Source organism: Ornithodoros turicata, chromosome 2 (genome assembly GCF_037126465.1).
Source record: "Ornithodoros turicata isolate Travis chromosome 2, ASM3712646v1, whole genome shotgun sequence".
NCBI classification, from domain to species: Eukaryota; Metazoa; Arthropoda; class Arachnida; order Ixodida; family Argasidae; genus Ornithodoros; species Ornithodoros turicata.
Window position 1 is genome coordinate 130,201,652 of NC_088202.1, and position 144,179 is coordinate 130,345,830.

At 45.3% G+C, this 144,179-nt stretch overlaps 3 protein-coding genes and 1 non-coding gene across 8 annotated transcripts; 2 read left to right on the forward strand and 2 right to left on the reverse strand.

The window, feature by feature from the left end:
- Positions 1–434: 434 nt before the first annotated feature.
- LOC135386135 (glycogen synthase kinase-3 beta-like) lies at positions 435–29,796 on the forward strand. Of its 5 annotated transcripts, none has more exons than XM_064615896.1 (10): positions 435–716; positions 5,714–5,770; positions 11,363–11,553; positions 11,643–11,726; positions 13,944–14,054; positions 14,134–14,264; positions 16,150–16,256; positions 21,349–21,542; positions 21,939–22,125; positions 22,223–22,374. In XM_064615896.1, exons 1-10 carry the CDS (start codon positions 659–661, stop codon positions 22,237–22,239), a joined length of 1,137 nt encoding a protein of 378 aa, XP_064471966.1. In that variant the 5' UTR covers positions 435–658; the 3' UTR covers positions 22,240–22,374. The 5 variants fall into 5 exon arrangements, with proteins under 5 accessions (XP_064471966.1, XP_064471962.1, XP_064471964.1 ...); XM_064615892.1 differs by lacking the exon at positions 22,223–22,374 and adding an exon at positions 25,114–29,796 and having other exon boundaries at positions 436–716; XM_064615895.1 differs by lacking the exons at positions 435–716; positions 5,714–5,770; positions 22,223–22,374 and adding exons at positions 4,107–4,563; positions 9,252–9,393; positions 25,114–29,796.
- Trnan-guu (transfer RNA asparagine (anticodon GUU)) lies at positions 2,047–2,120 on the reverse strand. Its single transcript has one exon. It is a non-coding gene; the product is annotated as a tRNA-Asn (tRNA).
- Positions 29,797–31,089: 1,293 nt separating the features above from the next.
- LOC135386136 (leucine-rich repeat-containing protein 58-like) lies at positions 31,090–39,334 on the reverse strand. The gene is made up of 4 exons (XM_064615897.1): positions 38,690–39,334; positions 38,368–38,584; positions 36,764–36,953; positions 31,090–34,510 (listed from the first exon to the last, which is right to left on the reverse strand). The coding sequence occupies exons 1-4, from the start codon at positions 39,238–39,240 to the stop codon at positions 34,311–34,313; spliced, it is 1,158 nt and encodes a 385-aa protein (XP_064471967.1). The 5' UTR covers positions 39,241–39,334; the 3' UTR covers positions 31,090–34,310.
- Positions 39,335–39,600: 266 nt separating this feature from the next.
- LOC135386137 (sortilin-related receptor-like) lies at positions 39,601–109,762 on the forward strand. Its single transcript, XM_064615898.1, has 38 exons — positions 39,601–39,942; positions 43,040–43,276; positions 48,199–48,360; positions 48,915–48,982; positions 49,044–49,221; positions 49,298–49,402; positions 49,474–49,616; positions 54,718–54,928; positions 57,672–57,783; positions 57,880–57,953; positions 60,195–60,292; positions 63,055–63,233; positions 63,317–63,500; positions 64,094–64,299; positions 67,925–68,127; positions 72,345–72,577; positions 72,861–73,107; positions 73,258–73,396; positions 73,730–73,921; positions 74,975–75,094; positions 75,658–75,774; positions 78,859–79,113; positions 80,939–81,103; positions 83,363–83,452; positions 88,031–88,108; positions 88,183–88,314; positions 91,344–91,472; positions 93,170–93,287; positions 94,932–95,107; positions 96,601–96,707; positions 96,928–97,038; positions 98,600–98,855; positions 99,006–99,104; positions 99,658–99,801; positions 99,889–100,151; positions 102,712–102,992; positions 103,668–103,858; positions 106,564–109,762. Exons 1-38 carry the CDS (start codon positions 39,688–39,690, stop codon positions 106,833–106,835), a joined length of 6,330 nt encoding a protein of 2,109 aa, XP_064471968.1. The 5' UTR covers positions 39,601–39,687; the 3' UTR covers positions 106,836–109,762.
- The last annotated feature ends 34,417 nt before the right edge of the window (positions 109,763–144,179 follow it).

Genomic DNA, 144,179 nt, shown 5'->3' on the forward strand with positions numbered 1-144,179 from the left:
AGAAGGGTAGCCGTCGTTCTGACGTCACACACAAGCTAGCAGACGACGATGCGTCGTCTGCTACCAACCGTCCTGTTGACAGACAAGATTGGTAATGTACATTTTCGAAATGTAGGACTGGTTAAAAACTGTCGAGCATTTTAAAAATCTGCTGGAGTGCACGCATCTGCGTTAAGTTGTCTGCCAGCACTTCCACATCGTCTCGCCCGTCAGGCCAGTCCGCCATTTTGAGCGCAGAGTAACTCTAGCCGTTCCAAAATTACGGTCAAAGGTGGCTACACTGGAGTCACGTGATGATAAAGGCTCTGACGTCGTTACCCAACTCCCTGCTACTCGGGTTGAATAAGAAAACGCACCCTATGTGGCCTGGCCCAGAAGAAGAAGAAGAACCCTCTGACGTGCCCCCTTTTGGTCTACTGGTAACCAAACGTGCTGTACTGTCTATATGCTTTCTGCACGCGAATTTTGGAAACGGTGACGGTGCTGTAAACCAGCTGCGCGGTCCCCGCGAAATTTTGACGAATATTGCAAAATCTGTGCTACTCTGCGAGCACCACGAGTGAAGATAAAGTGTGTGCAATACTCTAAATGTTCAGCTGTGATGTCCATCAGTGTGGTGTTTGCACTCAGATCTGACAAAGGTACCTGACATGCTTTAATGGAACCTACTGTCGTATCGCCTTCACAGTATGCGAGATACCCCAACCCAGAATCTGGTAAGTCTGTTTCAGATATGTGGAGTACGTAGCTGTGTAGGTCAACATTTATGAGGTCGTAATTAATGCAAGCACCCGGCACTGGCCTAGAAAATGAACTACATTCAATATTCCAGTGTCAATCCCGTCCCACAAACAGGCACGGATCTACAGGGGGGTGATGTCCTGATCCCCCCTCAATTTCTGTCGTCACATAGTGCTTTAATCGGTGGCCCTATGCAGTGTACATAGCGTGCTATCAAAGACCAGACCCCCCCCCCCCCCCACACACACACACTTCCCCCTTAAAAAACCATGGACCCGCCCCAGCCCAGGTGCTCATGGAAGCTTGCGGGAGGGTGCCGTCCAAAGGCTCCAGCGCCCCACAGTATACGAAAACGTACGTGTTTCTATCGAAGCAGGCACAAAAACAGTATCCGACAGCAGTATCCAACTACTACCCCACTTGAGGACTTCGTTTTTTTTTTTTTTTTTTTTAAATCCCGTGTTAGCGCCGCGAAGCAACTGTGGCTATGAGCGACAGAGGACTTAGTACAAAAACGTAGCGCTACATAGCAAAATCCTGAATGACCTGAGTTGCTGGGTCCCGCACGCAAAGCTTTAGGATGCGGGGTGAAATTCCTGAGCGGTTGTACGGACACGGTTCTGATGATAATAATTTGTGGCCTAATTCGCGAGACAACTATTATCATGAGTGACGCCACCTGCACCCGGGCACACAGTATTTACTGTCCCTCGCTGAAGACAACGTATATAAGCGACTTATATCCTGCCACCAAGTTGCTGGCGGCCCTGACAGGGTCCATTGGAATGGTTGGTCCATTGATCCACCAAACAGAAGCTTATTTAGTGACCCTAGGATGAGTAGACGACCATGATACCAACTGATCCACGAGAGAGCTCTGGAGCAAAAAAGAAAGAAAGAAGAAAAAAAAAGAAACGGAGGGGGGGGGGGGGGGGAAACGAAATCAAGAAAGTACACGCTGCTTTCAATGGATCTGTGAATGTAAGCGCAAGTTAATGGACCAAAACGAAATTAACAGTATTGAAGGGACTATAAACAATGTTGCATGGCCAGTTCCAGAACGAAAAGCCCGAGAGGATGACCAAGAAAGACACAAGCAAACGATGTAACGATAAGAAAGATAGAGAGCAAGCTAGCGAGCTGGTGGCAGATATCCATAACGAAACCCGAGACTAGGGCAAAATAAATAACAAAGGACCTGAAAGGACCTGGTATCGACAAAGACAAAACTTTTCCTTCAAATTGAAAAGAGAATTGTAATGTACTTCTACATAAACGACTTAAAAAAAAAAACATACAAGTGGCCGCCCCCGGGAGGGCTCGAACCTCCAACCTTTCGGTTAACAGCCGAACGCGCTAGCCGATTGCGCCACGGAGGCCACGCGTGTCGGCACCGTTATTGTCGTTCAAAAGGCATATGACCATTTATGAGATTTAGTTGCGTTTTTTTTTTCTTTTTTGCAGCAGTTAATAGTGAGTTTTAGTGTATCGTACGCCGTTCGCTTTGCGTGTGCACGGTGAGATCCTGTACAGACACAAAATAGAGAGAGCACAAGTGTCCCGCTTCCATGCTCTGCCCGCTCCTGTTGCGTGCCCTGACCCTCGCAAGTGCCTGCAAGCTTGCTTTACCACGTGGCCACACGTGACTATGACTCACCTCACGGGTCGCGTTCGTCATCACGTCGTATGATCGGAGGTTTCCCAGCTTCCTTGCTTTCCCTTGGCTTCAACGGCTCAAAATTCACGCAGCTCGTCCGTATTCGTGTTTGTATTTACGTTATGTAACCGTGACAGAAAAATAAATAAATAAATAAAAAGAAAGTGGCAGACATGCATTTTGACATTTTAGTTTTTAATTGAGCATAGGCGGATCTAGGATATTTTTTTCTAAGGAGAGATGGGAGGGGGGGCTGCCTCGAACTGCATTACCTAAAGCCAAACAAAACTCTATGTAACGACGGACCCCCCCCCCCCCCAAAAAAAAAAGGGGGGAAATATTGTGTAATTTAATATTTCTGATCGGGCCAGCGTCTACGTTCCGCCCCCGTGGGGACAAGCGGGAAAGTTGTTCTCCCACATAATTTTTATTTTCTTTCTCTCTACTGTCGTCCTAAAGGCTTCTTCCTGCCCAATTCGGTAAAGTCCCTTGATCGATTAGTGTCTGTTTGGCGATCGTTCAGGCGGGCTTAGGCCTTGGCTGAGAGGTGCTGGCTATTGCCCCCCCCCCCCCCCCCCCCCGTTCAAACGAACCGGATAGGGATGGAAACTCTTCCAAATTGCAGAGCGGCCACGACTTCTTCGGAACGCACACCAACGAACAAAGTTATTTGTATGGTTGATAACGTGTGGTTAGATATATTTCACAAAAATCAATGGTCGGAAACTTTCCTAATGACAGTAATTAAACCTTTGTATGCGATAAGGGGCCAAGTCGACTTACCCCATTTTTAGTATTTTGTGATGCAATGACATCTAAATATCAGTATGTACCTGCAAAAGGAAATTCAAGGCCACCTTGCTGTTCATTCACTCGCTATACATGATGGTATAAGAAACAACTCGTGTAATTTTCCGGCTTTTTTTTTTTTTTGTTCGGTGCTTATATGAACCACGACTTCCACTGGAGAGACACTTTCTACCTGACATGATTGTGTTGGCGAGGTTACTGTGTGTTGTAACCTGAAAAATGTGCGCATTCACGCTAATGTGTCACTATGATGGTCATCTGGGGCATTATTTTCAAGAGTGCACATTGAGCGGGCCAATAAGCCCAATCGTGGTTGCTCCACTACACATGTGATTTGATCCCACATATCCTAGTATCCCCATCGTTGAGCCATCAAGGAATGACTTGAGAAACGCGTTTTTTCTACTCCAAAACCGTAGAATAGAAGTAGAACGAAAGAAATGGAAACGTACCCAAAACCCTGCGCACGCGGTGTTAGGGGAGAAGTCACGCACTCCATGACAACGAGGCCTGAGCTTGGGCACAACAACAAGGACGTAACATAACACAACTCCTAGAAAGTCACACCCCTGTTTTTTTTTGTTTTTTTTTTCTTCTGCTAATTCGCATACCATAAAACAATGCCACGACAAGCTTGTAATTGCTTGTATTACCCAGATTACTTCAAAGAAAATCGCATTTTTGAGAATGTTACACAATTTCCACTTCGAAGTTTGTATTCGATCCGCCCACTGAGAATATATACGCACTCAAAAAATAAGTGCGCCAAAATGTTGCTGCCTTCACCTGCTGTTCCGTACGAAAAAAGACGAAAAGGGAAACGACGCGTCGTCTGCTTTCCCGCGTCCGCGCTATCGCGCAGCGCCTAAAAACGCTCCTGCTGCCTCTCCCGATGGAAAGCAACCGAACGGTGCCAACGGAACGGTCAGGTCTTGATGCACATAGGGGGCCACGGCCTGAGCTGCGCGAATCGTTTGTGGGGACTGCAAGGATTACCGGAAGCTACTTATTAGCCTTTTATGGCACAGTGTTACAGTGGATACCTGTGTTTGGAATTGATTTTCTAGGAGGAATTGAAATGCTGGAGAAGTCTGTGCCTGGAAGTGGTCGTTCATGACTGGAGATGTAGTGAGAGAAGCGCGATTTTTATCAACCAGTGGAAGTTAAGCCTAAATCCACTGCTGTGTGTAGCTCAAGAGCGTGATATAGGATGTAGAAAAAACGGAAACATGTACGCCTTGTGGTAACCCTTCGAGTGAACAGTATAATGAGTGGAAGACCAAGGACGACTTCCTTTGCAGAAGGAAACAAGCAACCTCAACAGCCAAATTTTGTTGCGGGAGTAAAAATAACCAGTAAGTTTCAGAGCCAGTCGCTATTAGGCCTAGTGTCGGCCTGCTGTTGTGCAACATGGCGACTTGCATTCTCAGTGAATGATTTTCTCGAAATATAACCCTGTCACTAAGCTTTCACGACGTATAACTGCGAGGACGACAGCCTATGCCTTTGTCTGACCCGTGTGCCATATATGAGTTTGTCCGCCGTCATTCAATGTTCTCGGGGGGGATGGTCCGACCCTCTGCTTTCGTGGCTCTTCTCGTAGCTCAGTAACGCTTTGCAACTTCTTTTTACACTTAGCTAAGTAGTGAAAGCGACGAATTTGCTTTAGTTCGCCACGAACATGCAGTAGTGTTCTTGCTTGTCGATTTCTGGCAGTGTTTAAATGCTCACATCACCAGTGCACCTCAGCATGCAGCAGTGCTGGTGACGAAAATGCAACGCCAATGGCCTTTAGCTATAAAAGAATATTTGGGGAAATTAGTGAGGATTCGCAGTTTTATGTAAGGGAAGCATATATTACGTTCCAATACACCACATTCGACAGCTCGTGATGTGAACTGCTAGGGGTTGACCCAAACCTCGCGCTCGTATCCGATGTTTAATTTTGTCTGACGAACGTGCAAAGCAGACGGAGTCACGTGCTCCCTCGAATCGGTGTCGCGGGTACATTTTCACCTCATTTGCCTGACCTTGATATCTGGACCTTCTTGACGTTTGAAACTCTAAGCTTGTTGCTGAGAAGTGATCAGGATCGATAATTTGATTAGCCGGGTACTTTGCACTGTCATTGATAAGCACATTGTGTTCGTGGCTAGGGTGAAATCTTGACTGAGCTCAACACTGATGAAGAAGTTAATTTGTGATAATGCAGCAACCATCTGGAAAAGTCACATTATTTCACGTTGGACATTGAAAACCGTATTTTTTTCCCATCGTTTTTAGCGCATCAGTTACTTTGTTACCTCTCTGCAAAAATTGTGCAGTACCCATTGTAATATTTTTGGCTGCACGTTTAGTTGCCACCAGTGCCGTATGCTCGCATGTTATTTCATTTTTGGAAATCCTAGCGTGTTTGCTTACGAACCCAGTGTCCTAACGTAAGGCAGCAAGGATTGCTTGACCGTTTTCACCGTATTTACTACTATTGAAATGCATCGTCCGCAGATTCAAGTGATCTTGAACTCGAAAGCAATATCATAAACGATGTCACCGTGATCCCTGGTAAGTAAGCGCCAGGAGGAAGTGCTGTTAATTGTACGTAAGGCTATAAAATCATGCTAGACGCATGAGGGTAATGTGAGTAGCGTCTAGTAGTAGTCTTCCTGTGCTTGCAAGTGTGTATTGAGGGTATATTTGGCTTTCGAACATGCTGAAGGGTACTTGGAAGTCACAGGTGTACCTGGTGTTGCAGAGAATGACATAAAAAGTTTGAAATCTATGATTGCTCAAAGGGTCATTCTCCACTGGTCACGTAGCTGTCATTAAGGAGCCACACGTGGGGATTAGCATAACTGCAGCACCCCCCTCGCACGAGGCGGGAAATTGTCCGTGTCAAATCTGTTCATTTTCATCTTACCAATTTTTCTGAGTTCCAAAAGTTTTGCCTTGCTTTTGCAGCTGATCAATTGCAGGAAAGCGGAAGCACAAAAAGCCTGCACGCTACATAAAACGAGTTAAACCTGATGGATGTGGACTACATATTACTAGCCTATTGCTGTGTTGCCATTGTGTACCCTGCAATGTCTGTGCAGTATATTTGTAGACAAAGCCCAGTGGACAAAGTCACCACTTTCATATTTTGATTTTTTTGTTTCATTTTCATGTTGATGTACCTCTGAACGTTATTGGGTTTTGTTGGCACATTTGTTAACTCTTCTGTAGGCTGGTATTGAACAAACATTTTCGTCTCCTTTCTTGACGACAATAATAGCGTGCAAAGCTAGTCCATCCAACCGGAACCGCAAGACATCACGTTTCGTGCACTGTAATTGTGCGGATTTCCCATAGTCCCTTAAACGGGTACTACAGTGCAAAAATTTCTCTTAGCTATATGAAAGATTCCGTCATCAGGACAATTAGTGCAAAAAGAACTTGATTCACCCATTGCGCCGTTTGTAATTAAAACTCGAATAAAGGTGCCAATTTGGAGGTTCCTCTTTCCTTCCTCCGAATCGGCGCAGAACGTCAAGGGTACGTCACCCACAGTGCGTCCAGTTGTCAAAGGAAATATGTTGCGGGAATGGCACCTCCCCGCATTTCTTTGCCCAATCAACGAGGTACGAAAGGAGCCCCGACTTGGCTGTGACGCGTAGGGATACACCTCTCCGGGACACGCACGTGTATTCTGTAGTAGTGGAAGCTTTTGCCACTACCGCCATACAAGGTAACGGGAAGAGAATCAGCGCATCAACGTGATTGAACACAAAAATTATAGGCAACGCTAAAAAGAACGATACTTTACGACTACACAGTCAAGGAGAGAAGTCCTACCAAGTGCGAGCGGATCAGCATGGATCAGATGCGACGGTTATAGTAGCGTCGTTATGTGATTATGAAGTTCATCTCTCGTATTCTACGTTCCACAATGCTATTCCAGACAAAAAATACGGTTTCTAGTCAGACAATTCTTGAAAAAAAATCCATACGTTATCTTCATTGGCAGATGGGACATTTCGTCATAGCGACGTATCAATTTGTTATCTTGACGTGAAACTCCTCATTACACACACCTCACAATCAGCGCGCCGCGAAATAACGCGCACTTGTCATTCTTCCTGCATTGCATTGCGAGTGCATTTGAAATAATGAGCGTTGAGTACAGAATATACCTTCTTCCAGTAGCCTATGAGACCCACAAACACCAACCCCTTTTGAGGCCCCCTTTAATGATCCTCGAAGCACTAAAGTCTTACCAGACCTTATGTTGCGTAGAACAAGGTTGCACTGGTAAGGACCTTGTATGCTTAGTTTGGCCGTGCACAAATGTGTTTCGAGCCAGCCTCCTTCGCGAAAATGTAAATTCTCAGAAGATGACATTTGAGTTCTCGTATTCCAAGTTTGTGGATGAAATCTACGAAGAGAACAATTTGAGCTCGGGCAGCGAGCACAAAAAGAAAAACATGGACGAGAGCTCAGCCCAGACTGTTCTTCAATTTCTAGTTGACCTTCCGCAATATGAGGTCTTTACGTGTTTTTCCAAGTTTTAGTTTCATGCTGGACGTTAGAAGCAAAACAATGGTTCAGGTTCGGGGAAGTACGGTACATTCACAAGTTTTAGTTAAGAAGTAACATGGAAAAGTACAAATTTTTGCGATAACTTAATTTCGTGATCAAACTTTTTTCGCATAATTACGGTTCCAGGAAATATAGGTAGCGTGGTTGAAAAAAGTAGGGGCACTGGAATTCGCAACGATGTGAACTCCACAAAGACAAATCGACTTGCTTGACTACCTTTAATTTCACAAATTTGTTCTTGTCAAGCCTTTCTATAATTGAAAGGCCACTTCAACATCAGTAGTTCGTTTGCACACTGTATCATCACTTGGCATTGCAGATACCTGCTTTCACAACCAGCACATATGTCATTATTACAGGATTGGAGTTCATGATAATCCTCTATAAGCCAGCCAGCATGTAGAGGCTTCATGACACTGCCGGCAGTGTCATGAACCCGCAATCTCCCTGACCCCATGATTTCCGCTACCATCTGCTTCCACAGGAACTCGCGAAATTAAGGCCCTGCGAAATATTCCCAAAACATGCTTCCACGTGAATTACTAAGACTGCGAAATCAACCACTTTTACAGTATGTGGCTTATGATATCCTTCTTAATTGACTTCTATGTTTTTATCCATCTTCACTTTCACCTTGAAGCCATCGTAGTGTGTTCGGAGAAACTCACAACATACAAAAGAGAAATGTCCAGCAATCAGTTGCATAATCACAAAACAGGCTGCTTAAATGGCGTGACACGCTTTTATTATTTTCGTAGCGAAATGTTAGTTCATCGTCGGATTCCTGCCCGTGTTGTTGTTGTTGAATGGCACAATGTTAGCTTCGAAGCAGAAGGACTTGTGCTAAAGGCCTCAGACGAAGAAATCAGTGTAGATGTGAACTACATTTCATAAAATTGTACGCTGTGCAGAACTTAAACGCTCTCACAATGTGTCTCTGCGTAGTTCCCAAAGTTATGCATATGCATATGAGGCTTCCGCACATGCAGTGAGGCATCTACATAAAGGTGCACATATCCAGCCAGTAATGTTTGCACATGGCAGTCAGGCACTTTGAAAGTGCAACCTTGTACTACTGTCTATCAGTGACTGACTCATACTTTCATTCATTTTGTTCATTTATTATTTCAAATCTTTCTTTCCCCACCTGCTGGTTTTGTTCGTTCCATCGTTCTTCACTCTATTGTCCGCCACTTATTTTGTATATCAAGTGCAGTTCACGTTGTCAAAAGTTGAGGCTAACCAGCTCTTTCTCTTTTTTGTCTCGTTTCTTCCCTGTTCTTGTTCACCGTCGTTCTTGGCATGCCATCCTTCCTACCTGACTCTCTACGTTTCTCTTCAAAACGTATCTCCCCCGTCTCGGTAAATTTCTTTTGTTCTCCCCCTGTGTTATTCCGTCATTGCCGCCCCCCTCTCCCCCCATTTCTGTTTGCTCCCATTGTTTTGAAAACCTCCAAATGTCATTCAGGGAATTGGTGGTGGTGTTGTGCCACAGTCGAGCGCTAGGATATCTGGGGACAGCAATCTCTGCTCTGCCCAGCCACGGGCTTCAGCGGGCTGCCAGGGCACTGTGATGGATTCTACCATTGCTCCCACACCGTCGGCTCACAGTAAGCGGGTGTCGTTCGTTGTCGTCTGGTGCCTCCCACCCCCAAACCCCCTTCGCACTGTCCATGCACTGTTCTCTCCATTATGGTACACGTATGAGTGCGCTACACGTATGTTACTACTACACGTACTACTACGCTACACGTACTACTGCTGAGTCTGTTATAACGCACGCAGTGTTTGCAACTTGCAGCTGGGCTCATCCAGCTGCCAATTTTTGTAGTCGAGTTAATTTTGAACCAGACATGGAGGTGGGCTTAGTGTCCCAAGTATGGGCGGAAAGAAAAAAGACTGTTTGAGATGTTGATGAGTTGAGAAAATACTGAAAATTTCAACTATGTAGATGATGCTTTTCAGACAGAATTAGCCATATTTTGTAACATTTTATGTGGTAAAAAGAGTACTGTTTATTTATTTTTTATTGAGACCAAGAGGGTACAATAATACACAGTACAGCTTGTTGAAATAGCAAGAAAAAAAATAACGAAAGAATGAAGCGCAAAGTCAGAGTAACTATTTAATACGTGAGCTTTTGGGCAGAGCCTGCCCTTCTGCAGACAAAAGAAGCATTTAAAACATTGCTTATGTAATGAGTGGGATCGGTGAGAGAAGGAACCAAAGAATGAGAGAAGCAAAGCAAGGATGGAATCACAAAGAACAACAACTTTTCATCCTTGTGTTGCTCCTCTCATTCTTTGGTTCCTTCTCCTACCGATCCCACTCCTTATATAAGCAATGTTTTAAATGCTTCTTTTGTCTGCAGAAGGGCAGGGCAGGCTCTGCCCGAAAGCTCACGTATTAAATAGTTTCTCTCTCATTCCTTCGTTATTATTTTTTGTTGAATAAGAAAAGTTTCAGGAATTTACACCTGAGAGTGTACAAAAACTCATTTCTTGGAGGTCACGTGATTACTTACGTGCTGTGTCGCTGTCTGATTGGAAACCTATAAAATGCATGTGTGTTAAAATTTCACGAGTTTATTATCTGCTAGAGGTGACATTGAGGGTCGGGGCTTCAGAAAAAGAAAAGAAAAGCCAAGTAACAACAGTTAAATGCCCGAAAATGACGCACGTGCGGTACCTCAAACCTGAATACCCGAACGAAACATTAATGACGCGCCATCAGAGTACATTTTCCGCTTCTCCAGAACGAAAGCAGCGACACCTATCGAAATGAAACTGGCTTTGTTAACTCATCAACTGTTAAACAGCTCTGACATCATCCACGTTTGAGATGCCAGATGTACGTCTTTGTCCATCACTCAAAGTTGATTAGCCGCACATTAACTACATGAAGGCTTCCGTCAATAGACTGAACCCGAGCTGGAAAACGGGCATCAGTGTGAAGACCTGGAAACAAAAAAATTCTTCACCGCTTCTTTAAGCATTGCAAGTACTTGACCTAATGCATGTATACACAAATAGAGCACATGTGTATTCGGGTAATGTAGAGAGAAAATATGATGGGGGGGGGGGGAATACACATCCATTAAAGTATGTGTATGCATACCTTTGCATAGTCTGAGGGATGCCTTGCTTATTCGCAAACACGTAACCGCAATGGACGTCCCAGAACAAATTTATTTAACGGCGCGTATAAAAATCTTCTACCGTCATATACATGTCAACGTGCCTGTGGCTCCTAAAACTTGGTCAGTCAACCTTCACTATTTTTACATTTGATGTTCCTGGCAGTCTCCAACGCCTTCATTGCATCACAGGCGCTTGTTGGCAGATGTTCAGTGCCCTGTGATTGATCAACAATCATTCTGTAAACAGTCCACATCCAGATGGTTTGAGGCTATTGTTTAGTGCTCATTCTGTTCACTGCTAATTTGAAAGCACTGTGATGAATATCGCCCTGCATTTTTATGGATGAGATCAAGTTGTACCTCCATGGCACGCATGAATGTGCTCGTTGACACTTGGTTGGAACGTGAAAGTGACCCCCTTCGATGTGTTTGTGCCATAGGCAAGGATGGCAGCAAGGTTACGGCGGTGTTGGCAACGCCAGGTCAGGGCCCTGATCGGCCACAAGAGGTGTCTTATGCAGACACCAAGGTGATTGGCAATGGCTCCTTTGGAGTGGTTTACCAGGCGCGCCTCCTCGATACCGGGGAGCTGGTTGCCATTAAAAAAGTGCTGCAGGACAAGCGATTCAAGGTGAGCACCTCACTTGCTGCTGCGTTCTGTATCATATTTTTGTAACATAGTACTTAACAAAACCTCTTTCATCCTGTTCATCTTTTCAGAACCGTGAACTTCAAATCATGAGGAGGCTAGATCATTGTAATATAGTGAAGTTGAAGTACTTCTTTTACTCCAGTGGTGACAAGGCAAGTTGTGTTCTTATTTATGTGTCCTAATTCGTGTTCAGACACGTGCAAGGAGATGATAAGAACTATCTCTGTTGTAAATCCTGAGGTTGTCTAGTATCGGAATAAATCTTTCATACAATCTGCTGCCACATATCTTGAGATGTCAGTGGTTGTGTACAGGCATCCGTACGACACCTCAGATGTGTCAATACTGCCCATACATTATCAAAACTGAGACTTATGCTGTTTACACTGTGAAAAGTTATTTTACATGTTGTATCAAATGCTTTTGTGTGCTGTGTCTAGCAAAATAGACACGCAAAAGATTTGCACTGTAAAAATATCTTGTGAAGGTTCTCTCTGCATATGACATATGTGAAATCCACCAATACTTTACTCTAAAAAATGGTGGTATACTGGTGCCATGATGGCGTCTTGATGTTGAAACGGGTCATGGTTAAGTCATTTTGTGCAGTGGGTGGCCATGCAAAGTGAAAAGTAATTGCCAAACAGTGTTATAACAACCTCACACAGGCAGTTGGGACAATTTCTCGTAGACTGAATATTGAATGGCAAAGCAGGTTCTTGCCACTTGGCAATGATAGTCTCGGCAGAGCATGCATGGATCAAGTTCAGTGTTAGCAAAATCTGGCAACTTGTCACTGCACTTCTCGATTTATGCGCCGACCAGTAGACATACATGAAGCAGCTTTAGTGTGGCTCAAAATGCCCAAAATGTTTGACCCATCTTTGGGGTGGGCTACCACAGGCAACCAACACTGTTTTGTCTCCATCTCACTGATTTCCTGTCTTCTGTCGGTGTTTTCGTATCACAGTAGCTCCTGCAGCTCCTCATACGCTCTGCGGCCAATGGCATTATGATCTTTGTTGTCAATGCGCCATTAAACTCCTAATCATCATCAACATCAGCGGCCAATGGCGATGTTCGTGCCACAGGTGGGGGTAACTCATAAAAAGTAATGGAGAAAATCTGAGACCCAAAGGGGGTGGCTCTCCCTGGATCTGAATAAAATTGCCCTGAGGCAAGGCGTAGATACAGGAGAGCTGTGACACCACGCCAGACTACATGCTTTACGTTGTATTGTTTGTCCGATTCCCCCCCTCCATAGAACACGTACTGCACTTGAGACATTTGCGCTGAATGGCCAAGGGGCTGCCAAATTTATTATTCTGCATAATCTCTCTAAATACGAGGGGCGTTCAAGTCAAACTGGGACTTTTCATTTTTCGCAAAAGTAAGATGATCTCACAGGCGAGAAAGTAGTTTTATTTTTCAACGTAATCTTCAGCTGCACTAATGCACTTGTCCCAGCGTTTCACGAGGCCTTGGATGCCAGCAGCGTAGAAATCCTTACCGACGCGTAGCAGCCATGATCGGACGGTATTCTTGACCTCGTCGTCGCAGCTGAAGTGGCGGCCCCAAAGGAACGCCTTCAGTGGCCTGAACAGATGGAAATCGCTGGGGGTGAGGTCTGGACTGTAAGGGGGATGTGGCAGCAACTCCCAGCCAAGTTCCTGTAAGGTGCGTGTCGTGAGATGCGCGGTATGCAGGCGTGCATTGTCTTGTAGGAGGAGGACTCCTTTGGTGATGAGGCCCAGCTTTCCGAAACTGGAGGTGTTCATGAATGATAGTGTTCAACGTTCCCGCAGAAAGGTCTGTCTTTCGAGCCAGTTCGAGACATGTTATCCGTCGGTCCTTGAGGATCAGGCGCTCCACAAGTTGGATGTTCTCGGGAACTCTGACACTGGGCTCTGAGCCGCCCTGGCCGGGATCGTCCTGCACCGATGTACGACCGTCTCGGAACCGTTTGCACCACTCAAACGCTTTGCTGCGGCTAAGTGTATCGTGGCCATACTGAGCCTGAAGTCATCTGTGAATGTCAGATGACTTTACGCCTTCATTCACGAGAAACTTCATGACAATTCGCTGTTCGATGTGCGCGCTCACCTCGTTGTCGGCCATCTTGTGTAGCACGTGTCTTCTGTTTTGCACAAACTTCGGACCACTGCGTCGTGAATGTGGAGGCCTGTCGCGTGTGAAAATGATGAAAAAGAAGTAGCGGGAGCCATTTGTACACTCAGGAGACTTAGAAAGTCCCGGTTTGACGTGAACACCCCTCGTATGACCGAGGCGAGGAACAGAAGAGAAGTCGCGCCACACTACATGCTTTACATTGTGCTGCCTTCTGAGTAACTTCCGCCTCTCGTTTACAGAAGGACGAAGTCTACCTGAATCTTGTTTTAGAGTTCATCCCGGAGACTGTGTACAGAGTAGCAAGGCATTATAGCAAATCTAAACAGACTATACCAATATCGTTCATAAAGGTGAGTAGTACCTGCATATTTTAAGGTCCGTCAATCGTGCAAGATTTTGCGTGTGTTACCATTTCTCTGCACATTACAGCTGTATATGTATCAACTCTTCCGGAGCCTAGCATACATCCATTCCTTAGGGATTTGTCACAGAGACATAAAACCTCAGAACCTCCTGCTCGACCCTGAGACAGGAGTCCTTAAGCTCTGCGACTTTGGCAGGTACGTAACAAGGTGCCTCAGATGGGCATTATAGTAAAGAAAAACGCTCGATGCCGCCGATATATTAAGCATAGACCCTGAAGTTTTAGGGTTAAACCCGATTTTTCCCCGAATTTGCACCCCGAATCGAGGTTCACCGGTTTGGGGTTTAACCCGATTCCTACCCGCAAAACTGCACCTAAGCTAGGCACCTCACGGCAATGAAATACTAATTTTTCACAAAATACACGGTTGATCTCAACATCTGATACTCTGGATAGGCTGTACAACGAACGTTCGTTCGACAGTAGAGCCCGATTTATCCCCAAATTCAGTCTGATGGTAATTTTACCCCCCGAATTTGGAAAAAAATAAAACCCGAAAACTTCAGGGTCTAATTAAGCAGCACACTGCCCTCATCTCTGGCGCTGTACCTAAAGGGTTTGAGAGGGACGTGTTAGAGGAGGTATCTAGATGGGAATGATCCTAATGGTACCTTCAGCTGGTCTTACCTATCTCTGAGCTGGAGTTGTAAGTACGGCTCTCATCCTAAATCTGTGCCGAAGGGATCTTGCACAAGCAGAACTAGAGCCTTGCGCGGGTTGACTTTTCCGCGCCCAGCCCGACCCGACCCGACCTGGGTGCATTGAAAAATGGACCGGCCCAGGCCCAGGCCTTCACGTTTTTATGTGGCCCAGCCAGGCCAGGTGTCTCGGCGAATAGAGCCCGGCCTAGTATTTCCAGCCATGACGTACACGTTTCTAGCACTTATGAAACAAATTTTCAAGTAAATTTATAAGAATAGAAGACACAGGCACAAACATACAGGAACTCTCGGCATATTAACAACACAACAGCACGAGACCAAATTAAATCCAGAACGCACAAAATCGGACGCACAAAAACGGGCAAAATCGTTATCGTTACACTAGCAAGTTTTTGTGGAGGTAGAGGATGCTGCCGACAAACTCCTCCCAGTCTGGAGCAATGTAAAGTGGCTTTCAGAATGTTATAGAGGGTCGAATCATATGCATAATGCAGTGTCCCTTGCTAGTTTTTACAAATACATGCACAGGAATGACGCAAGCACATGATGATATGAACTAATCGTCCTCCATTGCATAGAATTAGCTGACCCTGTCGAACCTGACTCTCAGAAACATATTTGTCTGCCCGGGCCTGACCTGGCCGGTAGCACATAGCCAATAACAAGCCCGGCCAGGCCCGGTCCCGTGTAGGGCTCTAAGCGGAACACATCAGCCACCTTGGAGCATCGAGATGATGGATGCGTAACTGAACACGACTTCCGGTTTTCCGCCGATGTCCAAATGGAGGAGCTTTATGCAAAGTCAACCATGCTAGTACAAACGCAGGGACTTGGGCTTGACGGAATGTTTAAGTGAATGTGAAGCCAAGGAAAGAACCGCTTATGTTCTCAAAATGTGATGAATCTTAATGCAACACCTGTGTATCTAAGTCTTCTCGGTGGAAGCACCCGCAGTTGTGTGACTGGAGCCCTGCCAAATCTTGGAACTACTCTGACAGGGCAGACGAGCATGCTCTAAGTCAGAGGCAAGTGCTCAAAAAGGACTCGCATAATGTGATTAGAGCACTTTGTTTTCGACGAGCCGGGCACAAAGTGTCTCGCAAGAGCGCTCTAGAGCGATCAGAGGTGACCGGTTAAGGATACCAAAACTCTGGTTCGGAGGATTAAGGTGAACAGCCTTTGTTCTTTTGGGGAGCTCTGTGGGGGGAGGGATGAGTGGGCTACCCTGAAATTGGCAGCATATGTAGATAGAAGAGGATTATAAGGAATAACAACAAAAAATATTACTGTAATCATAGTGTATCGGCTTATTTTTTTGTTTCCTTTTTTTGTAGTAATAGTTTGTGCCTCTTTTTGCAGTGCAAAACTTCTTATAAAGGGGGAACCGAATGTCTCTTACATCTGCTCGAGGTACTACAGGGCCCCAGAGCTCATATTTGGAGCGACTGACTACACCACCATGATTGGTAAGGGATTTAGACTGTCCCGGTTCTGACAAGTGTGCTGGTTACGTAAGTGTATGTGCCGACAGTACATACTAAAAGACAAGTTTTGTGTCAAATCCAGCGCTTGCTTTGTGAACAGGGGGATATAAAGGAATGTTGAATGTAGGGGTAACATTCGGAGATGGACCACTCATAGTAAAACAAGATATGTGATGCAGTTCGAGGGACGTACCCCAAAAAGCAATACAGAATTTTTTTGTTTCTGTGGGGTTTGCAGCCACACTCTTAAAACAGGACTTCACTGCATAGCACACCGACAAGCCAAGCAGCCAACCACCACCCCGAATGACATTGTTCTGTCCCATGACTGGTTAAAAACTGGAGGCGTACGCCTCTTTGTGACACTTATGTAGCTCCGTTAATTGTCACAAAAAGTTGTATGCGCCACACCTTCCACAGATCAGTAGTGACAACGGTATCATTCTTTGTAATCATTGTCCTTCACTATGCTATGTGGTGGAGTGCTGCTTTAGGAGTACAGTAGCCGACCGATTTTTCGGACTTCCATGGGGAATGGTGACCTTCACCATCGGATTTTTCCGGACAGATCGAAGTCCGAATGCTCGATTTTTTTGGACCAAAACACTTGTGGAGAAGCACCAACATCACTATTTTTGGCACTACACGGGCAACTTCAAAACCATCATTTTGGATTGCTCACTTTGATTAGATTGGTAATTGGAATCCTAAGCGAGACTTCTCTAAAACTTCTGAGCCACAGCTCTAGGTGACGAAAGGCTTTCAGCGCCAGCGCTTCTGGGAGCCGTGCGTTAGGACGCTCTCCCGAGTTTCTGTTTGTGCACCCTGTCGCTGTGCGTCAGCTTTCGGGGCACGTCTGTTCGGTAAACTGTGCACTGGGAAAGTGAGTCGAACTCTGCAGGCGATTGCCCTGACCATCCACAACCGTCGACTGCAGGCATGGTGAACGTGTTGTCACTATCGTCAAGTATGCGTGACGGACCTATGACGCTAGCAGAAATGCGTATACAGTAAACTTCGTTTAAGTCGAAAACGGTTTAGTAGAAATTCAATTCTAACTCCAACCAATTCAGATGCACCGTGCACATGCTGTATTACCGCTTGGCAAATAACCTACGCTTTGGTCGAACTCTCATAACTCGAAATGACGCGTACCGCAAACAAAAAGCCGGTCCCGAAGCACATTTTTCATACTTTTAAATCGAAAACGACAGTCCGCCACTGCCATTTTGCATCTGAACCACTCGCATTCGGCTTTGGATCGGATTGGGTCGTAACGCTGCCTTCTGGCCAAAAGAGCCGAAATAATCCAACACGGAGCCAAAGCAAGACAGGGCGAGGCCTGTGGCGGCATTTCAAGAACGGCATGAATGCTAGTTGCAGAGACATGTGCGGGTAGTGTGGATGCAGGAAACTGGACATAGTTGTGTCTGCCTTTAGAAGGCGAAGATGTCAACGCCAATTACAACGCCTGATTATTTTTAAGGTTGTCACACAACTGTTTTGTGAAGCAGTAAGACAAGGCTCAGTTTTGCCTACCATGTCTAGTCATACCGTGTAATATAGGTACAATAAAGCACCGATTTTGTGTTATTTTCTAAAGTCCTTTTACCTCATTCTCAGTTATCTGTTCGAAAAACAGAGATACTGACTGCATATTTGTGCAAGATTGCATAAGTCAAAATACTGCATAAGTCAAAATACTGCATAAGTCAAAATACTGCATAAGTCAAAATACTGCATAAGTCAAAATACTGCATAAGTCAAAATACTGCATAAGTCAAACAGACTGCTCTGGATATTGGAGTTTGAGTTATCAGTAGTTTACTGTATAAATGGTATCGTGATACACAGCGCACAGTTCTTCTTTGGTGCAGCTGTTGTGAAAAAAGGTTGAACTTAGTGATCGTCGGGTTTTTCGGACTGCTCTATTATTGGGACATCTTTCGGGTCACCGTCAAGTCCGAAGAATCGGTCGGCTACTGTACTAAGGTATGCCACTCTATGGGGAAAGTTGCTGCACTGACCCTGCAGCATCTGTGCGGAAGTAGTTTAGTCCTGCTGCCACAGACTTCATTCTCTTAGCCCTTTCCCGAGGTTATTCAAGCGCCACAAAGTAACATCATAGAAGGCTCCTGTCACATTTCTACTTGTGTAGATATATGTCATATTGCGAGCAGAATACTACAGTAAAAACCCTCGTGAACTCGAAGTCTAGACGGCGAAGAAATTTCAAATTAAGCGGGCGTTCGAGTAAGCGAACCTGGGCACATGGTGAAGTAAAATACTGTACAGTGAACCCTCGTTAATATGACCCCCGATAATCTGACATACGCGCTTTACGACCATACTCCTGGGGAACAATGCAGTGAAACCTCTGCAAATCCCCCCCGTTAATATGACAATTCCGCATTATGACCAAAAGTTTCGAGAACGACCATGGTCATAATAACGAGGGTTCACTGTATAGTGGTGAAGAATATTTATTTGCCGAAAAATTCACTTATCTTCGTCTGCCGCTTTCCAAAATTGACATCGCACGTCACTGTTCTATCGAGATGCGATACAAAGTCCATTATATCGCAGTGTGTGCCGTTGGCTTATACAAAATGTTGTACAACATTCTGATCTTGCAACATTCTGATTCCGATCTTGCACTAAGAAAGAATAGGGTTCTTCGTTTTCGGGTTAAACCTGATTTTTCACGATAGTTTCCCCCCGAACAAATTTTCAAGAATTCGGGTAAAACCCGATATCTACCTGAAATCCATGCGGCCCTTCAACTTGTCGTTCTCGGTAAACCGTCGGAAAAGTGAATCATAATATCAGCAAAGAGAGCTATTTATGACAACCTACTTGTCCTCTGTTTATGATCCCCTCCTGCAGGAGTCAAAGACGAGCTTTTGTGGAGCTTGGGCAAGTGTTTGAATCCGCGGTCATTCACTATCCCGGTTCCGAGCGGAAATATAAATATTATTGTTTCTCGTCCCAGTGTCACAGCAGTGGCAGTTTCATATGCCTTTCGTTTCACCCGAAAATTCCCCGGTGAGATATCAAACAGACATCATAGCGCCCGATTTCTTCCCGAATTCTTGTGTAAATAGCACCCGATTTTTCCCTCCCGAATTTGAAAAATCATAAAACCCGAAAACAAAGAACCCTAAGAGAGAAGTTCCGAAAACGACAGCGCACGTGCAGGTTCCTCGCCGCCGTTGTCACCCTGTTCATTTGCGCATGCCGGTTCAGAACGATGAGAGTTGCAGCACAGGCCTGTTCTGTGTCTTCCATCCTAACGTACACTTCAAAAGACGCAAGGCCCCCCTCCGAGCTCGCATCGCCGGCAGGAGCTTACAGCATGTTACAGATCTCGCGGCTGCGATGATCGCCACGTTTTATTTCATCGTCGTTGTCTCATACTTCATCCGCGGGCTGTCTCCACAGCCCAAAAGCAAGAAGTGGACTCAAAAAGTGGATCTCAACAAAAGCGCAAAACGAAAGCAAGCCAAAACGTGGTCTGCGAAATACGTTGGCACAGCTGGGATGTTGGATCTTGCTGGGTGGCAAGGAAGCGCGAGGAGTGAGGAGGTTGTGCCGCTTGATTGGTGGCTCGGAAAGGGAAGTCAGCAAGAGAATAAGCACGTGGTTTTTATGGCAGGTCGTCGTTGCGTGGGTCGGAAGTCGATGGTAGATTATGAAGTTCGGTACTGCAGACCAAGTTGTGGGTCCTAGCAGGTGTGGACAATCTTGAATGACGACTGTTTCCTCAGGCAACCTGTTCCAATCCACCGCTGTGCGTTGCAAAAATGAAAACTTGCGATCGTCGACTTTGATAACTGTACTTCTAGAGACATAGCATGACTCAGTCTCCTGCATCCTGTAACTCGTTGAGTTAAAAACTTTACAATGTCACATTCAAGTTTGTGATGAAGAAGCAAAATGCAAAAATTTGAGCCTTGCCCTTCTACGAAGCACAGCGAGCGTCTCAAACTCACACTTACACAATAAACCATTAACAGAAACATGAAGGGAGTTGCCTCAGGACGAGAGCCGCCGATATTTTGAACAGAGACTGTTCTTCTGGGCAGAGGAAGCCCAGGAGAAGAACAGTCTCTGTTCAAAATATTGGCGGCTCTCGTCCTGAGGCAACTCCCTTCATACTTCCCTACCAGTTTGCTGGATTTCTACCCATCTACATTAACAGAAACAGTCCTTCTGTAAAGAATTAAGCGGGATACCAGTCAGTTTTCCTCAAATTATTGCAACTCGTGAAGATGGAAACGCTGCAAGCCTTCAATTTAACCAGAATTTTGCCTGAAGCGAGATGGAATTAGCGAGGTTCTATCTGTTCTATATGTCTTCTATGCGAGGTTCTATGTGTCTTCTATGCGAGGTTCTATGTGCCTTCTATGCGAGGTTCTATGTGTCCTTTATGCAAGGTTCTATGTGTCTTCTATGCGAGGTTCTATGTGCCTTCTATGCGAGGTTCTATGTGCCCTTTATGCGAGGTTCTATGTGTCTTCTATGCGAGGTTCTATGTGTCCATTTTTTGTATGTCACTTGTTGCACCTTCCTGGATGGAACTTCTGGGGCGGCACTGCGTGATCCACCTCGAAGTGGACCTTTTTCACATACGCATGTTATCCCAGCGGCTCTCCAGCGAACCACACTCAGCAAGCATGAAAACAAATCCACGTGGGTAGCTCGTGGACCGGACCAAAACCGGTCCAGAGTAGGACCGACGCGCTGGGCTCGTTTGCGCAGTCTCCCCACTGGTCCCCACTTCTGTCGTCCCCATACTGTGCCGCCTAGTGAAGACGGAGATAACTCTCTCCAGCGCCTCAAGGTCATGCGCATACACATAGGCCATTGTGGAAAAAGGTCCATTAAGCATCTCACTGGTGATCCAGGTCATGGGGGGAAAGCATTTTCGACTGTGTTTAGATATCTGTTCAGTGAAGCTGGTAATTAATGATGTTTGCAAGACAATTCATTACTCCTTCAACAACAGTGATTGTGCTGAGAGTGCTGATAATGACGCGAATGAGATGAGTATAACACTGACAATTTCTTGCAGATGTGTGGTCAGCTGGGTGTGTGTTGGCAGAACTCTTGCTGGGGCAGCCCATCTTTCCAGGTGACAGTGGGGTGGACCAGCTAGTGGAGATAATCAAAGTGCTGGGCACACCCACCAAGGAGCAGATCCGTGAAATGAACCGAAACTACACAGAGTTCAAGTTCCCACAGATAAAGGCACACCCTTGGCAGAAAGTAAGCTCCCCATCATGAAAGTGAACGCGTAAAATATGCTATACAAGTAGGTCAAGGGACTACTCATCTCTCTAGCTTCCCCCTTTCTCCATTTGCGGAGGCTGTGCTCTCATTGGTTGGGCTTCAGATAAGGGGAACACAAGTCTTAGGTGGACCGCGTGCATTCCCGCATAGTTTCAGCATCAGTGACAAGATGTGGCAACGAGCGATACACCGAAACAACTATGTATTTGATGAATTACTTGGCCAGTCCTCCCTTACACATTGTCATAGCGTACACCCTCTGTCATGCCTACAGCTTTGAACGCACTCCTGCCTAGTGCAGACAGCCCTCAGTGTGTGAGGGTCATTCTTATGGAACTGTCTGTAAAAAGTGGTCACTGCTCACATGTCCAGGTGTTTCGAGCTCGTACACCTCCTGAAGCTATTGACCTGGTTTCTCGGCTACTGGAATACACACCTTCGGCGCGCACCACACCACTGCAGGCATGTGCTCATGCCTTCTTTGATGAGTTGAGAGAACCTGGCACACGGCTGCCAAACGGACGGGATCTGCCACCTCTTTTTAACTTCACTGAGCAGGGTGGGTGAGCTTCTTCAGTCTGTGTGTTTCTAATGAGCCATTAGGTTCATGGCGACATTTTTTTTGACTGGTGTCTTTTAACATTTTTGTACCGTAGAACCTCTACAAGACTAGTCCCTGCATGTGGAGCACTTCAGCAGTATGAATAAATCTGTTCCAAAACCAAATTCCAGTGTGCCAAACAACAAAAGAAGAAAAATTTGCTTTTGATTAAGGCTGTGATAAAGTTTGTTTTCAGTGCAAATACAAGTTTGAATAGTTATTTTTCGAATATATAATACCAAATGGAATACAGTCCATTTTCGTTGTTTACAGTGGAATAGCTGATGAAACAGTCTGATATTGCCGCATATACAACACAGCTATTTTCCGAAAGATATTTTGTCAGTATTCACGTCAGCGGTTGACATTTGTTGTCATATTTCATGCTAAAGAGCTGCGGTGGTGGATCTTACGTGAGCGGGTACAGTGCACATGCGAATACTGTCAATCTTATCCGTGCTCACCTCTAACCATAAACTCACTTTAACTTGTTTACTTCTATTACGGCCTCTCTCTTTTGTGAGTGATGAATCGTCGTTACTTTCGACTTGCAAGACATCGTTCTAGCTCTTTGTGTCTCTCGACGTCATTGCTTGAGGTAATTGCTTTTAGGCTTCCTGGAGTTATGAAGCTCTCTAACTTATAAACACATTACGAAATATGTATACATATTATTATAAAGAGCTTCAGCTATTTTCTCTTTTGCATATCATTTGTAAATATATTATGTCAAAATTACATACATGGCAATGTGGCACATGCAGGATGCAAGACAGTTATTACTGTAAAGGGACAGGAAGGACATGCTCACGATTGTCGACACTGCACTGTGGTGTTGTAAGATGAGTCACTCAAAGTAGCACGGAATTCATTTTTAACACCCTGTTTTCTTCCTATAAAACTGTTAAGGAGGCCAGTAAGATGCACCATGCGAAGTAATTCACAACACAGAGACATAATTATCGCAAAAATTGAATTTAAGATACGCCACAAAAAGTGACCGTGCGCAACGGTGGTGAAGAGCAGTACCAGCCTGTGATCTGCCTGGAACCTCGCGCCGACGCTATAAGGAGAACGCTCGCCGATTGGCCTACAGAAATGTTGTCTGCTACTCGGCAGTTCGGGATTCTGATAAAGCCTTTCTCCTTGCTCGGTAATGCTTCGGCTCCTTCTATCCCCAATTATCCGGGAGAACTGGCAAAACAGGTTTACGGCGGCAAAGGGACAAGGCGCTGACCCCCCACTGACCGGCGAACCGGAACGAGTTCTGCTTATACCGTCATCGGTGACGTGGCATCATTTCTCCATATCCTCGTTATAGCTGGAGTGGTGAGTTAATGGTGAACGCGCGGAGCTATGCTTATTTAATTTTTTTTCTTTCACTCGTGTACCTATGGCCCTTACTGCCCACGAGGAGGGCAGCTTCCTCAGGTTGCCAAACCGTAGGGATTGTACCGGACCTGTGCCTACCTTCGTACATCGCCCCCCCCCCCCCCCTCACCATTTCACTGTGTGTCAAACTGTGTGTCTGTGCGATAAGTTAGACGGATGTGTGTACCCTGCTCGCTTGCGCATTCATAAGGGAAGACCGCAGTCGTGTTCCTCTCTACAACGATAACATTGTGGGTAGATGCTACGAACACGAGTCCCTCCTCTCTTCCTACTCGCACCTTCGTCGCTGTATACTTTTCAGTTAACAGATTTCAGTTCCCGGTGCTCGAAGGCTTGTCACCTTTTGCTGGGCGCATCTCCTGCATCCAGTCCTCCGCCACAGTAAATCAAAATGTAAAACACTCCTCTTCTGGACGAAAATTCGAATCATCCCTTCAGTTCACTCTCAACACATAGCCACATCATCGCTGTCCATGTGTCGTTATCATGACCTGTGCAACTTCACTGACTGGTGCCTCGCACACATATATACGCTGCCATGCTGCTGGAAGGAACTGTCAACGACCCAAACATCATTACGAGCGACCACGAGGTCCTTTTTCATGCCGCCGACACGGACCCGTGTTGTCAGGCGTGCGCTTTTACAGAATGAACTGGAGAGCGCAGAAGGCACGCGCGGCGCTGGGAGAATGAAGACAGTTTAGAAATCGTTTGGGAGATCAAACGGTAGCGTGGAACAGCATCATTTTTGCCCCATGCGCTTACACATACCGCCAACATCTCAAAGTTGCGATAAGTTGATTTCAGTATCACGCATACTTCCGTGGCCTTATCACGTGGCACCATCGTGATGCACTTCCGATTATTGCTCCAGTAGCACTAAGCATTTGAAATCTGTCCTAGCCTCGTTACGCTCAGTTTCCTGGAACCCCCCATACTGGCTGTAGAAAGACGTATTTCACATCAGAAATGAAATCTTGCTGCAAAGGATGCGTAGGGCTCTTCGTTTTCGGGTTTTATGATTTTTTTTCAAATTCGGGAGGTTAAAATCTGGTGCTACTTACAAATGAGAATTCGGGGACAAATCGGGCGCTACAAATCTCTGTTTGATATGTCATCGGGGAATTTTCGGGGTATTGTTACGGAGGGAATTGCTGTGACACTGGGACGAGTGACAAGAATCTTTATATTTCCGCTCGGGACTTGGGCAGTGGGTGACCACGGTATTGAAACACTTGCCAGAGTTTCATAAAAGCTCGTCTTTGACTCCTGCAGGAGGGGATTATGAAAGGAGGACAAATAGGTTGTCACAAATTGCTCTCTTTGCTGATATTACGACTCACTCTTCCTACGGTTTACCTAGAACGACTACTTGAAGGACCGCAAAGATTTCTGGTAGATAATCGGGCTTTACAAGAACTCTCGAAAACTTGTTGGGTTGGGGGGAACTATCGTGAAAAATCGGGTTTAACCCCAAAAACAAAGAACCCTAAGGATGCATCACCCTTGATGATTCCTTTCTTTTACCTCTGCCCCCACCCCCCCCCTGAGCAGAACTGAGCATCCAGCCGCACCTCAACTCGATACTGATCCCTCCACACGCCCGTGCATCCGGCGGTTCGGTGGTTGCAAGCCCAGATGGCTCTTCATCGTCGTCATCGCAGTCGAAGGGTGGAGCCATCGGAGCCGCATCACCACCCGACATCTCATCGAGCAGCATGGCGGGCGCCGAGGCATCGTCGTCGTCTGCGGCAACAGCGTGAGGCTCCCGCTCATGTGAGGCTCTCTGTTGGCAGTGGGGAAAAAAAGAAATATGCAGCAGAACTTTGCAGCACATCCCACTCTGCGTGCGTGTGTGTGCGTGTGTTTGAGATAGTGGGGAGGAAAGACAACAATGGTTTGTATTGTCTTGCCGGAGCAGCAGGTTTATGTGGTGTCATTCTTTGCATACAACTAGAAAGTTTGGACAAATTAATGTGGAAACTTTGGCGGTGATCTCGAGGCTGAATGCAAACTGGGTCAGTGCGTACGTAGCTCAATTGAACAAAGAGATGCCCATATATATATACATATGGAAACAAACGTCCTATTCCGTTTACCTGTCAAGTGGCTCCGTTTGTTTGCATTTAGCCTTGGAATCTTAAGTCTTGCCGTACATTCTGCCGATGGTGTGTAGCTTCGCAAAGGGCCAGGGTTGGGCAGAATTTGGGTAAGACGCAAGCTAATTATAGGGACTTGTGGGGAGAAGGAAGATGTAGGCTAAGCTGGTTGTCCTTCTGTTCTCATCAAAAAGCGGATGACAAGGCCCACGTGCTGCAGGGATTGACAAAGGTGTGCATCAAATGGGCAAGCATACAAGTGTTGAGTACACACCAGACTGCATCATCTTCCTCACCCTGGCACTAGTTTTTGTGCTTCTGAACTCTCAATAAGTAGCAACAGCACATTTATCACGTCCGCAAAGAAAAGGAGGGAAAACTGTGTCCTGTTTCCATGGTGACGCTGTGTAAAGTAGATGGCGCAAATCATTGTGCTATCACCTCATGACTGAGAAGCGAAACAGTTGTAGCTAAATATATTGCTATATAGTTGGTATGTTCAGCAAATGACATGGTTTACTGACTTTTTAAAATTATATAACTGACTGACAAGCACCGGTGCAAGCGTTCTAGTTTATACTCGGTAACCAGATACATCTTGGCAAGCTCTGCCGTCGTTTTCATAAATTTTTTTTTCATGAACCGTGCTCTCTCTTTCTCTCTCTCTGTATGGCAAGATTAACATGGACGTAGCTCTAGATGCCCACTGCTTGTACGAAACGAGCGCTGACGAGACGGTGCCACCATAACGACAGGTGTCTGCAAACACTGCTCTGTTAGGCAGCAAAATTTAAGGCGACTTTCACCATTTCCGTCTGGCTTGAGCCGTAGCGCAACATTTGCCGTACTGTGATACAGATTCTTCATCTCGGTTTCGCTGAGTTTCTCCTGTCCCGTCGCACTAGAGCTGTAGAGAGCAGCTTGTGGGTAGGACAGAAGATGCATCTCTCCACAACAGGCATAAACGTCAGAGTGTGCAATATTGATAATGTGCAGCAGAAGGTGTTCATGGCCATTTTTAGACTGTTCGTGTCGCAGAAATGTTGTGTGGGCATGATGGGTGGGATAAACGGCGCAGGAAGGAAGAGCTGCAGTGTCTCAAATGAATGCCTTGTGACTGAGGCAAAGGAAGGCAGAGCCGTTTTACAGCTTCTCCCATTGTACATGAATGTGTGTGCATATGTTTGCGTGTGGACTTCATTTTTTTTTTTTTTTTCTAGTAGGAACTCTCTTTTTATGCATAGCTAAGCCCAGTCTCTCTTCCGATGACCCCCGCGGCACCGACGCTTTCTTCTCCACTTTTCCTGCCAAACGTCTGTTCAGCTGTTTGTCATGTCACGACGTAATTTTTTTAAGCACACACACACACGTGCACATGCACACACATGCAACCGTAATAAACCCGGAAGTGTTTGTATATACATATATGTATATCTGTGTATATGTACTAGCACATACCCATATGGAATGCAGAAATAGCATATTCATTCAAATACTGGGTGGCAGACTTTTTAAAGTGAAAGTGGAAAATGTTCAGGTTAGGTAGTGCACGTACTGTATCATGGTGGGAGCTATGGTGGTGACGAGAGTGTATGCCCCCTGAAAATCAGTGCCAACTAGGAAGTGGAACAACCTTCACGTTTTCAAGAATCGGGTGTGCAGGAACTAAAAAGGAACCCTGTATTTGAATAAATACGACAAAACCGGACAGCGGGCCTTCAGTAGATCTGGCTTTACCTGTGTAACTTTACACTTTGCATCCAGTTTTCTAACAGTTGCCTAGTATTTGATGGAACACTTTCAAAGTCCCCCGAGATTTGACACGGGGGTCACTGACACGTTGTGGAATTCTTAATGAATCAACGAGCACACCTCTGCTGCAAAAACATCGCAACATGCACTGTGGCGCAAGACTGGGAGAATTTAGCCATGACTGGCTCGATTGACATTTTATCTCTCATGTTTGACCCAGGCTGGCCTTCAGCCATGCGGGTCTATGTACATAAACAAGTGCGCTATTGTAGATCCTTCTCCGAGACAAAAAGCTTCCTCAGGAACCCATACGCATTGGTGTCACCTTTCAGAATGTTTATGAGTAGCCAGCATGGAGTCAGGACCAAATTGTGTTGCTTGGTATGCCACATTCTCTTGCACTCTTCTTTTTTTTTTTCTTGAAGGCTGAGCTGTTGGAAAGCAAATTTTTGGAATGGGACGCTCCTCCCCCCGAGGTTTTATGGTTGTAAGAAGTGCTGTTGTGAACATTTTTGTGTGAACTTTTTTTTCAGACTTTTCACTGTGCTTTTACTAATAAATGCTGTATCTTACAAACCCTGTACCTTGTTGAGGAACGCTTTAGTGGCAGTGCAGTGTCGAAATAAAATAAAGTGCAAAGGTCTTAGAGAGGTAGCTTGCAGAACTTAGTGCTGAACAAAGTTGTCCTTTTGTGATGTGCATTGTCATTTTTCACTCTGTGGTAGCCTGTGCATGGACTGACTGGTTCTGCTTTTGATGCAAATCGCCTCCACACATTCTCCTGTTGTCCCCGGCCTCACACAATTAACTGGCACGACAACCAGAATTCTCATACACTCCCTGTTACACACGATGTAATCTCGATAATCTCGCACACAAAAAAAAAGTATCTCCATTATCCGATTCAAACTTTCAAATCTATAACTAAAATTACGCTAGGTGTACGATAACCTGCAGAATTCAGTGAGTATTTCGCATAGGTCTGGGGGAGCGATTGTGTGCGCTGTACTTCAGGTAACATGTACATAAGCGAGTCTACAACTGTGCTTCTTGGGCTTTCTGAAATCTCATCATTTTTGGGGCATGGTACTGCACGCTGGAGCTGTCGGTGACGGCTTAAATTCTGCTCGTAATGTCCGATTGAGCTTGGAGCACCTCGAGGGAGTGAGAAAATCTCGAGGGCAAAAAAAAAGACGTGTACAGCCGGACAGCTACGAGGTAGGGTTACCCACCTTTTTACGGACGTTAACGCCTTGCACTATTGTAGCAACAAAGAGCAGGACGAATTGAGCTTAGTGTCTGAGAAGGGAAACGGTTGAACATCACACAGCAAGCTTTTGTTTGTATAACACACATTCATGGCCTTACTTTATGCTCTCTCTCGCATGCTGTGTTACAGTGCACGTTACCACCAGCCAAAGTGAAAATGTTTGCACACACCCCTCCCACACACACACATTTACCTTGCTCATTTTTACTTGTTTCCACATAGTCATGTATATTCACACACACACACACACACACACAGCCATGTATGTGTGCGTCAGAGGTACATCAAGCTACGAGAGCGTATAATTGTGCGTTGCGCAGAGCGTGTGTATAAGTGTATTTATTTTGTGGCATTCGAGATGGTTCGATTTTTCTTCTCCTTCTGTGTGTGTCCCCTCTTCGGTGCAGGGCATCTGTCCTGCAGAGGCACTGTTTACTTTTGTTTATGTATATCTTGCTTCTTTGCTCTCCCTCCCCCCCAGAAGGAACTGCTCTGGAACCATAGCATTTTTTCTCTTGTGACGATATTTATTGGAGTTTTCCTCCATTTCACACTCATCTGTCCCCTTTTTGATGTAGAGAGAAGCGGCCTTGGTAGTGTTACAGCTAGCAGCCTTTCTACAAAGTACAGTTTTTGAGGCATCCAGCCGACACGTGCGTGCGTGTGTGTGTATGCATGGGAGCACTCTCTTGTGTGATGCAAACTTAGTCGGCGGTTCCATCGATTTGCCAAGCTGGAATGAAATGCAGCTTGGAAGGACATGCGTGTGCCATGAGTCGGTGTTTTTTTTGGCCACACTTGGAATCCTCTCTGCTCTTTTTTTTTTTTTTTCACCCCCTCTCCTTTATGATCCTTGTTCTATGAATGCGGTGGTTCCCCCCCTTTTCTGCTGGAGGAAGTATGAAAAAAAAAATAGTGTAACCCTTGATTTGTGGCTGTTGTAATGCCTTGCATTAGTACTAGGTATTGTTAGCACAGTCTACTGCAGTCGTGTAGTTAGCCAGCACTGGGAAATAATAAATTGTATGTACACCTTCAGTTTATTGCTTCGCTTATGTGCTTGCAAGACTGCAGTTGAGTGTCTCTTGGAAATAAAGTCTTGATATGGGATGATGAGGATATTTGTAGAAACTTCATTTTCTAGAAAGAGGACTAAGAAGCAATGCTGAAGATGACGCATAATGTAAAACGCAGAGACTGGAACATGAAGGGGCAGACACAACACGAAGTATTCTATGAAGTCTTCGTGTTGTGTCTGTCCCTTCGTGTTCCCTAGTCTTGGTGGTTTTACAGTATGCATCATTTTCTGGTTCTTGTCGGCAAACTTTGCTTTTCCTAACCATGACTTTGTTGGACTGTATGCATGTTGGTAGGCGCACTTTAGTTAAGTGTTAGAGGTTCACAATAAAAATTGAAAATGATCTGCTCTGAGGTAACCAGAAAACGAACTTTGCAGGCAGCTGTTTTGTATCTTTGGGAGGTGAAGACTAAGCCGAGAGAGAGAAAAAAAATATTGCTTACTGATCCAGTGGCATACCCAGAAGCTATAGAATGGGATGAGGAACTTGACAGTGTTTGTGCCAAGTCAACTGGGTAAAAAAAAATTGTTAACTGGCATTGTTACTGTAGTAAGCTAGGACTAGCAGTTTCCCGTTCTTGGGGATTCTTTTCAGCTTACATAATGGTCATTTTCACATAAATGAAGCGAGTGAAGAGGGGCAGCCGCCCTCGCCAGAGAGGGCGCAAGAACGGCAGGCACTGGCTGGTGTGGTTGGACAGGATAAAGCGGGGACGAAGAGTATTTGAATTTACGATCTCGGCAGTGCAAATAAGCGTTTACATTTCTCTGCTTACAGGCCTTCTGACGCCAGTGGGGGGGCGCTTGACATTGGGGGCGGTTCACCGTTAAGGTTCAAGTCGCTCGCGAGGTTCCTCGCTAGGCACCAGACACGTAGATTTGGGCCCCGATCTCGAACTCTGACATAGCAAACGTTCTCGTTATATTTAAAGTTTGCGCACTCCGAAGCCGCTACGGTAGTCTTGCGCAAGAGCTCGTGGAAGATCACGGGGTGAAGTGCTGCATTCAACGCGCGTTATGGGATCTGCAAGTTGAAGATAAGGCTTCGTCTCTAACCTGCTCCGAAAGTCGCCAAATTTGGCGACAAAGTCGCCACGGCAACACTGCCTACAAGCCCATAGATACAGCAGATACGACTGCAACCGATGCTCCGGGCTTGGCACTCCGCACGTGCTCCGCAAGAGCCGGTGAATGCCCGCAGGCGCCTGCGCCTGTTTTCAGGCGCTGTTTCCACGCTCTGTGCACGTGATGCGAGCGGCGGAAGCCTTTCGCGCGGCGCCCGCCCGCGCTGCGCAAGTGTTTTCCGTCTGCTCAGGGGAATACGACACACATCTGAGTGCCAATAATGAATTTATTCACACCAATATACAAATGTATTTTGAAAGACGTTGGTTTCATGAAGAAAATACAGTTTTACGTGATCAGTCATTGTAGAACGTTTTGTTAAGCAGACTGTTAATGTACATTTTTGTACGTTTACCGCAGTCATTACTACGACACTTTCATGCTGCTTTTTCTAACATATAGATGTCAATTATTACTCCGTCCTGTCTTTGCCTTTACCATAGCAACCATATATGTACTCTGCCCCTAATGCACACGCAGCACGCTTTGTTCGTGAAGCCTATCACATATATCAAATGTGTTCACAAACAAGGAATTGTCATACACGCAGTACACACTGTGTACTACCAAAGCAAGAAACTAAACACTTCCCGCTGCTGAAATCCCAAAGAAATGGTGTCAAATCACAAGCAGAGTCTTCTATATAACTCTGCCATGGTGGTTCTGTAGCCAGTTTTCGGTGTCACATCATTATGTCCTCATTCATCATTTAACATCATTATTTCCTCACAGCAGCCAAAGGAGATAAATGGACTGAAACAGTATTTCGTATCTAAATCTTAAAGTAGAAGATTTGCGCTCTAATAAAGACGTATTGTATATAGTCTAACAATGACACACAAATAATTAGCTCCTTGTTCCAGTGTTGGATACTGCAGTAAAACCCAGCAAAATCTAACTTGTTCTTTCGAATATAACACAGTTGTGTAACTTAAAGTTGAAGCGTGAGTATGTGGCATACAACAAATTTCGTAAAGAGATAAAAAGGAAAGGAAGAGCTCTCTGGAATAGTACTTCTAAGATAACTTTGATCAGTCTTCTAAGATGATTATGAAACAATTGCTTACAAAATGGAATAGAAAAGGCCTTACACCTGCTTGTGCATCATGAGGTAAGTGAATCCTGTAAAGCTGAGAAGGCTCTTTTCAATCATAGTTAGTGACCTTAAAGGAACTGTGAAATTGTACCGTAATTTCACGCGTATTAGCCGCGGCTTATGCACGATTTGTTTTCTCACGGGCGCTCTGCGGCTTATCCACCGGTGCGGCTTATCTGATGACGATTATTTCCTGGTATTTTCCCCATACGCCGGTTTTAACGAAATGGCCGACAATGTCTGGAACAGCACTGCCCTGCCGATGCACGAACAGTGCGTAACAAGGACGGGTCCACATTCGAGTAGATTGATCTTCCTGGTGCATTCCCCCGAGCAGCTTTAACGAAAGTGGTGACAGTGATTCAAGTCTTCTGGAAGGTCACTCACTGATCCTTCAATCCATGAAAAACGCCTAACAAGGACACAATCCGATCTTGGTAGAACTCTAGAGCTGACCCCGGAGTATGGACCACAGGGTTTATGTCCTTCTCTATGATCTCCTTTGCCACACAAATCAGTCGTCTCGTATTGCCCGCGGCTTATCTGCTAGAAAAATTTTAAAGCTTTCCTAAAAACGCGTCCTGTGGCTTATCTGCGGTGCTGCTTATACGCGTGAAATTACGGTACTGTTTGATGGATTATGTTAGAAACCTTGTGCTCTGTCCCCTAAACATGCATATCTATGTCTTGCATCAATTGAAGTACATGCCGCTTCATGGGAAGGCATGAGGCATGTCCTTTCCTTCGGTAACTAGCTACTCCTCCCAAGGCAAATTCCCCATTTTGGCATCGCTGCCTGTCTTTTTAAATGCTTCAAAAACAGCATTCCCCGGAGACAAGTAAGACTTTGCATATCGAATACACACGCAAGAACGTTACAAAACGTGCATGAAAGCCACGTGGCTCTTCGACCCCATAACTATTTTGGAATAAGACCCACAATATCACACACACAAAGTCACATACATAGCATCCAAAAGCCCAGTGCTTCTTCACAAGTACAGTGCCAGGGTGTCTACCAAACTATACAGCCTTCAAATTCCCTGACTGTTTCAAGCGAATTCCCTGCCAAAAACAAAAGGGAACTTGGTGCCTGCTCCTATGTTCTGATACAGATTCCTCATAAAACAGACCATTTATTACGTATTAGTGAGGCTATCCTACTTTTCTGCCTCAGAGTGTGTCGTACTGGTGAACTGTTACTTGTGGTAACATTGCTGCGGCTAGGGCTGCCACCTTTCGTAGTGAAAAATACCGGCTGAGGGAGAGGAGGTGGAATAGAGGGAAAGGCTCGTGGAAAAGGGAAAGTGGGTGAGGTGTGGACGAGCACACACACACACATAGAGAGAGAGAGAGAGAGCGTGCTCGCTCAAGATAATACCAGGAAACGTATGTTCCTGTGTGTGGCTGTATCACTGATGCTAGAAATAACAATGATAATAATAATAACAATGAATAATAATAAGAATGATTAACTAAGAAAACTGTTGACTAACTAAGTGTGTTACTAACTAAGGGTGTTGATTAACTAAGAAAAAGGTGACTGCGGAGCTGGGTCTGTGTTCCAGATTTATTCAAGCTGTAGTGGAATGTTGAAGGGAAAAGGCTGCCGGTATCGCCTTCCTACCGGCAGAGCGCCCAAATAACCGGCCGTGCCGGTATAATACCGGCCTGGTGGTAACCCTAGCTGCGCCATCGCCGCTCAACCACCGATCGACACTCGCGATTCGCCGCGCATCATCACAGCACTTGTCTGCGATTTTCCCTCACTTCAGCTGCGTTTTGGCCAAATTCCCTGACAATACCCTGACTTTCCCAGTCACATCAAAATTCCTTGACAATTCCCTGTTTTCCAGGTTGGTAGACACCCTGAACTGTGCTACTGGAAATAGCTATGGCACCTACACATCAAAATGAAACTTTCCATCTGGAAACGTATTATGACTTCATTAGTATTATTCTAAACACAAACAGATTGGCAACATATGCGTAACAAGTAAAATACTATTGCATGATTCTGAACAGGCATTCACTAAAAAATGTGGAGACACACGCATATTTGCAGGGAGAACTGCCAGCTCATCCAAGATACAAATTCGGGAGGACAAAAAAAAGACTAGATGAGAATGTGAAACAAAGGAGAGATCCTGTCCGGGATTTTGAAATGAATAGAAGGCAATTTCTCCCTGCATTTTTGCTATAAAAATATGTAGTAACAACAACAACTATAGGTTATCTCCCATGTGAAAACAAAACAAATAAAACTTATGTGCTCGTGGGGGGTTGTCTACTTCCAAAGGCAGTGATGTTTTAAAGAGTAGCAGCGATGCATTAACCCAGCAGCACTCTGCGAAGACGAGACAAGTCTATGCCATTGCTTTCATCTTCTGATGCTTCCGACTCTGAGCCACCGCCGCAGGACAGCTGAGAGCTGCACTTCGAAGAACACAGATATTGCAGCAGCGGGATCCTGTACTTGCCGCAGAAATCTACAAACTTGATGTGCTCCACTCGTGTATCAAAGTAAACTCCTGCAATAGAACACACACAAAAACATTGAACATTAGCAAAGCAACCTGGTGCATATTTCTTGAAGGCATGGCATGCTGGCTCATGCTCGCAGGAAAGGCCATATGGACCAGAGAGTCTCATGCCCCACTTTCAATGTCATGTTTCATCAAGAGACATTTCCCTCTAACTGTGCCGTTAAGGCTCCTTGTGAGTTTCATTACGTTCTGAATGGCCAGCTAGTTCTAGAGAATATCAGGTGTCCTAGGGCATTAGACATAAAGACACACAATAGGTTTTCTGCATCACAACCTGTGTGCTCAATGATAACACACTTGCCCAAAAATATAGGGCAGGCAATTGGTCAACGTACACAGGGGGGAATAGGGGAATGAGTATAGCTGAGGGAAGTCTCAAACCAATGTCTGAGACTTCCCTCAGACAATTTGTCTAAAATGCTCATTCAAAGGTACAGCAGCTCGTACAATTATTTTGCCTGAGCGTGGGCTGCATGCCGTACGAGTCCGAAGAAACGATCTTGCAACACCTAAAGATTTCAGACAGGATAACACGTGAGCTGTCGATTTTAGACAAGTATGTTGCAAGCAGCGCTCGTACATCTACCAGTCCTTGGCACGTTGACTAACATGCTAGCAAAAGTTGTCCTATTCCAGTTGTCCCCTTTTCTTACTAGGTCATCCTTGTTATCTCTATATTTGTCTGACTGACTAGACGTGCAGTGATACTCCCTTTCCTGTCGAACTGATAAAAAAAAAAGCTTACTCCAGAGAATTCTTCTTAAAACCTTTTTTTTGTAAACCATACAAAAATTTTCAACACAGTTGAGTATGTATGTTTACCATAGGTCAAAACCTCACATTCATGGAGGTTGTGCCACGCTCGTAAGGAGTATGTCGTCTGACATGAAAAAAAGCAAGGCAATAGCTGGGAACACACAGAATACCAACGGAGAAACCGCTGTTCTTATTGGTCACAATGTCCTGCACAATGAGGGCGTTTGAAGCAAAATATTCAATTCTCATTCACCTTCTAGATAGTAAGCCCTGGTTGTGACTCAGTAATGAAGGTGTTTGGGCTTCAATTCTGCATTTGTAGTCCCCTCTCTTTCCATTACAACACCACTTGGTAAAACATTTTTTTTTCTATATCTTATCCCTCTAATCCAGCGCACACGTACATCATCGCCATGTGCCAGGTTTGTGTTTTGCATGACAGCTACTGCAGCGGCAAGCCAAACACGTTATCGTCTCTCACTTGCATTACATGATAACCTTAAGTGTCATGCATGGGGACATTCTGTTTACTGATGTTTAATCTTAGCTCTCGCATCTATAAACTACACACGCAGGTACCTGCAGCTGCTGTGCTTGCAGAGATTAAAAAGAGGAACGATGCCAGATGGCAGCTGTCAGTGATGATATCCGAGTATTTGCACTTTGGATCTTCCGTTTATTTTTGCTCCCACAGAAGGTTAGGAAGTGTTTACCAGGGCAAATGTCTAATAAAGGAGACACCGTGCTACTGTGCAGACATACAAAATTACCTTCTCACTACCAAGTAAAAAAAAAAAAAAAAGTTTCACATATTTCGTTATCAACTCGAAGTATGTGTACAGATGGGGGAGACAGTAGGGATTAAAACCCGGGAGAAAATTACAGCAGCAACATAAACCTTAAATATACAATAATAATACCTGGACATTTTTCTGCAAATGCTTGTAGCTGCACACAACATATCTACTTGTTCTTCTAACTCAGGATGGCAGCGATTGGCATGACATTAAAGTGACAGATCCATGTCACAGCATTTTGAGGAAACAAACAAACAAAGTTTTTCTACGTGTTTCTCATGGCCTCTCTCGAGCTGCCTCACTGGCGGAGTTGTCTGCTGTGACGCTAGAGCTGGAGAGGTTTCAGTATTCACTGTGCCCATCTTCTACGCGTCTGTTACTCCCTTTGCTGCAAAACTTGAAATGCAGGTTCACATTGCTGCAGATAATTGTTTTTCCCATTTATCCGACCTAACTTGCGATTGTAAGTATCGCAACCCCTTTAAACTTGTCAGTTTTTGTAGAGTTTGCATTCTGTGAGTCACTGTAACAGGAATGGACCTGCGCTTTTGATTTGCTGGTTAGAGCTGCTCCTGTACCAATACTTTCAAACTTCAATGGCATGGCACCAGCACTCTCGAGTAACACGAGACAATTATTGCACCGAGATCACCGTTGTATTGGTGGACAAGAAAGAAATCATTACCTTTACACTTGGGGTTGACACAGCGCTGGGCAGAGTTGAGGTAGCAGTATATGTTTGGCGGAAGGTCCTCTCTACAGAAGGGCACCTTGTTAATTTTGACACAGCGGGCAGCAAGCTCCTGCAAGCTAGGTGGATCGTACGTCATGTCCCTTACGAACCGCACCACCAGTGGATTGCCTCTCAGGCTCAGCTGCAAGAACAAGCTCATTTAATGCGCAATAATAATAATAGTAATAATAAGAAAGCAGGCGAGATAAAAACAGTATGACGTGCCCACATGCTACAGAAGCTACGCTCAGTTTCTAACACATTTTCAAAGCCGATCGACATGTTATGAAATACGGCCCCTTCCGTGCATGTAATTTCTCTTTCTCACTGAAAGTGCCTGCCAGTCTTTTGAAATACGCTGAACAGTGCACATTTCTCATTGTCGGTTAACAGCATTGTCACTGTCCCAATCCAAAACAGTGGGAGACCACTACCCTAAAGCAGTTGCTGTCACGAGAGTTCCTGAAAAATTCTACGTTTCGCCCCCTAGACAAATAGGCTACAACGCTTCACGAAAGACCGCTATGCTTGTTGGGATCCTCGAACTACCCTTCACTATCTCATTCATTTTTGTTTTCTCGCAAGCGCTCTGCTTTTGAGACACACATATACAGGGTGTTTGCTCTTAACATGTCCAGAAATTATATTTAAAGCGAGCGATAAAAGAAAAGCAAGTGGTACTGCTTCGCTAGTAGCACCTGTTTCTTAGTCAAGTAGCTGAAAAGTAGCGCTTGTTTCTCTTTTATCGCTCGCTTTAAACAAAATTTCTGGACACGTTAGAGCAAACACCCTGTATACAGCACAGGTGTCCATTTGCTTCCTTTATATTTGATTTTTATCTTCTGCACAATTCAATAGGATGTACCCCAACCAACTAAAAGTACAATGAAGCACTGACGACACTATGGATAGCATTTCAGAGAATATATCCACCCCTTGCATTTTATGCAGTAAGGCTTACAACCCCTCTCTGGCGGGATATAACCTCATGGTAGCAACTGAGTTCATGTTGGTAGCATAACAGATACATTCATTTTGACAATGTCATTAAGGGGCTATTGTTGCAGTGATTTATACAGGTTGATATATGACGACTATGGCAATATTCACTGCAGTGTGTTCTGTGGTGTATTGCAAAACTTCCGTGACAAAAACAATCCCCCTAATCTACAAATTAGTGTGAAAACCCAAGTTCAGTTCTATTATTCATGTTGAAGCTACAGACGCAGGTAAATTTAAAACTCGTGTCTTCAATATGGCTTGACAAGTATATCTTTTCAAACTTTTAACATTTATTCACATTTCATTGGAAAGCCACGTAAGAGATGACGTTCACAATGGTCACTTATTAATTTTTACTTTGCGTGATGCACTCTTCTAACAGTTATCATGGAACTGTATGCAACACCAGATACTCAGAAATCTCATCTGGACTTGTTTCACTTGGCAACAGCAATATCTTTTCCAGAAAAAGTTCTGCTGGCTCTCTGCCCACTTCAAAGGCAATTACTAACTGACTCTGCAGGCTCATACATGCGGTCGTCGTGCAGACTTGCCTCATATAAGTTCTCTAGTCTGATGATAGAGGGTGGCAGTGTAGTCAGAAGATTATCATGAATCGCCAGCGAGCGCAACTTGCGGAGGCACGCCAACGATGATGGCAGAGTAACCAACTTGTTCTTGCTCAATACAAGCGATTGCAGATTTTGCAGTTTACCGACTTCTGCGGGAAGTTCCTGGATCGCGTTTCCTCCCAAATACAGTGTCTCCAATCTGTGACAGAAATAAACAAATGCGATTTTACCGAACAGCCCGTCTCGTTTGTGTCGGACAGCAGGATCCGAGGTGCAGCCACTGAAAGATTAATAAAAATCATACTTCGCTAGCCTCCCGATGTCTTTGGGCACATCTTCAAGCAGGTTGCCGCCAACGTAGAGTCCTCGAAGTGACAATAGGTCGAGTACTTGAGACGGCAGCGTTACGAATTGGTTCCCACTAATGTTTAACACTTCCAACGACGACAGTGCACTCATGTCCTTAGGAAGGGAATCGCCTGTCAACAGGTTGCCTCTCATAAGAAGAACTTTCAGACCACTGATTCGAAGAATGTCGTCAGAAAGGGATCGTAGGCTATTATTGCTCAGGTCAAGGGTGTGAAGGTTGAAAAATGTTCCCAGAGACCTCGGAAACGAAGAAAGTCTATTGTGATGCAGTTCTACCGCTCGCGTTCGGTGGCATCTCCCGTCGTTCCCGAGAGCTTCCAAATTGCTGTCAACGGTTTCAGTGTCCAAGTCCAAATGTGCGAGGTCCAAAATTGCTTCTTCTGGAACGTCCAGGGAGTGGAGGTTTAGGTCTTCCTGATCTATCGCAGAGCTTTGTATCGGTGGTGCCATCTCACACGACGATTCACTGCTGCGAGTGTTGACCATCAAGCCATTCAAGCATGCAAGACACAACCTCCAACACACCTCACATCAGTTGCCATGCAAACTACAAAACTTGCAATCAGGCGCAATGTCCTAGTCCTACATTAACTGCACAGACATAACATAAGTATAAAAAAATGTAAAGGTCTCTAGGTGGCGCAGCCAACAAAATCATTATTTTTGCATCTATCGTATTCATACTTATAGCTCGCGCTAAATTAGTCCATTATTATTAAGCTTATTCTTTGTTCGCAAGTATTTTGTTGTCACCAAGCTAGACTATGTGTGTTCTAGGGTCTAGACGTCGTTTACTCCCGTCTCATTGCCTCGTATGGGGTCAATCAGGCCAATCAGGGCCTCTTCTACTCATTAGCCCAGTTCATATCCATTGCAAGCCATATTTGTTACTGCGTTGGTTTGCGTGATGTGAGGTGTTCGTGTATTTGAACCATGGAAATTACGGGAGGTATCGGCATGATTTTGCGCATCCTGGTAGTGCACTTGCTCGTGAAGGGATCACAAAGCTATGGACAGTCGTCTTCCACATTGCACATAGCAGCAGATGTGAGTTCACTTACTCACACTTTCTACGCCGACAGCAACAACGCAAAAGCTCACCTGAATAGCCCCAGTCATGTTGTTTCACGGACGAGACGGTCAGCGATGACGGCACCTACCCTGAATACTACGGGAATGCTCTCAACGGTAAATAATGCAATGCTCGCTTTTGTCGTCGCTTGTGTTTCACTTCAGCACTTTCTTACGCCTGTCATTCAACGCGCACCGGCACGGCACTTCTGTTGTGTGCCTCTAGTTTTCTAATGTATTTAAATAATTTCGACGTTCCTAAGGCATGACGGAAACAAAGAACAACGGGGTTGTGTTCCAGCCGTTGCAGAGTCAAACGCGGTGAAAAGCACGTAAGGTAGTGAATTCGTTAAGCTGTCATGTGACAAGGCGCAGCCTGTGTGTAAAAGAAAGAGCAACATAGTTGCTGGTTGCTGTTCCCGGTTGGCATGACAAGGCATTTTATTTGTTCTTCGACGCAGGTAAACTGTAAACAGATATTGGAACACCACTACTGCTTGAATAGAATTACCACAGCAGCATCTGTGTCCCAGCATCTTACAGTTTTCTGGTAGCATTGTACACTCCAGATTTACTCCGCAACATATGATTGTAGAGGTCAGAGGAATTGGTGCTGCCCATACAGTTAACAGCTAGTAAAAGCTGTCGTAGTGGGTAATTGGATGCCCATGATGAGTATGGCCTGAGCTTGTGGGCAACAAAGAAACACTACACACAGACGAAAGATCAAAAGCTATTGAGCTCTCGCCTGTGTGCCATGTTTCTTCATAGCCCAAGCGCAGACTATACGCGTCATGGATAGGATTCACCATCTTCCCTGTGTCTATGCTATGTTGTGGAAGTAGTTTGATGCACATTCCCTGAAATTCCACGTTCTTGACTGCTTCCATCTCATATTATTCTTGTATTTCATATTCGTGGTCATCATAATAAATTCTCAGCAATTTAAAAGGGAAACATATCTGTGCATTGAAGCTCTCGAGACACATTTTGGGTCATCTGATTATGCTTATGCTTGCAAACGACTGTAAATCTTGTAGTCAATTTTCTTCCGCTTAGTTTCTCAATTTATGCCCGATGCGTACAAACATCTCAGCATGGAAGGTTTCGATGGTCCTTCAGTAAAAAAGAAAGTATGTGTAGAAGCATGTTTAAGTTTGCTATCAAGTTTCAAACCATGTGTGTGCAAAAATTATTTCCAGGAATTGTACTTTGCATTTCCGTTCGCAGCTCCTGCCTAGAAACATAAAAGTATGAAGTGTGACGTCACGGGGCAGGGAAAGAGATAAGGTGTCGGGTTTCAAGCAGTCTTACACATTTCCTGTTCAATGGATGAGTGAAACCAATATGCAGCCTAGCGGCGTGTCTCCATTTCGCCATCCGTTTTCTAAGACAAACTGCATGCGTCACAAAAACATATGGAAAAAGTAGTGACTGTTGTCAGCACTTTGAAGCCCAATGCTTATCACGTGGTAGTTATTGGCATTGTTAGGTGTCACGCAATAGCATTTGCTCATTGCTATGACTAGAGGCATTGTAGCAAAAGATGTATTATATTGCTGACAAGGATTTCCTTAGAGGACTTCCCTCAGCTTGCATAAGGGGAGCTGCTGTGGCGTACCCTACATATCAGCGATTGGCCCTGCCGAGAAAAAAGTGCTGACAGGCTGTCTCACGTTGGGTGCAATAAAATTGGATAACGCTGTCATAAAAGCCACAGCAGTATCACTTGCCAAAAATATCTGGGATTGCAGGAGAAAAAAAGACACAGTGTGAACAGTTCAAATGGCCAATAATACTGAACGTACATTGAAACAGAAAATGTACAAACTCGTTGAGGACGTAATGTTGTGAAGCACTACGGGATGCTTCGAATATAATTTCACTTTTCATTATGCATTGGTAGTATTGATGTTACTTCAAATAATCGGCCGAGGCCGGGATACTTGCTGTTATGCACACTATAACATGAATTTTCATATTTAAAAACACACATCTACATGGTTTGCTAATTTTTTTCGACTACCTTGCTGAGCCTGTTATAATACTTTTGTCCTTGCATTAACTCACTCACTAACTCAAACAAAGCATTTGAAGAATGGTAGTTTGTTCATTCCACCAAAGTATGCGCAGATTCTAGCGCACATCTTCTACCATATCACTTCAACACTTTAGTATGTTACTTGGCACTGCACTCCTGGCAAAGGTGGTACAAAAAAGGTCAAGGGAGTGCGCTTGTCACATTTGTAACTTCTGAACTTCAGTTTTGTTCTGCTAATAATGTGTATTGTAGAGGAATCATCCCATTCCTTTCAATGCTAGGTTAGCTCCTCACAATAATGTAAGTGCTTTTTCTGCCAGAAATTCATCCCTCTCTACGAGGCATACATATGCAATATGTAAAGTTTTCTGGGTACGTCTTTCTACGCAATTTCTCGAGTGCAACAGCAAAACAGTGTTGGGTAATTGATGTTATGTGACTAGTGAGACAAAATGTTTGGAAACAAAACACTGTATTCGAGTGTGTTCGGACAATCAAATACAGAGTATTTTATTTGCAAATCCAATACTTTGAAAGATTGATATCAATTTGTATCTGAGTACATAAATGTCTATACATTTTTACTTCAAACCCTGTGTATCTAGATGCAGCAATTTCATTGTTTCATAACGTAAACAATCCTTTTGTTTTGTGTCTGCATATATCATAAATGCGTAATAAATTTATTGTGTTATTGAGGTACCTATAAATATTGCAAGCAAGAATCGTCATCTTCATCTTCGAGCTGACTCAACGCGAGCCTTCCATTAAAGCCTTTGTTACCCTTGGCTTTATTACAATATAGATCAGTTTCCGCGGGTGACGTCACAAGGTACGGTGTGGGCAAAACAAATTAACTGAGAGTCCGGGACAGTGAGAATAATGTGACACAGTTTGCCAGAAATTACCATTCGACAACACCTGAATCAATCTGCAATTACATACGGCAATCAGGAGTCGCGTTCTTGTGGTTGCCCACACAACAATGGCGTCTTTTGTTTGTAAATGGAAGGAGGCCTATATTTTTATTCCAGTTCCACTTTGCTCTAAAGCAGTTTGCATCAGGATCTTTGTGTCACCTAACACTGTGTAGCAGACGGCGCGCCGCTCTGTGACACAAGTGTTGGCTTCGTCTGCCTTGTTACAATTCCTGTGTTCTTTCTTTCTTTCCAGTTTGCACTGAACTCAAGTGCGCAGCAACTGAAAGTGCACTGGGTTGGTGCTGGTAGCCCTGTGGTGGTTTGCCTAGCAAAGGACGTTGTACAGATAAAGAATGGAACCACCATGGTGTATGTTTCTAATGACTACGGTACAACCTTCAAAGAAATCCAAGCCAAGCACATGCGGCTGAAGGACGGGTCACCTTCCGAGATTAGCACGTTTTATATTAGTTCAGTGCTGAACTCTCATGTGAGTATCATATTTTCAGAGTGCTCATTTCGTCTACCCATTGAAAGAAGTCAACAATGAACACTCTGCATATTGGCTTACATGGTACTGAATGTACTGTTGGGGACACGGTTCGCTAAAATCGCCCGTCAGTACTTCGCCGTCCCATATTAGCTCGGTTGCACTTGAAGGTGTTGTGCACGTGTTTTTTACTCGAAAGGAATAGTCTTACAACACCTGGAGATTTGAGATTAGATAAACCAGGGAGTGCTTATTTTAGACAACCATGTCCCCTACAGCACATAGTAAACATGGTGCAAAGTGGACGGATGTGACTAGAACTAAGGCTGAAAAGGAAGTTTAGGGTGGGCAGACTGACTCTCTTGTGGTATAGATATGCACATGGCCATTGGTACATGATAGCTGTCTTTGATTCGTGAAAAAGTACAAGGGGCAGTAATGTAAAGGAGCAGAAATGAAGTGCACGACAGCGTAAATCTCAGATGGTTTATCACAGGCGTTTGCACTGTATCGCAGGTTTATGAGTGATTATTGTAAAAAAAAATTGACTTGAGGTGTAAAAACAGGCCCGTCTTAACAAAAGTGAGTGCCGGTACGCCCCAGATCGACGATGAAACATCGCCAAGAACCACAGCTTCCCTATTCACGTCGTCTGCTACACGATGCATGAAACGTTGGAGAAGGTGCAGCATTTTTGTGGATTTTTTTTTCACGCGACATTCCCCAAGAGCCCCCGAGGGTGGCTGCTGTCACGCTCAGGAGTGATACAAACTTTTTCCAGTGTTATTATTAACTTTGACGGGAGTCGTACCACAATTGCCAGTCTTCACTGTGTTAGGATATTGCATTGCAAATGAGAAACTGGAAAGCATAAATTAAACTCTTACAAAAAAATTTGATGGCAAGCACGTGATGTGAGTCTGTTATACGTAGCGTTTTTGGTTCAGTTGGAGTGAGTGTACACAACACAGTCAAGGAAAAAGATACCCTGAAAATCATTCAACATACACGTTTTGAAACGTTTTGCTTCTCATCCTACTGCAGTATCTCATAAAAGCCGGTGCCTTCTTAGTCACCTTACACTCTACATACCTTTCCACACATAGCGGCATTAATACCAATACATATTTTGCATATGCCTGCCTTCGAATGGGCGGGATACATTCATCTCCCACTCAAGGTGCAGTTTAAGCTAACAACATGATGCAGTGAAATATGAGGATAATTTGTGAGAATTCTCATCGTAATTTAGGGGAACTGTTAAAGCAAATCACCTTGGCTTATTGATTTTGAACATATGCATATCTCTCAATTTCCGGTGCTTGTTCTCTTATGCACATCTGTCTTCCACAGCATCAGTGGATCCTATGCCAAAACATTTCAACACACATTTCGATGTGGGATTTGATAGAGGAAACTGTCAGGAAATTGGAGACAGGCACTGACATAGTTTCCTGTACATGTGATATGCGACATATGAGCTATCAGTAGTAGCAAAGAAAAGGTGGTTGCAACAATGGCTGCGGAACTATGGGCTTGAATGTTAGAGGGAAATTCTTGATTATTCTCTACAGATATTTCATTTGTGCACGAGACGATCTGTCTTCAGGCATGGATGACATGCTGTCCCAGAAGCCTCTTGTAGAACATGATATAGCAGGCATTACATATTGCCCCCCCACAGCAAAATTATTACTACAGTAGATATATTGTTGAGAGGAATAGAAAGGCCTCCCAATGATCAGCAAAAATTCTGACCTTGAGAAAAATGCTTTCTATAGTCTACGATAGTGAGGATCTGGGCTTGTTGGTGACTATTCATGATTAAAAGTAGTAACAACCTTTACAGTGCAGTATGAAGAACATGAAAATGAAGGGGACGAATACAGTTTCACAGAGTTTCAGTGCTGCATTCGTCCCCTTTGTTTTTGTCTGCACTGTAAAGGTTTTTACCGATTTCTATGGTGCATTTGCCACAGAAGCACTTTAAGAAAAAATTGTCACTTTAAGGTTGATTTGAGCAAATATGTTTTTCAAATATCAATACAGAGGTTGGAAAACATCATGAGAAGCATATTTGGCCTTTTTTTACAATTTCAAAGCTTTGAGGGGTCCTGAAATTGTTCACGTCAATGCGTGTCCCTGTGTATTAGCATTTCAGATTTGAGTTTGAAGTTGTATGAAAATGCTTAAAGTGAGCTTATTGTTTTACTGCAAAATTTGTGTAATGTCACGAGTGCTTGTTCTCCTCTTTTTTGTTAATTGAAATTTCAGCTTTCAAAGGGCCTGTATTAATAAGTGCTCATAAGGTTGAACATAGATGGTGCACAGTTGTGTCTTATTCACATGAGGTTGTGTTATGGGCTGGCTAAGGTAACAGAAGCGGAAACGGTATTATACTGGAAATATAGCAGGCAACGGAAACAGAAACGGATATTGCACACTCAGAATGCCTGAGACTGAAACGAAAATAATTTAAAAGAATTTACGTTAATACAGAATTCAAGTACTGCAGGACCTGAATTATAAGAATTCTCTACTGTATCATGTGGATAAACTTATGAAATAAACCTCAATAAAGGGAAATAAAATTAACTGAGGAACTAAATCTAAAATGAACTATCAAATTGGAGCATATACGAGGGTTAATTAAGGGGTGGTAAGTTACATATAAGTTTCCGGCCCGAGGTTGGGCTTTCCAAAACAACCGTTTTTTGCGTCATTGGCGAGGGCCTTCACATGAAAAAGGTCAGTGCGAGATGGGTGCCACGACTTCTCTCGTCAGTTCAAAAGCAACAGCGCGTCGTCTGTGCCAAAGAGTTTTTGGAGCTCTGTCAAGAGAACGAAGAAGAAATATTGAAGTTAATTGTCACAGGGGATGGGACTATGGTGCTCTACTATGATCCCCTTTCGAAAAAGGAGTCGATGGAATGGCGCAAACCAGAAGAAGCACCCACAACAAAAGCCAAGGTCACACAATCCACAAAGAAGATCATGGCAACAAAATTTTGGGATTGTCACGGGATCCTCCTCATCGACTTCAAAGAGAGGAACACCACAGTGAATGCGACTTATTATGCTTCACTCCTGCACCGACTGCGACACGCCATCAAGGAAAAGAGGCGCGGCAGGTTGAGTCGAAGTGTCCGGTTGCTCCAGGACAATGCCCCTGTTCACACGGCTTCTGTTGACAAGGCTGCACTGAAGCAGTGCGGCTTCGAAGAAATCCACCATCCACCCTACAGTCCAGACTTGGCACCGAGTGACTACTTCCTGTTCTCAAACTTGAAGAGGGATCTCAGAGGACGGAGATTTGAAAACGATAGTGAGGTGCAAGAGGCAGTTTTCCAGAATTTTGCGGACAAAATTTCAGACTATTTTTTTAAGGGTATAAGGATGCTGGTTGAAAGGTGTCAAAAGTGCATCGAAGTTAAGGGTGACTATGTAGAAAAGTGACACACTTGTTTCGTCTCTATGACTATTAAAAGTTGGTCGGGCCGGAAACTTATGGAACCACCCTCGTAAGCAGGGGTGGATCAAGGCCCTCGGTTGTGGGGTTCCTTTGTCGGAATGCGTAGTTGTGGGGGGGAGGGAGAGAGAGAGAGAGAGAGAGAGAGAGCGAAATCCGATGTATAAACTGACATTTTGAGGGGGGCGATTGCCCAACAGCTCTCCTCTTGGATCCGCGGCTGCATATAAGTACTAAATAGTGCATGGTAATAGTAGAGGCATAGTTATACACTTATGGTGACCTACAAGCTTCAAGCGTGAGTAACATTCGTGAAAACCATGTTTATATTAGTTGTTCGATGGAACCATGTAGGTATGTTTCTGAACAAACGTTGTGTCTTATGTGCACGTATCTCTAAAGTCCTCAAAAGTAGACTTCATAATATCAATGTACACATACTAAGTTTTAGTCTCGAAGCTTACAAAAGAAGGAAAACAATAGGCGGTGGCTGTGGCGTACCAACAACCGAAACTGAAGCAGAAACAAATATGGGCCGGTAACGGAGGCGGTAGCAGAACAGAAAAAGTATTCTATTATTTTCCCCTGGTTATGTGGACACCTTCACTTGCGTAAGATTTTCGTTTGTACCATATATCCTCTATATTTTTCTCTCATGAATGTGGGAGCTCAGTTTTTGGATTACGGAGTGTGAAATATGGGGAGACATTTTTGTCTCGCTGTTATTGATGAGTACAGCCTGGGCAGCTTGCTCTTTAAAGAACTTCGTTCAAGGATACATTGAGGTGTGTCTGTAACTTGGTTTGAGAACTTTATGCAGAGGCGAATCCAGAATCTTTCGGGGGGGTTGGCATGGGTTCATCCTTGGACAGCACGCTGTATACATGGGGCCTTTTGTTTTAGTGCCAAACCCACTGAAACTTGTTTCCACCCCCAGTTTGCATCATTGCACTTCGGGTGAAGCTCGAAAAACGTCGAAAATTGACTTTCCAATGGGCCACCAATAGTGGCACTGGAAAACGTTATGCACTGCACTTTCAGAACGGCTGTTCCTCACCTTGTGTTCATATACGTAAAATGCAAGAAGCGCCCTTTTCCACCCGTAAAACCTGCTTTTCTACCAGATATCACCCGATTTTACATTGTTTTACAGCTCCTGAAATAAAACCGGATTTTACCCCCCCCTCCTCCCCTCATTTTCAAAAGGCATGAACACAAGGCCCTATATATACACCACCTAGGATGCATTGAAACAGTATGTGATGACAAAAATTGAGAGGGAAGGGGCCAAGATGTCCCACACCAGGCAGTAGGAGGCCAGCTATAGGCATTTCACTACGGTGATCTCCTTGTCTGGACTCAAGGATGTGAAAGTGAATTTCCTTTAACCCTTCCTAACAAGTGATAAAATGTGGTGCCTTCACAATGTTTCATTTCCTCTTTCTCTCACTAGTGGGTCTTCGCGGACGTGACACACAAGTACATCTTCACATCTCGGGACATGGGCCGGACTTTTGATGTCTATTCCATGGAGTTTTCTCCAACCCTCATTGTGATGCATCCTACAAATGTTGAACTAATGCTCGCAATGGACAAAAATGACCGTTTGAACAGGGTAACTACATTTTTCTCTCTGAAAGGTTTTGTGGCACTTTCATAGATGTGGTTTGTCACATCATGCACACATTGTATTGCACACGAGAGCACTGAGGAAAAAAAAGAATTATTTTTCTATGTGTTGCGCTTGGCGAGATATGAACCCTTGAACACTCCTCAGAGCTCCGGCCCTTCCCATTGGTAGTTGTAAGCATGTGACCTTCCTCGCGGTGCCGGTTTCCAACGCGTCTATTACTATGGCCATCCGTCTCTGCCTCTTCCTCTACACCCCCTTTTGCTGTAAAACTTGGGATGTAGGTTCACATTGATGCAAATAATCACATTTTACATTTATCCGGAATAACTTTAGATGAAGTCTCTCAATGCCTCTAAGTCTCAATTCAACTTGCATCATTTAGAGAGCCTTTTTTTTCTGTACTTCACACCCGGTACTTGGATACACCTACACTAAATGCATTATGCCTTTGTCTGTTTGTTTGTTTGTTAAACATTTTGTTGCATGTCACTATCAGCTATATGACTGTCAATTGTATTTGTTTTCGATTCTTGAAGCTCTGGCTTTCTGAGGACTTTGGTGTAAGCTGGGTGGAGATTCAGCGAGAAGTAAAGTCATTTTTTTGGTAAGTGCTTTTAAATCTAGTTCCTTGCTCGGAACTACTTTATTGTCTTCCTTGATCCCAGGGGTGAACCTGAAATCGACCCTGAGAGTAAGCTTTACGTTGGACGGAGTTGGATAGGTGGGACAATGACGGTTTTTTCTTCATCAAACTTGTTCAAGAGTGGCTACCCAGAAGTGCTGATTAGTGGCGTAGAAGATTTTGAAGTCAAGGAAAAGTACATATTTGCATCCAAGCGGCAGGTCTGTCTCACACTCACACGTACACACTCTTCATTTTGTGTGCATTCTCTTTAGCTTTTGTGCATGCCTTCTGTAGCACCTGTTGGGCTCAAAAGAGAAGAATGGAACGTTGATGCTGTGGGTTTCGTATGACAGAGGAGAATTTAGACGAGCCTTATTTCCAAATCACCTGGAACACAATGTAAGCTCACACTCTTGTTACATAGAGCACTCAGGGCATGTGACTGGTGCTAGTAAAACTGCATTATCTAGGACTACTTTATTGCGGAAGCATCGGAAGACCAACTGTTTGCATGTGTAAAACATGGCAATTACAGCAACCTGTACATATCGGACTACAAAGGACATCGTTTTTCGCTCTCTTTAGAAAGAATTCTCTATTTCAAATCCCCAAGGTAAGTGCTCATTATCCTGATACAGTCGAACCTCGTTATCACGAAGTCTCTGGGGAATTACGAATTTGTTAGTTATATCCGAATTTCGTTGTAAGAGAAGAGTCAAAGGAAAACAATAAACAAACGCTTTATTGCGGCACTCGTGCTGACGTCAAAATGCGCTAATGCCCTTACAAACATGTTTACGTAAAAAAATGTTTTTTTTTTTCTGCTGCTTCGTGGCGATCGCATTGGCCATAATGAAATCGCAGACTTCGTTGGCACAGCGGAATGCGTCGCAAATGTCTCCCACTGACGCTGTTTTATGTCGCAACACAAAGTCTTTCAATACTTGCACCATGTTGAGGGCACCTTCGTTCTTCATTCGAGGTGCTGGACGCTTTCGTCTTCATCTTCCTCGTCGTCACTTGGCGTCTCGATTGTCTCGGCGGCACTCGGGGTGACCGCCGCAATGATCTCGTTGACAGGCTCAGGGTGAGCGTTCCGAGGGCGAGGGTGAAGATGAAGGGGTCGGAGCGTGCAGCCAATGGAGTCGTTACAAGTTTGTTGGCCTCGCGCTTTCCGCTTTTGCCCTCTCTCGACCGAGAAACGAATCCCCTGAGCGGCTTTGTTATTTGCTTATCGCATCCTGAATTCTCAGGGTTCTTCGTTTTCGGGTTTTATGATTTTGCAAATTCAGAAGGGAAAAATCGGGGGCTATTTAAACACCAGAATTCAGGGAGAAATCAGGCGCTATGATCTCTGTTTGATATGTCACCGGGAATTTTCGGGTGAAACGAGAGGCATATGAAACAAGCCACTGCTGTGTTGAGAAACAATATTTTGCGCTCGGAACAGGGGCAGTGAATGACCACGGTATTCAAACACTTGCCCGAGCTCCACAAAAGCTCATCTTCGATTCCTGCAGGAGGGAATCATAAAAGGAGGACAAATAGGTTGCCACAAATACCTCTCTTTCCCGATATCAGGATTCACTTTTCCGACGGTTTACCGAGAATGACAAGTTTAAGGATCACAAGGATTTCGGGTAGATATCGGGTTTTACCCGAATACCCGAAAATTTGTTCGGGGGGGAACTATAGTGAAAAATTGGGTGTAACCCGTAAACTAAGAACCCTATGAATTCTTCGCAACGGGATGCGAAGTCACTTCGTTGTAACCGAAGATTCCGAGGACCCTTGGGAAGATGGACTCATTGCAAAAAAGGGATCTCCATAGAAACAAAGCGCGACCAACCAAACTGAAATAGAACTTCATTGAAAGATGAAAGTCGCTGAAAAGGTTAGCCAGCTGTAGGACTCGAACCCACATCTTCTGGATTACCGGTCCAGGGCTCTACCAATTGAGCTAAGCTAACACGCCTCCTCAGCGACTTCCAGGGTGCGTCATCTGAAGGGACAAACCAGCCACTGTCTCTCAATCATCCTCCTTTCACTCTTACATTTTTGCCCACTCATACACACATTCATACGACGGTATCGACGCAGGCTGCAACTGTTGAACATGAAAGAATTGATGTTCTGAGGATGTTCTGATTTGAGGCTTTGTATGTATTTGTCCCTTCTATGTTGCTCCAGCCTCAGAACATCAATTCTTTCATGTAGAACTTCGTAATAAGCAAAAATTCGTAGTATCCCAGTTTGTTGTAACGAGGTTCGACTGTGCTGTAATCACACATAATTCACGCATCCTTGACTACTATGTACTATATCAGCAAAGCTATCAGTAGCAAGCTACTGCACATAACGCCTTGTGGTGACACCAACGTGGCGGCCCCAACTTGTTGACGTCACCCACATCTTCCCCAGTTAAGCTGTCTATGATAATATGAAAATCTATTAATACGTCAGAATGGGAAAAAAAAAAAAAAAAAAAGAAACACACTGTCAAGGAGCCTGTGGTGAGGGAATCAGAAACGTAATATATTAGAGCGCTTTAGGCGCAACTAAGGTTTATTCTAATGTGCACTTTGGTGCAAGAGACTGCACTTCTTCAGGTTACACAAATACACCTGCGATACAGGTGTATGTAACTAGGGGGGTGACTTTTTCGGGTTAAATGCCTTTCTCAGATTCGGGGGGTGAAAATCGGGCGCTATTTTTTAAATCTGATTCGGACAGAAATCGGGCAACAATTGTGCCTTCGGGTGCTATCGGGTGTTTTTGTCTTCTCCTCTTGTCTATTAAGTCCTTTCCTAATCTCTCTTGTTTTTTTTTTTGCGGGATCGTGACCTTCCAGCGGTAATCCCCGAAGGCATAGACAGTGTTGACACACGTGGGTGTATTGCTAGGAACATAAGTGACCCATTTTTACATGTGTTACACATGGCGACCTTTGTTCGTCTTCAGTGGAAATGTCACTTGAGGATTTCATAGTGACTGGAATTCGGGGAGAAATTGGGTTTAACCCGAATTGGACGGAGGTCAGTTCGGGGGGAATAACTGGGTGGAATCGGGTTTAACCCGAAAAAGTCACTCCCTATATATAACCAAACAAATGAAGGTGCAATAAAAACAGGTTTCCAGAATCAAGTAAATAGAGAAACCAGACAGGAATACAAAGAACCACATGAGCAATTGCCACATGAAAAGCTAGGAGGACAAATGATGCGGGAAAACGAGACATTTTGGGGAATTGGGGTTCAAAAGGTTCGGTGGTGAAAGTGAGGTCACAGGTGTGTGGCTAGCCGTGTGCGTGGAACACAGAGCTCTTGTTGCATTGCGTGGGAAGACCCAAGTGACCTTAGCGGCTCAAGAGAATATGGAGCCAAGAATGCACACTGGCGGATAAATAATGACAAGCATGGGGAGTTACTAATTGTAGTAGCTTCGAGCTAGATTACAGTAGAACCTCTTTATAGTAACTCCTCTTGTAGTAAATCTCTGCTTATAGTAAACGAGAACTGCGGTCCCGATAGAATTCCATACATTCAATGGCACACCTGATATAATAAAACTCCTGATCTAGTAAAATTTCATCATGGTCCCAGAGAGTTTACTACAAAGGGGTTCTACTGTATAGGTTGAACAACTGCAGGGGACCGCCGTGCACGTTTAATCCCTGTGGTTTTGAAGAAGAAAATTTTGAACCTTATGGAGACTATAGGGGGCGTCAGTAGAGGGCGACGAAGAAGCCACCAGGGAGGGCGCGGTTGCCCAAGGGTGGAAAAGGAGTGACGCGCGAACGGGTAATTGGTGAGCCATACGATCGAGGGGAGTGCTGCTGAGGTAGCTGCCTTAGTTTGGCCAGGTATGAAATAAACCTTTAGATGTTTGACTGACTTGTCTTGTGTTCGTCCACGGGCTGGATGGGGGCGCGCAGCCTAGGGAATGGGAACTGGTTCCCATAATTGGCGCCCAACGGCTCCGGACCCGCACATGGGCTTTCGGTGGTTCGGTGGTCCCAGCCACGCCCACTGGGTTGATAGCCTTTTGAACCCCAATTCTCTGAATGTCTATTTTTCTCGCACCGTTTGTCCTTCTGGCTTTTCGTGTGACGGTTGCTCATCTGGTTCTTTGTATTCCTGTCTGGTTTCTCTATTTACTTGGTTCTGGAAACCTGTTTTAATGCGTTAGCATTAGGAGTGTCAAAATGGAAAAAGCTGTATGTATCTGTGTGTGTCTGTGTGTGAGATGAAGCCTCACCGAGACGGCGGTATAAGTGGACATGCAAAGGGGATATAAGAGGGTAAATGTAAACAGAGGCAAATGATTTGAAATTGAAGTACTCTAGGGTAATTAATAAGAGTAATTAGAGGTAATTAAGACAAGGAAGTTGAGTTTAAAGGTAATGAATGTAAGATATATGTGATTAAGAGAAAGATTAAATGAAATTAAAGAATACCGAAGGTAACTGCATGTTATACCGAAGGTAATGAAATGTAATTAAAGGTAATTAATGTCAAAGGGGAATTGAGAGTAATTAATGCAAGTAAACATACTTATAAATGTAACTAAGGGAATTTAACATTACCTAATTAAATACCCTGTAATTAATTAAAGGTTAAGTACAGGGTAATTGAAAGTAATTGAGGCTAATTAAAGGTCAATGAAATGGACTTACATGTCGTAATTGAAAGTGTCAAACCGGGACTCAAGCATTGACTGGAGGTGGACAACCGGAAGTTGGGTTTAAACCGGAAGTGGATACCCGGAAGTCAAGTATGGACCGGAAAAGGCGGTTAATGCTAACACATTTCTGTCGCATTTACCGCTAAATCGCCAGTTAATTTTTTTATTGTACCTTTGTTTGTTTGGTTATATATACCTTGTGGGAACCAAAGTTCCCACTCTTGGGGCGTAGGCAGTCTGTCTAGCAGCAGAGGAAAATGCAGCACAGCAGAAACAGAACAACAGAAGTAGAACAATAACAAGGTTTATTACCCAAACCAGTTGTGTGTCGCAGTTGCTCCTCAACAGAGAAAGATTCACTGCGTTTGTCGCGTGCCCGCTTTTAAAGCATCAAGTATGTCCCCAGCGCCCTCAGTGTTAGGCAGGTGTTCCGCCAAGTTTGTTTATCAGCAGCTCTATCAGCCCATAACCTGTAGTGCAAATGTATTTGTGTAACCTGAAGAAGTACAGCCTTTTGCATAAAGGTTCTCGTACGAATAAACCTTAGTTGCTCCTACCCGTTTTAATATTAATGTATGAATAACCTTGTGTTTTAAGGTTTTTATGGTTCTGAAACTCAAGTTTTATTTCAGGAGCTGTGAAATAGGGTAAAGTTGGGCAATATCAGATGGAAAACCAGGTTTTCAGGTGCAAAATTTAAAGGAAAGGAAAGGGAAAAAAATGCTTCTCACATTTGAGATTAACACAAGATGATCCCGTGGTTGTGCTGAATGTATGGTGCTAAGTGTTCGCCTGTGCCTGTATTGGTGCGTGAATTAACTTTTGCAAGTTTTGGTGTTTTTCGGATTTTATTCCAAGTAAGGATGATGCAAATCGTGACATTAAAATGACTTTTACTGTACTGTATTGATGTGTCTGGTATTGCATTTTCTTTAACTTCTAATCCATATTTGTCTTTTGGTAACATGTCTCTCCTGCAAAGACAAGATGTACTATGAGACGATTAAATGGCGTACCGTGTGCTTGTTCAGGAAAGATGCTGAGTTGGACTTGCATCGAGTCAAAGGGGTACGTGGTGTATACATTGCAACGCAAGTTCGTCCTGCATCTGGAGCTGATGAGCATCCATTTGGGATGCACGACGACCTAGTCTCGTTGATAACTTTTGATAAAGGTGGATCGTGGCAGCCTATAAAACCCCCTCCGTACCATCATGATGGATCTCCAGTAAAGTGTGAGCTGGTGAGTATCCTTAAATAGCTACCCCGTTACACAGGGAAGAACCCCCAAGACGAGAGCCGCAGAGACTGTTCTTCTGGGCTCGGAAGAACGTGTACTGTAGGGGTAGTAATTTTCGCGGGGACCTATTTTTCGCGAAATTGGCGAACGCCCTTTTCTTTTTCGCGAATTTAAAGTCCCGCGAAATATTCCAGGCAATGACAGAAAAATACGAGGAAGAAATGAAGCCCTGGACGCTGATACATCTTACGTACGGGGTTTATTACGCCCTTATACAGCGCTTTTGAGTTCTGCACGTGACTTCAGGACTTGTCAGGACCTTTCAGGACTTCAGTTGTTGTAGTTGCCACGTCTACGCTTCTGGTTGTGCCGATCAGCGACTTCGAGCGAGAGACACGTTCATTGGCAGCAGGAAAAGTTTGTCGCCTTCCGTACGGAGGACGGCACTCTCAGAGCAGCCCATGCACGTGGTGGCTGGTTGAAGGAGGAGGACGCGGCGACGTTGGCTTCAAGTACCGGAGCAAGAACATGTCGGTAATGAGTTGAAAAATACGAAGCTGTCACGATGCTGGCTGCGTCGATGCAGACACAAGAATGACGGGAGGCACGGAAATTCGGCAATGACCCCTCACTGTAGCGCTCTGAGGCGGAAGGGCTTAAAAGGGACGAAATGGGTTATTGTCCAGGGATGTTGTCCTTTTTTTCAGTTCAAGGTGGAAAGTCGCAAAGACGCCCCGTGCGAGGGCGACGCAGTGCGGTGCCGCAAATTGTAGGTCCCGCGAATAATTGCCTGATCCTGGCTCCTCGCAAATTCGCAAATTATTGAGCCCGCGAATTTAACCACTTGTACAGTATGTTCAGAATATCGGCAGTTCTTGTCCTGGGGCTCTTCCCTTAGAATTTTCCACCGGTTCGCTGGGCTTTCTGTTTTCTACTTCGTTACATAGACCTAGAGGTGGATGTGATATGTAGTGGCAGTGTCGCTCGCCACAAACAGCACTTTCAAGAAACTCGGAAGAAGCAATAAAATACCTTAAATTTTTATGCGTGTACATAGGGTGTTTTCACATGACTTCAAACGAACTCGTTTGGCCACCATGGTGGTGGTCACTTCTTCGGCGCATCTGCCGAGATCTAGCATTTGCTCGAAAACGAAGCCTTGAATGGTGTTTTGAAATCCGGTCGCGTCCGTACCCTTTTTTTATCCCGAAGACACTTCGTCATTGTCGATCTCAGGTTTTCTTTTATGAAAACTATGGTTGTCGGATTGAAAAATTGAGCAGTTTGTCATCTTTCAATGCCGCTCGCACAAAAAGTGACCACCAGTGGGAGGAGCTTACGAGCATTCTACGTCACTTCCACGTCACAATGTGGCGTAGGTGAAAGCTTCCCATAGCTTTAGAGTTAATATGGGGGGGGGGAGGATAACGCTTTGATGAAAGGCACAAGGGGTGCATGGAGCAGAAAAAGTTGAACGTCTGTGATACAAATTTTTAATGCCAGAATGACAACTTGGGAACTTCATTACTTTTCTGTTTTTTCCACTTCTACTTTCTATCCAAAGCTCCTGTTATTTTGACGTCAAAAGAGCATCATGTTGCAAAGGGAAAAAGACTATTTGTGATGTACTGTCTCCGAACGATTTTTCGGACTTGAATTGGCCACAAAATCAGTCCGAATTTATCGTGCGGTGGGAATTTTCAGACATTTCAGACAGAGGCTTAAATCTGCAATATTTAAAAAAAAACTAAATTTGAGCACTTACACACAGGCTTGAAATAACTGTCGACACGAGTTTGCTTCGCCGCGCAGATGGGACGACGCATCGCGGCGAATTTCTGCAAGCGCACCGTTGTCGTGATGCACTTCCATGAGCGTGAGTAACGGCCGTAAGGATTGCAGTGGTTGACGGGGGCGCAACAGAAACCTTTTTGTCGCTGCCACTGTCGTCTGAATCGAGAACCAGGCCGACGATGCCATTATCAGTTAGTTCTGGGCAGAACTTAACGTTGTTGTCCCCATCTGATCATTTTCTGATCATCTTCACTTGATGACATTCCATTGGCTATCCTGAAGTTTTGGAATGCATCTGAAACAGAGAAGCAATGCACACACTACTAAGCTCCACCTTTGTGCACGCATGCGCTGGGTCGGCTTCCCTTCGTGGCGTGGTCTGAAATATCGAGTCCCAAAACACACTCTAATGAGTCTGCAGAACAAATAAGCATGCTTGGAGCAAAATAAGTGTGAAAACCTGGGCAGTCCATCCGAAACGCAGTCCGAAATAAATATAAAACGTGAAAATACATTGGCTCTATGGGGCGTTTGACAGTGCCAAGAGTTTTGTCAGAGAAATTGTCATGTCATAATTTTTGGAGCCAGAAATATCGGTCGGCGACTCTATATGCATAAAACGTGATGTGGTTATTCTAGCAACTAACCTGTCCCCTCACCAGTGGAATGCATGAAGACAGGGACAGAGCTGACGATATCTCTGCCCAAAATGTTAGATAGGTAATCTTGTGCTTAGACAAAGAATGATGTCATGTGATAGGAATTTGGAAGGAACGCTGAACACAAGAAACATTGGAGGAGAGACAGGCCCGCTATTTTCAGCTGTAGTGAACCAGTAATCAGAAACTTGAGAGTGAGAAACTATGGCTGAGTTTACATGTGAAATGTGATACTAGTAGGTAGCATTTCAAGCTCCATTCATCAGACTTGTTGTATGATATTCTCCTCCAAGAATGCTGGATGTTCACTGCACCTGACGCAAAAGTTCAGCATCATGTACTCTGGTTCAAGAAGTATGCCTATCTTGTCAGAGGAATCAGGAGCAGGCCTCGTGTTGGCAATGGGTGAGTTCTAGCTGCATCATTTTGCCAGGTTTCCCGTGCACCGTTATTGTTGCATCTTGTAAGTGTTTTTTTCCTCTCATTTTTCATGATGCCCAGGCGTCATCGGGACATCCTTGAAGGGTCGTCCAAGTCTCTATGTTTCTCATGATGCGGGTGTAACTTGGAGAGAAGTAAGTGCTGTCGTGTTTTTAGAGGCAGATAAGGACAGTTTGAATGCGTAGCATTTATACTGCACACTTGTGTTCTGTATGGAATAATTGGGGTCATATTAGTTTCTATTCGTTGTAACATTTTACTAATTTCTTTTGTTGTTCAGAAGAGAACTGGCAAGGCGCTTCCCCCGATTTTCTTAGAGATTATCGTTGCATTGCAGTAAAATGACTGCAGAATTTAGTGCGCGTGTGTGCGTGCACGCGTGGGCGTAACAAATAGTAAGCAGCAGGAGCTTTAATTTGAAACAAAAGCAAAATGAATAATATTAAAAAAAAAAAAAATGCTTGGATGTTTGAGCATGCTTAGTGTGCACATTGCTTTGTGCACCCAGAAATGCCAAGTGCCTGATCTTCACATGCACCTGTAGTTTGTCATTTCCAAGAGTCTGTAGTGGACCATCTGACCCTGCCACACAGACGACAACTAGACAATTCAGTATGCGACCACACATCATCAGTATGACTCGAACCATAGCCTCAGACAGACATGCGAAACATTCTCTCGCCACTGTTATCATCTCACCTCAAGAATGTTCTAGCTTGCGATCATGTGGCAGGTCCCTCTACTGCTCCTCCGACATGATTGGTGACCCCAGACAAGCAAGACCATGCCATCAAGCCAGCATTACCACTCCGTCATGTCCCCTCCTGACCGGTGACTCTACCCCCGACATTCACTTGACCACCATGACATCCTCCACCCACAGGACATGACAGTGCTAGTAACGTGAATGACTATGAAGCATGAGTTATGCAGTATGCCCCTTCCACCAGGGAACTGTATACTGTGGCAAACAACGCCATCCCTTCAGCACGGTAAACAATCCCAACTACATCCTCCATGGCCGACGCGAGCCACAACCCTAGCGAACCAACACCAAAACCACCAAAAACCCTGACAATGCAACCACAGTGAAGCAGAAAACCTCAACAATGCAGCATTAGTCTTACATAGATGCCTCTGTGATCGGACAGGGGAGCATCCGTGGCGGACCATCTGCCGCACAGATAGGGAGGTAACAATGGAGCATGCAGTCACCCATCGTCAGTTCTGCTTGAAACATCACACGGACGGACGGGATGGCCAAACAGAGTGTTCTATCAATTCCGCTGTTACCATTTGGCCTCAGGAACGTTTAGCTTGCTGTTATGTGGGAGTAATCCCTCTACTGCTCCCCCAACAGGTCATTAGAACTACATGTGCATCACAGGAGGCACAGAAGGAAAATGTGATACATAACAACATTAGTCGTACACTCTTGGACATGCCAAATGCACTGAGTTCTTGCTGATACTATTTTTACTGGGACTCAGACAAAATGGTGTCATTTACAGTGGTGGACAAAAGTTTACGGAACACGCTCGGGCACATTCCATCCTCAGCGTGACACGGTAACAGTGAATAGGACCGTACGGACTTGCGGACATGTGCCTAGGTAACCCAGTCACCTGTTCGTAAGTCCGTACGGTACCGTTCGCTGCTAGCGTATCGCTCTGAGGAAGAAATGTGCCGGAGTGTGTTCCGTAAACTTTTGTCCAGCGCTGTACAAATTTTGTAGAAAGGGTGCTCCTTTCTTCAAAGGGACTGTAAGATTTAACTGTGCTTCTCTGAAAATTTGTAAATTGGACACTTCAGATATTGAAAGAATGGCTAGGAAGCAAGCGAGCTGGTGACTAGAACTTACAATGAAAAAAAAACCCTGAGGCTAGGGGACGTTGTTCGTAGTCTCCCTACTCTAGGGGTTTTTCATCTTGACTTCAGTTATGTAATAGCTCTGGTGTACATTGAGCATTTTTTTAGCAATCTAATTTCATGGATTGCTGTGCCAAGCAAAATTTGCCGACTCGAGATGCGGCAACCCTGACGTGACGTGCACCATCTTTTGAGAACACAAGCAACTAGGCTAGCCATCTGCAATGTTCACTTTGTGGTCGAAGGTTCACGGTTCAAGGTTCAAACCCCCTGAAACGGTACATTTGGTAGTGCATTTGGGAGAGTGAAATGAGTGGAAATCCTTCTCTCCCATGTAAAGTCCCCCCCCCCGAATGTGCATGAAGAGAATGCAGCAGAAACTAGTATTTCAGGATGAGGAACCCCAGCAGGTTGTAGCTTATGTTGTACTTCACATTACAGTGAGGTAACTGTGGCCTCTACTGTGACCAATTTTCCTTACTTTCATGATGCATTTTTTTATGCAGGCCTTATATGGAAACTACTTGTACTCGTTCGCTGACTTTGGTGGTGTGATTGTCGCCACAGAATTTTATGCTGCTGGAGGAGAGACAGCAACCATAAAGTAAGCATTTTTTCTGATTTCAGTGTACACGGTAGTTGTTCATGCTCCGTAGAGCCCTGCACGGGCACGGGCCCCCGACCCGGCCTGTGGGCTGAGCCGGGCTTGTTATTGGCTGTGTGCTCCGGGCCGGGCCGGGTCCGGGCCGTTAAAATACGCCACCAGCGTGGGCCCGGGCCCGGCCCGACAAAAATATTTCCGAGAGTCAGGCCCGGCCAGGCCACGCAGCTAATTCCACACAATGGAGATGCATTAGTTCATATCATCATGCGCTTGTGTCATTCCTGTGCATATTTTGCAAAGACAAGCAAGGGATACTGCAATTGGCATATGATTCGACCCTCTAGAACATTCTGAAAGCCACATTACATTGCTCCTCACTCCTCACGTATTTCACAATCACTTGGCAAAGCTTGGTGAGAGGGGTATGGACTGGGAGAAGGCGTTTGTCGACGGCATCCTCTACCTCCACAAAATCTTGACAGTATAACGATAACGCCCATGCCCGCGTACGTTCTGGACTTAATTTGGTCTGGTGCAGTTATGGTGTTAAACCGCCATCACTTGTATGTTTGTCTTCTCTCCTTATAAATTTACTGACGAATTTGTTTGATAATCGCCAGAAATGCGTACGTCGTGACTGGAAATACTATGCTGGGATCTACTCGCCGGGTCGCCGGGCCGGGCCGGGCTCTATTTGCTTAGATTCGGGGTCGGGCCGGTCTCTAGTCACTGGGTCACCGGGTCGGGTCGGGTCGGGCCGCATAAAAATATGAAGGTCCGGCCCATCAAAAAATGGCCCGGCTTGACCCGGGCCATTTTGGCCCGGTGATCTACACACACAGGGCAAGCGCTAGGGCTCTGTTCTGCACACCTTCGAAAAACCCTTCTCCTCTTGAAAAGAGCGCATTGCAGAACGAGAGGACGTCGTGATGTATGTTACTCGACTCACGTGACCAGTGACGTACGGCGACACAGCTCAAGCATGTATAAGCGGTGCGTGAACTGCGAAGAAAAAAACGAAAAAATAAGGCAAGAAGCATCGTGTCAGCCGTCCGCGGCTGCTTTCTATGATCATTTTTTTTTGCGAATTCGATTGCACAGCTATAACTCGCCACCGAGCGAAAATATTTTGCATGTTGACTTGTGGAGGGCAGATGGGGCAGGATTTCTAGTGATGTTAAATCTCACCTCATTGCTCTTTTAATTAAAAACAATTAAAAACCTCCAGTGCTGGGTAGGACGAGGACAGAGGATAAAAGGACAAGGTCCTCGTCTTACCCAGCACTGGGTTTTTTTAATTGTTTTTAATCCAATATGAACCAACCAGCCCAAACGCTTGCTCTGCTACATGTGCTCTTTTAAATACCATGCTAATGATGAGGATGGTGCTCAGAAGAACAGCCTCTGTTTGAAAGATCGGTGGCTCTCATCCTGATGCACTTCCCTTAGCATTTATTCTACAATGTGATATTCGAAATTGGATTCGATATTCAATTCGGCAATTTTGCAGATTACTCACATTCGGTTCGTGTTTGAAAGTTTTAATCTTCAAGCACCTGTACTTTTGAGTACTACTTGTATATTCACATATTTTCATTTCATTTTTACTTTACACTGAAGAGGGTTACAAACTGGAAAATATGCAGCGAGAGGTCGTGTAAACTAGTATTGGGATGTCAGGTTTCTAATAAATATACATTGCAGCAACTTTGTTTTTAATATAATAAATAATAATTTAGTTCAGTTAATAATATAATATAATAATAATTATATAATTTACCGTATTTTCACGCGTATTAGCCGCGGCTTATGCGAGATTTTTTGTTTTCACGGACGCTCTGCGGCTTATGCGCGGGTGCGGCTTATCTGATGACTATCTTTCCCTGAGTATTTTCCCAATACCCTGGATGAAACGAAAGGGCAGACAGTGCGTCATGTTTCAACAGGACCGCCCTGCCATTGCACGAACAATACCGAACAGGGACGAGTCCATATTCGAGTGGTCTGACCTTCCGGATACATTCCCCCACGCAGCTTTAACAAAAGGGGTGACAGTGAATCATGTCTTCTGGAACATGTCTTAGTGAGCCGCTCTGTAATATTTCTCATGTTAGCCTTTTTTCTGTCGAATAAATGATACCCGTTTTCATAGCGATAAAGTCTCTATTGATTTTGTATGTGCATCACTGGTTTAGCGCACAAAGCAGTCGCGTCGTATTACCCGCGGCTTATCTGCGAGTGCGGCTTATCTGCAAAAAAATTTTCAAAATGTATCTAAAAACGACTCCTGCGGCTTATCTGCGGTGCGGCTAATACGTGTGAAAATACGGTAATATTATTTGTTTTAATTATGATACTCTAGAAGGTGTAATACATACTGAGAGGTCTCAAGTCCTACCTAGGAAATGTCACCTCCAAGCCTGTGTCCCACTAACGTTTGGTCACAAACAGGGCACCTACTATCTGCCTAAAATGAATGGTGATCGAAGAATGACTGTCTCAAGTAGTACAGAAATTGTGTGTTTCTGCTTTCTCGTTTTCGATGACCCACTGTTGAGTATCAGTGCATTACCACTACCAATGTTACTCGCACAATACACAGAAGTATTAGTATTATGCGTTACGATACCTCAGAGTCAAGATATGACTTAATATTATAATGCTGAGTTCTTGCAAGTTATTATGTATTTGTATTACAATACATAATATGGGCCATATTGTTCACTCCCCCCCTTAATTGCAATTGAACCCTTCACTATCAGGTATTCCCTTGACATGGGAGAGCAGTGGTCGGAAATTTCAATGCCGAACAACCAACCGATTCGGGTGTATGGGCTGCTGACTGAGCCAGGGGAAAAGACTGCCGTATTTACACTCTTTGGATCGAAGCCTAATGTGCACGAGTGGCTTCTAATAAAGGTTGACATGCGCAATGCCTTTCGTGAGTTAATTCAATTTTGAAATAATACATTTATTCCAAATGTGATTGGGCTGTCTGTTTCTCACCTTGTATCCTTCCAATAGAGTACGAGTGCACTGCTGACGACTACAAGTCCTGGTCACCTAAGGGCAACAATGGAGCTTGTCTTCTCGGACGCAGGGAAGAATTTGAAGTTCGGATTCCACACTCTCGCTGCTACAATGGTCGAGACTACAAACGTCCTAAGACAGTTCACAACTGTCCTTGTACACGTGCAGACTATGAGTGGTAAGTACTACAAACAGTGTTCTGTGTGTTAGTGTTTCATTTCGAGAAAATATGAAGCATACTGAAAAATGCACCGAAAAGACACGGACAAAGACTAGGCCTAGACTAGACAAGACTAGACTAGACGAGACGAACAGGACGGGCACGTCCTGTTCGTCTCGTCTTTGTCCGTGTCTTTTCAGCACGTTTTTCAGTATGCATCAAATGTACCAACTATAGCCCAACTTCTCACCTTGGTGAAAATATGAAGCACAGGCAGCATGCATGCTGTTTTGTGGCGTTTAACTTAAACCATTGTGGTCTGTCAACAAATGAAGTCTAAGCTATCTCTTTCAAATAAAATGCACTCAGAACTTAAGTTTATATTAATAACGACAGATGCACCATTCTGTTTAACAACTGCTTATTTAAAAGTACATTGAGGAAGTCTAGTGCCTTTGCAAACCTGCAATCACATTTTGCAAGAAAGATCTTGATTACCTTTCAAGGTGTTCTGTGAAGTTTAAGGTATACTTTCTGATGTTAATTGAATCACGGTGATGGCTTGCAAATTATTGTGGTTTCTCATCTTCATAGTTTTGCAATTCTTGCAGTGATTTTGGCTTTATGGAAGACCCGCAGGAACAACACTGTATTCGAGATCCTGACAGCGACATTGATCCCCACAAGGTCCCCAGTGACTGCTCTGAAGGGAAATTTTACAACCACAGCAAAGGTTACCGCAAAGTTTCCGGTAACACCTGTGAGGGTGGAGACCATCTCAAGTATGATGTTGAAGTCATATCTTGTCCCCGAAAGAGTTGAGTTTTAATTTCATCTATTTGTATAGTGTTTGGTTTTGAAGAGCACCTAGGGTGATTATTTAGAACATATTTTTCACTACAAGGTGGAGACAGCTCTGTTTCTTTAGATCTCTGGGGTAAATGATGCAATTTGCACTACTGACATCATAGCTGCATACCTGCCAACTCTCCCGCCAACTGGGGGACTCCCAGATTTAGACTGTTTTGTACAGTTGTATGATCAAGGAACAAGCCTTCCAGTAGATGCAGTTTCCCCTCTGTGTCTGTCGAAACACCTGCTTTCGGTCTGGCCACACAGACGTAAATGTAAATAGAATCTCAGCCCGATTGAGATCAGCATCTACATCACTTTCAGGAAAGTTTCCGTATGTGGAACTATAGTTTCCAGCATGGTTCTTAGTTTCCGGGCGACAAGTGCAGGCTGTGCTACCTTTGCTGTGTTTTGCCTCGCATATCGCCCGTTATGGCTTTGTGTAAGCGAAAAGCTGTATCTACAAGCATTTCCCAAGCAGCACACAGCTGAATTCGGACGCGCAATTGAGTCCAGGAAAGGCGAGCATGATGCATTCTGCACTGTTTCTTCCTGCAATATCAGCATTTCGCATGGAAGGAGCACAGATGTTGTTACCCTTGTTACATCGAGGAAGTACAACAGCCACCTTCAATGCCAAGACAAATACATAGTACCAGCTAGGTCAGTTTTTCCTCAAGCCAGACGACGACTGCGATGTTATCGACGTGGGGTGTCTTTTCACCGGATTTCTACTAGGGCACAGCCTTCCATGGGCCGTTGCTGACCACGGGGCTCCTGCTCCATGTTCCCGACTTCTGACTTTGAAAAGATGATGATGATGGTGCATCAGCTACTTAGGCCACTTTGAAAAGGGGTACGCGTGTGCTCGCTGTGAAAAGCGATATCGGCTCCCGCGGCACAGTGGCTATGGTGATGGCATTCCACACTGAGACTGGAAGGTGACTCGGGTTTGAATCCGGGCGTCAGATCCAGGCACAATTCCCTGTGAAGTTGGCCCCGGACACACAATCCTCCTGAGCAACATGCCGGCAGGCAGGCAGGCTGGTCGTTTAGAAATACCACGCCACCACCACCGTGTGCTCGGACTGAGACGACTGCAATTGCCGGTGAAATTGGAAACTACGCACAAGAGGGCACGGTAAACGCGCTGGAGTCGCTTGTCGGGGAAGTTGCCAAAAAGTAGCTGAAGTCAGAGAAAATCGCAGGCAAGCGATACACAGTGAATGGCGAGTCTTGATTAGTGCGATTTAGCGGCAACGTAGCAGCAACGTTGCTACGAATTCGACAATACAACAGGCTCAGAGGGAGAAAAGTAGGCCGGCCTCGCTAATAAGTAACCTTTAACAAAAAAAGTAGGGGTGTGCGAATCCGAATATTTTAGGTCGAATCGAGTATCGAATCGAAGGGAGGAAAAAATTCCGAATACCGAATCGAATATCGAATATTTGTACAAAATTTACAATATGTGACTTTCGCACTAAGTTTCCATTTTGTAGCCCATGGCTTTAGTGTAATTTTTCTCGCATGAACTCTCACAAGAGAGACCTGCAATTCTTCTGTTTAAAGCCCCTACTCTTTAATTTTACATGAGTGCTTTCTGCTTTTTAGGTGAGCCTACACTTACTGGAGAACTGGAGTGGTTACCTTCATTTCAAAATTTATGTCAGGCAGTAGCATGTTATACGAATGAGGCTGCAATTGTTTTAGACAACCACAGGCCATTTGTGAAACAAACGAATTGGCATCCTGCCTCAGCTTAGCCATGAACACCCTTTAGTTTCTTTGCACTGGCCCTAGGAAGTTGCACTACTGAAATTTTAGACATAAAGGACATCTTTAAGACACCCTTCTTGTTCATGGGCTGGAGTCATTATTCAGGAGTCCTAACTTTTTAAAGGCAACCTCACAGACATCAAATCAAAGTCCTTCGTCGGAACCGCTAAACTGCATGTGGGAGGGGCGCCCCCCCTTCCACAGACGATGTCTACAAAACTAGCTTTGAATAACTTTTTCTTTAACTAAACACTGTCCCGCCTGTGTTGGTCCTACAGCAAGGGCAATTTTGTAAAGGAGGCTTCACCTCATGCACGGAAGCGTCAGGTGAAGCCCACTTTCGTGTTGTGTCGTTCATATTCGTAGAATAGTCGAATATTCGAAAAATCGAATATTGGATATTCGATTTGTGAATCGAATAGTTCGAGCGTTTGATATTCGATTCGAATTCGAGAACTCGAATATTCGCACACCCCTACAAAAAAGACAAGGGTCATAAATGAGGCACAGTACGAGGTCGCCCCACTGCAGGAAAAAAAAATTTGTTCTCTTAATTAAGCAGTTCACACAGGCCAACTTTGTGTTCCAACTTGAACCAATGTCTTACAACAAACTTCGATACGGTGCCGTCTCCGTGTTCACACGAACCAGCTCGGCAGCGCCGCCCATACACAACCTTACGTCAGCTTGTAGGAAGGGAGTTGCCTCAGGACAGAAGCCGCCGATATTTCGAACAGAGACTGTTCTTCTTCTGGGCACCGTCCTCATCATTGGCATGGTATTTAAAGGGTTAGGTGTGACGTGTTTAAAGGTTCATGCGAATTGTGGGTCAACAGCCCGGAGGGAAGAAAAGTTCCGTACGGGTTGTCCCGTTTCGTCCATGTGTTCGTGAACCTTCCATTTCTCTGTAACCGGTCTGTAGCCTAGATCACTACGTTCACATAATCCCCTCCACACTCTAACAAAGCAGCCATTCACTCCGGCCGTAGAAACCCGTATGGAACCTTTCTTCCCTCCGGGCTGTTGACCCACAATTCGCATGAACCTTTAAACACGTCACACCTAACCCTTTAAATACCATGCCAATGATGAGGACGGTGCCCAGAAGAAGAACAGTCTCTGTTCGAAATATCGGCGGCTTCTGTCCTGAGGCAACTCCCTTCCTACATCTCTACCGGTTCGCTGGATTTCTACCCATCTACTTACGTCAGCTTATTTTGCCATGGGAGCAACATTGTCTTAAAAATGCTTATTGGTATGTTTGTGTGGGGCTAGCTTTTCTGAAAAACAATTATTTCTCAGCTATGCAATTTATTAGTGCGAGGTAGTACAGCACGACTCCCACCAAGTGCAAAGTTGGTACGAGTTGGTGCAGAAAGTTGGCCCGTGTGAAAGCTGCCCAAGGATAATCATGTATTTGCATTTGGTTTGTTTAAACTTGATAAGTCATCTGTATTATTTAATTATTCAATAAATGATCTGTTTTATGAGTGACCTGTATCAAAACGTAGGAGCAGGCACCAAGTTCTCTTTTCTCTTGGTCAGGGAATTTGCTTGAAATAGTCAGTGAAAACCTGGATAAGTCAGGCAATTTGAAGGCTACAGATTGGTAACACTCTGGTTGAGGTATACTACTCAACACAGAAACCAAGGATTGGTATACCTACATGTCACTTCACTTCCTTGCTTTTGGTACAATTATACACATACGTACATGCACCCACAATTTGTGTATTTATTCAACTTTTTTCTTGTTTTGTCTTCAGAATTCTTGAAATCTACTTTACTGAATGCACGAAACACTTTTGTTGCAGCTGATACAGAGTTCCTTATTCTTGGAAATCATAGCTTACTCAACAGAGTATTGCTCAGCAAGCCTGCACAAAAAGACTGGGAACCATTGCTCAACGCTGATGTTGCTTGCGACAGTGGCGCTAAAAACATTATCACCTTTGATTATGACTATCACAAAGACTGCATATATTGGGTTTGTGGTGATGACGTCGCAAAGATTAATGTAAGTGCTCCCATGTTTACATGTTTGACTGAACTTTGGTTGTTGAGCGTGCAAGTTGAAAAGGTAGGCAGTGTAGTGTCCACGATGTAATACGAGCGACGACGTTTGTTTCTTCAGAATGAAACGAAGGAACAAGAATTATAATGCCATTAAACACCAAATAATCATCATCATCGTTACAACACTTTAATAGCTCCGATAAGCCTCCTTCCCCGGATTGTCCTCCCGACGTTCTATTGCGCCGGGTTTCGGTTGTGGCTGATCGTGCATTCCACTACTCTTTCGGTATATACATAGACCCTTCTGTACTCTGGTTTTATGTTTTTCCAAAATCTGGGGATGGAAATCTGCTTTTTGTTTCAGGAACTGTAAAATAGGGTAAAATCTGGCTCAATGGGTATAGAGTCAACAGTCAAATTGAAGGATTCATAGATGATTGGAATGAGAAAGGGGATCTGCCTTGTCCCAGAGGGCACTGTTCATAAAGCGAGGGACTTCGTAAATTGAGGGCTGTCTATATATTGGGTGGAAGAGGAAATTTTCAGGTGGCAAATAGCTAGGGAGAGCCTCGCATTTCAGACAAACACGAGATAGCGATCGGCAGTGCTGAATGTCACAGAGCCCTGTGTTTTCGGGTTTTATGTTTCTTGAAATTTGGGGAATGAAAATCTGGTTTTATTTCAGGAGCCGTAAAATGGTAAAATCGGGTGATATCGGGTGGAAATAAAAAAGAGCGCTTTTTGCATTTTTGATGAACACAAGATGCAGAACAGCCGTGTTGAATGGGCAGTGCCAGTGGCGTCGCTAGGGTACGCGTTACCCGGTGCGGGAGCTCTTTCCGTCACCCCCCCCATGTCCCCATTAACGGATACCAGGATTTCCGTAGCAGGCAATTCACGATAAATAAACTTATTCCACCACACTCAGAAAAAAAAAAGTGCCTTGCAGCTCCTCGTGTTGTTTTTGGCGTCATCGTGCCGCAGAGAACGGGAGGAAGCGGCAGTATTGGTGCGGCGCGTCACCCCTTCCATCGCTTCACCCGGTGCGGACCGCACCCCCCACACCCCCCTAGTGACGTCACTGGGCAGTGCATAGCCTTCTGTATAGCTAGCTGAAGTGGCATTTTGCCAAGTTAGTTTTCGGGGGTTTTCGGGTTTTACAGTAAGTGACAATGATGCAAATTGGGGTTTTGGGGGCAAAAAACTGGTTTTACCGGGTTTAACCCTAAAACGCAGGGCCCTATGAATATGCAGAGCTTAGCATTCTCCAGTGGTGGCATTGATGGCTGACTTTGCTGCTTGGCAAGTTCATTTTGGATGTTTTTTGGGTTTTACCCTAGGTGACGATGATGCAAATCGGGCGGTAAAAATGGGTTTTACTGGGTTTAACCCTAAAACACAGGGCCCTATGAATATGCAGTGCTTAGCATTCTCCAGTGCTGGCATTGATGGCTGACTTTGCTGCTTGGCATGTTCATTTTGGACGGTTTTTGGGTTTTACCCTAGGTGACGACGATGCAGATCGGGCGGTCAAAAACGGGTTTTACTGGGCTTAACCCTAAAACACATTGTCTATATACAGGGTGTTTTTTTTAATTCGTTAGATTTTATATACAAAGCTACGAGATCAGCAGGGACGTCATTTTTGCAGTTGAATTATACGGCCAGGTAGACATCCTCCCGCAGAAAGTATGTAACTCCTGGATGACTCATTACCTAAAATTCACTAATGAACTCTTTAATGGCGGGACTTCGGGTAAAAGCGAGCGTTCAGTGTGAGAGACAATCCTCGATAAAGGTCATTCCACCTTCTAAAAACGCTGAAGTGAGCGCGTGCGTTAAAATATCTGTTGCCGAACATTGCTATGCAAATGAGGCGAAAATGATACTGCTTGCCTGAGAAGTGCGTGTCCTTGGCTCTCGCAGCCTTATCTGGGCCGCAAAGCTGTTGATCTCTCCAGCAGATCAGCACCTGCTCCAATCGTCTCCATCGCTCTAAAGCATGTGGCCGTCTGACATGGATTGAACCCTCCTCTTTCATAAAATAAAGCGCATCATAAAAATCAAGCGCATCTGATTTGCGCACTTTCACTTTTGCCTCATTTGCATAGCAATATTCGGCAATGAATATTTCAACGCATGCGCTCGCTTCAGGGTCTTTAGAAGGTGGAATGACTTTCATTGAGGATTGTCTCTCACTCTGAACGCTTGCTTTTACCCTAAGTCCCCAAATTAAAGAGTTAACTAACAAATTTTAGGTAATTAGTCATGTAGTAATCGCATACTGTCTTCAAGAGGACGTCTGCCTTGACGTGTAACTCTATTGCAAAAATGGCATCCCTGCCGATCTCATAGCTTTTTTATAAAAAATCTGTAACGAATAAAAAAAAAAACATCCTGTATATGCAACAAATACAGTAAAGCCCGCGCACAACAATCCCTCGTGCAACGATATATACCCCGTAGAACGATTGTTTTTACTTTTATCGTCAAAATATACATTGTCTCTATGGAGAATGGATCGGCGCATAACGATAAAGTTCACAGTTCTGAGTACTCGTACAGCGATATCTGACGCCCTCACGCTCGTGGACCACCTTTGGCAACGCACTGTCTGGCGTTACACCCTTCCGCGAATTGTAGGACACTAGGGGAACGGAACGTCAGGAGGATGCATGATGCACCCTCACACCTTTTCGGTACAAAAGTCCCACATAGGAATTCAAGATTCCCTTTGGAAACGGTCAGTCGTACTCTGGTGACCTGCCGTTCGTATTTGTTATTGTGAATATTGATCGTCTTGCAATCAATGTAGCATGCAAGCATGTATGCATGTAAAGTGACATATATTTGGAGCATTCATGGCCTTAGCAAGAGTTTCAACATAATGAAAGTAAATTGAAATAAATGTCTTTCTTGCATTTTTTAATCTCATCTCTTATCAGATATACTGTGAAACCCATGCTTCAGTACAAGAGTATGTTCGACAAATTGAGGGTCGCCTGCTTGCAGATTTTTCTTAGAGCATAGGTGACAACCAAGCGTGTTGTTCGGGGTGCTTGTATGGTGGTAGCATTAGACCATTCTTACCTTTTTTTTTCTTTTTTTATATAATAAACATATTCCCCCCCTCTTACAGTCCATGTAAGACAGTCTCAATAAGAATTGTCATTCCTTGGAAAACTAACAGCACAACAGCATTGACTTTTCAATTGAATTCTGCAAATGAAATGAAAAAAGCAAAAGAACAGTATGGCAAGGGACTTAACCATGAGAGTTTGGATGGAGTTTAATTAGAGCCTCGTGTTGTAATGATAAACAAACAAACAAAAAAAAAGTTTCTGCCTCCCGATTTCTATCTTCGTTGGTTAGGGTAAAAACTAAAATTCCTCGCAGATGAACTTTCCAAACCGTAAAACACGCCACCAAATATGAGCACTGGAGGACACTAGTTGCACTGCACATTCAACTCTGCATCTTGTGTTCACCTGAAATGCAACAAGCGAGTTTTTCTATGTTCCACCGGAAATCTGCTGTTCCACATGACATCACCCCATTTTACCCTCCTCTTACCCAGCTTATATAACTAGTGCAGGGTTTAGGGTTAAAACTGTTTGTACACCTGTTTGCATCATTGTCACTTCAGGTAATACCCGAAAAAAGCACAGAACTGACTTGGTAAAGTGCCAGTTCAACCACCAGTAGGGGTACTGGAGAATGCTAAGCACTGCACAATCAGCACAGCTGTTCTGCATCGTGCGATAATAAAAAATGCGAGAAGCGCTCTCTTTTTTATTTTCCACACGAAAATCTGCTTTATCATCTGACTTTACCCTGTTTTATGGTTCCTGAAATAAAACCCCTATTTCTACCCCCGATTTTCAGAAAACATCAAACCCAAAAGCACAAGCCCTAAGTATACCTCTCCACGATGATGCTTCTTGAGTGCTTGAACATTTAGCAGTACAGTGTCGTTCACCTGTTCTTCCATTGAAGTGTTTGTAGATGCAAACGTGTGAATTCTGCTCCCCCAAGGCGTGTGTACAAGAATAAGTCCTGTTTTTCCTTTATCCTGAACCAGGGCAATTAAATGATTTGCCAGATCCTTATTACTTCGCATGCGTCCTGTATTCTGTATACTCCATGTGTTCCTATACATGAAATCCCAAATGTTTCAGATTTGTTAAGTGATAACCCCTTATACCTCGGCTTTTGCAGAAACGATGCCTGAGCTCTGAAGGGGAGACAGAAACTACGGATCTGACAGATCATGGAGCAGTGAAATATTTGGCTGTCGACTGGATTTCCGGATATGTCTACGTCCTGCATGAAAACTCTAGCAGGGTGGGCGTAGTCATGCAGTCATCCAAGTCACGTTGGTACTACAGGACTATCTTCAGCCATGAGCAGGGGGTTGTCCCACTGAGTATTGCTCTGCACCCTGGGAGAGGGTAATGATTGATTTCTTTTGGTGCTTGGGACTGTATAGTTTGTTATGTCTACTCAACTTGCCATATTTTGCAGTGCAGAAACTTGGGTCCTCTGAGTTACTCAAAACTTGAGCATCCTGCGTGCTCTGTAAATAATGCATGCGCTGTAAATATTTTGTGGCATGTTGTTGATTACACAATATTTTTCTGAATTGTGGAAAAGCAAAGAACCAGTTATGTGTGAAAATGCACGTTTAAAGCTGCACATCCTCATTGAAGTTTGTGTGGTTGTGCTTTCTCCTAGGTACATCTTCCAGACATCAAGAACGGGCATTTCAAGATCTCATCTTGATGGTTCAGAATTTAAGGTCTTAATGGAGACCTTAGGCTTGACCATCTCAATCACAGTGGACTTTCATGGCGATCGTATTTTCTGGGCCTCTCCCTTCGAGCATAGCATTATGTCTGCTGACTTTGATGGGAAGAATGTCAAGACTGTAATTGACGGGGCTGCAGTACTGCCTTTTCCATACACGGTAGCCGTGTACAAGGTAAATGCTGAACACTTTTTGTCAAGCGTGTCACACTATGCTCTGTGACAGCTGGCGATAATATTGGCACTACGTATTTATCCCTTTGTGTCTGTCTGTGCTGCTTTTGTTTTTAGTAATATTGCTAATGACTTGGAAACTTTCCTTCAGGAATGGATCTATATTGTAGATGCAATTCGTCATGAGCTGCTTTCAGCAAGCAAGCATGATGGTTCTGGCTTGCACGTGTTGGCAAGGCCACTTTACTCTCGCACGGGGGCTAAGGTTTACAGTTCGAGCCTCCAACAAGGTATGCCGTTGCCTCAGGCACCTTATTATTTGTTTTAGGTTGGATTTTCTCAAATCTGTGGCTCGGAATTCAAAACTGTAGCTTTGTAACTTTGGAAGTGACTTTTTGTTTGTGTGAAGGTCTGGCATTTTCTTGTTAGAGGTCTTGTGTGGAGCATGGCTGGATACTAAAACTTGCATAAAATTTTTATATGATTTGCGATGATGCAATCCTTTTCTTGTGTGTCTCCTATGTCTTTCCATAGACACAGCATATTTTAGTCTCTTTGATAACTGTCCATCTCAGATGTCAAAGCTCAGAAACCAACTTTGTCCTCTTTCACACGATTTTCAGGATGGAATGCTTGCAGTCGTGATGGCAATAACAATTGCAGCCACTTTTGCTTTGCTCGCGGAAGTGATGAATACAGGTGTCTTTGCCCCTCTGGAGAGTCAACCAAGTTGGTTCCTGGCTATGGAGAAAAGTGCCTCTGTGAGAATGGAGAAGAAATGCACAAAGACGAAGACTGCCGAGGGGCCACTGCAGGTCTGTCGTCTCTTTGACACAGTTTTAGGGTACCACTTTCTCAATTTATACACTCTATGCAAGTAGGTCAGCTGTCTGCAGAGTTCCCTAATGTCTATAACCTGTGAAGCAATAACATTGGTCCCTCTACCAAATAGTGTTGGGAATCCTGGGTCATTTTCTCACTCTGGGAACTTCGGGATATTTCCTGAGGAATCCTGGGATCCCGAAACGGCACGCATACACAGCCTTTGAGCAAACTGACATTTTCTGTTTGCATTTTGTCTGTCTCCTCTGCGTTCTGTATCTACATGTCAATCAAAACATTAGTCATAACTTAGCGCTTTCTATTTTTTTATATGTGCGATGTTCTTCATAGAAAAACGGATGAGGTCCTTTTATATTCTCCTCAGATATGGGGGTTAGCTTTATTATAAAAAAAAATCTTGTCTAAATTAAATCTTTCTAAAATCTGTCTTATTAAAAAAAAAGAAAGTCTTTAAAATCTGCAATCGGGTGGCATCCTGGAAATCTGAACAATACGAATACTGACACTTGCATCACTCAAACTGTCAATCAAACTGTCACTCAAAGAATAGGCTGGCGGGGGCCTTCCTCACCCCTTGTGGCAATGACAACAATGAGGAAGGCCCAAAGCGGAGGAAGAGGAAAATGAAGTCGCAAGAATGGTGGGCAGGGGCTCACGTGAAAAGCGCAGTCTGGCACCCGGCACTGCAGCAGAAGGGTCGGATCTGGGAACTTGGCTGTAACACCTGCAGAACAGCTCACCCCCCCCCCCCTTTTTGCCCCCTCTCGTTACACCCCTGTGCGGCTGTGAGGGTAGATCCTGTTTTACAGTTGAACTTCATGATCAGAAGCCGTTCAAGCTGCTCTCTGTTTTGCGCATGCTAGGTTCATACACATACTGACATCAGCCTCTTTCATCCTGCATGACCTTCAGCTTATTTTTTTTTTTATTATTATTTGTTGTAGTAAATCCTGTCTTTACAATCCTCAATATCTGAGCTTTCCCTGCCTATCATTCTGGGTATGAAACTGCCTTACTTTTTGCAGCACCAGCTCCAACATGTCTGCCAAACCAGTTCAAGTGTGATGACAATAGCTGCATTTCCCTGCGCTGGAAGTGTGACAGAGATGCTGACTGTGACGATGGGAGTGATGAAGTGGGTTGTGGTATGTGTAGTGCGCTGTTAAATTTCAAGCATCACATCTTGCTGTCAATTTTGCCACATTCTTCAGTATTTTGCAAGGTTTTCCAACTTTTCGTTTGCGGTGCATCGTTCCATACTGTAGTTTTTCAAATGTTTCTCTTTGCCTTTAGTGCTTGTGACTAAGTCAGAAAGTGTGTTATGTACTTCCATAAACAAAAGTTCCAACAAAAAATGCATTTTGTACATGGTCTTGGGGTCATTCGCATTTTTCTCCCACGTGAACGTATCCAAATGTGCGTACGTCAGGCAAAAAAACTAAAGTAGAGGTAAGATTTTCTGGGGTTTGAGGAACCCTCAAAGCGATGAGGACGACATCATCTTGTGTGTTCCTCTCTCTCTGCAGTATACCAGCTTGCTTGCACCTTTTTAATTTGTTCAACAAAACGAAGTTTAAAGGGTGAAGAGTACAAATTCAGGCACGTTTTTTTTTCTGTCAAACAAGATGCTGGTCTGTGGACTATTGAGATGCATGCTGCTTATATTTATCTGAATTGTATGGCTAACAAATGCCCTTTTTATTCTTAGTCAATGTTACCTGCCCACCTAACCAGTTCCTGTGTGGAAATGACAGATGCATACCAGACCACTGGCGATGTGACTCGGAGGATGACTGTGGTGACAACTCTGATGAAGAAAATTGTGGTAGGTATCCACAACGCCCTCGTTGTTTGGGTTCTAAAAAAAATAACTATAAGAAGCTGCGAATAGTGCGAGAACAAGGCAATGAGTGATCCCTGCCTACATCGCCTCCACTGTGATGAAGTTGCAGCCAGACTTGTACAAAATACTGCGCAAAAGTATTTAAAATAAGATTCTAAATACTCTACAGAAAAAGTATTTAAAATAGAGTACGAAATACTCAAAACTGAAAGTAATTTGAGTAGAGTACTAAATACTCTAAGAAGTATTTAAGATACTATTTAAAGTACTTTAGTATTAGCAGTAAGTGAAACGCGTATTCTGATTGTGGCCTTACAAATGAAAGGAATAAACTTCATCGGCCATGCATATCTTTCATTTGCAACATCTTGGTGTCAAGTAATGTTTGGTGAACTTTGGTGAACCCAAGTAAACTTTGTTGATATGTTCTGACCCAAAACTTCATAATCCCTCCTGTATGTCGGTTCAGGTCTTTCAACCTCTGGCACATGTTTATTGCTTTGATGACCAAGGAAATAAATGCCGTGATTATCTTGTGCCTAATCCCCTGGTGATTCACCTGGCAATGTGAATAGGAACGGTTTTCTGACGAAGCTGGCTATTGAGAAGCAAGGCCAGGCTTGGGACCAGCCTATTGTACAAGAGGATAAATGACAGATTCGCGAATTCCCGAAAAAAAGAAAACGAAGAAAAAAGGGGTTAAATTCCAGTGAGCTGAAAATCTCGGCACGGCGGGAAGTGTGCTGGATATGGCTTGACGAGGAAGGAAAGTATTTTGAGTACCGAGTAGCAAATACCGAAAAAAGTATTTTAAATACATTAAAAATACTTGTTGCAAAAAAGTATTGAGTGGAGTACCAAAATACTGGAAAAAGTATTTAAAATACTGTATTCTGAATACATACTCAAGATACGTACAAGTCTGGGTCGCACATGCTGTGTTTACATGAAGTTATAGTAACTTTAACTTTTCAGTATTGCTCTTTGTTGAGCAGAACAACATGTAGACACGGTGCTGGAAGTTTTTTTATATAATGAGAAAACGACAAGTGCGAAAGTTTTCATATATCGTTGACAATCTCTCCTCACATTATTTTGTAACTCAGGCCATGTGACAAAGTTGTTGATGAAGTTGCCGATCTGTGAATGGAGAATAAAGGTTGAATTGAATCTCAACACTCAGGGTGCACTCAAAGAGTGTCACGAAGAATGGACCCAAACGTGCAGCTGAGAGCGGACACTGACTGGAGAGATATGAAAGACATTGCGCAGGGCCACTGGGAAGTCGGTCTCGTGGAACGGTGTGTGCAAGGGTGTACAACCAGAAATTATTGAGAAATCATTCATGAAGTGCGGGCCATTAGTAATGTTTTGGGTGCTTCCATAGGCGATATGCTATGGGAGGTGGACAACCCTCCCAGGAACACCGAGTCAGTTATGTCGGTATAAGCTCCCTACTATGGGCAGCCTCATTTTGAGAGAAAAAAGGGGGGTCATTAGAACCGAGAAAAACACAGTTAATGTGCTGTCATATTAATGTTAAGAGACGTCACTGAGCAGTGGAGCTGTCATCTTTGATCACACATGCCTCTGCCATCTTGGAGGCAACACTAGCATCTCTGTAGGTGGAGGTAGTGATCTGGGGGTCATTGTGAGCTGAGCTAGGAGTGTATCATTGAATGTATCTGACTACACATTTATTGGCTCTTTGCACACCTGAGTACATTATGTATTACAATTACAGTTTCCAAATGCTGTGATTGTCACATTCTTGCTCATCACACCTTTCTATACTTAAAGGTGTAAGCGTTCACTGAGATGAACTTCAATAAGAATTAGTGTAAGGGTTCATTAGCGTTACTGAAAGAGTGATTACACTTAATTCATAGTACCATTAAATATGTGTAGGAATGTCCTGGAATCATTAGACGAGAGTGTCTTCACTCTTGTGTGTTGGTGCATAGTTTGATTTATTTCACTGACTAGTCATCTTTTGTGTGCAAAGCTTGAAGAGCTGGACAAATAGGTGTGAACAGTTCATGTGCTTATTCCTTAGGGATTACACATGGCAACAGTTGTGTCATGTTCCTTCTCCCGCGGTGCAGAGTTCTCGGAATTGCGGAATTCGTCTGGCATAGAATTTCACGGAATCCCTTATTTTTAGGGGTGTGCAGATATTCGAGTCCTTGAATTCGAATCGAATATCAATCACTCGAAGTATTCGATTCGCGAATCGAATACCCAATATTCGGTTTTTCGGATATTGGACTATTCACTCAATACGAACGATACCTCCCGAAAGTGGGCTTCACCTGGCGCTTCCCTGTATGAGGTGAAGCCTGCTTTACAACATTGAAGCGTGCTTTGTGAAATCGTACATGGTGCAGAACAGACAGATTGTAGTTCAGCTTATGATAACGTTAGCCCAAGTTTCTTGTGCATGCTTCACCTGAGGAAGGGGCGACGTCCCTCCCGTGTGCATTTTAGCGGTGGCAGTGAGGGATTTTGATTGATGTCTGGGAGGTTGGCTTCAAAAAAGTTAGGACTGTTCAATAATGCCTACAGCCCAGGAACAAAAAGGGTGTCTTAAAGTCCCAGTGCATGTATTGTAAACTCCTATAAACTCTGTAGATGCTGAAAGATCTTTCAGCAGGTATAAAATGATTGCCGACGACAGACCGCGTCAGAGGAGAATGCAAGATATCATGTATGTAATGCTGAGCCACAACAGTGCTTCGAATCTGTAATTTTATAAAATGTTTTTGGTTCCTACATTATCCAAGAAAATAAAGTGTATCCCATTTCAAGTAGCCGTTGACTGCTCGCCGCGGAAAATCGCGGAATTTACAAGTCGGTGCCGCGGAATTTTGATTTTGCCGCAGCAGAAAACTGAGGGCCTTAGCTATATCGTATATACATCCCAGCAGTTCACGGACAATTGCACGTAACAGTGCAGTTTTTCTATCTTTTTTCTACTTTCTTATCAGTGCATTTGCTATGGATACCATGTGTTAGTGTAGTAAATTACCTCAATGATATATGGAAACAGCTTCTATGAAATTTCAGGACAGCCTTCAATACGATGTGGAGCATCAAGGTTTCAGTGCAAGAGCATTGATCACCGATGTGTGCCTATGACTTGGGTTTGTGACGGCGAAGTGGACTGTCTAGATGGCAGTGATGAAGCGGAATGCAGTGCTACAAATGTCACTTGCCCATCCTGGAAATTTCGGTGCAAGAACGGGCGTGCCTGCATCTTTCGTATGTTTCTCTGCGATGGATCACCTGATTGCGGTGACAGCAGTGACGAGGCAAACTGCAGTGAGTACTAATCTTGATTGGAACCTGCTATGATGCTCTTAAAGGAGTACAGAGGGCCATCCAAAAAAATTTCAGATTAAGACATCTGATGAAAGTGTGTGTGTCATTATACCGAGTAGCGCGAAAGGTTTTGATGTGTGCAATTTGTTTCCCAGAAAAAAACTCACATAAACATAGCTCCGCACCTTCACCCTTAACTCGCCACTCCAGCTATAACGAGGATGAGGAGGTATGATGGCACGTCACCGATGACGGCATAAGGAGACTTGTTCTGGTTTGCCAGTCAGTGGGGGTCAGCGCCTTGTCTCTTTGCCACCGTAAACCTGTTTTGCCAGTTTTCCCGGAGAATTGGGGATAGAAGGAGCGGCTGAAGCATTACCGAGCAAGGAGAAAAGCTTTATCAGAACCCCGAACAGCCGAGTAGCAGACGACAGCGGAGTAGCAGACAACATTTCTCTACGCCAATCAGCGAGCGTTCTCCTTATAGCGTCAGCGCGAGGTTCCAGGCAGATCACAGGCTGGTACTGCTCTTCACCACCGTTGCGCACGGTCGCTTTTTGCGGCGTATTTAAACTTCAATTTCTGCGATAATTATGACTCTGTGGTGTAGATTACTTTGCATGGTGCATTTTACTGGCCTACTTAACAGTTTTATAGGAAGAAAACTGGGTGTTAAAAATGACTTCTGTGCTACTTTAAGCTTGATTCACACATGCGTTTTGTGAACGCATTTCGCGTTCGCGACGCCGCGAAATGCGAGCCGCAGAGCGTTTCCAGCCGCTTTTCGAGAACCGCTCCGTGCTGCAGCTTCGGAGGGCAGAAACGCGAACGCTTTTCATCCAGCCAATCGGAGAGCTCGGAGGGGTGGAGGTGGCTTCCTTTTGGCCCCGGCGGGCAATGGCGGGCCTCCTGATACTGCACTGGGATCTTTTGTCATTTGTGTGTGTGTATGTGTTTGGTGTTTCCGCGTGAGTAAATTCCTTGTCACCAATAGTTGTTTGGTGTCTAAGCTGTCAACGATCAGCAGGGAATTTGCGCGAACCACGGAATTGATGAAAATAAATACGACTTGTGTGCAACTGTGTGTTGGTCGTCGGCAGGTAAACATGTGTCTCGCTTCTTCTGCCGTTCTTTCTCCGCTATTGTGTCGCGTTTTTCGTTCCAACGATTGATGATTCCAGCAGAAATGCTTCACGATAATTATAAAATGGAGAAACATGCTTCACAATGTAAATTTTGAGGAAGAGAGCTGGAAGTGTCGGTACGATCTTGACGTAGCAACGACGACGAAGCGCGTTTTCAGGATGGCGGCTCGGCAATGTGTGACAGGCCCCTCTCAGCGGCGCTGCTTTTTGAAACGCATGTGCGAATGAGCCTTTACTGTTCTGTGCTGGCACACACGGTTTCTCGCAACAGGGTTAGCTGTTTGCTGTAATTCACTGGGAAGTTGCAATGTCATGTTAGTTAACATTATGCCTGTTAACGTGACCGATTGATGCACCAACTCTCTGTACAGTATTGGTCAATGCAGTGTGTAAGTGACAACTCTGTGCAGCAGAGAGGTTTATCTTTGCATGCCTCCTACCATGTCTCTGTACCTGTTTGCACGTAGCGGATGATATGAAAGCAACCTAGCATCTACTGCACTCTTTTGAATGGTCGTTATTCGGGGATACGAAGGTTTGGTGCACTGTCATACCAAATGCTGCAGCCAACAGCTGGATATGTAGTCTCCTGCTGAAAAGCTATGCAGTGTGCATCAGACACATAAAATGTATGAACCCCCAGTTGTAAAGATGGATACAGTTTTGCGTTCTGCTTGCAGCAACTGTGGCACCGCCTACTACAAGTACAACTACTACAACCACACCAAAACCAACATCATGTGCTAGTTGGATGTTCCACTGCCCTATTGGAAGGTGCATCCCATTCTGGTGGCGCTGTGATGGAGCTGAAGACTGCTCTGATGGTTCTGATGAGCAGGGATGCTGTGAGTTCCCTCCATCTTTACTGGTGTCACATCAACTGCTTCGTGCTTATTTCTAAGATGCAGAGTGCTTAGGATGTACATGCCTTTCTCATAAATGAAGACTTAAAAACCAGGCACAGTGCAGTGCCGTTAATTCGAGCTTTAGGATAAATCAGACTGATGCTTGGGTCCCATCAAGGTCGTGTGTTTGAATGGGGAGAAAATGCTCGGTTATTCGAACAATTTAACGTGCGAAATGGTTTATTGGAACAAAATTGTATGACTGTGCACAGGCCCAGAAGTGCCCGGGGCTGCGTGCTGTCCGGCATGTTAGACTCGTTCATATACCGTATTTGCTCACATACTGGATGCACTCGTGTATTGAATCACCCTCAACTTGAACGCCGAAACTGCTGGTACTTTTTGTTCCCCGCACATTATGAATAGGGCCTGACTTTTTAGGGTTAAACCTGTATCCGCCCGATATTTACCCCCCGAACGAAATCTGTAAAATTCGGGTTTAACCCGAATCTACCCGAAAACATCTGGGTCGCATGGCACACTCATAAGCGTGCATTAAAATAAAGTTTGATAACATTGCTAAACATTAGTTCCATGTTAAGACAAATTTTTATTAAACAAAAAAAAAAATCACCCGAATACACCCGAATTCCTGACGACAGAATATGCCGTAACGGGATTTAACCCGAATACACCCGAATTTTCAAATGAAAAATATCACCCGATATTTACCCCCCGAATTTGGCCAAAAATAAAATCCGAAAAAGTCGGGCCCTAATTATGAACCCCGACTTTAGTAGCACGGCCAGTTTGTCTCTTGCAACGCCAGCCAGCGTATCGCGCTTGTGCAGCGTCCATTGGTGTCGTGCACTCAACAAGAAGGAGCGCCTGCCATCGATGAGCGATGAATGCAACGGACGTGGAGGAGTATTTTGCCCACGCTTGATGGAACGGAGAGGATTTGGCGTGGGATAATTGCGCCGATGAGGGACGGTTATATCTCAGATGGCGAATCGAATTTGAATAATCAGAAAAGGCCCAATTTGAATAATTTCGGGTACCTCATGGTGAAATATTTTTAGAGCCTGAAGTGTTCGGGAAATATTTTTTTCAAAATTCGGGAGGTAAAAATCGGGTAAACAAACTTGCCCACTAAATTCATGCGAATTGGGGTGAAAAAAACAGCCGGTATGGTAAATTCGGGGAGGAATCGTGTTCAGTTACTCAAACTAATTGTGGTGGTTTGGTACAAACGGTGATGTAACTGCATTTGCTGCAAAAAAGCAAGTTAATGCATTCCTACAGACATCCCAGTGACGGCAATTTGCCGGGTAAAAATCGGGTTTCACCCTAAAGGGTGAACCTTCAATTCGGGGTGCAAATTCGGGGAAGAATCGGGTAAAACCCTAAAACTTCATGCTCTAAATATTTTGTGGTGTTTTGCTCATTAGATGATTTCTTTCTATTAGATGATGAATATGAATATATGATTAGATGGGCTGTTCGGCTTATGCCCCCCCCCCAAAAAAAAACACGTCAGTTTCTACATTGGATTTCCCTCTCTCTCCTCCCCCACTACACGCGCCGACAAGGATATCCGTCCCCCACCTCAAACCGAGGGTCTGGATCCACCCCTGACAGCATGAAACTCATAACCAGCACTGACAAAATTTTATTTTCACGAAGGGAATTAAATGGGAGACAGGAGGTATGAGAGTGAGGGAGGCAGAATAACAGAAGGTTAGCTGAATCATGTTTGGGTTCGGGCTATTGTGGAAGCTTCTAGCAAGACGTGGGTTAAATCATCATCGTTGTTGTAAAAGCCTAGTTGGATACTTCCCAGCCACGTATTATTATGTTGACCCCATAATACCCATGTCACCCATAACCCTTTATATACCATACCAATAACGAGGACGCTGCCCAAAGGAACAGTCTCTGTTCGAAATATCGGTGGTTCATCATACCGGTGACTCTCGGCCCGAGTTTCTTACCTTAACGTGAAGTGTGAGAAGACGTAGAGTGTTGTTGGTTAAGTAACATGGTGACAAATGCAAAGAAACACTGCTGGACATAGGACATGTTTCGGACTCATTTTGATCTGGCAGTCTAGACTGGACGTCGGTGTCATTTGTGTTTTTCATTGCTAGTAAATGCGTCCCCTGTCTGTCCGTGTTTCTTTGCGTTTGTTACCATGTTACTTAACATGAAGGGTTTCTGTTTCCCATGAACGAAAACTATGACATTCATTCCTTTCAGTTCATACGGTGAACACGACGACACCTGCTGTGCAGAACTCAAGTACTTTACCGAGCACATGCTCTGAAGAACAGTTCATGTGTAACACAGGTAATGAACTCCCCTATTTGTTCACATAATTTGCACACTTTTTCTCCCAAAAATGTCGGGGGAAGTTGAGGGCAGCGCAAATTGTGCGGAAATATTCCTAACGCTATTCTAATGATGTGATAGTACCAAATTGTAGTACAGCGGGTCATGTTGGCTCCCGGAAGAGCCAAGTAAGTTAGTGCATTCCTATAGACATCCCAGTGAGGGGAATTTGCCGGGTAAAAATCGGGTTTCACCCTAAAGAGGCAACCTTCAATTCGGGGTGCAAATTCGGGGAAGAATCGGGTAAAACCCTAAAACTTCAGGCTCTACACATAACTAATACAGTCTACCAACCGATTTTTCGGACTTCTAGGAGCCACAAAGCCAGTTCGAATTATCGGCTAAGTCAAAATTTTCAGTGAATTGCATAAATCCACTTTACTTCAAAAAACTTCGCTCAGAACATTCAAAGTGACTAAAAAAAGAATCTACAGTAAACGTTACAACAAAATGCGATATAATGAAAGTCGCGATAGAGTGAAATAATTTCGATTCCCCGGCAAAGGGCCATAGATATCAGTGTATTTTAAATCCTGCTACAACGAAATGCTTTTTAGCCGCCGCCTAGATACAGCGAAAGATCGAGAATCTTTATGACCCCAAAGCTGACAAAGTGTCCTGTTCCCGCAGCGAAGTATGGCACGCGTGGTTAGGGTCTGGAGGAACCTGGTGCCTACAAAAGGAAGTCTGAATCATTGGAAAGTTGGGGATTTTCCTTCTGAGGCTTCTCCTTTTCGCACTGGTTTTGAACTGTCCGGTTGCAACCAGGTACAGGACGTAGCAAAGAGTAGGAGACGCAAGTCGCCAGCGCACGCATGTGGGAAACTCTTTGTTTCCATGGCGGTGTACGTGATGAAATCAGCCTAGATGATTTTCTTGACGGGGATGAACATGTCGTAGCAACGGAGAGCCTCACAGGAGACGCACTGCCATAGACTTACTTAGAAGTTTTGCAGAATTGCAACAGAGTATGGGGAAAGCTGCGGAGGCTTTGTTGGCATACGAGTAGTGCCTCACACCGTATGTAGCACGATGCCGTCAGGGGTATACCGAGAGGGTGGCAAGGGGTGCCCCCCCCCCCCCCAAAACTCTAAGGTGGCTTGTGAAAATAGTGCACTCTTTAGTCCTAGGACGTGATGATTATTCCCGGATGTCGTAATAGGAACTGCTGCAGACCCGCACAGTACGCAACGTCCGCCTCCAGAAAAAGATGTGGTAGGAGGTGGGGGTTTCCACTCTTGCCCCCTCCCCCTAGAAGCGCTTTGCCCCCCTTGGAAAAAATTCTGGGAACGCCCATGGATGCAGGTGCGAATAATCGGCTATTTCACGCATGAATAAAATGCCATAGGTGCCCTTTGGTGCTGCACTTGTGGTTGTTGTCATTTTTTACGAAAAAAGTTTCCGCATCGTAGCGAGAGCTATACCGGGAAATATCCTGGGAACGCCCATGGATGCAGGCGCGAATAATCGGCTATTTCACGCATGAATAAAATGCCATAGGTGCCCTTTGGTGCTGCACTTGTGGTTGTTGTCATTTTTTACGAAAAAAGTTTCCGCATCGTAGCGAGAGCTATACCGGGAAATATCCTGGGAACGCCCATGGATGCAGGCGCGAATAATCGGCTATTTCACACATGAATAAAATGCCATAGGTGCCCTTTGGTGCTGCACTTGTGGTTGTTGTCATTTTTTACGAAAAAAGTTTCCGCATCGTAGCGAGAGCTATACCGGGAAATATCCTGGGAACGCCCATGGATGCAGGAGCGAATAACCGGCTATTTCACGCATGAATAAAGTGCCATAGGTGCTCTTTGGTGCTGCATTTGTGGTTGTTGTCATTTTTTACGAAAAAAGTTTCGGCATCGTAGCGAGAGCTATACTGGGAAAAATCCTGGGAACGCCCATGGATGCAGGTGCGAATAACCAGCTATTTGACGCAGGAATAAAATGCCATAGGTGCCCTTTGGTGCTGTATTTGTAGTTGTCATTTTTTACGAAAAAGGTTTCCGCATCGTAGTGAAAGCTATACCGGGAAAAATCCTGGGAACGCCCATGAACGCCGGTGCAAATAACTGGCTATTTCGCGCAGGAATAAAATGCCATTGGGCGGTAGTTTCCAAATCGTAGCGAGTGCTATCGAAGCTTATGTGCAGTGCGCGCCCTCACGAAGGTCGCGATTCATGACCTTCAGTTCAATGCAACGAAATGTTCGATACAACGAAAGAAATTGTTGTCCCCGTGTGTTTCGTTATATCGAGGTTTCGTTATATCACAGTCGAAGACACGCATACAGTAGAATCTCGTTAATTCGAAATCGCTTAATTCGAACCTCCGTATAATTCGAACTCTCGTCCGAGTCCCGTCCAAAGCACATGTGTTTCAATGGGGAGACACTCCCGGTAATTCAAACAGACGAGTGTATACCCCGCATAATTCGAACCAACAGCGCTTGCGCGTCAGAGAGGAACGGGTCACAGCGCCCTGTATCTCCCTGATTATTGACCTTTCGTACGCTTCCTGTCCTTTTTCCGCATTTTGCGCTGTTCAAGGACGCTCTCTCCTTTTCACGGCAGCAAGGAGTTTACGCGAACGCTTGCATTGCCCCTTTGTCCCTCTTCTCTTTCTCTCTCCTCCTCTTGAGGCCGCCATGGGTGGAGGAGGTGCGTGCGCGTGCCGTCACCCATTTTTACGACTTCGCGACTGTCAATATCGTTCTACAACCCGTTCACTGACATCGTTTATTTCCCTATCTTGCACCATGTCAGCAGAGGCGACGGCGTGGACGCCGCGTGCATCAACGCCGCGTGCGCCGGCTTAGCGACGGAGGTTCAGGCGACTCAAGCCACGAACCTGTCTCGCGATCCGGTGCCTTTACCAAGTGCATCTGATGTAGCATCGGTGCTGGATATGACAGTGCGCCATTTTTATTCCGAGAAAAATGCGGATGCCACTCTTGAACTTATGTCTGAATCAAAAGCGATGCTAACAGTCCCGCTAAAAGAAACAGTTGCAAGAGCGAAATACTGACTGCTTTCAACCTTAAGTCGCTTCATAATTTCTGTAAGTGAATTCTTGTGAACATATAAGTCCCGTATTTCCTTCAAAGTCGTAATGCGCGGCCGTGACGCTCTGGGAGTTTTCTCCGCCGTAACTTCGGTTCGGCATCGGGAACGTAACGACGGTAGCGGCGGAGTTCGGCAGCAGTAACGGTTTGAATTACGCCAATATAAATGCGTCTTCAAGTGACACCGGTACCGCGAACGTAAAATACGACTCGAAGTGCGTCGTGACACATCTGCATGCGCTCCCTGCTCCCAAGCCCCCAAGCCCCCTTCCAGGAGAGCGTCTCCCGTTAGTTCGAACTCCGGTTTATTAGAACAAATACCGCGGCCCCCTCGAGTTCGAATTAACGAGAGTCCACTGTATTGAAAGATGAGTTCTTGCAACAGGTCTGAAGCGGCATCTGCGGAGCATTCGGTCTTGGTTGCTCCGCCTTCCCGCACACGTTATGTCGGGAATGGCGAAGGGTCATTGTGTCGTAAAAGGAGTACGAAACGGGTGTGGGAGTACATTTTTCTGCCGTATTTCTCACGCTTGGGAGACGATAAGTTCCAAGAACCGAGTGAGATGAGTACGAATAACCAAGCGCGTTTTTCGAGGAACAGTCCGAATTATTGGATGTGGAAATACATTGGTTCTATGGAGCGTCTGACAGTGCCAGCAGTTTTGTCCGAACACAGTCCGAACAATCAATTGAATACATCTGGGACAACCCCAGTGGGGATTTCGCCGTGACTAGAACGTGCTAGAGGGTGCCCCGTTCCTTATAGCTCGTTCTTGCGGTAACTGCCCGCGGATCCCTTGCTGTGGCGTTGCGGAACCCCTGGGTTCCGCAGAACCCAGTCTGAGATCCCCTGGTAGTCGAGCGCGTCAGCGGACCATCGTCCAGACGCAGGATGGAAAGAGAACAATAACGTGGCAGTAATCTCGGTAGCACTTACAGCATTAGCATTAATTGTGAAGTGGGTACAAGTTGAGGGTGTGGCAGAAACCACACAGCAGGCAGAAACCAATTGCCGCAGGCGCTGCAGGGTGCTGAGCGAGGTTCCTGTGTGTGAAGCTGGGGGTACGCAAATTTCGCGATTTTTTTCCTGCGTATTTTTAGTGCCAAAGTAGGTATGTTCAAATTATGGAAGTAATATACGGTACTTAGTCTTATAATCTGTGTTCTAAACGAGATTCAAATGAACTGACAGAAGTCTGTTATGACTGCTTCATCGTTCTTATCTTGTTTGAAGTTTGCGGTAGGAGAAGGGAATTAACTCTTATCATACTGCAAACTTGGAATAATATTTGGATATTTGGAGTCTGTGGTGTTAGAAAAATAACCAATACATCTCGTAATGTATAGGTTCGGTCACATTTTGGTGATAGCTACATTTTTTAATCTTGCATAATCTTACTGAGGCATACACTGACATATTTTACTTTCCGTTGCTTGTGAAAAATTTGGCAATTTTTTATTTGAACTTTCAGGAAAATGCATATGGAACGCATGGCTTTGTGACGGAGAACCTGACTGCAAAGACGGGGAGGACGAAAAATATTGCCCTGGTGTGTGCTTGTGATTACTGTCTGGGTACGCTGTGATGTGCACTCATACTTACAGGCTTTCCTTTTATTCACAGGGTCCAGCGCTTGCACTCCAGACCAGTTCCATTGCTTCAGAACCTTAGGCTGCATTCCCAAAGATCAAGTGTGCAATGGCAAAGCTGATTGTGTTGATGGAAGTGATGAGTGGGGCTGTACGACGCCGAGTTGTAAGTGGCCTTGGACACTGTTGCGTCGTCAGTGTTTGAGCCGCGCAAGAAAATTGTGGAACAAGCAAAAGCGTAATGTGGAACGTTTGGTTTTGCTTTGGACCATGCTAATATTCGACATTACGAATACGAATAGAATGTTTTCAGTATTTGTATTGGATTCCATTCAAATATTTTATATTCGAGGCTTTCGAATACGTCGAATATAATCTCTTCGAATATTTGAGATTTCCAGAATTCATGGGCCTTATGCACCAGACCCACGCGGTGTTTTCCCAACGGGGACACACTGTAGCGGTGCTCTCCGGGCTCGTGGCGTGAGCGCCAAGCAAAGTTGTCGAACGCGTCCGCAGACGACTTCTCGACGGCTTCTCGTCAGTCTGGCACGATGCGCATTGTCTGGAGCAGCTCTTGGTAACGAGCCTCCACTAGCGAAACACATGCAGTGGAGGGCTGAAATTTTACGTGAGAAATCCATATAGAGCGCGTCGGCGCATGAATAAAACTTCAATGATGCAGGACTATGCAACAGCAGCACGTGCAAGCTGCGTGCGCTTATACAATCAATATCGGGAGTTGATTCACAGGGTTAGTCTAGCAAACGTTACGCATTTTGATAGCATCGTAAAAATAGAAGACAGGGTTTATCCAGCACCAAACTTTGCACACTGGTAGCCACTGGTCTGAAGTTTTGTTGGAATTTTTTGTGAGCATTATGGTGCTGTAGAAGAAAAATTAAAAATCCAGCAAAATTTCACTCTATGCATTTTCTATGGCATATCTCACTCAAAAGCCTTCATTTTCTGCTGTGTGCGCTTCATTTTCATTGCACCATACGCAGGTGGCACCAGCATACAGAACAAGACTGGAACGTGAGGAGTGTTGCATAACGTCAGAGTTGACATTGTCACATCCTTGTAGGCAGCGCTACCTGTGTGAAGTGATGTGAATGTGAAGGAGGCACAAGAAAAAAATGGCGGTGTTTGTGTGGGATAGGCCATTGAAAATGCATGGGGCTGGGTTTTCTTTTATTTTTAGTTTTCTTTCTAAATGACCGTAACGCCTATAAAAAATTCGAATGAAATTTCAGATAAGTGGCTATCAGTCTGCAAAGTTTGGAATGGGCCAAATCTAGTCTTCTATTTTTACAGCGCGATCGAAATGTGCAATGTTCGCTAGAATAACCCTGTAGATTCACCATTCTTGTGCTGGGTTTAGTGTTGTGCTTGCTTAGGTCGCCTCTCGTCTAATTCGGATATACGAATGCTGCACCTGGACAAGGAAACTGTGTCGGGGTAGTCCAATGACATGCACACAGAGAAGGGCTGCGTGTTCGTTGCTCAGCGTGTAAACATCTAGACCGCGAGATGCGCAAGTGAAAGCGGCGCATGGGAGGGAGTAGTACTTCTCCGACCGCCAGTAAAGTACTGCATCTGCTCTGCACAACCGTTTGAACTGCAGCCGAATATCTCGAGCGAGTTTCTTAAAATGTGGTAGTTGTGAACGCGATGGGAGATGTCGCAGCCATCACATTAGTCATGAGGCGAAAGCAGCTACTGTCACGTGAGAGAGCAGCAGCTTTGACGCGAAAGATAGCTGGAATGATAGTACTCAATAGTTTTAGCATTGCAGAAGCTGGAGGTTCAATTGTTCAATTCAGGCGTCCATTAGTAGAGCCTGAAGTTTTAGGGTTTTACCCGATTCTTCCCCGAATTTGCACCCCGAATTGAAGGTTTCCTATTTAGGGTGAAACCCGATTTTTACCCGGCAAACTGCGCTCACTGGGACATCTGTAGGAAGGCACCAACTTAATTGTTTGGCAGCAAATGCAGTTACATCACCATTTGTAGCAAACGATTACAGTTAGTTCGAGTAGCTGAGCCCGATTTCTCCCCGAATTTAGCATACTGGATGTTTTTCCACCCGAATTCGCATGAATTTAGTGCACACGTTTATTTACCCCATTTTTACCCCTCGAATTTCAAAAAAAATATTTCCCGAAAACTTCAGGCTCTATCCATTAGTCGGAAGAAACATTCTTGCCACACTTGCAATTTAAGCATGATAAACCGCAAGCTGTCGATTCCAGACAAGTGTGTCGCATGCTGTACATGACTTAGTCCATAGTGTGAAAAGCCTGAGTCTGGGATAGTCACACTGCATCAAATACATTGTCTGCCCTTGAGTAACTTTACAGTGAGTGGGGTACATCTGAAACTGTAGCAGTGTAAATTGTCTTGTGGGAGTGGCAACCTTTTCCTCATCCTTTCACAGTTGATACTTCCCTACATATTTGTGTGATTATCAAAATGTGGTTGTATGTGGTGTATGTGCAAAATTGCGGTAAACACGGTTGCCTGAAGTCGTCATTCGATTAGATATTCGAAGTCAAATATTTGCAGTATTCGTATTTGGTTCGTATTCAACATTTATACTATTCGCACAGCCCTAGTTTTGTTGCTTCAATATTGTTTCTTGTCTCAATCTCCATCTAAAAATTGTGTTGCAAATTTTAAGGGATGTCTGATGTGAGGTCACAGAGCACAATGACATAGAAAATTGACTGCATCTTTTTGCATTGTGCCATACACGTTTAAATGCAGTAGTCTTATCGGGCCATCACTCGCAGTAAATTTTTGGTGAAGCTTTTTTTTAAATGCTATCGAACTTTTATTGAAAGCCTTTTAATGTTTTGCAAAATTGCTTGTCTATTTTTTTTTCTTTTCATTTTTACTGCGGTGGCTATGGTGGTTATACAAGCGTGCAGCATACAGCATTCAGAGCAGTGCAAACAGAGCCGAACGAACGCGTGGCCCTATAAAACCACACACCGAACTACATGGTAATTGGCTCCATAAAGTTATGGCTTTAATGGGATCCCCTTTTTTCTTCTGGCTGTGGCATACATTGATGGAGATACATCAAAGAGCAAAATACTTGAGCAGGTCTTTCATCTTATCAGGCAGTAGTTGTTTTCCTCCCCTTGCTGGCCCGGGTAATAGGGTAATTCGTAAACCCATCTCTTGCAGCACGATTGACACCCTGCCCTGCAAACGAGCTGCCTTGTTATCAGGGCAATGAGTGTTTTTCTCTTCACCAGAAGTGTGATGGTACGCCTGATTGTGCTGACGCTAGCGATGAAATGGATTGTCGCACAGGTATGTACTGACTAAAGGATGGTCATTTAGAGATCAGTGAAGATGAGAAGTAAAGGGGAAACAAGGATGAGAGAATAAAGAGGACTGTAATTTCAGTCGCCAACGGATTTTTCGGACTTGACGACGCCACAAAATCAGTCAGAATTATCGTGCAGTCCGTACGTTTAGACAAAGGCTCAAATCTGCAATGTTTAAAAAGAACCGCATCTGCACTCACGGTGGCTCGTAATAACTGCCAATGTGAGATCACTTTGCTGCACAGAAACAGGATAATTAGAGCCTGAAGTTTTCGGGAAATATTTCTTTCTAAATTTGGGGGGTAAAAATCGGGTAAATCAACATGTGCACTACATTCATGCGAATTCGGGTGAAAAAACTCCCGGTATGCTAATTTCCAGGAGAAATCGGGCTCAATTGCTCAAACTAACTGTGATGGTTTGGTACAACCGGTGATGTAGCTGCATTTGCTGCCAAACAAGTAAGTTAATGCATTCCTACAGACATCCCAGTGAGGGCAATTTGCCGGGTAAAAATCGGGTTTCACCCTAAAGGGTGAACCTTCAATTCGGGGTACAAATTCGGGGAAGAATCGGGTAAAACTCTAAAACTTCAGGCTCTAAGGATAATGTATTGCAGCAAATATTTGCTAGCGTAGCCCTGTTGTGATACACTTCCACGAGCGTAGTAACACCCATAAGCATCGCCGCGGTTGACAGGGGCGCAACGGTAACCGTGGCAACGGCAACCATGCTCCTCCTCCGTTCACGCCAGCACTGCGCTTCTACACATGCGCTTCTACACATGCGCAGGTCGGCGCTCTTACCTTCGTAACGCTGTCCGAAATATTGAGTCCCGAAACGCACTGTAATGCCTCTGTTTTGGCTCTTGGAAGACAAAAAGTTCTCAAAAATAGGTATGCTCGGGCGAAATGAGTATGAAAAATGGCACAGTCCATCCTAAACACGGTTCGAAATATTGGAAGCAGGAATACACTGGCTCTATGGGGCATTTGACAGTGCCGAGTGTTTTATCCAAAAAATTGGTGAGTCCGAATTTTTGGGGTCTGAAATATCAGTTGGCGGCTGTAGTTATGTAGTCTTCGGAGTCGCTTACTATTGGTGGCTGAATTTGCACTTTCCCAAGTTAGTTCTCGGGCCTTTTCGGGCTTTACACTACGTGACGATGATGCTAGTTAGGTGAGGGACAAGTTTTACCGGATTTTACTCTAAAACACAAGGCCCTTGCTCTGATCTCCCTGCAGGTGCAAAGGGAGAACTTGTGCAGAGGCAGTTACACATGATACATTGAATGATATCAAGTTTAGTACATGTGCCGCATGCAGTTCCTGTTGTACTCTGCCTATTCAGTACTAGTACAAAGATATGAGTTATGTACTGTGATAGACACAATATCCAGGAAATGTTTGTGTGGTGTTCAAATACTGACATCTTGAATATTTTAAAAGTATATAAGAAGAAGTTTCAGCGTAAGGAAGATGTTTTTTCTGCTTCAGAAATTGTTTCAGAAAGGTTGAACGGCACTAGCATGCTTTACTAAACCAAGTTTATTCATGTACCTCGCCTTTTCACCAACTTTTATCGAAGCATTACCTTTGTAGTCTCGCTATTGCAAAGTTGTGCAAGTACACTTTCTTCAACAGAAAGATGCGATGCATGAGGAACAATTTTCCTTCACAGAGCATCATATTGTCAGGGGCCTCCAGCTTGACAACAAACATGTGACACAGACAACTATCAGACTCACCTGGCAACCACCAGGTGGCAATACAAGCTTTGAGTACCTGCCAACGATACAGTGAGTCCTATATTTCTTCAATATATCCAGGGTCCTCAAACTTCAAGATCCATGTCACATTGTCTTTGTGACACCACATTAGGGCATGGCAATGAACCTCTTCTTAAAAGGGACCAAAACAATATTTCTGTGACCATTCCGTGCTGCATTATGCTCTTCGCGTCCTAACGTGATACTTTCATTACTATATTTAGCTATCCTACTTCAAACCGAACTTTTTGATTTTTGGTTGTGGTACCTGGTGATGCGAGTTGATGTTTTCCATTTCTTCATACATGATGTGAGCAATGTTAAAGCTCGATGTGCACTATAAATTGCACTTCTGCTTCAAAAATTACATGATTTATTGCAGAAGTCATGTGAAAACCTCCTAGAAAGCCGATTGCCTAAGATAACCTCATATGACCCCTTAAAGTGGTACCACTTCGAAGTGGTTTGTTGGAGAGGTACCACTTTGAATGTGACTTTGAATACGACGAACTTGATGGGACCGTTCCCCGGAAGGTACCAGTCCAACGTTGGACCAGTTGGGCAATCCAGTGGTTCCCTCTGGGGTTTACCGGTTTAACCCCAAAACACAAGGCCTTAATCATTCAGTGTAACAATTGTTGTAATCGTTGAGTAGCCCATGTAATCCATTTGCTTGTTCGTCAAGTCGAGGTCAAGATTAGTGATGTCGCCAACCAGCCACAGTTCCAGTTCCAGCAGGGGTTCAAAGAGGATTGAACGTTAGCAGTATCCGCCGGCAGCGTCGCAGGCCGCGACGGATTTCGCCGGTAGATGAGCGGTAGTGGGCCCGGTATTTTGCCTCCCGTTTGTGCACTAGTACCTCTTTCATGCTATGCAATGCAGTGATAATGACAAGATTTGCTCTATCGGGAGCCTATAGAACTGGCATGCTAAACTATTGTTGCGTTTGGGTATTGTAACGAACTTTTCAACACAATTTGCGTATCACAAACTTTTCCAACTTTTTTGGGGAGGAAAAATTGCGCAAATTACGTGAGTAAATACGGTATATATGATGACTTTGGCACACAGGTGTGCTTGAAGGGTACACTTCACAGTGATGTTGAAACAGACTAAAGTTAAATTCAGAAAACAGAACTCAGAAAACAGAATGGTATGGCAATGATCTCAAAGGGGAAGCTGGATTAGTGACACAAAATGGCATCCACAGACCACCTTAGGTACAAAATGGCACAAGCAAGGCTCAAAATCGGGACTCTTAAACAATCGACGTGCCACTTGGTAAGCTGAGTGGGACATACTGAACCATTTGGGGACCTTCACCAGTATGGCTGGTCCCACATTCACTAGAATCACTCTCCATGCCACTTCAAACTTTTGTCTGTGATAGGATCGTTTGGTGTGACTATAATGAAATACCTGTGTAATGTGCATACCTGTCAGTAATGCAGAGAGATTTGGAGGTTTCTGATTTGAGCGAGTGTACTTCTTGAATCAGTGTCCAATCATTTTGTAACATAATGAATGGTGCTGAAACACGTTAATTATGTGAGTAAATATGGTAATTGTGCAATAACTGCCTTGGTTCATTTGGATCTGTGCACCAGTTCAACTGCAGCCACCGAAATCACAACATTCATGGCATTTCAATGTACCATCTATCTCGTATTGCAGAACTATGAGCACAGGCATGTGGCATAATGAAACGTGGACGCCGAAGCTGAGCTACACATTTGGCAACATGACACCTGGAGTACATTATCGCATGGGTGTCTATGTACGCATACACGGAAATGCTACGCTGGTTTTCAGACCGGAGAAATACATCGTTGCCTCCACTCTGAGTGCCGGTACGAACAGTTTTTCTGATTTGAAATAAAATGCAAGGCTATGCTGAGATGGCACAGTAGAATCTCGATGATACGAATCTCACAGGGTCGCGGAAAAAAATCGTATCATCCGAAATTCGTATCAAACTAATTAAACCAAAATAAAAATTGAGGCTAGAAAATAGACAGTGACTGTTCATCTTCCGTTACCGTCAATGAAAGAGGTCGGTTGTAACGCTTTTATGTCTCCGTTTTTGGCCAATGCTCCCCAAATACGCGAGATGATTCAAAAGACGTAGCACGTGCTTTTCACCCGCGAGTGGCGCAGCAGTGTTCTAAAGCTAAAGCACTTATCTATCTATCTAAAAAAAAAAAAAAAAGCGAGCTCCTAAAGCACGCAGGCGTTAGGTGAAGCCGACTTGCGGAATGGTGACGCGTAATGTTGCCACAAGTTGTCCTGATATGTTCCCTCCACGTGTTCTGGGGTTCTCGTCGCTGTTTTCCGCCAGAGCGATGTCACACAGCTTCGCGGTTTGTTGTTGCGAGGGGGGTAAAAAGGTCATAACAGAGATAAGGTGATAAGGTTCAGGGCCGTTCAATCCCTTTGATCTTATCTCCACCACCACCACCACCAAAAGAGAAGTCATTGCTTGCATTGCGCTACATGATGTAAGGGAGTTCGTGGTGAGGATCGCCCTTGCCCTTTTCGAAAGACGCAGCAGTATGACTCTCGCGCTCTCGCGCCACGGAGGAACGACCTCTGTCGCATCCTCGGCTCATTCGTATCATCCGTAAAGGCAAGATAACGCGTTCGTATCACCCGAACTCTAATACATGGGAAGAATAGGCATTCCAGCCGGGACCGGAGAAGAATTCGTATCATCCCGAAATTCGTATCATCCGTGATCGTATCATCGAGATTCTACTGTAGTACACATGGCATTAGTGTGGTAATGAAGTTGCAGTGCAGTTTTCTTCAGTAAGAAAGCCCATTTCGAGCATGTGCCGAAAGTTAATTTGACTAAACCATATGTAGAGCCTGAAGTTTTAGGGTTTTACCCGATTCTTCCCCGAATTTGCACCCCGAATTAAAGGTTGCCTCTTTAGGGTGAAACCCGATTTTTACCTGGCAAATTGCCCTCACGGGGATGTCTGTAGGACCGCATTAATTTACTTGTTTGGCAGAAAAATTCAGTTACATCACCATTTGTACCATACTACTACAGTTAGTTGAGTAATGAGCCAGATTTCACCCCGAATTTAGCATACTAGAAGTTTTTTACCCGAATTCGCATGAATTTAGTGCACATGTTTATTTACCCGATTTTTACCCCCTGAATTTAGAAAAAAATATTTCCCGAAAACTTCTGGCTCTAACCGTATGCAGGGCAATCAACGTATAATCCATTTGATTTGTGTTAATAAGGGACTATACTTATAACAATAATCTTAATGCCAGGAAAGCCAGTGTACAGCTAGGTGATATGTGTTCCTGATCAATGAATTGGTTGCAGCACCGTCCCCACCACATGACGTGCAAGTCAAGCAGGTTCTGAATAAGAAAGTTGAAGTCACGTGGATGGCGCCAAAGTCACCAAATGGAGCAATAAGGTCTTATAGGGTAAGATCTTTTTCCACCATTAGAAGTGCAACACATCACCCTACGCAAGCACATAGAAACATAGAAGTGATATAAAGTATTGTCTTTCTTCTCCTGCATTTTATTGGCCTCAAATGCTACTATGATGGAACAAAATAGTTGCCTCGCAGATATGGAGCATTGCAGCATAGACTTAAAGTCCAAAAATTACTGTCAGTAATCATTATTTGTATACTTTCAGGTCTACTTCAGGCCACCTGAACCTGAGCCTTTTATGTGGAGCACAGATGGCAATTCAACCTCTGCTGTGCTCGATTTTTCTTTTGAGCCTGGTGTCAACTATACCTTCTGGGTAGGTCATCTTGTCATTTTCTGCTTCACTTTCTGTCTTCTGCAACAAAGCACCATGTGCGGAAAAGCTACCTGGATTGGATGGTGTATCTAACAACAAAAGTAGTTTACTTTATAGCAAACTTTTGTTCACAATTTTACAATTTTGTCACTGCCAGATTTCTTAGGGCTGGGTTGGTTATGGATATGTCCACTGGTCAGGAAATATGACATTTCATCCAAGGTGTGAAAGCTATGGTGTTACAATCTACGCAAAATCATCTGCTATAGAAGTGTCCTGACTGAATAGGTCTGAGGGACAGCTCGGCTATATGTGTACATTACATGAGATACTGGGGCACGAATTCAAAAGCACCACTGGCTTCTGTCACAACAAAAACAACAGGTTGTTCCTACTTAAACAGTCTGTGCCGAAGCTGTTCTCATGCTTTCTTGTGATGCTTAGAGTCACCATGCAACACATTTTAATTGAATTTGCAGACATTCATTTACAAAAGTACACAGTTTATGTCAAACACTCTTGCTACTATGATGTCACTCTTATTACTTTTCTGTTCCTGCTCTCTCCCTCCCCCTGATACAAGGAAAACACATGCTGATTATGCTTTGAGTGATATGATATGATAATCACTTTTATCCTAGTTGCACACCCTTGTGAGGTCTGCCAAGGTGTCATAGCTCACGGTTGGTCTCTGGATGGGGACATTCTGTTAAATTTTTCTGTTTGCCTCGAGCACTCCGCTGCGTGAAATTTTGCACTTGGCACCTAAACATAACTTATAGCCGAATACAACCCTAGTATCAAAATTGGTTGCCAGCTCCACAGCACCCTTTTAAGACATTGTTGTTTAAAGTAGCACAGAAGTCTTTTTTAACACGCAGTTTTCTTCCTATAAAACTGCTAAGTAGGCCAGTAAGATGCACCGTGCGAAGTAATTTACACCACAGAGTCATAATTATCGCGGAAATTGAATTTAAAATACGCCGCAAAAAGCGACCGTGCGCAACGGTGGTGAAGAGCAGTGCCAGCCTCAGATCTGCCTGGAACCTCGCGCTGACGCTATAAGGAGAACGCTCGCTGATTGGCCTAGAGAAATGTTCTCTGCTACTTTGCTGTCGTCTGCTACTCGGCTGTTCGGGGCTCTGATAAAGCCTTTCTCCTTGCTCGGTAATGCTTCGGCCTCTCCTTCTATCCCCAATTCTCCGGGAGAACTGGCAAAACAGGTTTACGGCGGCAAAGGGGCAAGGTGCTGACCCCAACTGACCGGCGAACCAGAACGAGTTCTCCTTATACCGTCATCGGTGACGTGGCATCATGCCTCCTCATCCTCGTTATAGCTGGAGTGGCGAGTTAAAGGTGAACGCACGGAGCTATGTTTACGTGAGTTTTTTTTCTGGGAAGCAAATTGCACGCACCAAAACCTTTCGCGCTATTTGGTATAGTGACACACACACTTTCATCAGATGTCTTAATCTGAAACTTTTTTCGATGGCCCTCTGTACTCCTTTAAGTAGGTGCGTTTATTTCTTACGGTTTTTGTCAGTATATTTTCTCCCTTTAGGTAACAGCTATAGCTCAGGACCAGCTGGAGAGCTTACGCTCTGAAACTACATCACTAGTCTTTGCAAAGAATGATGTACTTCCCGTTGTTGACCACCTTCGTGTAACTGGTGTGGGTAACACTACTGCAAACGTCACGTGGGATAGAGTGACATCTCCAGTTGTGGATGGCTACAGGGTGATGTGGAGTACAAATGTTGGTGACCTACATCCACTGCCATGGGACAGTGTCAACACCAACATGAATTACATAAACCGTAAGTTCCATTTCACTTTCTGCTGCTGTTCTAATTATAAACTAGTGAAACTTGATAGTGTACTACTAAACTTACTATCATACTTATTATTGAGCATTAGGTGCGCGTGTTTGACTATCGTGATTTTCTTGTTCCTTGTATTCTCTTCAGTGACGTCCCTGTCCCCCGGCACAAAATGCTCCGTTAAAGTGTTTGCTTTTAAGGACAATTTTCATGGTCCCGAAGAAAAGGTGGACTTTGTCACCAAAGGTATGTAGCCTTCACGTGCTTTGCCACACTCGAATGACGTGAATCGCCGAGACAATCTCGAACGATGTATTTTTCTTGGATCATTCCCCATTCTTATGTTCATAAGCATTTGGGATAGAAAATTTATAGCTACAGATATTCAGAGTTGATTTGAGAAAGAGGTCCACAGGTAGACCCTTGAAGTCTCTGGGAAATATTTTTTCTCAATTCGGGGGGGGGGGGGGGGGGGGATTAAAAATCGGATAAATAAACATGCGCTCTAAATTCATGCAAATTCGGGTTTACAAAAAAACTTCAGTATGCTAAATTCGGGGAGAAATCTGGCTCAGTTACTCAAACTAACTGTACTGGTTTGGTACAAATGGTGACTTAACTGCATTTGCTGTCAAACAAGTTAGTGTGCATTCCTACAGACGTCTCAGTGAGGGCAATTTGCCGGGTGAAAATTGGGTTTCACCCTATAAAGAGGCAACCTTAAATTCGGGGAAGAATCGGGTTAAACTATAACTATAAACTATATCGGGCTCTAACTATAGGCTAATCATCACTCCAGGTCAACCACTTCCTGCACCAGAAGGCGTGATATTTTCTGTGAATGGCTCGCGTGTATCACTGCACTGGAGGCCCGTATCTACGCACCAAAGTGGCACTGCTTGGGTATATGGAGTCTATAAAGTTGACTCCCATTCACCTCCAGGTTGGTGCCTCCGTTCCTACCTGCAAGTGACTGAGTGATGAGTTGAGTGTCTGGCACATGCTCTCTATCTTGTTGATGCCTTTGCAGTATCTGTGGGAAACACAACTGCATCAGTGTACACTGTGGAGAACGGCTTGGAAGCGTGCGAAGTATACGTATTCCAAGTTCGTGTTGTGGCACCCTTGGGAGTTGGTCCTGCTTCCGTCCCTCAGTCAGTGATGACGGAGTACAGTGCGCAGGCACCACCGAGAGATGTCCAAGTAAAAACGGCGCGGTATCGTGACGACGGACATGTCATCGTCACTTGGAAGGCGTCCTGCTTTGTCATTGACCGTGCTGTGGGATACATGGTAAGAGAAGCGCTGTGTAGATTTGGACCCTTTTTGTATGTTCTTTTTCGGAGATCAAGGGCAAAAATTGAACTATATTTTAGGAAAACAACGATAAAACCTGAGACAAGGAACAGAAAATAACAACACGAGGCGTTCTCAAGCTGTGTTGTTATTTTCTGTTCCTTGTCTCAGGTTTTATCGTCGTTTTAGAACGAACCAGCTGGCCCTAGCACCATTGATATTTTAGAATCCGTAAAATAGGATGAAATTGAGAGATATCAAGTGGAAAAACATATTCCCGGGTGGATAACATTAAAAAAGCATTTGTCGTATTTCATGCGAGCACGCGATGCTGAGTGACTGTGCTGAATGAGCGGAAGTTTGTTCTTGGGCTTTATCCTATGTGACAGTGATGCACACTGGACGGTGAAAACTGGTTTTACCCGGTTTTACCGTAGAATATAAGGCTCTGCTTGTTTTAATAATCGATGCACCGTAATAACTATTGCATCCCCAGGGAAGCGTTCTAATGTTCCTAGCAAGAACTTAACCTCCACTACCTCAGGGCAGTGATGTAGCCAGAAAAATATTCTGGGAGGGGTCCTACGAGCTCTTTACCTGGAGAGTACTTTGCCCTTGTTCTCCCTCTCCCAAAAGCACTACAGTAGAATCAAGATGATACGATCACGGATGATACGAATTTCGGCATGATACGAATTCTTTTCCGGTCCCGGCCGGAATGCCTATTCTTCCCATCTATTAGAGTTCGGATGATACGAACGCGTTATCTTGCCTTTACGGATGATACGAATGAGCCGAGGATACGACAGAGGTCGTTCCCCCGTGACGCGAGAGCGCGCGAGTCATGCTGCTGCGTCTTTCGAAAAGGGAGGGCCATCCTCACCACGAACTCCCTTACATCATGTGGCGCAATGCAAGCAATGACTTTCCATTTGGTGGTGGTGGTGGAGATAAGATCAAAGGGATTGAACGGTCCGGAACCTTATCACCTTATCTCTGTTTTGACCCTTTTACCCCCCTCAAAACAATAAACCGCGAAGCTGTGTGATATCGCTCTGGCGGAAAACAGCGACCAGAACACGTGGAGGGAACATATCAGAACAACTTGTGGCAACGTTACGCGTCACCATTCCGCAAGCCGGCTTCACCTAACGCCTGCTTGCTTTAGGAGAAGCTCGCTTTAGACCACTGCCGCGCGACCCGCGGGTGAAAAGCACGTGCTACGTCTTTTGAATCATCTCGCGTATTTGGGCAGCATTGGCCAAAAACGGAGACACAAAAGCTTTACAACCGACCTCTTTCATTGACAGTAACGAAAAATGAACAGTCAATGTCTATTTTTTTGCCTCAATTTTTATTTTGGTTTAATTCGTTTGATACGAATTTCGGATGATATGAATTTTTTCCGCGACCCCGTGAGATTCGTATCATCCAGATTCTACTGTACAAAAGGTATGATTTCATAGGGGTTCAAACCTCCAATACCGAACCCTTTGGCTATGCTGCTGCCTCAGAGACACTGAGGCAAAAGTTCATTATCCTTAATTATGCTGTAGGAGTGTGCCCTGAAGCACTGCACGGGGCCGGGCTTACCTGAAAGCCCGAGCCCAGGCTGGGCCGGGTTCTGCATTTTTTATGCGGGCCTGGGCCGGGCTCAGGTTTCAACCACCGGGCCCAGGCCGGGTACGGGTTTGACAATGCCGGCCATGGTCCGGTGTGTGTGCGAACATATTTCGCGAGACTGGACAGCCGAATTTTCGTGTCACTTTATTCTTCATGGGGTGTGGGATCTCATGGTACCCTCATCTGACAACTGTCACTTTTTTATACGTGATCCTGCTTACCGATTTGGGTCTGTATTTCGAGTAATGGGTCTAGATACCTGGGGTCTAGATACCCTAGGGTCTGTATACCTGTATTTCGAGTAATGGGTCTAGATTTCACACGTGCACTCACACACATTTGAGGACAATTGGTGTGGCTCTGAGAGTCCGGAACAAGGGTCAGCTACGTTAGCCGTTCTGACATATTTCGTTCGCGTGGGAGTTCGAGTAAGGGGAACCAACACCGGTGCATGTGCAATAGAGTGGAGATAAGTCTGTCTTGAACTGCAAGCTACATGCATATCGCCCATGCGCCGCTGCGCACTGCCTTCCCAAGCAGGCAAGCACCAAGCACAGAGCGGCTTGCCGGCAGAGAAACACAGCTGATCCATTCGAGTGTACCTCCTCACTCTCCACCAATTAGCTGTGTGCTTTTCCACGCTGTGCTGTGCTCTTTAGTAAATATAAATATGCCTTTTGGCCTCAACAACATAAATAGTAGAGTAGAGGCGGGCTGGGACCGGGCCTGAGCATGGAAACAGTCGGGTACGGGCTGGGACCGGGCCGGTGAAGTCGGGCTCGTGCCGGGACCGGGCTGTAAATCTATAGAAGAGGCTGGGCACGGGCCGCAGCAGCCGGGCCTGGTCCGTGCACAGGCCTGAAAATTAGGCCCGTGCAGTGCTGTAGTGTGCCCTGTGGTTCCCAAATTTTCTAATAGTGAAGTTCACTTACAGGTGTATATCCGTGACAACAGGACAGGTGTAGAGGATCTTCACTCAGTGCCGACGACTAACAACACACTTCTCTCAATGTCTCTGGCGGAACTTCACCCGGGAGCGACGTACGTGCTCCAGATTTGTACGAGTGTCCCCAATGCTCGTCTGAGCGCACCAACATTGTTTGTGGTGCCTGCCTTGGCAGCTCCCAGGCAGCTAGCTGTGGTGCCAGAACGCAATGGCAGCCTCTACATCCACTGGAAGGCACCGCAGCTGCCCCCTAGCATGAAGGATGATAAGTAAGTAATAAGTGGTAACTGTCAGTGGATTGAGACCTGTATCGCCGCATTTGTCATCAAATGACGATTCCTCGCTTGAATAATAAGGTGTATATACTTCACCTACCGGATTACTTCGTACTCGATTTGGAGCTGAGTCTGAATTCACGTCTCGCGCATCCCTTCCCAAAAACACCAGGGAATATGTAGGAGTCAAAGCAGACAACTATGCAGGATGACGTTATGGCAACCTCCTCCGTATGAATCGTGGAAGAAGGAAGTTTTCCCTCTCCACATTTCACTTTCTGCGTGCTATTGTCATCACTGGTGCCAAATCATCTCAAAGGCTGTATTAGATATCGAGGGGATTGTTGGTGTTGTGTACGACATTCACGTTTTCTTTTTTTGCCAGATTGTTGCGAAGTATCCGTCGAAGCAAAAAGGGACACCAGCTTAGGGAATAATTTTATGATTCTCGATATAAAATAGGGACAATGTGTATCATGAGGTAGCTGTTAGTGCTCTCGTGCTCACAGATGAGAGTTGTGCCAGCTGATAGAAAATAAATAGACCTGCCTTATCGGAGGGTTTTGTGGAAATATGTGTGCGACGAAAATGTTACCTGCTTTCAACTACATGCCGTATGTACAAGCCATATCTCTGCTACACGGACCTCTCTTCTTTCTTTTGTCGCAGGATTGTACATGTAGTATACATATCAAACTATAAAGACTTGAAGGACGCAAAGCAATACAACGTGTCACAACCGCCGCTTATAATCTCGAGCCTTCCAAGCGGGAAGGTGTACCACATTGCTGTCAGCATGATTGATGAGCACGGCTTCGAAAGCTTACGGTCAGACACAGTAGAGGTTGGCATCTTAGCAGGTAAGGATCTTGTTGGACATTCAGGTTGCTACAAGGAAGAAGGTGTCATGGTACCGACTGTATTTACCCTAATGCAGTGTGATTGTGCCGAATTCCAAGATTCTACGGAGCAAACAAGTACGGTAGACTCGCATTAGTCCAAACCCCGTTATTTCGGAATTTCGGAACTCACACATATTTCGAATTTTTGTTTGGCCTGCTATATTTTCAATAGTAATGATAACCTTGTTAATTCAAACGCCACCTTCTCCTAATTCGTTCCCTCAAAGTGTCTCTGCATGGAGCAACCCATGTTTTCGACTGCTTACACCAGAGAAAAGGCCGGTGAACTGGCTCTCTACGGTCGCACATAGAGTCACAAAAACATACGGTTGCAGAGCGCCAGAGTTGGAGAAACTGTCGAAATATCGTGACGTCCAATTCCTCGATTATCGCCGTCATCACACGTGAACATGATTCTGTTATACAGTCGACCTGCGTTTATCCGGACTTCATTTATCCAGATCCTGCGCTATCCGGACAAAAAAGCATGGGTACGGATTTCTCCCCACGTATTTCGCCCTCGTTTATGCGGACTTCAGCTTCCGGACTCTGACGAAAATTCCAGGGAACAGAAGTGACTAATACCCAACAATCGGCTTCAGTTATCCGGTCATTGTCGAGGAATGACACTTGGCCCACACCTAGTCAAGTGAGGTCAAGAACCCTGGTCGTGACTTTTGCTGACACAAAGACAGCGTTGCTAGGAAGAATTTTCTTCCTTTCCGACTTTGCACGTTACACTAAAGTAATCCACTGAGCAGTCTGATCATTTCAGACTGAGAAGGTCCGCAACGAGGACCCCTGCGCTGCAATCATAGATGACGACATCGTCAGTGTGTCGTCGCTTCCGATAGTGTTCTAGAAGACTCTGATGATGAAAGCCTGGATGGGGCACCTGCTGTGACGGTAGAAAATGCGCGGGCGGCACTGAGATCGGCGCTGTTATTTTTCGAGCAACGGAACAATATTTCGCAAGTCAATGCCATACGCAAAGGTTTGGAAGAACTGTATGCGTGTATTAGAATGAAACAGATGACAATGGATAGTTTTCTGTGTAATGATCAATAAAGATGTCCTTTTAGGGTTACTCGGAATTTTCGTGTTTTACTTATCCGGTTCCCCCGCTATCCGGACATTTTCACAGGAAACGAAGCCGTCCGGATAAATGTGGGTCGACTGTATATCCCTGACCACCACAAATTGAAACCGAAAAAACGCTTTCGAGACGCGATGTTTGGGCTGCACATGCAGTGGTACGGTGAACAGAGGTGTTCAGCTCAACGCCAACAAAATTTCGATATTTAACCGGAATTTCACCGAACTGTAGGCCTCACACGAATGTTCAGAATTCGTTGGCAATCCACGACTGCCCTGACGATGCATGAAGCGTACCGTGGTTTTCCATCTGACTGGGGCGGACTTTAAAGTGGCAGCTGCACACAACTCTCTACTAGTTTCGGCTTCGTTTACTGAAAGTGTAGCAATGCATTCGCAGATGAGTGTACCTCGGAATTTTAGCGCGTCGTTTTGCAGCAGTTCTACTATACATGTTCATCACTGTTACTGCTACGTACAATTTCCAGCGCACATCCCGCAACAGCTTTGTAATAAGCTGCTATCATATTCGAGAAAAATCAAATATTCAAACTTTTATGAATATTCGAAAACTTTGAATATCAAATTTTCAAATATGAATTGAATATTGCAAATACAGTTGCCGCCCGATTTTTCGGACTCGGAGGGAATCGCACAAAACTCCGAATAATTGAGCTGTCCGAAAAAATGAATTTCGCTTAAATAAACCTTGCTAAGCCCTAGTAGGCTGGAAAAATTTGTGGATGCTTTCCTAACGCGCTTCCAGCTCTGCCTGATAACATCAGATTCTATTTCCCGAAGCGACATTTCGTCAATGTACACTGTCAGAGGCACCGCCGTCATCAAGTCCGCAAGTCGGCTTCACCTAACGCATGCGTGCTCTAGGTGAAGCTGCCATGGCCAAGTCCAGCGCACTAACGCTGTGCCCTCAAAGCTCTTCTGGCCATTTTAGACACTGTAATACATCGGTCCTCACTGTGAGGCGACTCATTATTTCAGTTCCCACATCGCCACCAGCAATGGGGTAAAGTATTGCTCCTGGTGATGGAACTCCTCACTCATCATCATCAAATAAAGTTACTTTTGTTGTTAGAAAAAGTGCTTTATATGTCCAGATACATACGAAAGTATCCAAAACTTTGTCAAGCAGAGAAAGTCTTGTTAATTCAAACTTTCGATAAGTCATACAGTAAAAAATCTGTGGTCCCTCGGGGTTTGAACTCGTGAGAGTCTACTGTAAATGTATGCAACGTGCTTTCCATTTTCTTTTTATTGTCTTTTCTTTGTTCAGTCCTTTGCCCCCTCTTCTCTTCCTTTAGAGTTCCAAGAACTGTGTGAACTTGTGTTCTGTACTTCTGTCTTCTTGTGCATCGTATGCAAGTGGCCTGTAACATGGAAACATTGTGCTACATTCCTCTGTAATGTTCAGTAATTTCTGCTGCTTCCTCAGCTTGAACCAACACACATAACCCATTTACACATGTGCCTACTTTCTAATCTGCATGTTCATACAGTTTAATTTGCACAATAAATCATGTAACTCTCAGTAATCCCCTCTTTCTTCCCAGAGCGTCTGTCTGTCAGTACAGGCAGTATGGCAGGCGTTGTGGCAGGTGCCGTGTTCATCATCATTACCCTGGCAGCTGTTGTAGCATTTTTGGTGGTGAGACACCGTCGTCTGCAACGAAGTTTTGTATCCTTTGCGAACACTCACTACGACACTCGCTCCGGAGCCACAACGTTCACCACCGCCTCTGAGGTGCACGAAATGGACGAAGAGGAGGAAGATGAACCAGTCATCCGCGGGTTCTCAGACGACGAACCTCTGGTCATTGCGTGATCCTAGATGCTGGTCTGAGTGAATCTCCAGTCTGCTATGGTAGAGCCCGCATTTGTAGTCTGCTCAGTGTGATCAGTGTGGAAGTCCTTGGAAGCCAGAAACTATAGCTCCTCTGTGCACAGTCACGGTGTCTGCTTAGTGCCTTGTCGTACCACGTGTGGGCCGGTGAACTGGCCGGTGTCATACCACTGCTCTGTCTTCTAGGTGTTCAAAGGGGCATGTCTAGAATTTCTCGCACTGCAGATATGCACAATGTTTGCTACTTAAATTTTTCAAATATTCTCAAAGTGGTGGTAGAAAGTGATGCAACACCCATTTTTAAGCTTGTGGCTTAAACACTGGTTGGGCAGTCTTAGAAATACATTTCCATCTTAAGCCGGAACAGTAGGGGTAGATAACAGTAGATAAACAGGAAGGGGTGGAACAGGTAGTGATATCCATCTCTTCTTGTTCATTCATCCGGTCATTCGGTCTTCTCTGACATGGTGGGCAATGTGTGTCGCTGACTAGCCTATGTATTGCTCTTCACGAAAGGCTCGTTTACTTTTGGTTTTTGCTGCACGGTGGTATTACTTTTGCATTGTCTTATTACCAGTGTCACATGATCAGTGTAATGTGAGCAGCCAGTGTTAAGCTTTCATTGAGCCGCTTGGAATATAATCCCATCTTGCACTGCTTGAGGAGCTTTGAAGAGGAGCAAAGTATTTTTACTTGACAATCGATTTTGTAAGGACAGGTAAAAGGGAGAACAGACAGCTGTAGGCTTCCAGGAGCCTCTGTACTGATTACACAGAACTCCCGAGTGAGCCCCCGCTTATGCAGATGAGCATACACACACATTTATGCCTCGTAGGCACAGCCACTCGTACACAGACTTCATTTAGCTCAGTCGTGCACAGAAGGAAGTATTCCTATTACCTGCAACCATTAAATGGTGCACTGTTAAAATGCATGCACTTACATATTGCTCATGTACGTTGGATGTTATCACAACGCTCCTACGTTAGTACCCTAGGGATAAGGACCTTAATAGCTGTAGGTAATTTGAGGTTTGCATTTGTGCTCGTATCTGTTTTACTGTTGAATATGATGTTCGACACCAAAGAGTAAGCACTGCTGTTGTGGGGCACTGATGATTTATATTTCGAACTGAAGATCTTGTTATTGCTTTTATATTTTATGTCATTGTAGTATTCTAGATACCCTCTACATTGTGTCTTTCTATTGCCAATTCTTTATGCAACCCTGCAAGCATCACAGAAAGGCTGAGTTTTGCATCTCATCTGTGGGTGGTGATGCAATGTGTTAGCATGAGAGACAAGGACTAAATGCATTTTTCGGTAAGATCCCTCGTGCATGGTAGGACAACTTCCTTGGAATAATACAGTGCCTACTAGACATCTCTCTTCAACACTGTTTAATGAAATACGAGGATACTAGTTAGCAAATTATCTGCGTAGTGAAAAATAATTGCTGCGCGACTGCTCATCAACACCTTGGAGTGTATTGCATTTGTCTCGCGTTGTGACAGCTGAAGTTCCACTTTAGTTCTCACACGTCTTGAGGGTTAGTGATCCATTTTCTCCCTTCCATTCATTTTTAAAGAATGGTCCTTGTGGACTTGATCTGCTTATCATTATGTGTTCCATTATCTGTAAAACGTCACTGTAAGATGCTACTGGTAAGATGTGCAGCATAATCATGTAAGGATCTGATCTTGAGATCTGGAAACCTGTTGCTTTATAAACTTTCTCTCCTTTGTTATGCCGAGATAACCTTAAATTGAGGATGCTGTTGCAACCGTTTTTTTGGAAAATCGGTATGTTTCTTTTAGATCGAATATATTGGTCAATACATCGTAAGATGGGCTGTCTGCATGTCCTAGTTACAGCTCCTGTACTTTTGGTGTTACTTTTTAATGTTTGTTATGTTACTTTTGTGCAATAGCCAAAAATTTTCTTTCTTTAAACAGGGAAAATATACAGTTTTAGCCTTCTGAGTGAACAAAATTTGTTTCTCAGCAAAGCTATATAAAAGAATTCAGAAGGGTATTGCCTCAGCACTTGATGTCCGTTAGGGCTATTTGTGTGTGCAGATGTGCAAGTTTAAGTGTCTAGTGGAGAGTACAAAGTACAGTATAGCTTTATTCATATACCCTTTATTTGCATTGCAATGTGTCAGTCTGTTGCTCATGATGTTCTGTGAAAGTTGTTTCGTGGTAGTATCCATTCTGCGAGTCAACATATTAAATGGCTATATTGCTATTTTTATAATTTCTTTTGTATGTTGTGACCATGTATAGCTAATGAAAGTCTGATCCTAAAGTGTTCCCCCGCTCCTGAGTCACTTTTGCGTTTAACATAGGATGTGCTGTGAATCCTAGGTGTGACTGGATCTACAAGCAAGCATTCCTGTCAGATGGTCGCAGTGTTCTCATGATATGTGTTCAGTGAAAACTGTTATAATTTTCTTTGAAGTGGTAAATAGCATATAAATGACACAGCCACCCCACTATTGGAAAGGAAAAATCGGCGTTTTGTACTAAATTACTATACTGTAAAAAGTCATCAGGCGACCTCTCTATTACTAAATGCATTTCATGCATGGTTTTTTTCCCGATAATCTTGTCCATATTTGGCCATATTTCCTCTCGGTTGTAGTGCTTTTTCGCATTTTTTTGTTAATGATGCTTTTTACCACTTTGCTGGGTTAGTGCAGTGTTAGGTAGGTCAGGTCTTGCTTGGCTTGCTTATTTTCAAGATCATTCATTTTAGTCTTGAGTGGTTTTCTTTGAGGAAAAAGAATCTGTGATACCTATTGTGTCTGCAAATTCTAACAGAGGAAAACATTGCATTTTAATGAATGCATGCCATGTATGTACAACATTTGTGGAGTACAGTGGGTTTTAATAAAAGATATCCACATAAAGTGAGGATTTCTCTTTGTATTTCAACGAAGCACCATGTCCTCCACATGCTGCTAGTTTCACTGTGCACCAATGATGATGCACCTGACCAGTGACCCTTACATGTTTCTATTTTATATGACTGTCCTTGCATGAGGATTGGCAGTGCACGGTGTTGGTGTCAACAGGGGTGGGGGCAATTAAGTACCCCTCCTGAGACCGCCTGAAAGGGAGCCAGAAAGACACCTTTCGGGCAGAAACCCTAGTAGCACATATTGTGGCCTCGATGTTGCAGCAATGTTGCGAATGTTGTCCAATGTAGGGCCACATTTATCAACACCTCATTCACCTTCATCAACAGTTCCTGCAACATTGTCAAAAGTGGACCAACATTACTTGCCATTCAGCAATGTTCATGCAACATGGCAGAGCAACGTTTGAGAAACGTTGCGGCCGAACGTTCCGGCAGCATTGTCAGTGGACCAACGTTACTGCAACGTTCATGCAGCATGGCAGAGCAACGTTGGAGGAACATTGCGGCCCTACGTTTCCTAAACTTTGTTTAATGACTTTCCAGAAACATAACACTGCTAGCACTCTCACCACCACTGTAACGCTCTTACCAACAGAGGAAACCTAAGAAGCCGCTTTAGGACCTTAAGGGAAAAATCTGAGCTGGTATCCCAAGTGGATCCACTTGAAAAACAAGTGGAACAAGGTGCCATTAGAGTCACCAAATAGGGAGCAGAGTAGCGATACTGAGCCACGTCCGCGAGCGAGCCCCCCATCTTGTGTCCGGCGCGGCTGCGTCGCCTAATAATGGGACGCCGCGTGACACGATCGGCCCAATCGCGGACACCGAACGGCGGCTCCGGCGCGGAAAACGAATGCGATATGCTGTACCCCTATTTAATCTTGGGGTGATTCTAAAAGTGATTGAAAAAGTGATTCTAGATGTCATTAAAGGAGCAGTCTAGAGGCCCACAACTTTGTTTCTGTTTTTGGTCAGTATGGAATGTTAGGCGGCCGAAAACAGTTTTCCCACAATTAGCGCAACCGTAGCGAAATTGGGATGCCTGCAATAGCTCCCCGAACCTCCCGTGCGCGAAACACCCTCCTTCGCCTTCACGATAGGCACGTGATGAGCGCCACCACGCGCGTCACTATGTGACGCAAGTGGTAAGGACGCTCCTCATTGGACCTCGGATCACATGATCGAGGTGAGCAACATCGCGCAGGCCGGAGCGTCTGCTACCGCTTCGGAGACGCCATGCGTTCTCCGGCTACGTGATGTCCGAAACGGAGGGTTTTGAAGGCTGTCCACGACACAACCACGATTTTTTGGGACCGCAGACACCACGGGAAGAACGTGTGGTGCAGCCCAACTGCGCTTTTACAGCGAAAACCCCGTGCTTCCCGACAGTGTGCAGCCTGTCCGACCGTTTTCACCGCGCAGTTGATTCAGTGGCGAACAGGTGGCGCCACAATACCACCGCCATCGCATGCTTTCTGCTACTGTGAATTCTGAGATTGCACAGAAGCCACGGATATATTATTCTTGCGATCGTAATCTTATTTTCTCAGGCTGCATATATGCGTTGTTTTTTTCTTTAGAAAACGTGATATAAATCATATAAAGAATAGAAGTCTACAAGAAACAGCTCGCAATGTTCGTAGCACACGGTTTTTCCTACGAACGAATGAGGGGCGCTCTACCACCAACGTCACAGTAGAGTGGGTGTGGTCTGCAGTTGGAGCGCTCCGGCCTGTCACCGCGGGAGCGATTTTCCAAATCAATTGCGCCGTGGTGAAACAACTTTGGACAGAAATATTTTGTGGGAATGCTTTTCACATACTGCTTTACAAGATGACAGCAGTTTTTGACCAAGTTAGATACCACTTTAATGCTCCTTTAAAGTAGCACAGAAGTCATTTTTAACGACCTGTTTTCTTCCTATAAAACTGTTAAGCAGGCCAGTAAGATGCACCATGCGAAGTAATTCGCACCACAGGGTCCTAATTATCGCAGCAACAGACCTCTCCCTGTTTGTAAACAAATGACGTTATAGTGTTCGATAGCGCCACCGGTTTGGTAGAGTTGAACTATGCTCGAAGCTATGGGGCCAACAAGATCGCGCCCGAAAGCCACGGTCTTGAGGGGATTACGATGGTCCCTGAAAGGACCTTCGGTCCTACTTTTCTTTCAATAGGAGGCAGCGAACAAGTGCTCATTCGTGGAAACCAGCTCTCCCCTTCCGATCTGTTTCGGTTTCGGTGTGTCTACCAACGTCATGATGACGTTTCTCGGGTAGAGGTTTATTGAATTTAAAATACGCCGCAAAAACGACCGTGGGCAACGGCGGTGGAGAGCAGTATCAGCCTGTGATCTGCCTGGGACCTCGCGCTGACGCTACAAGGATCACGCTCGCTGATTGGTCCAGAGAAATGTTGTCTGCTACTCCGCTGTCGTCTGCTGAGCCGGCGAACCAGAACGAGTACTATTGCATGGACCCATATTATGAACATCGCAGAGTATCAGTTCTTGGACTGTAAAGTAGGTGACAAAAATAGCACGATTGCTGTAATGACTGTAAAGTACAGGGTGTGTGCAGAAAAACGTGACCCGCATTTTTACATGTAACTCGTTGTCTACTTAGCCGAGGAACTTCCGGTGGCGCACGACGGCGTATTTATGCGTGCGAAAGCTATAAAAAAATCCTGGAAGCCATACTCAGTGTAAAAAAATAAACAGAGCGCGAAAACATGCGCTTCCATGTATTAGAATAGGGCGGTCATGACAGTGCATGGTAGTGCATTTCGGTCCCAGGAGAGTTATGTGCAGGCACCGCTAGGGGTACTGCCGATGAGCATCCATGTGGGACATCGTTTCGATTTATGCACCGATAGCTCCCCTAGCGGTACTTGAACACAACTCTCCTACGTCCACCATGTTGCCCTTTTACATACACCCTGTTGTCCACCATGTTGCCCTATTTTGATGCACGGAAGCCGACGTTTTCGTTGTTCCCTTTATTTTTTAAGCTGAGTATGGCTTCCACAATTTTTCTGCAGATTTCGCACGCATAAATGCGCCATCGTGCGCTACCGGAAGTTCGTTAGTTAGGTAGGCAACAAGCTAATGCGAGTCACGTTTTTCTGCACACACCCTGTATGCGTGTGGGACAGGAATCAAATGACCCAATGTGCTACAGCTGCCTGTGCTGTTAGCAAAGGACATCGAGCACGAGTGGCGCGATGAAGTTGAGGAATGCAGAAGGGAACGTACATACTGGTTCATAGCCATACATCAATCTTACATAGTTATATATAGCGCTGGCCAACCTCCATCCGTGGTCCACGGCCGTTTTTGTGTGAGGAAGAAGAAGCGGAAGAAGATGGTGCAGAGCAAGAGGAATGTCTGTATTTCCTCAGCCGAGCATTTTTACCTTACGTGTAAATCTACTCCCAATTTGATTTTTTTTTTCTGCCGAGCGTTCGTTGCTGAGGAAACACTTGCACGTACTGAGGGATGTCTACTTTTATGAAGAACCTTGGCCTTTAAGAACGATATTACAAAATGTTTAGGAGCTGTCTCTGTCAAATCTGAGACCCTGACGGGATGCAGGTCATCTTCAAAGGAAACGCCGTGCTGCTGAGAGAGCTGGCGCTGTTCTTGTCAGGCGCGATATCATTACACTATGGGCCTGTTGCTCTGGGCCAGGTGGCGCGAGTGAGCAGCAACATCAGCGCCCCAAATCATGCAACACTCCCCAGTTTAGCAGACGACGCGGCACTTTCAAGTAGAGGTGTGCGCCGTGAGCATTTTTTCCGGCGGCGGCGTCAGCGGCGCCACGCCGATACTGTCTTATCGGCGTGGGCCCCGTAGGCTGTCAATATGTGTTCTCGGACGGGGATGCTCGGACGCCTCAGGGCGGGGGGGGGGGGGGGGGGGGGCGGGGGCGGGGGCATGCGGGGGCATGCGGGGGCAGGGGGGGCATATTCATAGATACCGAGACGATGACAGTATTTATTGCACCTTGCGCCAAACAAGTACATCAGCACTGTATAAGCGCGTATTAAGAAAGAAAACCAGAACACGCAAAGGAATATTAGGAGAACGCACTTCAGAAAGGTCTTCACCCACGCACTTCGACAGGGCACGCTAAGGGCCGGTTTCGCTGGAGAAAACAACATAACTAGACAGTCTGGACGATGAGCCACCCCTTAAATGGTAACCACACGTAACAGTTATAGCGAGTGCCGAACGTTCACAGGACGACAACGCGTAGGAGCTTGTTCCAGTGATCCATTGGCTCGTTTTGAGAAATCATAGTAGATATATGTAAATAATATGCAAACGTAAGCCTTACGTTTGTATATTTACATATATCTACTATAACTGAAAGCGATATGACATAAGGCGCACCAATAACGTAGTTTTCTTTTTTTTTTTTTGCAGAGGCTGTAGTTATCACGAAGAAATACTGTAAGGCCCTTTAATTTCGCAGCCCTAAATTTTCGCGAATCAGCAGGGATATATTCGCAACCACTAAATTTCGCGCGCTCCTCGAGTTCATCCTTCTCTGTTTTGAAATTTTTGGCGTGCCCTTAAAGTTCGCGAATTTTCCCGACTCGCGAAATTCGCGAAAATTAACGGCTCGCGAAATAAAAGGGTTTTACAGTATAAGCTTGTCCAGAGCGAGTGGGTTGAGGCTGGCATGTTTCGCGCGCATTATAAGCCGCGCGATCTCGCGATTGAAAACACCATCTGACGGGGTGCTTGTCGCCGGCACACACAAAACGCACTACTTGCTACGCACTTTTCGAGCGCAGAAAGATCGACAGGCAATCCACGTGAGAGGACCACGTGCTTTGTAGCGATCGAGCTGATTGGTGTACGTGCTAATCTGTTGGCCAGATAGATCGCTTTCCAACCCACATAACGCGAACGTCTCGTCATTTCTGCGCTCGGAAATTGCGTACTTCTGGTTTCGGCGCATTTGCATAGCGACATTCAGCGTCAGATATTTCAGCACACGTGCGCGTTTAAGGATTTCTTAAACACGGAATTGCTTTCAACGAGGATTATCTTCCGTCCTGCCATCTCGCTTTTGCGCTAAATCCCCCAATTAAAGACTTAAAGAATTTTAGGTAAATGAGGATGTTGTAGTTAATACTTTCTTCGAGATAATCTTCGTCTGACCAACTCGGAAACGGCATCCATTTTGTTCCGGTAGTTTTCTTTTCTCTCATTTTTTTAACGAAAATTTTGTAACAAATAAAAAAAAAACACACCCTGTATATGGATAATGACTAGTGCTATGGTGTTAGTGGATGACTGGCAAACAACCTGCAGGAATTGAATGACAAGTTTCCCTGGGGTTGTGCCTCCAGGGTGGACTGTGAAACGAAACTGTGAAGCATAAACAGTATATCAGTGATTAAATTCTTTCTGCTAAAAACACCACAAATGAAGCCTGGGACCTACGATGCAAGAAAAACAAACGAAAAGACTAGATGCATGAGAGTTTTTTTTTTTTTTATGGAAAACGGATCAAAATGGACACATTCAACAACCGTGCCGATTTTTCAACATCGGCGGCGGCGGCGGCGGCGCGCCGACAGTTTTGGGACGGTGGCGGCGGCGAGGTCCAGACCTCCGGCGGCGGCGCTTCGGCGCGGCGGCGCACACCTCTACTTTCAAGTATACGGTTTCGAGTTGTTCGCGCCTTTCAAGAAGCACCGCTTTTTCTGTTGATTTCCTGCAGGTTTTGTAGCTTCCTTGGCACCATACCGTTTGACACACCATGCAAAACCCGCTGATGGAACTCCTTACTGTTGCCTTACTGTTGCCTTACTGTTGCCTTACTGTTGCCTTACTGTTGTGATCCGCGGCCGTTTGGGCCCGAAATGGCGCTGTGCAAATTTCACTGCAACAGCCCTATAGCCTCGTTTACATGAACCCGAGAGGAGCAGGTCGAGTTGACTAGCTGGCTGAGTCGAACCCGACCCAACGCTGTTTACATGTACTCGCTCCAACCAGAGGCGATTGCAAGGGCCTTCCCCCTGCTTTCGGGTTGATTTCACTCGACGCGACGTTGGGTCACCACGACCCGACAGCGTTTGCGTAAACGAGGCGAACTCGACAAGCCAACTCGACCTGCTCCTATTGAGTGAATGTAAACGCGGCTAATGTGTTGTAGAGATGGGTGCAAACCCACATATCATACCGTACGTTCCCCGCAACTGGGTGCAGTAAAGTCGCATCGGTCACAGACCAACTAGGCCAGGGGACTCAAGCTCAAATCGAGTCGCGGACCTCATTCGCCTTGGACGATATCATGGAGGACCGGACAGAAAAGAAATGACCGTAATTATCGCAAAATTCCCCAGCATAAAAAGTATACTCAAAAACATGAGCCGTGCAGTTATTGGGCACTCGGTGTATATACAATTAAGCACTGAAAAACTTCACTTGACACGACAACAGAAAAAATAAGCTGCCTTTCCAAATCGGGCACTGAAAATTTTTGAAAGGCGTTTCAAGTTGTTCGTACATAGTTCTTCGCGAATGATTATCCCAACGTTCAGGAGCATTGAAATAGACCTCTCCCTGTTTGTAAGCAAATGACGTCATAGTGTTCGACAGCGCCACCAATTTGGTAGACTTGAACTACGCTCGAAGCTAGGGGGCGAACAAGGTCGTGCCCGAAAGCCACGGGTCTTGAGGGGATTACGATGGTCCCTGAAAGGGACGCGACCTTCGGTCCTACTTTTCTCTCAATAGGAGGCAGCGAACAGGTGCCCATTCGTGGAACTCAGCCCTTCCTTTCCGATTTGTTTCGGTTTCAGTCTGTCGACCAACTTTATGATGACGTTTCTCGAGTAGAGGTCTATTGAATATTTACACACGGTATTGTAGCCTTTGCTTGCCTTCTCAACGTGAAAAAAGAAAAGGAAAAAGGAGGAGAAGGAGAAAAATCAAAGAAAACAGCAACAATTAAAAATTTATTACAATGATCATTGTACATAACTGATCCATCTCTATTTTTCTTTTTTCTCTAGGCCTCTCTGCTCCGTACAGTTTCTCGCGCATGATATCCGGAGAGGATATACTGCTATACTGCAGGCCCATAAACTTATCGTAGTCATTTTGTTGACTACTTCTTCTCTTCACTATTACTTATTAATTATCACATTACGTAGTGTAGCTTACCAAATGCACGTGCAGGCCAGGTCCTTGTAACCATTAGTTGTTGAGGTTCATGAGCCACAAGAACTGGTCAAATGTTTATCTGCTTGCTAACATGAACAGGAGCAGCACCAGGGCTCGGAACCGTTATTTTTTCTGTTATTTTGTGGTTCGGTTCAAGTTCCAGTTCGAAGTTATCGGTTCGGTTCGGGTTTGGGTTCAGAGCAACCAAAATAACTGTTTGAACCGATATTAATCGGTTCGAACCGGTTTACGTGTGCTGTGCTAATCAGTGTGCGACATGTGAGTGGTAATATCAGGTTACGGCGATGGCTTGCTCCTCCTTCCATCCTCTTACTCCCTCACCTCTACACTTCATAGGTACGAAGAGCCATGATGCAGTTCACGACAGCAGATCATCCTTTACTGTACCGAAAAGTGCTGGGCAATGGCATACTGTGTACCACTGAACTCCATTGCAAAAGGCTATCACGAATTTCCAAAGGAAATCAGGGAAGAAAGCGTTCTCGTGGTAGATAGGAGTATCCCAGAGTCCCATGCGCACGCCAGCACGTTGCTCCCCGTTGAAAAGAGGAAGAGAGGCCGCTCCTGTGTTTTCTTCCTCCATGCTCTGGACCACACGCCAACCTATTTCCCGTGGTCGCTAGAGATCTGCGTTGCTTGTGCATATCGCTGTGGACTATTAAAATTTACGTCGTCTTCACAATGCGACGCTGAATGAAAGGAAGCAGCCGAGGCAACAATGCAAAGTGTAGCTGTCGTGTAGCACATTTTTTTTTTTTTTTACACCTCGAATCGCAAAAATGTACAGGGATGTCGTGAACCTTTTGGAGGTGAGGTTATAGGAGGTGCATGAACTCGCCACTTCTTGGTTTATCAATTTGTCCGCTGTATAAATTCGGCAAGACTCCGAGCGATGCAGGGAGCTGGTGCGCGGCAGTCGACGGCAGGTGTAGGCGTTTGTACCGTCTGGCGAACCGGTTACCGCATCATATTTTTTCGGTTCAGTTCCGGTTCGTTCAAGGGGAGACAAAATATTTTTACGGTTCGATTCGGCGAAAAATAACGGTTTTTTTTTTTTTTGCGGTTTTCGGTTACGGCTCAGTTCCGGTTTCGACCCCTGAGCAGCACTACGGCGAGCAAGGGGCAAAACAATGCCTGAAAACCCGGTTTCATTCCTAATTCTTCATTATTTTTGAGGGAGGACAGTTTTATTCTGTTTAGTGGACAAGAGCCCTCAGGCCACAGAATAGCTGACTGCGGGCCACATGCGGCCGTCGCGTGTAAAGACCCCTGATTACCCTGATTTAGGCATTGCTTCATCTTCATCCAGAAATAAATAAATGTACTCGAGAGCGTGTAGCACTTGTTTAGCGTAATTTCCAGCTCTATACTCAAGAACAACTTTATTTTGACGATGGTTGGGGTGTCTAATCGCCACAGGCGATACCATAACCTGTTCCAGCCTCTATGCTACACTATACTCTTTCCCATAGCGATCTTCATACCATGGATCCGTGCAAATGGGTATTGGGTTATTGAAAATCTACAGTTTAGGAGTTCCTTACATTTTCCACGCATAACTATATTACTGAATACAACAAGTCCCGCACGATGCATCCGATGCCCACTACAATCGTCGTTGTAAAGGGGAATGTCACCTTGGTAGAAATACTTTCAGCCGCTGGATCACGTCACGGGAATGTTTCCTTTCCAGGCGGCGGGCGGCAGACGTGCTGTGTCATTCCAAGATAGCGATAACACACGGTGAGCGCATTTCAAAATGGGCCCGCCCAAAAAGCTAGGAGGAGGAGGAGGAGGAGTGTCGTTGGGAGGAACCGAGAGGTCTGCCTGCCTGATTAGGCGGCATGTTTCTCGGGAAGCGAAAGGTGGTGGAGAGGAGGAGAGGAAAGGGTGAAGTGGAAGACCGAGCGGAATCCGCTCGGGGGGAGGATAGCTGCGTCCATGGGCCGACTTCAGGGGAACTGTGCCGCCATACGCCTATTACACATGTGAGGGAAACCCAGGAAAAACCCCAGACGGGACAGCCGGCCCGCGGATTCGAACCGCGGACCTCCCAGTCTCCAAGCGCACGCGTTACCGCTGCGCCACCGGAGCTGGTCCCAAAAAGCTAAAAAAAAAAAAAAAGCTATTTGGGTTTCGTCACTGATTTTCCTTTCCCACACTTGAACCAATCAAAATTTCCGTACCTCCGGCAGACAAAATCTGACCTGGGGCTAATCATACAACGCCCCCCTCACGAGATACTAGGTTCGCGACCCCTGCGGGCACCGCTTCTTACTACTCAGTGCACTGTGTGATGTTGAACTATGTGGTACGTGTGCTCTGTTGTGAACTTCTCTTCGTTTTCTCTGTCTTCTTCCCCAAGTTGTATGTCTCGTGCTGGAACACTTTGCGGTACGACTGTGGAACCAGACAGATGGAAGCGTTCCGTGCATCGTGCAAACGTTTGATAGGTAAGAGTTAACAGCTGCGGCCTGATTATCTCTCTTTTGAGACACTGTCGAATTTTATTGCTGTTGAGAGTTATCTATGAGTCATCTGACAGGATGAGAGGGCTGCAGGAACGGGTAAGATGGAATAAAAATAGGAAATGTAAATTATTTTTCTCGTTCAAAATCAGAAAATTAGGAAATTAGCAAAATCGGATAATTAGGGACGATGTATATATTACAGAAATTTAAAATGTTTCTTTTTCTGATAGCAGTAACCCAGATAATGACTTCTGCTTCCTCTAAGCATATCTGTGTGACGTGGGAGTGCGGAATACGTACCTCTCAGAGTTATACTTAACTGATGTCACCCCATGCTCCATTTTAAAGTACAGCTCAAAGCAGAGCTAACTGGAGCGCCGCTTCGACCGGCGGGTCGGGAAGAGAGCCATCCTAGCGACGCTGAGGAGAAATAAAGGGAAACTGTGTCCCGACGGTCCCACTCGTGCTGGGGGGTGTCTGCCTTGCCATGTCTCGGCATTACCCTCAACTGTAGGTATCATCGCGACGTTTGTTTGGGTTGCGGCGATGACCAGTGACATACAGTGGCACAGCTCAAGCATGCCAACCTCCATGGAACGAATGTACAGCGAAAAGGCTGCGAACTTCGCTCAGCGTCGGACGCCCTGCGCGAGGCGTCAAAAATGTGAGCGTCCGCCGGCGATCTGCCGCCGCGTCCGCGATTCCGGAAGCGTGGTGGTGGTGATGGTGAAAGGGCTCGCCGTTGTCGGCCTCACAGAGGTGGGCAACGTCACCACTGACACCCCGGGGGAATGAGCGTCATGGGCCGACTTCTAAGGGAACTGTGCCGCACCGGGAAGCGTGGTGGTGGTGCTTCTGAAAGGGCTTGCCGTTGTCGGCCTCACAGAGGTGGGCAACGTCACCACTGACACCATGGGAGAATATGCGTCCTGGGCCGACTTCTAAGGGAACTGTGCCGCACCGGGAAGCGTGGTGGTGCTTCTGAAAGGGCTCGCCGTTGTCGGCCTCACAGAAGTGGGCAACGTCACGACTAACGCTCTGACGGAATGTGCGTCCTGGGCCGACTTCTGAGGGAACTGTGCCGCACCGGGAAGCGTGGTGGTGGTGGTGCTTCTGAAAGGGCTCGCCGTTGTCGGCCTCACAGAGGTGGGCAACGTCACGACTAACGCACTGGGGGCAATGTGCGCCCTGGGCCGACTTCTAAGGGAACTGTGCCGACATCCGTCTGAAAGCGTTTGAGGAAAACCCAGGAAAAACCCCAGACAGCACAGCCTGCACCGGGATTCGAACCGGGTACCTCCCAGTCTCGACGTGACATGACCCGCGGTCACGTCGTGACATGACCGGGAAGCGTCAATGGACCTTTTTCACATACGCGTCGTATCCTAACGGCTCTCCAACGAACCATGCTCGGCGCGCGTCAAAACAAATCAACGTGGGTGGCACAAAGGACCAAAACCGGTCCGGAGTGGGGCCGACAAGGTCGCGCCATTCGTGCGCTCTCCCCACTGGTTCCCACTTCTGTCGTCCCCATAGTGTGCCATTCTAGTGAAGACGGAGATAATCCTCTCCGGCGCCTCAAGGTCATACGCATGCGCATAGGCCATTGTGAAAAAGGTCCATTGCGGATGAACACGAGGCCGGCCAATCAAAGCGCTCTTCCGCTATGAATCAGCGCCGGCTACGCTGCCTCGTCGTCTGCACGTAGCCCTCGGCTCTCGTGAACCGTCGTCGTCGTGTTCTTGGTATGGGGTGCGTGGAGTGGGTGGAGCGCCGGGCATTCTCTGCCAAGATTAAGAAACATGTTTCCCTTTCCCAGCATTGAACATGCCCTTTCGTACATTACAGGGCACACGTTTTTAGACGGTTGTTGGACTTCGTTGCAAAATTTGCGACATTAAGTGCATTTTTTCGAGCAAGTGATTTCACTTAGTTTTCGCTTTCTACTCTTGCAACAGTGACATCTGAGCATGACCTTCCGACGCCGTCTGCTGGTTTTTCGTCCCATGGAGCTAGTGCCGGCGAACAACTGGTGGCGGAACGCACGTGGCGTGTGTGTCGCGCGAACTTCGTTGCAAAAATTCGTTCCATGGCGGTTGGCCTTAAACGGCGCGTGAGCAGCGAAGAAAAAACAAACAAACAAGGCACGGAGCCTCCAATACGTCACGCGAGAATAGTGTCTGCGGCTGCTTTCTCCGACTGTCCCATTTTTTCATTTTTTCCCCCCCAGTTTTTCATTTTTTTTTGTGTAAATTCTATTGCACAGCTATAACGCACCTCAGAGCGAAAATATTTTGCATGGTGACTCCTGGTGGATAGCTTGAGAGATGAGGCAGGATGTGCACCTGCCAGTCAGTGAGGCTCGTGCACATGACGTCACGCGTAGCCTTTGAGCGCTTTTGAGCCACGTGACTCGGGAAAACATGTGGATACGTCACATGCGTCCTACTGTGGGCCGAATGAGGTAATAGCATGTGTTTTTTCAATATCCCCCCCCCCCCCCCCCGTAATTGCACGCATACCGCAACAACTCACGACATGCCCTCCTACTGTAACTCCGGTGCGGCAATATGTTTTCCCGCGTCACATGACTAAACGTGACGTCACTGCACAAGCCTCGTTCTGCAGGCACCGTCCTAGCATAAGGCCATGAACATCTGCCCGCTGGGATATTCCATCATCGCCAATCAGGACTCATGTAGTGGAAACACAATCTCCTCTACATTCGGTGACCCAAACATTATCTGAACATGCCACCTGATGCCGTCAGGACCGTTCCACCACGCTCCTACTCTCCACTGAGTCTTTACACCGCGACGTCCACCGTTCTCTGGCGTTCTTCCCATGCTTGTCGCAACATTAGAGCCTCTAGCTCGCCTAACGGTCCCCGGTAGTCGCGGCAGCCGACGCCATGGCACCACGAGCCGGCGTCCCGGCAATTGGGCATCATGGCGAACACCGCCATACTCATCATCACACATGGCGCACATCGCAACCTTCACCGCACCTGCCTCTTCCCGGAGCCGACGGCTAATGTTCATCCTCCTCAAGCCCACTCCACGCTGCCGTACAACAGAAGTGCATATTTGTTTCGAAATCGTCAAGCAGTAAGGTACAGGAAGTAACAAAGTGTTGGGCTGCCACGAAACTCGCATGCACATGGCGCTTAGCAGGCGGTCTAGGAATGGTACAGGGTTTTCGGAGTTTATTTTTTCGGCATATTCGGAGAGTGTTTTTGGAGGGTTTCGGTGAGAGCGCATATTCGGAGAAAAAGCCACCGCTGTGAAACGGCATAGAAAAAGAAATGGAAGCTGGATTGCAGAAGCGCTTATTGTTTTATTGCGTTTACAGAACTTGCAGACAGCGACATCTGTGTTGCGAGTGCCTGGCGTCGTGAGCATCTCGAGGTCCGTATGTTCGTTAATATATTAGCTGTGCGTACCATCTTAAGCCTGGTCCGCACTATTACGTTTCAATATGTCCGTCAGCGTTGCGTCCGTCTGCGAACCGACACAAGCCTTCGAAAGCGACGGACGCATAGGTTCGCCACGTTCAATTTTTGGATGGAGCGACGTAGGAAATACCGGTCGTTGGCCCGGTAACCGTGCCGCCGGTGCGCTCTTATCTTCTTTTACTTCATTTCACGTAGTCTGCCGTTTCTCGCACAGTATCGTCGCAAAAGTGCAGACGTGAACTGAAGACCCATGCGTCGGTCACACAGAGACGCTGAAGGACGGACGTATTGAAACGCAATAGTGTGTTGCGTTGCAACAACTATAGCTGTCCTTTCAAGAGGACAATCATGTGTGCTGTCCTTGTGCACTTTTGAGGAAGAGGGGAGGCATGATCCACAGAAAAAATGAAAGGAAAATTCTAGGCGCTGGACATTGTCCAAGCAAATTTGAGAAATGGCCTCAGGCGCCCTCCTCGACTAGAGTCGCTAAATGGGGTTCTCCTTTGGGGCACCCTGTGCAGTGGCTCCAATGTCGAAGTGCCTCTAGGCAAGGATGGGGATCTCCCGCACACGGAACTTGGGTCAAGAGATCCACCCTTCCTTGTAGAGGGGGCTGGTAGCCCGCTGTCCGAGGCAACCTTGACGCAAAAATGGCAACGCACCCAGTCATCCGGTCACTTCCACTGATGTCCCTTCTTGAAAAATTCACGTAACAGTGTCTAGAGCTGCCAGGTTTGTGATGAACTTGGAGTACAAATTTAACAAATCGGGATTGAAGTGGCAAAATTCCTTCACTACTCATCATCCAAGGTACAAAACTTTGTTCTTGACAAATTTGCCTTCCTCTAGCTTAAGACGGATGTTGAGTAACTTCATACCTCGTTAGGGCTACTTAAAGTGTTTCTGACATACCTCTACACTTGCTTGTGCGGAGAACAAGATCTAGCCGATTGCCATACGACACAAAACTTTCCTCCTTCGCGTTGAGTTCTTCCGCCCCATCTTTACCATGTCGTTACTGACCGCGTTATGGTTCACCTGTTCCACGTTCGGTGTTACTAGTGCCGTTCCCCACATCCCTCTCTTGCTTTTTTTCTCTTTCCGGATCTACCTTTCGCCCAGCAATGGATTTGAGTCGCAGTTACTATAGTTTTTGTCGACGATATCCCATGCTCGTACGCCAGTTATTATAGAACGACTGTGCCAGCGTGTCTTCCAGGTCAAGAACACTTTATTCCTTGTCTTCGTCATCCCGGGCACGTCCCTGTCTTCTACCTTTTTAAACCGTAACACCCAGAAGCTCCATTCTCTTCGTTGACGTAAAAAATCCAAGGCACAGTGACCTCTTGCACCGTGAGAAATTAATGCGTTGCACGTATCAAGACAACTCGCAACGCCTCCCAGAAATACAATACATGTACTCGGTAAAATCTCCGAAAAGCATACGTGTTCAATGAACACACAGAAAAAAAGAAAGAAAAAGAAAGCAAGGAAAAGAAATCACTTGTTCGTCTTAACTCTTTGTAGAGATTCCTATCTTTCTCACGTTCTTCGGCTGATAAAAAATACGGTGTCGAAAGTAAGACACAAGAAAGTAAGACATTGCCTTGCGAGGTAAGGGCCTTGATACGTGCAACGCATTAATTTCTGAGGGTACACGAGGTCACTGTGTTGCTTTGTAAAGCAGTGTGCCGCTGCGCTCTCACGCCACGAAGACCAAGTAACGCCATGTGTTGCAGGTTTTTGGTGCGAGTGGCTCTTCTTAGTGCTCTTAGAGATGAACAATCTGACTAAGGGCGGAACTATCCGGAGAATCTTTTTTTTTTTTTTTTTTGTTCACACGTAACGTAGCAGTAGCTGAGACTTGCACTTCATTGCATCATGCACCCATCGTACTACAGTGACACAGTACCGAAAGAAAAAGTATTATGGCCAGTTCCCACATATAGCGACTTGCTACACAGCGCTATAAAACAGCACTATGGTTTCCTCCTCTCAGTGCTGCCAACTGCGCTATAAAACAGCGCTTTGCAATGGCCAGTTCCCACTTGCGCTGTTTTTCCGCCTGCCGTTCTCACATACAACCGAGCACGTAGCGCTATCCTGCTGGGGTCACGGCATATCTCGTTGCGACGTGATGGACTGGTACTACCGTGATTGCTTACTGTCGGCGTCGGATATCCGTAGCATGAAGGGGGATGACACTTTCGATGCTGTGATCGCGATACCAGACTATAGTAACCAAACACCCATGCATTGGCAGATGAAACTCGTGGCCATTTTCACGTCGCCGTCGTTGTCGTCGCATTCCCGTCTTGCTGCTTCGAGTGATGGGAAGCAAAACAAACCACAGCTTCCGCGACGTCACGGCTGAAAGAAGCTCACGATTGGTTAACGCAGACTCACCGCTCAATATAGCGCTAGAAAAGTTGACCGGGCCTCTACTTCGACAAGAGCGGTTTCATAGCGGTTCGTAGCAATGCGAGGAGGAAAATAAGCGCAATTTTCTAGTGCTATTGTAGCAAAGCGCTATATGTGGGAACTGGTCTCCGTTAAACAATCGGGAGCTTCTTTTAGTGGTGACGTCGCGGAGGATGGGGTTTGTTTTGCTTCCTGCCACTCGGAACACCAAGGCGTAGAGGCGACGACGACGATGTGAAAATGGCCACGAGTTTCATCTACCAATGCATGGCAATCACAGCAGCACAAGTGTCACCAGCCATGGTGCTGCGGATACCCGACGCGGACAGTAAACAATCACGGTAGTACCAGTGCATCACGTCGCAACGAGATTTCCCGTAACCCGAGCAGGATTGCGCTATGTGCTCGATTGTATGTGAGAACGGCAAACGGAAAAACAGGGCTAGGTTTCGAGCGATATTTTCTGGCGCTATAGAGCGAAGTGCTGTATGTGGGAACTGGCCTTCTGCTCGTCACACCTCGCGAAATACATGCCATTGAACAAACTTTCGTGTCAATCTTTGCCTCGCAATAGTCGACCTCGCCTCTCTTCGACCACATCATTAGCGACGGCCTCCGCAATACCTATTGGTTCTCGTAAGCACGTGATCCATCCCGCGGCCCTTCACTGGCTGCTTGCCGTGATGACACCGTCGGATCAGTTTCGGTATTGGCGGAGCCCGTTTTCTACGCTTCTACTACCCGGTTGCTGTGAAGCTTAGAATGCAGGTTCGCATCGATGAAAATAACAGTCGTTTACATATATACGGCATAACTTAAGATGAAGTGTTACGACCATTTTAACACTTCTTGAGCCTCTTCTCACACCACACGTACCGTGTAATCGCTGGTTTTCTGACGCAAATTTTTTCCGCAATTCTTTTTATGTAATTTCTTGCAGGTGCACGATTTTTTCGAGGATATGATTCGGAACCCTTCGCATGTAGCTTCAGTGTGGACGAAAACCAAAATATAGAATTTCATACAGTATGTATAGTCACTTTTTAAAAATATATTTTCATATTTCAAGTTGTCGAGCGTGGTGATAACGCCGATGACAAGTGCTCCTGTTTTACTTGTATTTTACGGTTATGTGGTTTGCACATAACATCCGTACCAAGATCGTTCGAAATATATACTTCTTCCTAGGTTTTGCGTTTCTTAAGCTTTAGCAATGCGGAATAACAAAGCGCATGTAATCTATCTACCGTACTTTAGTAATACGATAGTTGGGTTGGTGGTTGTTACTTGTTCTGTTTGGTTTAAGCTAGTGGTGGACTGCATTTTCTTAACCACTTATCCAATGGTACTCTCAAACAACACCGTCACCGTCCACAATTTTCTGCAACATCCCTGTTTTGTTTGGTGCGGGGTCACCAGCTTACATGAGCCTACTCCATCACCTTGTCCAAAGGCGACCGTCTTGCCCATCTCTGTGCCACCTCTGCGGACAAGCGACTTCGTGCCGTGGACCCGTCTCTCTCACTGTCGCTTCGGCCGCGTACCCACATGCGGCAAAAGCACGCGGTAACGCGTATGCGGAGCGGAATATTCTTGCCGCGGTGCGGGAGAAGCCGCCTCCGCGTTCCGCATTTCCACGACTTCGCGATGCACGTTTTCTAGCGGCATGCCGCGCTTCTTCGTCCAATCCTGTGGCCAACGGAGATTGCGTCACGCTCTTGTTTTCTTCCGGCCACCCACGCAGTCTGCAGCACGTTGACAGCGTCGTCAGCGTCGATATCTTGACAGCCGCGGAAACCGCAGTCGGTAGGGGCTGCTGGGCGGCCAGCACCCTTTCTTGCCGCCCAGGGGCAGCCCGCAGGCGGTTTCCGCACACGTGTACCGCATGGGTTGCCCTTCCTCGTGGCCTTCCGCGACACTGCGAGTCTGTTCTTCACCGCATGCGGCTGAACGTTGCGTTTACCCCAGTTATGAGGCTCTGCCTTGGCCGTGCGCCGTCGGGCCTTTGTTCAACGTGCAATGTGCGCGCTGACCTACACCACCTCCTTATGAACTGCCCTGTCTACCAGCGGGAATGCGATATCTTGCAGCGGGAGATGCATGCAGTTGACCTTCGCCCTTTTACCATCGGCAAGGTGTTGGGCCCTTGGTCCAGTCCCGCTCTTATGCATCAAGGCCTCCGTCACTTTTGGTAGTTTTTGACATCAACGGATCTCTCCACTGTGCTTTATTGATCACCTGAACTGCCATCTTCATCATCATCCTTCATTGTCTACAATTGGCACTGGGGCAGCGCCCAGCCATCTGGCCGGCATCAGCCCAATTTTCATAATCGTTTCTTTATGTGTGTGTGTGTCTTGGAGCGTTCCTTCACCACGAGGAGACCACCGTGGCAACACCTCCGCGACAATAATGGCACTGTGATGTCACACGTAAGGCTTGTCTGCGCAGTGTGGTGACATGGTTGCACGTGCCGTAAGGTAGGGCTGCGGATACCACCGCGACAGCCTGTGCTGCCATCTGAATAGTGTTCCAGTACATTCAATAAGGTGACAGAAAATGCGTGAAAAAGACAAGTAAGAAGGGTATTAGCTTGCGCTTCGCACGCATTGTTTACAGGGAGCAAAACGTACGCAGCTCTAATCTAGCGTGCCTTGGTATCAAAAACTTTTTCTTTTTTTTTTTACTGAATACTACCACATAAGAAACCACGTGAAAGAACAACGCATCAACCACAAATTTTTATTTTCCGCAGTCTCCACGTGTTTCTGGTAAGACGGCTCAGCGGTATACATATCTTTAGCCGATATAGTCTCGAAGCATCTGATGGCCAAAAGTGCGCAGCCCGCGGAAGAATTTCCTGCAATTCTCCTTGAACAGGTATTTCACGCCGACTTACAACTTCTTGCTCTTTCGAGAGCCAGACTTGGATACTCGAGATACCTTTACACTAGGCCATTCATCACTCCCCCCTCCAGCGGATACAGAGACAAAACTAAAAACACGAGCTCAACCGGGAAAAATACACTTTTTGTGAAGGCCGCAAATTGATTGCAACATCGCATTTTATTTTCCCAGTGACAGACGGTTGCATCGGTCTCTCACGTTGGTTCGCTTCCAATGAAAGAAAAGAAGGAAGACTAAAAAACTGACGGGTATAATTTACGATACTTTTTGCGCCCTCGATCCGATCGCATTCAAATAACCACCTTGCCCCTGTGGCCAACTGTGGCCTCAACTTCTTGGCGCGGTGCTACTTTGTTGTATGCACTTTGCTATCTCTAATTCTCTAGGCTCTTTGTTTCCTCTCTTTCGTGCGTCCGGCGAGGGAGACGAAACCACTTTCCATTGGTGTTCTCTGTTGTTTCCCTAACAGTCGGTCTGCGAAAAATTCGCACGCTCGTGGTGTCCAATATTGCTCTCACGTATCTTCTGGGGAATATTTCGTATTGGATTAAACTCGAGAGCACCGCACCGATGAATTTCCAGTGACAGCATTTGGTCGGGGGCATCATGTCTCCTTGGGCCGTCATCACAGGCAACTGTCCTGACATTAAAACATAGAGAAAACACCGGGACACCAGCTCCCGTGGCGTAGTAGTTAAGGTGATCGCTTTCCACGCCGAGACTAGGAGGTGACACGGGTTCGAATCCTGTCACTGGCTGTGCTGTCTGAGGTTTTCCCTGGGTTTTCCGAAGACTTTCGAGACGAATGTCGGCACAGTTCCCCCTGAAGTCTGCCCAGGACGCATACTAACCCCCCTGTCCCCCACTCCTTCCTGCTGTCCTCTCTCCATCTGTCCACGTCTGTACGCCGCTCATAGTCTCAGTTGCTTTGCGGCGCTAACACGGAATTAAAAAACAAAAAAACACCTGGACAACCGGGCAGCCGATGCCGGGATTCCAACCTGGGTTACCTCTCAGTCTTGGCGTGGAAGGTGCAATGTAGAGTAAGCGAAGTAAACCGAAGTAGTAATCAAATAAATCCAGAAGTGGCCATCGAAAGCCAAATAAAGTCCGTGAGACAAGCCACAGTGTAAGAAGCTGGACAGATGGCAGTGGAATGGAAATAGCGCCAATTAATATCAATCGCGCCAATTTTAATGTGCCCGATTATCGCTATCCTTCTTCTGTCGGGGCGCTGGTCGGGGTCACACAGAGTCCTTTAGACCAGTCGCTTCAAAAAGCCAACTAGATGACGTAAAGCCGCCGTGTAGTGGGCCGTGGTGTCCAAAGGGCCGAAGATGCACGACAAGTTGAAGAGGCGGCAGCCAAGGGTGGCTAGCTGTGATTGCAGTGTACGCTTCTCGTTGATATAAGTTCTACGTGCTAAGTGATACTTGCTCCACGCAAGTACACCACACTCGTTGCAAATGGGCCTAGCCTAGCTGCATGGTAGCGATATAACGGAGTGAAGGCCACGTTCAAACGTAGCCTGTGGATGAGCGATTTCGAGGGGACGAGGAAGCTTTACAGGCAGCCGGTATGACAGCGTTAGGTCTACGTTCACAAAGAGGACCTGGTTGTAATGTCGCTTTGCCACTGTGGGTTGGACCAGGAATCACACAAATGCCTGATAGGAGTGTTCTTCTGTCTCCTTTCGAAAGTATAATGGGTGAAGAAGGCCGTTGTTAATGTGCAGCGGCAGCGTCGGCCTCGGCCTCGTGGTTCCCAGCTATTCCGCAATGCCCTGGAACCCACTGAAAGGCAACAGTGTGAAAGATGTTGGTGAGAGACTGGGTCAGAGCGTTCTTGTAGAGACTTCAGGGCGTACGTATCTATCATAACTGAGGATAGGGAACCGCGCGGATGCCGATATTTTCAATGCACGAGAGAGCTGTACAAATGCTTGGAGAATGTACAAATTACCCATTGCCGCGGTTCACAGCCTGCCGCATATGTCAAGAATAGCAGGATCGCACAAAGCTCAGCGCATGTCAATGAGGTGCGGTGAGACAGACGACATCCATGTGTAACGGACTCTGACGCAATCGCAAAGGCTGAAGATGAAGTGCCCCTGGTCGACGATCCATTCGTGTATACAGCGGTACCGTTGCAGTTGAGCCTCGGTGAAGCCAGTGTTGTGCGTAGCGGCGCTACTGTAATAGCTACTTTTTTCAGTAGCGGAGGTGTAATTCCGCTACATTTGTTATCTGTAGCGAGAAAGTAATTTCCGCTACAATTTTGAGTAGCGGAACCGCCTCCGCTACTTTTTAGGGAGAAAATAAAATAAAGGTGATTTTACTACATCTTCCGTATCGTATTCAACTGTGAAACAGGTTACGATGCATGGTATTCACTTTAGGTTCGACCGATTCATGTCAGACCAGAGCCTTCAAATCGCTGCTGTCTTAATTCCGAGGTTCAAGCTCTCAAGGCTCACGGATGAAAACCAACGAGAGGAAGTATAACCAGCTTGACCGTAAACGAAATGTTAAGGTGTTCGGTCGCCTCAAGTGAGCGCGCCAAGGAATCCACGAGTGAGCTCCATGCAGATGATTTCTTTTCTTTTAGGGAGTCAACTTCTACAGCAGATCCAGCTGATCGTGAGCTTACTCAGTACCTCTTTGTGCCAGATAACTTTAATTTGACATCGCTAAAGCAGGGTTATCCAAGAGTGCACTGGGCGTTCCTCAGACTAAACACTGCCGTCCCGTCAAGTGCGTCTGCCGAACGACTTTTCAGTGTTTGCGCCGATACGTTCACCAAAAACGTGTTAGGCTCAGTGACGGTAACTTTGAGCGGAAACTGCTGTTGAAGGTGAATGCAAGTGTGTAATGAGTTTTTGAGAAAGTAATGATCGCAAGAAATAAAGTATCAGCAAGAGCACATATCTTAGAATGTATCGAATCACATATTCATAGGCCTTCGGCGAGAAAGTAGCGGAAGGGTAATTGCGCTACATTTTTTTCGTAGCGGTAGCGGTATCGCGCTACATTCGTAAATTTGAAGCGCCGCTAGTATCGCGCTACTTTTAAATAGGGTAGCGGGTAGCGGTATTTCGCTACCTAAATTTAGTAGCGGGCACAACACTGGGTGAAGCCTCGGTGAAGTCAAGGGTAAGCTGCTTAAGGATAACGTCAGGATAGCTCTTTTTGTTGTTCTTGAGGCCGGATATCGAGACAGTGACAAGCGGCGATGGCAACGTCCATGAGGGCACGTTTGGTGCCGTCGCGTCTACCACGAATTTGGGGATATGAGGTTTGAATGATGTTATAGAAGCATAAACCTTTACGTTCCGTCGAGCGTGAAGCTTGCGAACCAGAGGGAGGACTTTTATGATGGGCACGTAAACGCAGATACTGGTGCCCAGTTTCCAGAGTACGGAGAACCTGAGTGGGGACGTCCCTGGTCTCAGCAACTACTATAGGCGGGTTTCGGCGCCTCGCGGGACCCCGAGGCATACCCGAACGCTACGCGCGAGCAGGGCTCGAATCCTTTGTACCAGTGTCTGGGGAAGTCCGTGCAGGACGGGAAGACTGTAAATTACGGAGCCACGAACCAGGGCACTGCGCAACATGAGGAGATCCAAGCAATCAATTATTCGACATAACGATGCGTTTTTCAATCATATAATGAAGCGTGGATTTATGTTTTGTTACTCAGACTATTTTCCTGTGCCTTCTGTACCTCATCCGGGTCGCCATTCGTGTATCAAGACGTCATGAATCTATGCGAGTCCCTGTCCTCCAGTGCGTAGCGACAAGCGGTATCGTCCGCCTTGACTTGAGACTTGTGTTTGTGTGCGTCCCTTTTAAATTTATTTTCCCCTAGTCTCGTGTTTTCGTTATGGATACCTGCCACCAGCTCGCTTGCTTTCGCTATCCTTTTTTACTGCTTTCTGATAGAAGAGCTCGTGTTCCTGCATTGTTCCGTCGCTTGATGTCTATGCACTGCTGCCGTCAGTTAATCTGCATTCTCCTTTCCTCCTACCATGTCGTGGACGTGTTGGTTTGGTTTGGCGTAAGGAAAAATAAAGTGGAGAACGTGCCGCTCATGAAGAGTGCATGCTATACTCCAGTTCGACTAGAGATACACTAAAGTAAACAACAACAACAATAAACAATAATAATAATAACGGTATTCATGAATAAAAAGTGGCAGATGTGACGCAAGTTATATCAAATCAACGACAGCGAAAGAGATGTTTGAGTTCGTCTTTCGCTGCGCGCACAGTTCGCTCTGTTGAATGCGGTCCGCAGCAAGATCCCCTTGGTCAGCACCAGGGTGTTGTGCTTGATACGCTTTAGGATGTTGGTCGGCAGCAGGGTGTTGAAGGACAGTAAGGGGTGTGCCCCTTATGGTCACTGTAGTATGTGGAGGTTCGTTCACTGGTGAAAGTTTGTCAGGAACGCATGTATCTTGGCAAGGGGCACGTTGGGTGAAATGTACATGGACACAACCACGATGCGTTTACTCTTCTTCGTTTCTTCTCTTCTGTGTTTCTGCGATGCGACATATGGGACAAGATCAGCACGAAATTGAACCCTGGACAGCTGTTGCTCTAAAATGAAAAGAAAATGGCAGTCGCGTCTCACGTACGTCACGTGGTTGGTCACAGTCACTATACCGGGTGTTTCAGTTAAATCCCCGGGCTAAATAATTCGCGAACGGGTGCACCAATCCACGAACTTTCTTTTTTACAAGTATCTGTCCGATACCACCTACAAGCTGCACACCGTGTGAATGAGTGGGAGGCGCTCATTATTAAAATAAAAATGCAAATGAGTTTCGTCAAAAAGCGTATCTTCTAAAGCAGGGCGCTGTCGGCATTAAAATGGGTACTACCCCTTTTGGGACTTTCAGTGGACGCCTTTTAGAGAAAAATCTGCCACCGAAGCGGGTCATTTGTTGCAGTAATTAATTGGTTTCGGTTTACGTATTTTTGTCGCGGCTGGTCGCGGCGAAGCGCAAAAGGGCGTATTTCATTGGTGTAATTCATTGGTGTAATTCATTAATGTAAGGACGTAATTTATTGATGGATAAGGGAGTGAAAGAGCGTCCTTTTGCGCTGCGCCGCGACCAGCCGCGACAAAAATACGTAAACCGAAACCAATTAATTACTGCAACAAATGACCCGCTTCGGTGGCAGATTTTTCTCTAAAAGGTGTCCATTGAAGGTCTCAAAAGGGATAGTACCCATTTTAATGCCGACAGCGCCCTGCTTCAGAAGTTACGCTTTTTTACGAAACTCATTTGCATTTTTATTTTAATAATGAGCGCCTCCCACTCATTCACACGGTGTGCAGCTTGTAGGTGGTATCGGACAGATACTTGTAAAAAAGAAAGTTCGTGGATTGGTGCACCCGTTCGCGAATTATTTAGCCCGGGGATTTAACTGAAACACCCGGTATACATCGGCTAGCTTAGTATCGGTAAAAAATTGCACGAACGCCTGCAGGGCTTCCAAGTGTTTCGTAGGGCGCTAAATACCCAAGACCTTCGTTGCATCAAAAGGTCGGCTGACCAGTCCTGCAAAGGTAACCTGGAGATGCTGCCTCTTTCCTCAGACGTCTTACTGCAAATGTCGGCGCAATTCCCCATGAAGTCAACCAAGCACGCACAAACCACCCCAACAAAATGCAATATCGGCATGCATTTCGCTCGACAATAACACGCCACCAACCACCCCAACAAAATGCAATATCGGCATGCATTTCGCTCGACAATAACACGCCACCAACCAATCATTATGTTCGCAAGTGGAACATCCTGTATCTGTCTCTCTCCGTTCCTGGAGTACTTTCTTCTGGCTTATGGAAGCCCTGGCAAATCTTGTAACGTATGCTAAACGGTTTTCATTGAGAAATAATAAGTAATAACTTTCAGTACCATAACGCCTAAAAGTAAACGCACAAAGAAGAAAACGTTGCCCAGGTAGATTCTTTTGCACTAAATGTACTGTGCGAACGCGTCCTTGATCTGTGCAAAACCACTTGCAAGTGCCGGTTGGTTGTTCTCAGGGGGCCATGCGCATTTACCCGTTGAGTGCTCGAAAGGTAACCTCTCTCTTCTGGCCGCGCGCTTCGATATCTAGAGAGAGAGAGAGAAATACATGATGACGATGATATGGGGGATGACTTCCATCATTATTCTTAGTATTTGAGTGATGTAACGTTTTTCGAACATTTACAGGTAAGTGTGTTTCGCAAGCAATTCAAGCTAGTGACGGCTTCGAGTTCGTTTGCGTTTGCTAGCAGAGAGCTTTACACGTTCATCCAAAAACAGAAGCTGTTCTGCTATGCCGCCGCTTAATATTCCCGTCTGTTTGATCTTGATATTGAACAACTAAAAGTACGCGTGTTTTCATGGGAGAGTTTTTTCCTATTGTACTACTTTGATATCGTACGCAGAACAAAACATGACACAGATTAAAGAAAACGCACCAAACTAAAACTAAAATCAAATACAAACTCAAGCACGCTTTGCACACGTTTCGAAAACTAGCAGAAACTGCGTCTGCCGTGGAAAACGCCTCGCAGACGACACTTTGCAAAAGTAAGTTGAATGCTGTTTATATGGTAATGGTGGCCGCCAGGCGCGCAGGCATCGACCTGACAAATGGCTGGCAGGGTTGCCAACGATCGGCAGAGCAGCGGAAACGACAAAAGTGAAAATAGGGTAAGGACGCCAACACAATTTGCCTGTCAACAAGCTTTCGCGGACGAAGACAGCCCCGCGGCAGCGTATATTATTACATCGGCTGTGCCTCATTTATAACGGTTGCAATATTCCACGTGACTTTGCGCGACAACAACAACGGGTTATCGCGCTTCCGTTTTCTTTCCGGCCTTTATTTCTTCAAACTGCTGCTTTTTTTTGGCGCCCGATGGCACGTGTGTGGGCCCTCATCTTTTCTTTCCCGTGCACGCTGACAATGTCAAGTGCATCTGTAGTGCACCTGACAGCAATTATGCGAGCACAGAAAAATGACCGTGCGCACATAAATATTTGCCTGGGAGCTGCTTGTAACGTAAACAAGAAAAAGATGCAAAGAGAAACAACAGTACTGCAAGGCCTACTATGATTAACGCAGGGAGTGCGGCCGTTGTTTCTGTTGTGTCGGGCTCTCATTTGGCCAAGCTTGCTGTACTTGCACGAGAAAAGTTGTGCACGTGCGTGCACTTAAAAGTGAGGACAATAACCTCTGACACCACTTAGGAATGTCTGTCTGCAAACTTTCAAGAAACAAGCCTGATTAAGTCGTTTTTAGAATGAGTCGTTTTTAAACTAAGTCATGCCTGAAAGAAGTCGTTTGTAAAATAACGGCTCCTTTTGTCCGCTTAAAGGTAGTTGATTTCGCACGAAGGACTCTAGAGACAACAAGAGCATAGGGATTCATAGAGAAGACATTCGTCTCCTCTGCAAATAGCTGAAGGATGTCCCACCTTAGGGACGTTCTCGAAATGACCGGCCGCGTAACTCGCCTGCATAAGTGTCATCTTTGCTGCTCTCATAGCTTATTCTGTAACGAATCTGTAACTAATAATAATAAAAAAAATATTTCTGCGTAGAGGTGCAAGTTAAACTTATTCACATAAATTAACGATTCCTTTATTAATTTTCACATAAAAGAGCATTTTATATTTATTTCCCGTACCTGCTTCTACACTATAAGAACAACTGAGTACTTTCAGCCTATATGGCGGTTTGGTGCATTGTCACAATCGTGGACTGAACACATGGCCTACCTGGGTAAATTACTTTTGAAATGTAATTAAATTACATTACTCATTAGCCCAGCTGGAATGTAATTAAATTACATTACTCATCACTGAAACTGAAATGTAATGAAATTACATTACAATTACTACGGAAAAGTAATGACATTACAAAGTCATTACTGCTACCTTAATCGTAACGATATTGAGAATGTGGAAATTCGTTGCTAGACTAAGACAACACTATGTTGTAACAACAAGAAATTTTTTATTCTGTCCGGAAGATTGTGACAATCCTTTTTTATTTCAAAAAGCTCCTGTTGCAGCGAAGGAGCAACTGGGTTTCGAAGTGGCCATCTCCCTCCCGATCTTCTGGACCGGAGGTTGGGATCCGGAAACAATGACTACAGTCCACAGACCGTTGACCTGAATAACGTTTGTTCGTGGTGGGGCGGTGCCCTGCCCGAAACTAAGAATTGCAACATCCACTATGAACTGTGACGCATTCAATCCGCACGTGGAAGGTCACTGACTGCCCTTTAGTCAGGTCAACTGACCTTCAGTGGGGTCAGTAAACTGACACATGCCGATTGAGTGCGTCACCGTTCAGGCGAGCGTTGGAATTTCTTAGAGTCGCCAGTCGCCAACTTTCTTTCTGCCAAGTGCCAACACAGAACACACACTAGATTCTTTTTTAAAAAGTAATGGGTAATGTTATTGAAATTACTGCTCAAATGTAATTAGATTACATTACAAATTACATAGCGTCAAAAGTAATGCATTACATTACAAATTACCAGAAAAAGTAATTCATTACTGTAATTTCATTACAGTAATGACATTACTACCCAGGTATGCATGGAAGTTTAGGGTCTCTTTGTACTGATGAGTAAATTTCAGGGTCAGTGAAATAAAATGTGGTGTAACTGCAATCTGGAGGGACTAGAGGATGTAATTATCCCGAAATTTACTCTCCCCCTCCCCTTAGAGAGTCGTAACAATAACCTATTCAAATCTGTTGCAATGGAGTATATAATTTCACCACCAAATGACATGCAAGACCCATCGCCCTCCCTCACACAGCCTGACACCGTTGCCCTGTGCAGGCCGCAGGCAGCGCAGCAGCTACACTAAGGAATTCTCTTCATCTCCATAAACGTCCTCCTAAACAACCTCCTCGCTCTATTCGCTGCGATATCGACCTATGGGCGCGACACTAGTTGCGTTTACATGAAGACGGCAGAAGGCGACTTAGCCACAGAAGGCGACAATGCGGCTTGCAATCGGTTGCAAGACGACTTAAATAAGCCATCGATTGCACGCGACTGAATCCACAACGTTGGGTAGTTTAGGGGACAACTGTTGGCTGCCATCTGCCATATGTAAACAGGCAAAAACGACTTTGCAAGTCGTATCCGCTACATCACTTCCTCCCTGCCAGTCATATCCCCTCTCGCAAGAAGCAACATGGCGGAAACGGGAGCTCCTCGCAACCAGCAGAAGTGCACTTGTAATGAAGAGAGCACGGATTTCATGCTGTGTATCGTCCTGGAGATGAATATTGCATCACAGCTTGACTCCAAACCGTCGAATGTCTGTTGTCGGACTTGCAGAGGGCGCTTCCATCGGATAAGTCGCTCGTAAGTCGGCTGGCGTGTGGGATTCTTCCAGTCGCCCCAGCCGAGAAAAGTCGGCTAACACGTTTAGTCGACCTATGTGTGCATGTAAACACGGCTACTGTCACCTTTCTAGTGTGGTTAATACGCGGGCTGATGTTCGGAGTTGATGGTTGTTATCCCGTGTTGAATATTCACCGGAAGATCACTTGTGCCGCGATGGTAAGATACTGTTCGGTTCCCCAATGCTCCATCTACTGCACTGAATGCAGAATAAACGTGTAAAAGCAGACGACGTGTCCACACCACGACCTACTAGATCACAACGGCCACGTCACAATCAGAAAACCCTATGAGGAGCCTGTCCGCACGATCCGCCAGGGGCGCTACTGATCGGAACAACACGATTGGACGATGGAAATTTGAATTCCGAACGCGCAGAAGCTAGCAGACGACAGCGATAGCCCCTATGAAAACGCGTAGAATGATGATGATAATCAACTTCAGAATGAAACATCTGTGGAACGTCCACCGCTTGTACAGAAATATTAAGGTAAGCTGAAGTACAAAGTATTGTAGAAGTTGAGGAAGCAATAACTGGGACGATGAGAAGCGCCACCGCTACCTTCCAAAAATGCGGCGCATAGAAGGAGTGCGCCTGAGATGGTCGTTATAATCTAGTAGGTCGTGGTCCACACTACAATAGTTCTCTCTTCTCCGCAGCGCGCCGACACCGTTCGATCTCGGAGCGAACAGAACAACATTAAGTGACCAAAATAGACACTGCAGTAGTTCCGTTTCATGGCATACGACGTCCAATCACACTATCTGTAAGCACGCAGACGCCTTCGCTGCACAACACGCTGTCACAGGTAAACATCCGTTCCGTCGGTGTGCGTGTTCGCGTTCGAGATAGCACCCATATTTCGTGTGGCGGACACATTATACCAGCTTAGAGTAATTAAAGCAGTGTCGATGGAAAGGCAGAATTACAGCGCGTTTCCTGAAAGAACTACGTCCTTCGACGCGATCTGCATAAATTTTCAGCCGTCTTTTCCCGCAAATGGCGGGAAGATCCCGGGAGATTTGAAACGTAGCACTTCCCGTGCCAAGTTCCCATCAAACGGTGCCCCCCGTTAATTAAAACTGACACGCCTTGGACCACGTAAAAACACACAGGCGACAAGATATGGCGAGAACTTTTAAATGCTCATTATCGGCAGACACCACCCATAAAGTGAAGCAATGAGCGGCAAAAATCCCTTTAATCGAGTGCTCGTTCAGTAATTATCGGACAGCGCGAGTTTTTGCGGTGTCCGCTATTTATATTTTAATTAATCTTACGCTGCGTTTGCCGCTTGAACATATTTTTATGATGTGACTGGATGGTGATGTAATTTATTGGGAAGGTACAGATCTTTAACACTTTTTTTTTTGTTTGTAAGAGATGAACGCCTCAGTGCTTGAGAGTTATGGTTATTTGCTATAGGGTTTTAGGAGAAAGAGTTCTAAATGAACGTAAATTGGACGTGCCATGAAACCAAGGTACCACGAAAAGTATCCCCATCAGCGGCAACCCGCTACATTTGGCACAATTCTACGAATACACAATTTGAGGATGTGACTTCGTACAAGGTGCTTGCTTCGTGTAGTACCAAAAAAGCGAACGTGAAGTTTACGCAAGCTTACTTCTTCACAAATGTGCGGCCGGTTTTTTGACGCGGATGGTTTTTGCTCTATTAAGATCGCCCAGAAAGTAAGACTTGAACGAATATGCCATTCTTTCCGTCGCCGAGAAGTTGCATCGTGAATGAAAATTATAATATTTTCGTCTCTGTTTATCACGTATTCGGGAATATAAGCCGCGTGACGAGAAACGTTGTATTTGGCTACTTACCGGTTTTTCTCCAGGATTTGTGCGTCTGCGCCGAAATAGCAGTCGATGCTTACCGCAAGGTGCTTTTCCCGCAATAAACCTTCTTGTGAGGCAGAGTACCCTTTACAGGAGTACTTCACATTGAAGATACCCTAGCGTCGTACAGATACGATTGCCTCGACTTGTTTTTTTTTTCCTTAATAAATATTTATTCTTTTTCCGCCGTCCTATCTTACACGTTTTTTTCTCTCTTCATTAACGGACTTTTTGTCCTTAGACGGAATCCTTGTCTTATCAGTGAAACTAGTTGATGTTACAAGTAGTGTGTGATGTCAGTATCCTAGTTTCCATAGAGATGCTATTTTTTCACCAGCTGCTTTCTTTTCATAATCTATGCGTATGTATAAATAATACATACTCTTTCAAACTATGTCGGTGTGCTTTTAACGCGATAGCTTTATAATGACAAACATACAGTAGCATCGTCCGTAACTTTATAAGGACACGTAGCACCACGCGACAGGGCCACTTCCACGTGACTGTGTTTGCGTTACGCTGAAACTGTAACCACCACGGTAACAATGCAAAAGAAAGTTAACGATTTCACAAACATTAAAACATTCAATAAAAACGCAATAGTATTTCAAAGAGTTTCGGCAAGAAAAATACTCCAATGATACCCCTCTAAAGCTATCGAATTTAAACGCGTTTGACACAATATCCAAAGACACAGCCATTTTTTTTTTAAATTCCAATTTTACCACTGCGAAGCAACTGTTGCTAAGAGTATCCAGACGAGGATAAACGCTGGGGGGCACAGCAAGAAGTAGTGAGGGACAGGGAGGGAGGTTTGTGTGAGTCCTGCGCCGAATTCAGGGGATACCATGTCGACACCTATCTGGACCGATAGTCTATGGATGTCTACCGAGAAATACAGGGAAAGGACATACAGGGATATTGTGGTGGGATTCGATCGTTCTACTTCCCAGCCTTTAGGGTGACCTTGGTGCCAACGTGTCTATACGGTATCGGCTCGGCCACACTGTTGGTCTCATCATCACTTACAGTTACAGGGACGGACGTTTTCGATTCGATTGCATCGCGTTACAGAGCCCTGTTTTTCGTTGCATTCTCTAGCCCTCTCGTATAGACAAAAAGAAAAAGAGACGGTCATTTTACCAGAGTCAAACGGACGCCTTCGACGTGCGATGCGATCCACACCAAACATAATAGGTCGCTCCTGTGGACTTCCCCTGGGGATCAGCGGGAAAGGTCACGGCCACGGTTCTCTGGGAACAAAGAAGGAGTTTCGATGTCTGACTAGCTCTAGAAGGGTGAAACAGTTAATGCAGCATACTACTGCAGCTCTCCCTGCCGGTTAAAGGAGACCACGGAAAGGCGTTTTCCTTTTGTAGGACAATGCACCGGCTCACAAAGCAGGAAGGACAATGGAGGTTTTAAGGGACTTGAGATTTGAATGCATTGAGCATCCGCTGTACTCGCCGGATCTTGCCCCATCGAACTATTTTTTGTTTCCGAACATCAAAAAAAAAAAAAAAAAAGAAATGTTTGAAAGGAAATATATTATCGGTGGACTCGGAGGTGAAGGGAGCAGCCGAAGCATATTTTGGAGAGCAGATGTCGGATTTCTTTTTTTTTTTCAACCGTTAAAGAAGCTTGAAGAACGATCTACCAAGCGGGGATGGGAACCGTTATTATTATTTTGTTTTTCAGTTCGATTCGGGATGCACTAACGTTTTGCATCGGTTCAGCTCCGGTTCAGCGAAAAATACGGGTTTTTAGCAGTTTTCGGTTCGGGCTCAGTTTCGGTTTCGATCCCTGATTCTGAACCGAAATAAATTTGGGCGGTTACCGGTTCGCGAAACGGTTGAGACGTAATGTGCATTGTGAGAGATCGGAACTACGACTTACACAGCGGATTGAGCCGCGTTGCCAAACAAATTCGAAACCGAAACTGAACCAAACAGAACTGCAACCCAAGTGCGCGAGGTATTTCCTCCTCGCAGTTATTGCGTTCATTCAGTTGTGTTAGTTTTGAGGTCGTCCTTTTGGCAGTTTTAGGCTTCCTTGTACACGATTTTTGACGTCCAGCAGCCCAAGTTTTCAGTTTCGGCTGTGAAAATAACGTCCAGTCCCTGAGCAGGGTGAGTGTATACGACGATTGAACATAGAGAGTACAGTATGCTACCATAACGTTGCACCTGAAATGCAGATCTGTAACATTTTTGCCGTGAACCACTGCTGTGTGGGCAACAACAACAATAACAACAAAAGTACATTTGTGTTGGCAATCAGCTCAAAATTCACTTCCCTGAACCGGTTGAAAATCTATATATTGCGCTGCTGCAGAGCTGAACCCGAACCAATATCCCCAAGCCTGGGCCCGAACCGAACGGAACCGAACCAAAAAGAAGAAGAAGAAAAAAAAAGAAAACTGTTCTGACCCCTGAATATTCCTGTCGCATATTAAGACTTGCGATGTGTCTCGCAGAAAGGCTTCGTGATTAGTGTCTCAGTGAACAAAGAAATTATTGATTTAGAGCAATTATTGACATAGGTACCCGTGGTAAACAAAGCCCACTCAATCCTTGTGTAATATTGACAGCATCAGAGATTCCTTTGTTGCTTTTAGTTCAGGTTAGAACGGGTTCATAAGGCACATCCCACACTTTGATTTCTTTGATAATGCTCTTGTGGAAGACAGTTCGCTAACCAACTGGCATAACGAGCAAAGGAACAAGTTTGTGTCATCACAAAAATGTGATATGTACTTCAAAATTCTAAAACAGATCAATGACCAGTCAGAAAGAAGGCAACGTTCTCACATGGCAGCCATGTCACGTATGTAAAGTAGGAGTCTGGGTTGCACCGCTTCTAGAGATTGAAGATATCAAAATCTGCTACACGAAAGAGTCCAGCAGCAGAGAGAATAAACCATCTGCATTGCACCACTCTGATTGATACTCCTAATGACAAAGGCCTTGTTACGTTGCGTACAAAGCTTGCATAATTTTATTTTCGGTTTTGCTTACCGAAACTTGTTCATCCCGTGCACACTAGAAATTTAGTTTGGGAAGAGCTCCGGGCAGTTAGTAGTGGATCCTGTGTACTATTAAAATTTGCTTGTAATGAACGATGAACAACGATCAATTGAAAAAGAATCGTGGAATCCTTAATTGGTAACAGTTTGGCTGCCATGTACGCATTTTGTAAATAAAATGTGTAAGGAAATAATCTTTCAACCGAAGAAAACAAAACAAACAAACAATGTGTGGTGGATGCGGGCGTAGTTAACCCTTGATTAACCACTGCAAAACAGTTTCATTCGAGTGAATAAATAAAACACTGGGCATCAACATGAGAGCGGTTACGAATAGACCTCTCCCTCTTTGTAAACAAATGATGTCATAGTGTTCGACAGCGCCACCAATTTGGTAGAGTTGAACTACGAAAGGTCGAAGCTAGGGGGCGAACATGGTCGCGCCCGAAAGCCATGGCCTTGAGGGTATTACGATGGTCTCTGAAAGGGACGCGACCTTCGGTCCTACTTTTGTTCCAATAGCAGGAGGAGGGGGGAGTCGCGTTCGCGCTGGGGTCGAGGCTAAAATTGTGGTCTGTACTGGGCTAATGAAGATAAAGTATACGGGGTTTGTAGGGCTTGTACAAAGATAAAAATTATAAAAAAAAGATAAAGCCCTAAAATTTTGTTTAAGAATGCCACCCGGTCCACTGCTTCATTTAAGGCAATCCAGATTCATAAAAAAAAACTCCGCTTTTGAGGCTTTCAGTAACCGCGAGCTCAGCAAGAAAAGACGTGCCCTCCATTAAACATAGAAAGGCTTTTGAACGAAGGAGCAACCAGTGAATATACGTTGTTGATATCTCATGATATCGGAAAACCAATCAGGTCTAAGCTGGTGCCTCTCATTGTGGACTGGGAGCAGAGATCCATATCAAATCAGAAGATGGAACAGGAAAGCCAATTGCTTTTTCTTTTCTCACCGGCGCAGAAAAACGCCACGCGCTGGGAGAAAAGGAGGCATTAGCAATAATCTCTGCTCTCGAGGAATCTTATTGGTGCTTGTATCGGAGACAGTACCAGCCCTCTCGCCATCACCACCACCACCACCCTGTTTACTGATCATCCAGCGTTACTGGGTATCCTCGCATGAGGAAAGCCAATTCCAGCACAAGTCAGCAACGAGGATGCAACGTTAGGCGCTTGTTCTGACGGCTTACAGTTGCGCAGGAGAGTGAAACAGAGAGGTAGCAGATGTGCTATCGCGGCTGTCATTACCAAATCAGGCAGGACAAGAGGGCGTCACGGAAGGTATTAGCTTGCTTGGGAGGCACTACACAATTGAATGCAAAAGTCGTTGTGAGGAAAGCAGGAGGGAACAATGCTCTGTGCAGGGTAGCAGATTTCACTCAAAGGTGGTGGCCTGCCCCATGTCCCCGAAAAGTTCATCGCCAGACTATGTCAGGAGAGATGAACTATCGCCGGAGCAAGGCGGGTGGGAGGGTAAAATAAAAAGCGGTCTGATTTGCCAGGAGATGCAAAATTCAGCCACTTTGGCTCCTCTTCAGCCATGGTCGTACACCGGTTGGCAGCGGGTACACATGGATTTTGCAGAGTTTCGAAAGACGAAAAGGAAACTTCTTTTTTTTTTTGTCGTAGTGGA

What these genes read in the sequence shown, in the direction of transcription:
- LOC135386136 (XM_064615897.1), bottom strand. Translation starts at nt 39,240, where the DNA reads ATGGTCAACACTCGCAGCAGTGAATCGTCGTGTGAGATGGCACCACCG. An exon ending in GACATCGGGAGGCTAGCGAA is followed by an intron (nt 38,585 to 38,689) that starts GTATGATTTTTA and finishes TTTCTGTCACAG; the next exon opens with ATTGGAGACACTGTATTTGG. An exon ending in TGTCAACCCCAAGTGTAAAG is followed by an intron (nt 34,511 to 36,763) that starts GTAATGATTTCT and finishes GTTCTATTGCAG; the next exon opens with GAGTTTACTTTGATACACGA.
- LOC135386135 (XM_064615892.1), top strand. Translation starts at nt 659, where the DNA reads ATGGAACCTACTGTCGTATCGCCTTCACAGTATGCGAGATACCCCAAC. An exon ending in TGACTACACCACCATGATTG is followed by an intron (nt 16,257 to 21,348) that starts GTAAGGGATTTA and finishes AATTTCTTGCAG; the next exon opens with ATGTGTGGTCAGCTGGGTGT. An exon ending in AGGCACACCCTTGGCAGAAA is followed by an intron (nt 21,543 to 21,938) that starts GTAAGCTCCCCA and finishes TCACATGTCCAG; the next exon opens with GTGTTTCGAGCTCGTACACC.
- LOC135386137 (XM_064615898.1), top strand. Translation starts at nt 39,688, where the DNA reads ATGGAAATTACGGGAGGTATCGGCATGATTTTGCGCATCCTGGTAGTG. An exon ending in CTCCAGTAAAGTGTGAGCTG is followed by an intron (nt 54,929 to 57,671) that starts GTGAGTATCCTT and finishes TTCTCCTCCAAG; the next exon opens with AATGCTGGATGTTCACTGCA. An exon ending in ACCGTGCTGTGGGATACATG is followed by an intron (nt 100,152 to 102,711) that starts GTAAGAGAAGCG and finishes GTTCACTTACAG; the next exon opens with GTGTATATCCGTGACAACAG.